The 144,179-nt window shown below is 31.9% G+C and overlaps 10 protein-coding genes across 20 annotated transcripts; 7 read left to right on the top strand and 3 right to left on the bottom strand.

The window, feature by feature from the left end:
- The first annotated feature begins 5 nt into the window (after positions 1-5).
- LOC123689095 (arylsulfatase B-like) lies at positions 6-8,787 on the top strand. The gene is made up of 8 exons (XM_022264201.2): positions 6-122; positions 963-1,050; positions 2,944-3,103; positions 3,543-3,769; positions 3,964-4,072; positions 4,437-4,589; positions 4,791-5,456; positions 7,377-8,787. Exons 1-8 carry the CDS (start codon positions 100-102, stop codon positions 7,700-7,702), a joined length of 1,752 nt encoding a protein of 583 aa, XP_022119893.2. The 5' UTR covers positions 6-99; the 3' UTR covers positions 7,703-8,787.
- A 410-nt stretch (positions 8,788-9,197) lies between these two features.
- Positions 9,198-16,007, top strand: LOC110996500 (arylsulfatase B-like). 2 transcript variants are annotated; one of them, XM_022264207.2, is made up of 7 exons: positions 9,198-10,006; positions 10,784-10,943; positions 11,149-11,375; positions 12,075-12,180; positions 12,816-12,968; positions 13,271-13,834; positions 14,013-16,007. In XM_022264207.2, exons 1-7 carry the CDS (start codon positions 9,899-9,901, stop codon positions 14,228-14,230), a joined length of 1,536 nt encoding a protein of 511 aa, XP_022119899.2. In that variant the 5' UTR covers positions 9,198-9,898; the 3' UTR covers positions 14,231-16,007. The 2 variants fall into 2 exon arrangements, with proteins under 2 accessions (XP_022119899.2, XP_022119898.2); XM_022264206.2 differs by having other exon boundaries at positions 9,201-10,006; positions 13,271-13,930.
- Positions 15,909-23,010, top strand: LOC123689760 (arylsulfatase B-like). Its single transcript, XM_045631206.1, has 8 exons — positions 15,909-16,012; positions 17,087-17,177; positions 17,884-18,043; positions 18,318-18,544; positions 19,246-19,354; positions 20,353-20,505; positions 20,701-21,366; positions 21,972-23,010. The coding sequence occupies exons 1-8, from the start codon at positions 15,990-15,992 to the stop codon at positions 22,295-22,297; spliced, it is 1,755 nt and encodes a 584-aa protein (XP_045487162.1). The 5' UTR covers positions 15,909-15,989; the 3' UTR covers positions 22,298-23,010.
- A 1,354-nt stretch (positions 23,011-24,364) lies between these two features.
- LOC110996498 (arylsulfatase I-like) lies at positions 24,365-32,148 on the top strand. Of its 3 annotated transcripts, none has more exons than XM_022264202.2 (8): positions 24,365-24,402; positions 25,382-25,469; positions 28,008-28,167; positions 28,619-28,845; positions 29,114-29,222; positions 29,981-30,133; positions 30,330-30,995; positions 31,550-32,148. In XM_022264202.2, exons 1-8 carry the CDS (start codon positions 24,380-24,382, stop codon positions 31,780-31,782), a joined length of 1,659 nt encoding a protein of 552 aa, XP_022119894.2. In that variant the 5' UTR covers positions 24,365-24,379; the 3' UTR covers positions 31,783-32,148. The 3 variants fall into 3 exon arrangements, with proteins under 3 accessions (XP_022119894.2, XP_045487172.1, XP_022119897.2); XM_045631216.1 differs by having other exon boundaries at positions 31,086-31,571; XM_022264205.2 differs by lacking the exons at positions 24,365-24,402; positions 25,382-25,469 and adding an exon at positions 26,031-26,048.
- A 449-nt stretch (positions 32,149-32,597) lies between these two features.
- Positions 32,598-34,027, top strand: LOC123689764. The gene is made up of 2 exons (XM_045631226.1): positions 32,598-33,445; positions 33,609-34,027. Exons 1-2 carry the CDS (start codon positions 33,133-33,135, stop codon positions 33,644-33,646), a joined length of 351 nt encoding a protein of 116 aa, XP_045487182.1. The 5' UTR covers positions 32,598-33,132; the 3' UTR covers positions 33,647-34,027.
- A 1,159-nt stretch (positions 34,028-35,186) lies between these two features.
- On the bottom strand, positions 35,187-36,995 carry LOC110996486 (putative odorant receptor 92a). The gene is made up of 5 exons (XM_022264163.2): positions 36,226-36,995; positions 36,007-36,106; positions 35,843-35,947; positions 35,318-35,473; positions 35,187-35,249 (listed from the first exon to the last, which is right to left on the bottom strand). Exons 1-5 carry the CDS (start codon positions 36,993-36,995, stop codon positions 35,196-35,198), a joined length of 1,185 nt encoding a protein of 394 aa, XP_022119855.2. The 3' UTR covers positions 35,187-35,195.
- A 3,924-nt stretch (positions 36,996-40,919) lies between these two features.
- On the top strand, positions 40,920-42,913 carry LOC110996519. Its single transcript, XM_022264241.2, has 5 exons — positions 40,920-41,698; positions 41,768-41,867; positions 41,933-42,037; positions 42,136-42,291; positions 42,854-42,913. Exons 1-5 carry the CDS (start codon positions 40,920-40,922, stop codon positions 42,905-42,907), a joined length of 1,194 nt encoding a protein of 397 aa, XP_022119933.2. The 3' UTR covers positions 42,908-42,913.
- Positions 42,914-58,632: 15,719 nt separating this feature from the next.
- LOC110996503 (fasciclin-1) lies at positions 58,633-110,117 on the top strand. Of its 8 annotated transcripts, XM_022264212.2 has the most exons (17): positions 58,633-58,841; positions 89,614-89,752; positions 90,322-90,500; positions 93,971-94,110; positions 96,170-96,266; positions 97,125-97,302; positions 100,780-100,940; positions 101,600-101,608; positions 101,752-101,787; positions 102,939-102,944; positions 103,232-103,389; positions 104,375-104,465; positions 104,594-104,605; positions 105,186-105,406; positions 106,105-106,267; positions 107,693-107,840; positions 108,275-110,117. In XM_022264212.2, the coding sequence occupies exons 1-17, from the start codon at positions 58,734-58,736 to the stop codon at positions 108,472-108,474; spliced, it is 2,046 nt and encodes a 681-aa protein (XP_022119904.2). In that variant the 5' UTR covers positions 58,633-58,733; the 3' UTR covers positions 108,475-110,117. The 8 variants fall into 8 exon arrangements, with proteins under 8 accessions (XP_022119904.2, XP_022119905.2, XP_045489930.1 ...); XM_022264213.2 differs by lacking the exon at positions 101,600-101,608; XM_045633974.1 differs by lacking the exon at positions 101,752-101,787.
- A 16,369-nt stretch (positions 110,118-126,486) lies between these two features.
- LOC110996491 (aquaporin AQPAe.a-like) lies at positions 126,487-127,717 on the bottom strand. The gene has a single exon (XM_022264171.2). The coding sequence runs from the start codon at positions 127,494-127,496 to the stop codon at positions 126,729-126,731; it is 768 nt and encodes a 255-aa protein (XP_022119863.2). The 5' UTR covers positions 127,497-127,717; the 3' UTR covers positions 126,487-126,728.
- Positions 127,718-130,481: 2,764 nt separating this feature from the next.
- LOC123690339 lies at positions 130,482-131,231 on the bottom strand. The gene has a single exon (XM_045633676.1). It carries the CDS (start codon positions 131,097-131,099, stop codon positions 130,515-130,517), a length of 585 nt encoding a protein of 194 aa, XP_045489632.1. The 5' UTR covers positions 131,100-131,231; the 3' UTR covers positions 130,482-130,514.
- Between the last annotated feature and the right edge of the window lie 12,948 nt (positions 131,232-144,179).

Here is a 144,179-nt window from a genome sequence, read left to right as displayed (position 1 = left end):
TTTTGTATCCGTTCGGCTGCCGAGCAAGTCGGTCTTGAAATTATCGGTAAAATAAATTGGGTTTTTTGTAATTATGTGCCATTCTTAGATTAATTAAATATGTCTATTGAAACATCATTTTGGTAAGTTTTCTTGTTAAAATGTTAATAAATTATAAAATAACAGTTAATTTACTATGATTTATATCTTAAATTTGTAGCTAAAGTAAATTATTTATTTACTTAAGAAAGTGATGAAGTCTTACATTTGTTTTTTATTGTTTAATTATATATATATATTATATTTATAAATTTATATTTATATTTATTACTCTCATCATTATCACTTATTTGTATTTATATATTATTTATATATATAAATACAAATAAGTGTAGGTATGCCTTAAAATAATTCGTTGGGTATAAGAGTATCCTATCTAGTCACAACTAATTAACAGGATTTAATGGTATTCAATCACGAAACAGAGAAACAATGGGTTGCAATTTTGTCATGTAAATTACCACCGAATCGTGGTTAAGGTTATAAAACCTGTTTTAAAAAAAAAAAAAAAAAAAAAAAAAAAAAAAAAAAAAATATGATATAAAAAAAAAAAATACCAACGTACCAAGTATTCTGTTGGTCTAAATATTTTGTTCTTGTAAACTTCTGTCTTAAGTTTTGAGTCTTTATGTATCAAAACATACAGTTTGATTTATCTACTTAATTAATATGTTAAATACACTAATTTGCTTTCAATTCGAGTAGGTAAAAAGTAAATTAAACTTAAAAACTTAAAAGTAAATTAAAATTAACTTAAGACATAGTCAAAACTGTTTTTTATTTAAACGGATAAAGATTACGTACATATGCCGTCGTCTTTAAATTAATTATTGCTAAACAAATAATAGTATAGGAAATGTAAATAACGTTCATACGTCTGACAATATTAGGGTTATTTTTTATTAAATAATGTGAGTTTGCAGGCAATGGTGGCTGATTTTGGGGATTATATCGGTTTCGGCGAACGATGTTAGCCCACCACATATACTATTTATAATAGCTGATGATATGGTATGTAACATGGAAATTTATTTTCTTATTAAACTCTTCTATCGTAGCTAAATATAGCTAAATATTAATAAAATAAAATACGGAAGACTGACTCTCATTGGTGTCAATAATAATATTAATACAACAAACATAGATATGTCTTAGCCTCTGCAATTTTTTGTTCTAAAGTATTGTAGTACTAATTTTGCACATAGATGGAAATTGTTGAGATTTGGACGCGGGAAGTCATAGTCGATTCTTAAGCATAAATTATTAGTATTCGTAATAATAATATCGTAAAGATAAATTATTAGGCAATCATTTCAAATAATAGAATGTAAACGATTTTAATAATTTTAAGCCAATTATTTAGAATATTTTATCAAGCTAATAATACCTTTTATTTTTTTAATAATATTATAAATTATATGATATTATGTATTATTAATTCACATAATACACATCACACATACTTAAGACATAAAAAACCGTGTTTGTTTAAAAAAATAAAAATAAAATTTTCACTATTTCACATTAGAGAAATGTAAATCACAGATTATAACGTTGTAATACAAATCTCGCGTACAATAATATCAAAAGTTTCACAGTCACCCAATGTCCGTTCTCTTGAAATTTAGGTCACAGTTTTCTATGGTAACTTGAAATTGAATTAGTATAATGTACGACTCTAAAGTTAAATTACCACTACTATCTATTCCTAGTAGCGAATCAATAATGATGGAAAATAAAGCACAATAGCGTTTTACTTATGGCGAAGTATTTTACTAAATAAATCTGAAAGTCAATTAAAAAGTAAAAAAAAATGGTAACTGAATTTAAAAGAAAAGCAATTTTTTTATATGCGTATAAGTATTCCGCAAGAAAATTAACCGTCTATGATAAAATTGAATATTGATTATAAAATGCGAGTCTTGCAAATATGACTATTGGTGCATTTAGCGAAACAAATTAGTTTCTTAGATTAGATCTAAACTTGAAAGTAAAGATATCAAAGTATATTGTGCTTTATGATGGATTCTCTATTACCTCGAAATTTGTTTGTGACATAAGATCGGATGTTGAGAAAATAAATTTTCAACTGATTTTTTTCTTAAAATTAAACTTTGTTGTAATAAAGTTTCGTAATCTGGGGTATTGAGCAGTCATGTTTACACCTGTTTTATTGATATTTTTAAAATATGCTAACAGTTACTGGAGAAATTAAAGTTTCATCGGGAATGGAATCCAGTCCAAAACCAAAAAACAAAAAACCAAAATCAATGCACTCGCGGTATTCGTTTTACGCCATATAATAGGGCAATACTAAATAATATTTTATATAACAATTGAGAACAAATAGAAAATGACAATTGTGAACTTATTACCTTTGAGAAATTAAAAAAAATACTAAGGTTATACATATTCATAAACTTTATACATATGAAGGTAATATGTCTAGTATGCAAACGCTCTTGCAAAGGGTGTTCAGACAGCTTTAGTAAAGCTTAGACTAAACTAAACCACGTATTTTTATGTAATTTTACTAGATTATTGTGTTATTTAGCATAAAGTAATTATAGTTAGCTAGATAATTACATAACATGTTAAAAGTATTTGGAATATTTTAAACGTACATTGACTACTAATAATACATTGATAGTTGGTCTTAGACATATGTAATACACACAACATAACTTACAAAACTCGTGTCAAACATAAAGGAAAATAAACTTTTCATCCATACTTAAAATTATAATTTAGTATTGAATGTTTGTGAGGACACATTTAAGTAAATTTTAAATTAAGATGGGTTTTGTTTCAGGACTAAAACATTTATACACATTTACTATCTACACTTGCAAACGTACTTTTATTAACATTATATCCGTGTAGCCACTAATTCTTCTATTTAAGGGCCACAATGATGTTTCATATCACGGCTCGGACCAAATCTCCACACCCAACCTTGACGCTCTCGCCACTCGTGGTGTAATTTTAAAACAGTACTACAGCGAAGCAATATGTACACCTGCTAGGGCTGCGCTACTCACAGGAAAATACCCCATGAGAACTGGTATGTTACATATTAATCATAATAAGTCCCTAAAAACCTCACTAGCATATACGGCAGGTGTAGGTCTGTTTCAATATCTGGACGAAATCTATGTTTGCCTAATCTAACCTATATTTTTAGACCAGGGGGCAATCGGGCCATCAAGTGTTTTGTGTATACCATCGCTCATGAACACTTACACTACCAAAAGGCTCGCGTGCTTTAGCGTTATGCACTATTTTCTCAAATTCAGGTACTTCCCACGGTCATGTAATTCAAATTGGTAGAAAGTCTGTAAATATTAAACAAAACAATAATCTACGTCACAATATTCCTAGGATGTTAAAACACACAACTACTTTTAAACAATTTCTACTTATCCTTTGTACCAGCTTAATGTTAAATAGTTTATGTTTATCAACAACGTAGCAGAAAATTATTTTGAAAGCGTATGTTTCAGGAATGCAGGGTTTTCCTTTGTACAACTCAGAAGATCGAGGTATTCCATTGACTGAGAAGCTGTTGCCGGCTTATTTGAAGGATATAGGTTATGATACGCATTTGGTTGGGAAATGGCATCTTGGAATGGCAAGCAAACAATTTTTGCCACAGTATCGAGGTTATGACAGTCATTATGGAATGCGCGGAGGATTCGTCGATTATTTGTCATACCATAAAGTGGAAGAGGTGACTAGTCAATATGTTTTATACCTAAAATCTATTAAAAATAATTTCACAGCGTTTATGTTTTATCCCTATGTAAACATACGTATCGAAAGTATTTATGGCCAATTATTATTTAGTTAATACATTTTAGTATATTGGTAAAGTATGTTATATCCCTATGTTTTCTAAAGGTTGCAAATATCTTATAATTTCAGTTGCCTGACGGTACACTTATGTTTGGTTTGGATTTGTTTGACAACGATATACCTCAAATCACTGAAGAGCGATATGTTGTGGACGCTCTAACAGACAGAGCTATTGAGAGTAAGTAAACAACTTAATAAATCACTAAAATACAATTTTTTTCATTTGTTATCACCTTTGAAAATAAATGAATAGCGTAGATTTATATTGTAAAAAATATAGCAATTAGAAAAGTGTGTAATAAAAACATACCTAATTATTAAATTTGCAATGCAAAATGTGTAAAATTAAAATCGTAAATTAAAACGTGAAGAAATAACATTTATAATAAAGTCAATATTATTAATGATATTGTTAATAATGATAGTATCAGTATTACCTAGGTTAAAAATTTTTTTGTTCTCCTTGAAACACTTCGGTACCTGTGTTAATTTTACTTCAGTATTAAATATGACAGGTAAACATAACTTATATTCTATTTTAGTTATATTTGGTCATAATTCGTCCACACCACTCTTTCTTCATTATACTTCGTGTGCGCCACACGCGGGTAATGCTGGCGGAGCGCTGCAACCACCGCTATACAAAAAACTTGGCAGCAGACACATTGCTAACTCAAATAGACGACTTTACGCAGGTAAGGCCTATTATACGTTTATCAGATTGTAACCGGGGAAATAATTATTCAAATCTTTCGTCTTATAAGACGAAAAACTATATATGTAATTATTGTTTACATAAATATACTATTGTAGTATTAGTATACCTAGTATAATCAAGTATGAGAACTTCATCCAATTATTATAATCTGATTCTATATAATTATATAAAATTTCAGAGGTTGTGCGACATCTTGACTACAGTGTGGGACGACTCGTCCGGGCGTTGGCTGATAAAGGCATTCTTCAAAATACGCTTATCGTATTCGTGTCTGATAATGGTGCTCCCACTACGGGAATGTACAGGAATTGGGGAGTCAATCTGCCCTTTAGGGGCCGGAAAAGCTCTCCCTGGGAGGGAGGGGTAAGAGTTCCAGCATTCATTTGGCACGCGGGCTTGAAACCAAACGTTTGGGATGGTCTTATGCATGTTTCTGACTGGATGCCAACATTACTCGCAGCTGCTGGCAGAATGTTTGATGAAAAAATTGACGGAATCAACCAATGGCCTTCAATATTACAAGGACAACAATCTCCAAGAAAAGAAGTATTGGTTGCTGTTGAAGATAGAGATAATGGATACGCTGCTTTACGCATGGGTGATTACAAACTATTAATTGGCAATTTCACTGGACTTGGGAGCGCTTACTATGGAGCTGAATTTTTGGCAAATAAAGAAACGCCGCCAGATTTTTACGAATCATTGGCGTCGTCTGAAGTTGCTAAGGCCTTTTCAACTTTGGGAATTACTTACGATTATGGGGACGTTATCGCTACGAGGAAAGCGGCGGTGGTGAAGCAAATAGATACAGTCAAAGATCAAGTACCTTGCATCCCAACAGCAAGTAAGTACCCGTACAACCTTGGATTCACATTATTAATATTTTATTTTTTATTTACATTACTATTAAGGAATTACGATTTTTCTTAATACGCAGACCTGTAACCCTCCACTGTGCCAGGCCGTATAGTCCGAGATCCCACTGCAGGATTGGTGCGTTCATCGGTTGTTGTTTAAAACCAAATTTTTATGCTTATTTATAATTAGGAGAATATATATTTACTAGGTTGCCTATAAAAATTTGGCCGCCAATATTTTTAATTAAATTATTTTGAATTGATTTTTGGTAAAAGATTACGTTCATTTTATTTTTAAATAAAATAACGTCTACATCACGGTAATTAATATGAAGATTCTAAAAAATCTCGGTTGCCGTTGCGCACATGGCCGCACCTCTTTGCAGCCAAGTGTAAACAGGTATGATTTCGATATATTTATACGTTTATAACGGATATCTATTAATTATATGTCAAATTGAAGTTAATTTTTTTCTATTAATTTTCATATAAGGGTGCCTAATTATATCTGGCCGCAAATAAGGGTTGCTGGCGGTTAAAGATGATAAATATTTGAGGTAGAGTGAAAGAGAGTTAGCGCGTAACGTCATTTGTCAGACAAGGACAGCGGTTGCCGACTGTGCGACGCTTTTAAGCCATGGCGCATGCGTCGAATGTTAGTGTTCTCAACTGAACAGATGCGGCATTTTTATTCTAACAGAAAATCCACGCTGTTTTGAAGTTCGTAATAAACAACGTTTTATATTTACATTGTTGTTTTATTTGTGCATCTAAAAATTATTATATTAATTAACGTAAAATAAAATTGATAAAGAAGAAGTCGTATTTTTTGTGTAACGAAAAAAGCAATGTACTCGACTTTAATTCCAAAAGTGCACGCTAATGTTATTGTTTCGTCGTAAAAAAAATATAAATATTATGACCATTTATTTACAATTGACTCTACTAATGATTTTGGATGCGCAATGGATTAAAAGCGTCGCACAGTCGGCAACCGCTGTCCTTGTCTGACAAACGCGTTACGCGCTAACTCTCTTTCACTCTACCTCAAATATTTATCATCTTTAACCGCCAGCAACCCTTATTTGCGGCCAGATATAATTAGGCACCCTTATATGAAAATTAATAGAAAAAAATTAACTTCAATTTGACATATAATTAATAGATATCCGTTATAAACGTATAAATATATCGAAATCATACCTGTTTACACTTGGCTGCAAAGAGGTGCGGCCATGTGCGCAACGGCAACCGTGATTTTTTAGAATCTTCATATTAAATACCGTGATGTAGACGTTATTTTATTTAAAAATAAAATGAACGTAATCTTTTACCAAAAATCAATTCAAAATAATTTAATTAAAAATATTGGCGGCCAAATTTTGATAGGCAACCTAGTAAATATATATTCTCCTAATTATAAATAAACATAAAAATTTGGTTTTAAACAAAAACTCGATGAACGCACCAATCCTGCAGTGGGATCTCGGACCAGTATGAGCATGTTTCTGGTATTTTTCACCAAATATTTGACTTACTAAAACACGGACGCGGTTTTTTAAACAAATACAATGAAGCAGATTAATGGATATAATATATTTCATTTCAAAAAATAAAACTTCCGACTGCCGATACAAATGTATCCCATTTTGTGTAACATTTTATTAGGTTAAGTTACAATAACAATTAATTACGTATTTCACACAAGAGATAATATATTTTTCAAAGGCCGGCTACTCACTTACGGTAATGTGAGTGCCCATTAATTAATTAACATCAGGCGAGCCTCGAGCCCTATGTTCTTATAAATTACTTTTTTCTACTTTATTTTTATATAATGTACCTATGTCATTTTGTATCGATAAATCTATAATAGATTAATAATATTAATATTTATATCATTATAGTACGCGGTTGCCTCTACAACCTTAAGAAGGATCCAGCAGAAAGTCACGACTTATGGCTTCGAGGGCAGAAAATAGTTTCCATGATGACTATGCGCCTGCGTTCTCTCTGGTCTCAAATAGTAAAACGAGGACCAACCGAATTAAATATAGACGCAGATCCAGCTGGTCATAACTATGTTTGGTTGACGTGGCAAAACAATGTCACCCAAGAGAGCCCTCTCAACGAGAGAGAATTTTATAAGGATGCAACGCTGGTCACCGTCGGCTGTGAATGTGCGAATAGCTGGCAAAATTTATTGTGTATCATAAGGAGTGTGCTTCAATAGTTGTGTCGAAATTTGAAAGATTACCTACGGTACAATCACGAAAATAGTGGTCTTAATAATTGTTATTTTTATATCAACTAGTCATCATCAGTAGCATGTATTTTTTGTGGTATCTAAAATCAATAGCACGAAACAAAGTAATTTTAAAAATGATGCAATGAATGTGATCGTATTTTAAAAATTACGTTCGGGCTTTTTAGACTAGTTTGTTGATGTGTAAAGTGATTACAAACAATAAAATAGATTATCATGTATTTATTTAATACAAATACTATACAAGCTATTAAAGTACCAAAATGTACTTACAACGACAAATCTAACAACATCTAAAAATAACGTAAGTTAAAATAAAGTTTTTGAAGTTAACTGTGTCGTATTTTATCGGATGATCAAAAGTTTTATCTTGATACTTGACACGAACTCAAATATATGTTTTATAGGACAATATAGAAACAAGAAAAATGTTTTACGTAAGCGAGGCAAAATTTCAAAAATGATAGAAAATTAGTGATTGAGACCGCATCTCTTAATTGTTAGGTCGCTTTGGGTTCGAATTCCTGTTGTGCACTTTGGTGCTATGTGACCAATATGTACGAATGAATAACTGAACATCGAAAGGAAACCAGTCCATATCTTAGAACATAAAATCAGCCATAAATATCAAGCAAAAAACCTGCTTTAGGTTAGAGTAGATACTTAAGAAAGTGTTAATAAAGTAGATGCGTTAGATTAATGATGTTAATAGCATTTAAGTTCCACACCATTGTTGATTTAATTTAGATTTTTTCTTTCTGATGAAATCTGCTAGTAGTTGCATATAGATATTATTCGTAATTAACAAGAAACATAAATGATAACTTATTGCGTATAAATCATATTAAGTACTTTTTCTAGGCGATAAGTAAAATGGGACAATTGCCAAAGTGCATCCACAAAATGTTAACGAGCTGTGTTTTACATAGCCATTATGAATTCCTGTAAAATTCTTATATTATACGCTTATATAGCTTTCTAATAAACTTATTTTGATACTTGTAACATAGACAATGTTATATCAATTAATTGTTTTAAGTCACGAAGGAATTAATTTTCATAACATTATAAATTTTGCTACCACTTTGTGTGTTTCATTTAAACATAAAATATTTATTATTATTCATAAAAGTATTTAGTGGGATAAACATTTATAGAAAACAGTTATATTCTCTACTGAAACTTTACACATTATAAATATTATTGTTTATCCATTAATCAAACGAATTATTTATACATGGATTAAAACATAGTGCGTCACGACTGAGCCCTGAAAACAGGCGCCCCTTTATGAACTGACTTCTTTACGCATCTTCCAACCTAGTTCTTCGCGTCCATTGCGTCCATATTATCGTGTATATTACAAAGTTGGTTATCGTAATATGTTACACGTATGGGAAAACTGGTTTTTATATAAAGTAAGTAAGTCAATGACGAATTTGATAATAATTGAAGTAATTGGGCTAAACACAAATAATTTAATTTCAAACAATGTGTCTGTCAGTCTTACAATTAAGCCAATTTAGAGTTTCGTTGTTTAGACTACATATAAACGCTTTCTACTACTATTTAGATGGAGTAATTATGGCACTAACAAATAAAAACGTTTAATAGTTATTGCAAAAGTATATATGTGAAAATGCACCTTATATACAAACAGTTGTATACAAGGTGAAATTGCCCAGGTCCGCTGTAGCATCCTAATATTTAACTAAGAGCCTGAAGTCTATTTAAGTATATATAGTCCTAGAATTTCTTAGTGTGGAATATCAATAGTTAGCCGGGCACGGTTAAGTGTAATCTTTAGTTTTTTTTTGTTGTAGCAAAGTTTAATTCATGCAGAAATATATATAGTTTTGGTTTTTATGTTTTTCGGCTATTTTATCTGAAGTTTTACACACATTAAAATGTTTATAACCAACATTGTCTACAGTACGAGTGAAAATTTGAAAGGTCATAGGTCAAGGGAGCTATAGTGAAATGGAGGATACAATTTATTTGTCTTGTGACCCGCTAATACTTGTGTCATATCATTGCATAATTCTCTCGAAGAAGTTGTTGTCGCTTCAGTTTGTTTACTATCAATAAGATCGACAGTCGTATTGTTTGTATGTCTCTATTGTAATATTTGTATGCTACTTTGTTTAAATATTTTACGTAAAAATGTTTTTTTTAAGTATTAAAATATTCTTATTATTATCATCTTTCTTTATTGTGAGTGACGGGAAATTTAGCCGGCCAAATATAGTTCTAATTGTTGCTGATGACTTGGTAAGTTATTAATTTTATATGGATTATTTATTCAAATTGAAATAATTATATATAAATATATTTAAAACAGTATTATAGATCAATAATTTATCATTTTTTAATATCCCTTTACCATAATGAACCTATTGTAAATTGAAACAGCCAAAATAGTTTCATATAAAGCTACCAAATTTTCAAAGTACCAAGTGTCGAGAAAGTTTTTATTACATAAACAAACTTATCCGCGTTTGTACTAAATAATTTGATTTGCTTATGAACGCGTATGGACTTCCATAAACCAAATAGAGAATGGCTAACACATTTCTGCATCTGTCCTTGATAATTTTATGGAGTAAGTCGATTTCACTTTATTCTTCTTTCGTCAATGTCGTGGATATTAGGTCTAAGGCATGCGCGATGTTTTTTCGAAATCTTATACATATTATGTTATTTGGAAATAAACATTCAGAACCCGATATTCTCATATGAAACCTTGTTTTAGATTTCGTAATTTGATTTGCAAAATCGTTTCTTTATAAGTAATTACCTTTAGGCCAAACACTTAGTTTTGGGTAAAAAAAAGAAAAGCTGTTAAATTTTGTATTTTGAAAATACAAATGAGCAACGATAATGTTAAGTAAAAACTTTGTTACGAGAGGGCGTTAGCTACCGAGTGATGAATTTGAAAACTTTATATTAATAAAAATACATATTTGGTGTATTCTGAAGAATCTATTAAAGACTTACATGAATTATTTTTATTTTTTTACGAAAACTAACGGCATTTTTATGTGATAGGGTTGGGATGATGTCAGTTTTCATGGGTCAAACCAATCTTTAACTCCTAATATTGACATGATGGCACTCACGGGTGTAGCTTTGGAACGCTACTACAGCCACTGTGTATGCACACCGTCGCGAACAGCCATGCTTACTGGAAAATATGCTCACGTTGTAGGTAGGTGTAAAATAAGTAATTCTACCCTCTGATGTTTTTCTTATTTGCTTTTATTTACCTATCAAAAGTTAATTCTAAAAGTATTAAAAGGTATTAAATAATTTGGAATAGTGCGATAATCTGAAGTTTCGTTTATGTTTCTCACGCGAATGTACAATTATAAACAGGCGAATCATCAGCTACAATCAGCATTATCATATTTCAGGAATGCAAGGCTATCCCTTGACAAATGGAGAAGACAGAGGACTACCGCTGATGCATAAAATATTACCACAGTATTTCAAAGATTTAGGTTATGTCACACGACTGGTTGGGAAATGGCATCTTGGACATTCAAAGAAGAAATATTTACCAACATATCGCGGATTTGACAGCCATTTTGGTCATAGAGGCGGTTTTATCGATTACTATGAATATATATTGCAGGAGACTGTAAGTTATTAATTGGTCTCATACAAAAAGCATCTATTTCAGTGATTAGTAAAGCGTGTTATTTTGATTCACACGATAATTGACTCATAACGTGATTGCGTGACCATATATATATATAGCTAAAGACAATTTTCAGTTGAATGAACCGGTTTATCGAATACCGATGGTTGTTTATAAAAAATATATGAAAAGTGACATAGACGAATTAAAACATAAAAAGTGTGCTTTGCTTATATTTGTAAAAGCCGAACTGCGGTAAACCTACTACTTTTTGTATTTTTTCCAAACATTAAAAAAATTAAGAATATGTACTTAATAGTGAAGTATGTAATTGTTTTTGGAGTTCGTACGGTTGAGAAGGCACTAAGGCTTACATTGTTGAAGTATGTTTTGTCACGACTTATTTTTCTTGTCACGCAAAGAAAAAGGAGAGAACTCGAGAGTAAAATGTAATATTTATTTTGTACGATTATGAGAGGTAAAAAAACGCCACCCAAAGACGCATTATTAATGACATATTTTTAGCCATATTTTCTATCATAGACGCCTTCGATAAATTTTTCACCAGAATTCGTGCTTTCAATAAACTAAACCTTATGAACTAAGAAACGGTAGTTTGTAAATGTTTCCTTACGTGCCTTATTTTGGATGAATTATTAAGCCTCGAAAGTGGAAAATATATATTATTAATATTTGTAGTGGACTATAGGAGAAGTAGCTGGCTTTGATTTATATAGAGATATGACCCCAGCATGGAACGCCAAAGGTTACGTCACTGACCTTTACAATGCGGAAGCCAAGTCAAGTGAGTGTGGAATTATCGTTAGGTTTTGGTTCAAAGGTTCTAATAGATTGATATCCTAAATCATACTGTAAATTATTTGCACACTTATAATTTACTTCTGTAGATAAGACTTATAATGTTAATAAAGTTTATAAATGATTTTTTTTAAAGAAAACACTTTTTTACCGGTTTGAAGTCAATACAACTCAATACAATCAATCCACGATGAGAAATGGGGAAACCGTGAGCAATTTCTGCAGAAACCCTTCTTCTTTTAATTGTTGCCAACTCCTGGGAAATAAATACAGATAATACAACTTTTTCTACTAAATATAAGTTTACAATAATACATAGCTTTAATCCGGAAAAAAGAGTTTTCTTTAAATGTGTAAAAGCTATAATAATAAAAGACAATGTATTTCAATGTATTTTGATACAGCTTGTCCTTTAATGTTAACTGACGATGAGACTAACAGAAAAATACTGTTATATAAATAGTAGTTCAATAGTTTCTTCAGTTTAGTTAGGTCTGATTTATTATATAACATCGACGCGATTCTCTGTTTGAATTAAGGAAAATGGCTTTAGGAGTAGAAGAATAGGCAGAGAGACTCGGTTGCATATGTACAAGATACATTACTTTTTTCTGTTCACAGTAATAAGCAATCACGATAAAGACAAGCCGCTATTTCTAATGGTAGCACACAACGCGCCCCACTCCGCTAACTTGGGAGCGCAGTTACAGGCTCCGCCGGAGACCGTGCGAGACATGCGATTTCTTGCCTCTCCACAAAGGAGGATATATGCCGGTACTAAATAATAGGATCATTATAACTACATCTTAATTAAAAATAATATATACGTATTGAACCTTTGTGCTTATCCCTGAGCAGCGTCATTGTATTTGATTAAATTAGGATGGCAGACTAGAAATGCTGTAAGTTATCGATAAATATTCAAAACACTCATATTCAACACATTATTTGGCCGTATTAAGTTTAGAATACAATAATAGCATAAAAACAGAAGAATTAATATGACTTTTCACTGAAAATAATAAGATAATTATTAACAATTTAAATAATTTAGACATTTTTTTTCCTTCTTACAGGCATGGTCAAGAAATTAGACGACAGTGTCGGCGATATAGTTAAGGCACTGCATACAAAAGGAATTTTAGATAACACGATAATCGTATTCATATCAGACAATGGTGGTGCAACAACAGGTGCTTCAGTCAATTATGCATCAAATTACCCACTAAGAGGTATTAAGTTCACTCCATTTGAAGGAGGTGTTAGAGTTAATGGATTAATATGGAGCAAGAACTTGACTAAAACTAATCATATATGGAAAGGATATATGCACGTATCCGACTGGATGCCTACATTATTAAAAGCAGCTGGTGCAACTCCACCAGCGGATATTGATGGCATTGATCTATGGGATAGTATCACCTCTAATAAGTCTTCCAAACGCAATGTCATATTCGAAATCGATGACTACACTGGATTCGCTTCTATCATTGAGGACGAGTTTAAATTAGTTACAGGAACAATTGTGACTGAATATTGTAATCACCAAGGAAGAGAACTTAGAGGACTCACTTGTGATCCTCCCACATATAAAAAAGCTCTTACCGAGAGTGCTATATATTCCGTCATAACTGAAATGGGTATTCCTTTTAAATTAAATAATACAAACTTAAGGGAGTATATGAAAATAGAGTGTCCAGTGAATGATAAAAGTGAAATTTGTTATCCGGATAAAGGTAGGCCATTTTATCTCTAACATTTTGTTGAAGACAAAGGAATTTGCAAAATAGCACATTAATGAAAATATTGCTTTTTCAGATAAACAGTGTCTGTTTAACATAGTGCAGGATCCTTGTGAAACACAGGATTTATCAAGCACTTATCCCGATGTTGCTGATAGATTGTACTCCCGTTTGCAAGACGAGATGAAGAGGATAATTCCGAGGAAAGTGCCGCTCGTCAGAGACTTGAGAGCTGCGCCGAGTTTACATAATTACACATGGACGATATGGGCTGACGAGATCGCAACTGAGTAAAGATTAGTTAGACTGTGGTACATTTTAATGAGAGTATGCTGTAAATTATTACTTATTTGTATTCTTATTGGAAAATTTATTATATTTAGTAGGAAGATTTTTTAGAAATCAATAGCTACATTGTAAATAGTGAGAATTCACCGAAGAGGACCATTCTTAGTTGAATATCATTTATTGAGATGACGTGGGTCTGCAAAACGTAATGGCAATTAATTATAAACTAACTGTCAACCATCTTTCATTTAGCGTTTATTTTAAACTTAACAACAAAATATCTATATTTTTCATAGGTACAATAGTTACAAAGATTTGCACTGATTCGTATTAATGAAACTCGTAATATAAATCAGTGCAGATCTGTTGCTTAAAGAGTAATCTTATAACATAATCAAAATGATGTCAAGGTTTTATAAGTTTCGATAGTTTATATTATTTTAAGATTTCTTAACTTTACTATGTTTAAACATAAACATCTTCAAATCTGAAACTGATAAAAATACTTGTTTTGTTTATTCACCACATTATTGTACCAGTGTAAAAGATCCGGGGTATAACTGTTTATTTATTGTACACATATTAACTATACTATATAATCGAGTCATAAACATATATCCCCATGCAACGTTCATTATTGTAAATGTTATAAGTGTGGCGAGTCACCTGAAAATAAAGTTTATTTACTTACAAAAAGGTACTCAAACGATTTACATGAAGGATCTTTTATCTTTGCAAATGTGTCAAGACAAATAGGGTAAAATATTGTTCGGATAATGAGCGAGATTGTTGTCCTGGTCAATATGAATAATCTCGTGTTTCTGCTTATTATGTTTGTATTGTATATGCTCCCAGTTGAATATATTGCCAGCGAAGGTCGTATTTTCGTCATAGTTGAATTCAATATAAATTTGTTGTGTAATAAAGGTGACACTTCAGATATTGGCAATTTTTAACTTTAAGTCTTCTACCAAATTTGTACAAACTATCCGCAATATGTGTAGAAAAAAGAATAGCTATATTTATAGAAAGCACCAACCTGTAGAACAAGTTGGATTTCGAGCAGGATAGTCAACGACTGAACATATTATACAAACGGTAGATTTAATCGTAGAAAAGCATCAAGAGTTTTACCAGCCCCTATATCTAGCATTCATTGATTTATTAGCATTTGACTGCATCTCACATGAAAGTATTTGGCAGGCGCTTTCATATCGAGGCATACCAGCTATATACATAAATATTATAAGAAGAGTACCAGTTAAGTAAAACTAGACAGACTTGGACCAAAATTTTGTATAAGAAGAGAAGTAAAACCTCTAAAACCTTTAAAATTTCTAGTTTTATGTTCTGAGTTTGCTTTAAAGTAACAATTGAGCAATGAAGAAAATATTTTATGCTGTATCTGTATATACGCATATAGTATTAGAAAGTTTTATAATTTCTTCGGAATCAATAAAAGCATTATGAAATCTAAAAAAAATATGTATGTAATTTTTGTTATCTAAATTTCAGAAATTGATCAGTAATGACTAAAAGATATATCGTTAGTTATAAGTAAACTATCGCGAAATTATTAAAGAATTTTTCACTTTTATAGAGAGACAACAATAGCGCATATATTTTAATTATTTTGCAATTGTATAGAATATTCGCAGTTTTCCATACTTTTATACTCGTTCAGCTGCCGAGCAAGACGGTCTTAAAATTATCGGCGAAATAAATTGGGTTTTTATAATTATATGCATTCTTAGATTAATTAAATATGTATATTCAAACATCATTTTGGTGAGTTTCTTTTCTGTTTTAACGTTAATAAATTATAAAATAACAGGTCATTTAAAATTATTAATATCTATAAAGGTTAGCTAAGTAAATTATTAGTTTCACTTAAGAAAGTAATATTCCATTTGTAAAATATGAATTATTAGTTTAAATAGTGTGTCGATTTCATTAAATAAAAAAAATATTTAATCAGAATTTGCCTTAAGATAATTCCTTGGTAAGTGTAACGTAATCTAGTCATAAATAATTAACAGGATTTAATGGTATTCAATCTTCAATCATGAAACAGAGAAACAATGGGTTGCAATTTCGTCATGCAAATGACCACCGAATCGTGGTTAAGGTTATAAAACCTGTTAAAATAATTGAAGAAATTAGTAATCCTAGAATTGTTATTACTAGTTTATTGGCTGCTTCTTTGTTAACTCGGTGTTCGTAAGTATAGATTAACGTTCGAAGTATTCTGTCAGTCTAAGGGCCTGTTTCACAATGTATGCATAAAGTATCAAATAGCTATGCAATACATAAATTATTCGAAAGATAAAAGTTCCGAATAAGATACTTCGCATTGCATGACGAATAGCGCTATCTGACATTCGTGAAACGCAAAAATACTGTTTATCCTACCAATAAGTAATAAATAGCTTATTTGGAACTTATCCGGATATTCTGAAACAGGCCCTAAATAAATTTAAATCATGCTTCTTTAGTTCTTGTAAACAGTTATAATTATATAAAAACCATACAGTTTCAATTATCTACTTGATTAATATGTTAAATTCACTAATTTGAATTCAATGCGACATTCGAGTAGGTAATAAGTAAAATTAAACTAATGTATATGTATGTTATTAAAAGATAAAACTCTCAGTTTCTTATAGTCTTTAAAATGAAAATAATGTGATCATATAAAATTCTTTTTTTATTTACACCGATAATGTTTATGTAGATATGTCGTCGTCTTCTTATTAATTGTTACTAAACAAATAGGTAACAATAGGTAAAGAAAACAGCATAGGAAATAAATAATGTTTATAAATATTTGGATTATTTTTATGAAATAATGTGAGTTTGCAGGCAATGGTGGCTAATTTTCTGTCTGATTTTATCGGTGTCAGCGAAAGATGTTAGTCCACCACATATACTTTTTATAATGGCTGATGATATGGTAAGTAACATAGGATTTATTTTCTTATAAAATTTTGTATCGTAACAAAATATTGCGGTTAGGAAAATATGGGAGGCTGATTATCATTTTGGTTGTCAATAATTTTAATATCAGATCAGATCAGCCTCCTGGCCTCTGCGATTTTTTAATCTAAAACGTGTTCCTTAACCGAACGAGCAATTTTTTGCATTATATGTGTAATAGTTACAGTTAGCTATAAAAATGTATCAAGAATGTAGGTTCAAACGTGACTGCTCCATACCCTAGATTAAAGGACTTTATTTTTTTGGACTTTTTTCCTATAATATAACTTCTGTTGATAATTAGATGTATGTAAATGATTAATTTTTTTTTATAATAATGTGCTACCTCAAGGATATTAAAAATAAACATTCATTAAAAATTACTTTCAAATATTTTGGGTAAAATATGCTACATTACATACAAAAGAATTTTTGAAATTTGTCTTGTAGGTAGTTTATTTGTTACAAACATACAATAAAACAAACTTTTCATCAAATTAATACTAAAGTATAAAATCGAATGTTTGTGAAGATACAATTAAGTAAATTTCGAAATAAAATATATTTTGTTTCAGGACTGAATGACGTGTTCATTTTATACACATTTATTGTTTATCATTGCAAACCTACTACAGTTAACATTATATCATGTACATGCCTTTTACTTCTTCTTCTTATTTTAGGGCCACAATGACGTTTCATATCACGGCTCGGACCAAATCTCCACACCCAACCTTGACGCGCTCGCCACTCGTGGTGTAATTTTAAAACAGTACTACAGCGAAGCAATATGTACACCTGCTAGGGCTGCGCTACTCACAGGAAAATACCCTATGAGAACTGGTATGTTACGCATAAAGTACATAAAAACGTCACCTGCGTAAGTGTTTACCACCACCCATGGGCACACACTAACAAAAGTCTCGCATGTACGTTGCCAGTTTAAAGTATTTTTCCAAATGTACCTGAATTTAGGCACAGATTAAAATAAAACACAGCAATAATCTATTAAAACATAGAACTACCTTTAAATAATTTGTATCTGCTTAATGTTAAATATGTAGTTCATGTTTATCAACAATGTAGCAGAAAATTATTTTGAAAGCGTTTGTTTCAGGAATGCAGGGTTTTCCTTTGTACAACTCAGAAGATCGAGGTATTCCATTGACTGAGAAGCTGTTGCCGGCTTATTTGAAGGATATAGGTTATGATACGCATTTGGTTGGGAAATGGCATCTTGGAATGGCAAGCAAACAATTTTTGCCACAGTATCGAGGTTATGACAGTCATTATGGAATCCGCGGAGGATTCGTCGATTATTTGTCATACCATAAAGTGGAAGAGGTGACTAGTCAATATGTTTTATAACTTTAAAATCTATCTAAAATAATTTTATACACTTAGCAACCGTTTATGTTTTGACCCTATGTGAATATACATATCGAAAGTATTTATGACCAATTATTATTTACTTAGTACAATGTAGTAAATATATTAGTAAATTAGTTACATAAATAACAAAAAATATATATCTATACTATAATAATATTATAAAGAAGAAAGGTTTGATTTTTTGTTTGTTTGTATGAATTGAATAGGCTCCGAAACTACTTGGCAGATTTGAAAAATTCTTTCACTGTTGGAAAGCTACATCATTCCTGAGTGACATAGGCTATATTTCATTTTCAAAAAAAATAGGCATCCCTACTAAAATTACGATAACATTAACATTTGTTTATTATTTGATACAATTCTAACAGATGGCGCTGAGTTAAAGGTAGTTTAGTTTAGGTCCGTGTCGTGGTACCAACGTTTCACATAAGTTCTCCTACGGTTTCCCTTGATTAATTTACTACTATGTAATATAACAAAAACCTTAGCCACAGAAACGCTTGGCCGAGTCTGCTAGTATTATATAAACTATCTTATGGCCAAATTTACTATACCTAGTCTAGCCATCATAAGTTCTGTTAGAGCTGGCTGGCTGGCCGGCTAATTTGTAACAGAATTTATGGCGTTTTAAAGCAAATATCGTATAATTTCAGTTGCCTGACGGTACACTTATGTTTGGTTTGGATTTCTTTGACAACGATATACCTCAAATCACTGAAGAGCGATATATTGTGGACGCTCTAACAGACAGAAGTATTGAAAGTAAGTAAACAAGCTAATAAATGACTAAAATACGATAACGAATTTGTTAACAGCTTAGCAAATAAATTAATAGCATAGATTTGTATTGTAAAATATATAACAATTAAAAAATAAAATTCTGCGTACATAATTGTTATATACACAGCCGCTCCATGGAGGTCGTAGTTTTGTGGGCTGTTGCCCCCACCTTTCTTCAGAAAGATGTATGGTTTCAACCATACACCTGACTCGTCAATATGTTCTTCTTGTAGTTGCGGTACAAAAAAATTAGGAATTATATACGCATGCCGCTCGCTCGTCACTGTAACCGTTGCAATTCGGTCATTCTCGAAGAAAAATGATGATTGCCCGATGATCTTCTTCGCCGATATTGCACACTATTAAGTAAATTTGGGGATGTGTTCGGCTTTTTGATGTTTTTGTTTTGGATTGCTTGATGATAAGTAACGGCAGTTTTGACGATTGACGTAAAGATTAGGCGGATTAGGATTAGGATCTCGAAAGTGAGACTCATCACTAAAATAATCATTGTCCATCCCATTTTCCTCTGAAAAATCTCTATCAGCGTTTGTGGGTAAAATTTTCGTAGTGTATGTGTATTCTTGTGGTTTTGTAGATAATATGGATATTATCAGGATGTAATCTTAAGTCTAAGGCCAAAATTCGTTGAAGACTTGAACTTCTACCCACGACTTAATTGACTGAATGCTAGGGTATTCACTTCGTTGGATTTCAAGAAGTGATTACAAAACATGCGTTGTGCTTTACTCAACGAAAACTCATTACACAAGTACGCCTCTACTGTGTACGGTGCTCGCGAGACAGCGATTAACGCTACCTCTACCCACACGCTAGCCCCGCAGGTTACCAAGAAATTTGTGTGTTTAAAATTCGCATTTATCTGTGATATTTATATTGATAGTTATACCACGCCGCTGCGCCCGCTTAAGAAACTCTACAATTATGGTACTTTTAATTTTATTAATATTCTATTTTAGTTATATTTGGCCATAATTCATCCAAACCACTCTTTCTTCACTACACTACGTGTGCGCCACACGCGGGTAATGCTGGCGAGGCATTGCAACCACCTTTATACAAAAATCTTGGCAGCAGACACGTTGCTCACCCAGATAGACGACTTTATGCAGGTAATGTGTTTATCAGTTTATAATTGTGGAAATAAATTCAACTCAGTCCAATAATTTTGGAGCCTGTTCAGTGGAAACAAACGATCAATTCTTTCGCCTTTATAATATTAGGGTAGGTAATTATGTTTTTGCATAAATCAAGTATAAGGTACTTCATTAAATGATAACAGTCTGATTCTATATACGACATTTCAGAGGTTGTGCGACATCTTGACTATAGTGTGGGACGACTCGTCCGGGCGTTGGCTGATAAAGGCATTCTTCAAAATACGCTTATCATATTCGTGTCTGATAATGGTGCTCCCACTACAGGAATGTTTAGTAATTGGGGAGTAAATTTGCCATTTAGAGGCCGAAAACAAACTCCATGGGAGGGAGGGGTAAGAGTTCCAGCATTCATTTGGCACTCGGGCTTGAAACCAAACGTTTGGGATGGTCTTATGCATATTTCTGATTGGATGCCAACATTACTCGCAGCTGCCGGCAGAAAGATTGATGAGAAAATTGACGGAATCAACCAATGGCCTTCAATATTAAAAGGACAACAATCTCCAAGAAAAGAAGTATTGGTTGCTGTCGAAGATAGAGATAATGGATACGCAGCTTTACGCATGGGTGATTACAAACTATTAATTGGCAATTTCACTGGACTTGGGAGCGCTTACTATGGAGCTGAATTCTTGGCAAATAAAGAAACGCCGCCAGATTTTTACGAATCATTGGCGTCGTCTGAAGTTGCTCAGGTGTTTTCTACTTTAGGAATTACTTACGATTATGGGGACGTTATCGCTACGAGGAAAGCGGCGGTGGTGAAGCAAATTGATACGGTCAAAGATCAAGTACCTTGCATCCCAACAGCAAGTAAGTACCCGTACAACCTTGGATTCACATAATTCACATTTTATTTTTTACTAATTTAATTTATTACTATTAAGGAATTACGATTTTTCTTAATACGCAGTCCTGTAATCCTCCACTGTGCCAGGCCATATGAACATGTTTCTGATATTTTTCACCAAATATTTGACTTACTAAAACACGAACGCAATTCATATTTGATTTTTAATACAATAAAGCAAATAAATGGACAAAATATATTTCATTACAAAATATAAAAAGTTCGACTGCATTTGTATCAATACATTACATTTATACACAATACATTACATTTTGTATAACAATACATTATTAACAATTAATTATTACGTATTTGACATAAAAGAGAATATAGTTTTCAAAGGCCGGTAACGTTTACGTGAGTGCTTACTTACGGTATGTGAGTGTTTATGAATTAATTAACATCTGGTGAGCCTCCAGCCTATTTGTCTCCAGTAACATAAAAGGAAATGACAGCTATTCTTATAAATTACTTTTTCTACTTTATTATTTTTATATAATGTGCCTATGTTTTTTTGTTTCGATAAATCTATAATAGATAATTAATATTTATATTTATATAATTATAGTTCGCGGTTGCCTCTACAACGTTAAAAAGGATCCAGCAGAAAGTCACGACTTATGGCTTCGAGGGCAGAAAATAGTTTCCATGATGACTATGCGCCTGCGTTCTCTCTGGTCTCAAATAGTAAAACGAGGACCAACCGAATTTAATATAGACGCAGATCCAGCTAGTCATAATTATGTTTGGTTAACGTGGCTCAACAATGTCACCCAAGGGAATCCTCTCAACGTGAAACACTTTTATAAGGATGCAACAATATTCAACGTCGGCTGTGAATGTGCGAATAGCTGGCAAAATTTCTTGTGTATGATAGGGAGTGTGCTTCAATAGTTGTATCAAATAGTGTTCTGAATAATTGTTATTTTTGTATCAACTAGTCATCATCAGTGAAGCAGGCATTTGTATGATTGTATTATTTAAAATCTATAGCACTAATCAAAGTAATTAAAAAAATATGCCTTAAATGTGAACGTTTGTTGATGTGTGAATTGACTACAAACTGTAAAATAAAATGTTTTGTATTTATTTTATACAAATCCTAAACAAGCCATTTAAATACCATAATGCCCTAACGAAGACAAATCTAACAATATTTAAAAATAACGTAAATTAAAATAAAGTGTTTGAAGTAAACTGTGTCGTATCTTATCGGATGATCAAAATTTTTATCTTGATACTTGACACGAACTCAAATGTAACAAATACATGTATTAAGAGGACAAAATAGAAACAAGAAAAATGTTTCACGTAGTCCAGACAATTTTTTTTATGTTACCTGCTTAAATAAAACTATTTTCAAAAAGCCTTATTGAAAGAGGTATAGCTTCTAAGCGATTATTATAATAACAGCTCAGAGGTTGATCGTGCGACTCTGTTAATGTTGTTAGTGTTGAATTGTTATGTCGGTTGGGGTTTGAATCCCTTCAAAGATCCTTTGATTACCTTCAAAGTACGCATGAATAACTGACTAAAAATCATAAGGAAACCAGCTCTAATCTAAGAACATAAAATCAGCCATAAATATCAAGCAAGGAACCTACTTTAGGTAAGAGTAGATACTTAAGAAAGTGTTAATAAAGTAGTGTAATTAGTAGATTAATAGTCTTTATAGTATTTAAGTTCTACACTTCTGTAGATTTCATTTTTTTCCTTCAGATGAAATCAGCTAGTAGTTACAGATACTCGTAGATATAAGATATTATTCGTAATAAGAAATATAAATGATAACTTATTGCGTGTAAATCATATTAAGTACTTTTTCCAGGTGATAAGTAAACGGTTGATTTGATAATACATTTACTTTTGACATTCATTTGACAATACAAGGATAATATTTTTTTTTGGTTTTAGTTTTGTTGGTTGTCTATTCCAGTTCTATAATTTGTGTAATATTAAAATGTCCCGTGTTTTTATTATATCGGTGATTTAAAGTTTTGGGCATGGATTTAAGAAAGATAATTCAGCGAAAAATTAGTGTAAAATTGTGTTGGTATTTTATTAGCTAGTTTTAGCTAGCCTGAGCCCTATGGTAGAAAAGTTTATATGTATATTAAATTTGAGTTAACTCTTTTGGTGTCTATAATCAGTTTTGAAGGTGTGCAATCTCTATTTAATTTGTTACTAGCCAATTTATGCCTTTATCGTATTTCCAAAGTCCGTAGCAGCCGTAGTTGTCTCTAGTGAAAAGTGACTTAGTAAGGACAAAAATCATGATCCAGCGACCTTGTCGTATTTGTACGAAATTAAAAGCCATACGAGAGTAAAGAGATGTTTAGTGAATTTGACATCTGAAGAAATCGCAATAGCTAAAAGCTGCTGTAGGACTGGCATCAGTTGTCTGAACCCGAATCATTTGTTTTTTCGCCGGATATAAATCATTATAGCGGTTTAGTGAACCCTTAATTAAGGAGGTATTATATCCTGATATTTGTATACGTATTAAGCATGAATAACACAAATATATCATTTCGTTATATGTTCTGAGCTTGCTTTAAAGTAATAAATGTGTTAAAAAATTCTTCTATTAGGATGTGTTTCGAATTTCTTCGAAATCAATAAAAAGATTGTTATTTGATATATTATATAAGCAAAAGCATTAAAATAATATTTGAATAATATTTTAGGATGTACTTTGTGTTATCTAAATTTCAGAATTGATCCGTATAAATTTAATGTTAGTTATACGATAACTATCGCCAACTTATTAAACAATTTATCATTTTTACAGAGATACTAATACCATTAGCGTATATTATTCTAATCATTTTTCAATTGTAAAACCTTTGCAGTTTTCCTTACGTTTGTATTCGTTCAGCTGCCGAGCAAGGCGGTTTTTAAATAAACGGCAAAAAATTGGGTTTTTTTGTAATTATGTGCCCTTCTTAGAATAAAGAAATATTCTTAGAATAGAATATGTCTATTCAAACATCATTTTGGTAAGTTTTCTTGATTTAATGTTGAAAAATAACAGGTCATTTAGAATTATTAATATCGAATATGTTAGCTTAAGTTATTTTTTTTTTCAATTAAGAAAGTATAACTTATTAATAAAGTATACTATTTACTAGTGAATTATAAACTAATAATTCACTAGTAAATAGTATACTTTTAGTGTCAATTTAATTTTAAAAAAAATGAATAAATCATAATATGCCTTAAGATAATTCGTTGGTAAGTGTAACCGAACATAGTCATGACTAATTAACAGGATTAATGGTATTCAAACAGAGAAACAATGGGTTGGATATAAGACCAGTTAAATTAATTGCAGAAATTAGTAGTCCTAGAAATTATATTACTAGTTTATTGCTTGTTTCTTTTTTAGCTCGGTGTTCGTAAGTAAAGACCAACGTTCGAAGTAAATTTAAATCATACTTCCTTAGTTCTTGTAAACTTTTATAATTATATGAAAAACCATTCAGTCTCAATTATCTACTTAATTAAAATGTTAAATACGCAAATTTGTATTCAATACGAAATTCGAGTAGATAATAAGTAAATTAAAATGATGTATATGTATGTAAAGATAAAACTCTCGCTCTCTTATAGTCTTTAAAAAGATAATAATGTGATCATGTAAAAACTTTTTTTATTTACCGATAAAGATTACGTAGACATGTTGTAGTCTTAATTCAGTGAGGGCCAGCGGTGAATCCCAAAAAAAAAACAATAAATTATATTTAACTTATTTAAATTATTACATTGCGACAATCATCGATATTGTACTTAATACTATTTGAAGTTTATCCGGGTTTATGATAGGTGTCCGATCAAATCTGCTGGTTTAAGTTGTCCATCTGCTTTTATTACGGTGTTCTGTCAGAGGGGTACCAGTATTAGTAATGCGGGGCAAAGAGAGTGCAATGGATATGTATTATGGATAGGTTATTTTTATTAAATAGTGTGAACTTGCAGGCAATGGTGGCTAATTTTCGGGATTATATCGGTGTCAGCCAAAGATGTTAGTCCACCACATATCGTTTTTATAATGGCTGATGATATGGTAAGTAACATGGGATTTATTTTCATATGAAAATATATCGTAATGAAATATTGCGATTGGGAAAATACGGAAGGCTGATAATCATGTTGGTTTTCAATAATATTAATACAACAAACCTGCCTTGGCCTAAGATCAGCCTGCTGGCTTCTGCGATTTTTGGATCTAAAACGTGTTCCTTGTTCCTTAACCGAATGAACTAATTTTTATTGTGCACATAGTTGAGATTTGAACGTATTCAGAGTTCAGACGATTCTTAAACATTCGTTATCGTAAATATAAAAATAAATATTTTAATGGTGTGACAAATCCCACTACTTCTACTGAATATCCATCTATAATCTGGCAATGGTATTTGATATAATTTCGTGTGTTGTGTTACAATAAATATAAGCCCTTTATAGCTTAATCGTTTACAACATTTTATCAAGATTAAAGTTTAATAATATCACGATATGATATAATTAATCCACGATTGTCATTAGTTTGCATATTAAAACCGCTTTTGTTTAAGTAATTTTTTTCCAAGAGCGCATCGTGCTTAGTCTTCTGACAATGAGTAGATGAGTTGTAGGATGATTTGTGAGTGGAGATATTCCTCATTAGGAATATGTACCATAATAATATTAGCTCAGGCAATGCTGAGGGTCCTTCGTCTTTTGAGATGGTATACATTCTCCATTAGGATGATTTGAACAGCTAAGTGCTTAGGATGATTTTCCATTTGTATAACTAGTATGAATATATAAGGAGTCTGTTGTCGGTGGACAATTTCGAGTTTCTACCCAGTAACCATTACAGTCTTAATGTTGATCTCACGCCGTTTTGTTTCGATGTGTTTTTGCCATGTCAATCTACGGTCCAAGTGCAGTCATTCGGTTATGAAGTGTGTCACTCTAAGGCAGTTCCTTTCCTCCTAGATATGCATGTCTTTCTTCGCAGTGTGAATGTCACTTGTACTAATTTGCTAGTGTTCACCCTATTTATCCACTTATCGAACCAGTTGCTTATTTAATTTAGGCTTTGGTGCAGCTTTGACGTGGCTTCTGCGGATTTTTTACTCGAAGCTAGGATTGCCGTATCGTCTGCATAGGTTGCAATATTTACTCCAGGGATACGCAGTAGATCTGAGGTAAATATGGTGTACTACACTGGGCCAAGTACAGAGCCTTGAGGTACCCCTGCAAGTATATCATGAAAACCGAATGTACAATCCATCTCTTTCTCTTGAAATATTCTATCGGTGATATAAGACTCCAGGATTCCATAGAAAGTATGAGGCAGAAGTGTGGGTGTATGTCCCTTTGTGCTATACCCGCTTGTTGAACGTCCAGAAAAATTGAGGAGCACTACTCCTTTAGCTCAAAGCTGTTGGTTGTGAATTTACATACCCTGTGGGTCTTAACTTGGTGATCTCAAGGCTTGTTGTACATATTTCTTACTTTGACTACTAGCATTCACTGTCACGGGAGCTTGGTTGGTGTCTTCGGTAGCCAATTCCACAGAATCCAGCCCGAGTAATGGAAGGCGCCGGGGGCTAGCCAAATCGCAAGAAAAATTAGATATACATTCACAATACATTTCTATTATTAAAATAGATGGGAGTAAAACAAATCTGCTTTCCCAATGCACAATTGCTACAATCTTCGGGGGTGCTAAGTTTCCCTTATCCTGTGTTTGCCAGGTCAGGTTATTTAACCGCCACCTGTTGCTCGTTTTTCACCATCCAGCGGACACGTGTAGGGTGGACCTAAGAAAAGGTGGTAAAATCTACGGACGTGAGCATCATCGTCCCCCGTCATCGTTTGTTTAAGATTATTTTTTACGATACAGAGTAGATTATAAAGTTGCAATACAAATCTCGCTTACAATTATATCAAAAGTTTCACAGTCGCCTAATATCCGTTCTCTTGAAATGTAGGCCACAGTTATCTATGGTAAATTGTAATTGAATAAGTAGAACGTACAGCAAAATAGACGATTATGTAAAACCTGTTTTGACGGAGATAAAATTTTGTACAGGTAATCAGTAAAATTGTCTTAAAACACAGTAGATATAGTGATAGTTAATCGTAAATGTTGATTGTATATGTTTATGTATACCTAGTAATGAAACAATAAGGATGAAAATGATAGCATAATAGCGTACCTACTTGCGAAGTTTTTTTGGAAAAATATGCTAAATATACCAGAACGTCAATTATTAAATGACAAAAAAATGTATACATCACAATTGATATTTAAAAAAGCAACACAAAATGTTATATATGCACATAAATATTCCGCAAGTAAAATAACCGTTTTGATAAAACTAAAAAATTATTACAAAATGCGAGTTTTGCAGATACGGAGCATTTAGCGAAACCAATTAGTTTCAGATCTAGACGATCAAATGTGTATCAAAGTGTCGAGAAATTAAATAAAAATTAAACTATGTTTCAATAAAGTCAGTAACTGAGTAGTCTGGGGATGGAGCAGTCATGTTTGAACATGCTTTATATCCTACATGTACATGCCTTTCACTACTTCTTGTTATTTTAGGGCCACAATGATGTTTCATATCACGGCTCGGACCAAATCTCCACACCAAACCTTGACGCGCTCGCCACTCGTGGTGTAATTTTAAAACAGTACTACAGCGAAGCAATATGTACACCTGCTAGGGCTGCGCTACTCACAGGAAAATACTCCATGAGAACTGGTATGTTAGATATTATTCATGTAAATTCAAGTCCATAAAAACGTCACTAGTATATACGGCACCACGATTGTTTAGATCTGTTTCAATGTCGAAGACGACATCTATGTTTGTCTTAGCTGACTTTTATTACAGTACAGGGGGCAAACGGGCAGGAGGCTCATCTGATGTTAAGTGTTTACCAACACCCATAGATACAGTAACAAAAGGCTCGCACGTGCGTTGCCAGCTTTAATTTATTTTCCCTAATTTACCTGAATTTAGGCAAAGATCAATCGGTTTCACCGCTGTGCAAGGGAATATTTAATTCAAGTAATGAATTTGTTATATAAAACACGGCAATAATCAATTAAAACATACAACTACCTCTAAATAATTTGTATCTGCTTAACGTTAAATAGTTCACCTTCATCAACAATGTAGCAGAAAATAATTTTAAAGGTGTATGTTTTAGGCATGCAGGGTGCTCCTATGTACAACTCAGAAAATCGAGGTATTCCACTGACTGAGAAGCTGTTGCCGGCTTATTTGAAGGATATAGGTTATGATACGCATTTGGTTGGAAAATGGCATGTTGGAATGGCGAGCAAACAATTTTTGCCACAGTATCGAGGTTATGACAGTCATTATGGAATGCGCGGAGGATTCATCGATTATTTGTCATACCAAAGTGTGGAGAAGGTAACTAGTCTCAAACTTTGAATATCTATCTTAAATAATTTCACAGTGTTTAACAACCGTTTGTGTTATAACCCTATGTGAATATACGTATCGAAAGTATTTATGGCCAACTTTCGATACTAATTAGTACAATCTAATATATTATTATTATTAGTAAAGTATGTATTGCCACATTTACTATACCTAGTCTAGCCAACAAATTAGCCGGCCAGCCGGCCGTAACAGAACTTATGGCGTTTTTATAGCAAATATTATCTTATAATTTCAGTGGCCTGACGGTACACTTATGTTTGGTTTGGATTTGTTTGACAACGATATACCTCAAATCACTGAAGAGCGATATGTTGTGGACGCTCTAACAGACAGAAGTATTGAAAGTAAGTAAAAAAGTTAATAAATTACTAAAATTTAATAACAAACTTGTTAACAGCTTTGAAAATAAATTAATAGCATACATTTGTATTGGAAAATATATAAAAATTATAAAAACGGCTGCGTACATAATTGTTATATACACAGCCGCCATCCATGGAGGTCGTAGTCGTGTGGGCTGTGGCCCCATCTTTCTTCAGAAAGATGTATGGTTTCAGCCATGCACCTGACTTGTCAATATCTTTGACGATTGATGTACCCTTCGAGGTGAAAGTGGTACTCATCACAAAAATAATCATTCTCCATCCCATTTTCCTCTGATTGATGAAATTAATCTCTCAGCGTCTTTACCCAAAGATGTTTCGATGGGTTTAGTCTTCTGGTTTGATTTTTTTGACTATGTGGATATAATCTTATATCTAATAAGGATGTAATCTTAAGTCTAAGGCCAAAATTCGTTGAAGAATGCTTGGGTATTCACTTAAGCTTTGGATTTCAAATTGAATACAAAACTTACGTTGTGCTTTACTCAACGAAAACTCATTACACAAGTACGCCTCTACTGTGTACGGTGCTCGCGAGACAGCGATTAACGCTACCTCTACCCACACGCTAGCTCCACAGGTTACCAAGAAATTTGTGTGTTTAAAATTCGCATTTATCTGTGATATTTATATTGATAGTTATACCACGCCGCTGCGCCCGCTTAAGAAACTCTACAATTATGGTAGGTATTTTAAATTTTATTTATATTCTATTTTAGTTATATTCGGCCATAATTCGTCCAAACCACTCTTTCTTCACTACACTACGTGTGCGCCACACGCGGGTAATGCTGGCGGAGCATTGCAACCACCTTTATACAAAAATCTTGGCAGCAGACACGTTGCTCACCCAGATAGACGACTTTATGCAGGTAATGTGTTTATCAGTTTCTAATCGTGGGAATAAATTCAAATAAATCCATTACATTTTGAAGCCTGTTCTGTGTAACAATCAAATCTTTCGCCTTTCTTCGATAATATTAGTGTAGATAATTATGTTTTTGCATAAATCAAGTATGTGGTACTTAATTAAATGATAACATTCTCATTCTATATACGACATTTCAGAGGTTGTGCGACATCTTGACTACAGCGTCGGACGACTTGTCCAGGCGTTGGCTGATAAAGGCATGCTTCATAATACGTTTATAGTTTTCGTATCTGATAATGGTGCTCCCACTACAGGATTGTTTGGTAATTGGGGAGTCAATTTGCCTTTTAGAGGCCAGAAACAAACTCCATGGGAGGGAGGCGTAAGAGTTCCAGCATTCATTTGGCACGCGGGCTTGAAACCAAACGTTTGGGATGGTCTTATGCATATTTCTGATTGGATGCCAACATTAGTCGCAGCTGCTGGCAGAAAGATTAATGAAAAAATTGACGGAATAAACCAATGGCCTTCAATATTAAAAGGACAACAATCTCCAAGAAAAGAAGTATTGGTTGCTGTCGAAGAAAGAGATAATGGATACGCTGCTTTACGCATGGGTGATTACAAACTATTAATTGGCAATTTCACTGGACTTGGGAGCGCTTACTATGGAGCTGAATTCTTGGAAAATAAAGAAACGCCGCCAGATTTTTACGAATCATTGGCGTCGTCTGAAGTTGCTAAGGCCTTTTCAACTTTGGGAATTACTTACGATTATGGGGACGTTATTGCGACGAGGATAGCGACGGTGGTGAAGCAAATAGACACGGTTATAGATCAAGTACCTTGTATACCAACAGCAAGTAAGTAATTACATAATTACATTACATAATTAGTATTTTATTTTTTATATACAGTACTATTAAGGAATTATGATTTTTCTTAATTCGCAGTCCTATAATCCTCCACTGCGCCAGGCCATAGGCATGTTCCTGGTATTTTTCTGGAAAAGTCAAGACTTCAATTCATAGTACCTACTTTAATACAACAAAGCAGAAGAATGGATATAATATATTTTAATACAAAAAATTAAACTGCCGCCTGCATTTGTATCCCATTGTGTCCAACAATTCATTAATAACAATTAATTACGTATTTGATATAAAAGAGAATATACTTTTCAAAGGCCGGTAACGCTTACGTGAGTGCTTATTACTTACGCTATGTGAGTGTTTATGAATTAATTAACATCTGGTGAGCCTCCAGCCTATTTGTCTCCAGTAACATAAAAGAAAATGACACCTGTTCTTATAAATTACTTTTTTCTACTTAATTATTTTTATAAAATGTACCTATGTTTTTTTTGTATCGATAAATCTATAATAGATAAATAATATTTATATTTATATAATTATAGTTCGCGGTTGCCTCTACAACGTTAAAAAGGATCCAGCAGAAAGTCACGACTTATGGCTTCGAGGGCAGGAAATCGTTTCCATGATGACTATGCGCCTGCGTTCTCTCTGGTCTGAAATAGTAAAACGAGGACCAACCGAATTAAATATAGAGGCACATCCAACTGGTCATAACTATATTTGGTTGACGTGGCTCAACAATGTCACCCAAGAGAGCCCTCTCAACGAGAAATAATTTTATATGGATGCAACGCTGGTCAACGTCACCTGTGAAACTGAGAATAGCGGGCGAAATTTCTGGAGGAGTGTGCTTTAATACTTGTATCGAAATTTGGAATAACCTACGATCCTACAATCACGAAAATAGTGGTCTTAATAATTTTTATTTTTATAGTAACTAAAATCGATAGCACTTATCAAAGTACTTTAAAAAATAATGCCTTGTAAATGTAAATTTAAATGTAATGGTGCTCCCACATTGCGGTTAGAAAATGTTTAGTAACGTTAGCAAACATTTAATCACAAATTTTTTCATGTTAGAAAATGTTTAGTAACAAGTTAACAAATTTAATCAAAACAAATTATAATAGAAAATAAAATATGTGTTACCTTTTATTTGTAAACCTTTTATAAAGGTGATGGCGGGGTATGCGGTGAGTCATACTGCGATCCAGTACCAGATTTAAATGTTATAAAATGTTACTAAACATTGGTAAATCTTATTAGTGTAGGAGCACTTATAACATGTAACAGTTCCTAACAAAATGTAACAATTGACAACATTTTTTAGTAAATGATTTTATGTTAGAAAATGTTTAAAAATATTTTTTAAATGGCAATGTGGAATTGTGGAGCACCATAAATGTGAACTTAATTTTAAAATTACGTTCCGGCCTGTTAGGCGAATTTGTTGATGTGTAAAGTGACTACAAACTGTAAAATAAAATATCATATATTTTTTCATACAAATCCTAAACAAGCCATTAAAATACCATAATACACTAACAAAGACAAATCTAACAACATTTAAAAAGAACGTAAATTAAAATAAAGCTAATTGTGTCGTATTTTACCGGATGATCAAAATCTTTATCTTGACACTTGACACGAACTCAAATGTAACAAATACATGTATAAATAGGACAAAATAGAAACAAGAAAAACGCTTTACGTGGGCGAGACACAATTTTTTATGTTAGCTGCTAAAATAAAATAAATTTAAATAGGCTTTTTCAAGGAGGTATACCTGTTAAGTGATTATTATAATGGCTCAGGGGTTAAGCGTGGGACTCTTAAATTGTTTGGTCGGTTCGGGTTCGAATCCGTGTTTTGCACCAAAATGTTATGTGACCCACCTTCTAAGATTCACCTTTATTTTATTTCTTCATAAAAGAGAAATAAACATAAAAAGACAAATCATTTAATTTCAAACAATGTGTCTGTCACTCTTAAATTTAAACCAATTTAGAAAATTGGAAAGGTATCAAGTTCACTCCATGTTAAAGAGGTGTTAGAGTTAATTTAGTATTAGGCATTAATATGGAGCAAGAACTTGACTAAAACTAATCATATATGGAAAGGATATATGCACGTATCCGACTGGATGCCTACATTATTAAAAGCAGCTGGTGCAACTCCACCAGAGGATATTGATGGCATTGATCTATGGGAAAGTATCACCTCTAATAAGTCTTCCAAACGCAATGTCATATTCGAAATCGATGACTACACCGGATCCGCTGCTATCATTGAGGACGAGTTTAAATTAGTTTTAGGAACAATTGTGACTGAATATTGTAATCACAAAGGAAGAGAACTCAAAGGACTCACTTGTGATCCTCCCACATATAAAAAAGCTCTTACCGAGAGTGCTATATATTCCGTCATAACTGAAATGGGTATGCCTTTTAAATTAAATGATACAAACTCATGATTATACAATAAATACTCGAATAGAGTATCCTGTGAATGATAATAGCTTAGCATTTTATCTCTAACACTGTTGATGAAAATAAAGCAATTTGCAAAATAGCACATTAATGAAAAAGATTGTTATTTCAGATAAACGGTTCCTGTTTAACATAGTGCAGGTTCCTTGAGAAACACAGGATTTATCAAGTACTTATCCCGATGTTGCTGATAGATTGTACTCCCGTTTACAAGACGAGATTAAAAGGACTATTCCGAGGAAAGTGCCGCTCGTCAGAGACTTGAGAGCTGCGCCGAGTTTACATAATTACACATGGACGATATAGGCTGACGAGATTGCAACTGAGTAAAGATTAGTTATCAGCACAGAGAGTTGTTTAGTAACGCTGTGGTATAATTTAATGACAGCATGCTGTAAATTATTACTTATTTGTTTTATGTACATAGCAAATCTTTAATTTAACAGTTAATATTAAGACAAAAGAATATTTTATATAAATTAAAAACTATTATATGTATTGTAAATAGTAAGAATTAAACGAAGAGGATCATTATTATTATATTACGATTCATTATATATATATATATATATATATATATATATATATATATATATATATATATATATTCAACAAAGATAGAAGATGTTTAGATGGCGAAGGTCTGCAATACGTAATGACAATTAAATTTACACTTTTGAACCATTTTCATTTAGCATTTATTTTTAACTTAATAACTAAACAAAATATATATCTACTAGCGGATCCGACAGACGTTGTCCTGTCTACACGTCTTTAATTTCAAAATTTCAATTTTTAATAAGCCATTTTGATGAAAATTATTATTCAAATGTTATGACAATATCTAACGATCCAGCTCATGGTCACACACGATATAACACAATGATAACAAAACTTTTTTTAAATTTCGGGACAGACTAAAATTAAAATTCGAATATTATTTAAAATTTGACACTGCGATGGTAGCGCCATCTGTCGGATCCAATGTAAAACATTCCAAAATCAACAACAACTAATAAATTGAAAATTAATTAAAAAAACATTGTCCAGCGGACAAAATTCAATCTAAACCATTCCCAGATCCCCTTGAACACACACAAAAAATTTCGTCTAAATCGGTCCAGTCGTTTAGGAGGAGTTCAGTCACATACACACGCACTCAAGAAATATATATATTAAGATAATATTTTCATAGGTACTATAGTTATAAAGATTTGCACTGATTCATATTAGTGAAACTCGTAATATAAATCATTCAACTCGTAATTCAATCAATCAGATCTGTTGCTTAAAGAGTAATGTTATAACAAATTCAAAATGATGTCAAGGTTTTATAATAGCTGATAGTTTGCTTTCTTTTAAGATTTCTTAACTGTACTCTATTTAAAAATCTGAAACTGATAAAAATACTTGTTTTTTTTATTGACCACATTATTGTACCAGGCGTGTTTTTCGTCTTCAATTTCTGAACAATACACACTTTGTCCAAAATGAATCTTCCCGGAAACGCTCTCGAAACATTTTAAAGCAACTTTTTATTATTTATGTCCGTGTCAATATTTAAAATACAAGTTGTATATTTTTGTATAAAAAAGTACAGTTGAATAACGTGTTATGTTTTATAAAAGATCCTAAGTGAAACTATTTATTTATTTTATACATATCAACTACACTATATAATCGAGTCATAAAAATATCATTATCCCCATGCAGCGTTCATCAAATTGTAAATGGTATAAGAATGACGAGTCATCTGAAAATAAAGTTTCTTTCTAACAAAAATAGGTACTCAACTATTTACATGAAGGATCTTTCTCTTACCTTTGCAAATGTGTCAAGACAAATGGGGTAAAATATTGTACGGATAACGAGCGGCATTGTAGTCCTGGTCAACATGAATAATATCATTTTTCTGCTTTTTATGTTTGCATTATGCTCCCAGCCGCTGGAATATATTGCCTCCCGCATTTTTCCACTCTGTAACAAATAATTCATAACCATGATGTGCTTAGATTTAGGAGATCTCAGATTACGAGCATATGTCACGGTTGATTTTAATTTATCCCAAAGACGATACGAAAGCCTACAAACAACTAAGTACTAATAAAAAATAACAAACAAACGTATGAAACGTTGTGGTTCGAAACCAATGGATGTAGTTTAATATTTCTTAGTCATTGTTTATTTTTTATTACGAATTTATGTAAAATTAAACAATATTTTTCCTTTTTTTGATAAATTAATGTTAAGTTGAAATTTAAGAACAATGAATTTTTACGTAGTATCTATATTTCTTTGAATTTTCTTCACATGAATATTGTTACTGATAAAGTAAATACATCTCACCTTCTCCATGAGCATATCGCTGTAGTAGCACGGAATATAAAAATGTAGAATAGCCCCAACAAAGAAGAAAACGAACTCCAAATTGAATTCACGATTTTTCAGAGACTAAAAAATGGATTTGTTAGTATACATTTCTTTTAAAGAGAACCTTAAATCTTACTTACCTGAATGATTTGAAAAAAAGCAAATGGTATTAAAAAGGTTGTTGTTTTTAAGTTGTATTCATATTGTACGGTGAATATATTTTGAACGGTTTCCAAAAAACTGAAAAAAGGTCTATATTTAGCAATAAAAATAAATTACTTATTAATTAAAATGTGTCAAAAATCAGTTTTCAAAAAATATTTATCGTTCCGTCGTGTTGACTGAAATTATGTACATACCTATATATCGACTGCAGCTTTATATTTATGATTCTCAAATTGTCTTTTATATCCGCCTCATTTTGGGAGAACAACCGCGTAATTCGTTGGCTTAGCAGTTGCAGCTGGCCACACATGTGCAACATAAATATAGGAACAAGGGGATCAAATGCTACGTACATGGTCCCAGCGAAACAATCAAACGGAAAGATTAAAAGAAAAAGCAAAATGTAAATCTTTGGTTCATACTTATGAGCATTAATAACATCTGGGTAATGCATATCAAATATAGGGACTAGTTTAAATTCTTCCTTGTAAGTATAATATGCCATTAGAACTATAGCCTTAATAGGAAACATCATGCTAGCGCCCGCAGCAATAACTATCCAGATTTTGCAAATGTCCTTCCCCTTTTGAGCGTAGTCCAAAATGATAGTTTTATCGTTAATGTTAAATTGCTTCGCTTCCTCATAATCGTTCTGTACGATTTTAATTAAATTTACAAGAGATTCTCGGTGATGTGTTAGTATAAAAAACTTGATTATCACTGAAGTCGATACAATTACAATGATCCCGTTCTTGACCACTTCGCCATACTCTTCGTCCGGAAAGTCGTAAAAAATCATAGAGTAAAGAAGGAAAAACAAGGTAACAATGCTGACGAAATACGAAACAAAAACTTGGATTTTACACAATATACTACGTTTTCCATACGGCCAGGATCTATTGAATCTCATTGCCATTGTTGTGATTTTAAATTGTTTATAGAAAATTAAATTTAAGTCGCTCATTTTGACCGGAATGGCGATTATAAATCGTATGAAAGGCATTTTATATGGATCTTAATGCGCCTGAGAATTCATGAATGTCTTTGACATGACAATCAAAATATAACACTGTATTTTATCATAAGAATAGCTTATGATAAAATACAGTGTAATATTTTGATTTATGAATGTAAAGTGTTTTTCATAATTAAACTTACAATGAAATATTCATTCTTTACTCGAAGTTTGCAACTGGATAAGTATGTAATGATAAAGATATCAAATGGGGATTCTAATGTACTTTGATCACGTAGAAATATTAAATCTGAATATAGACTGAAATACAAGAATGTGTAACTGAAACTCTGAAATGCACTCATAACACAATTTTATGCAAACCTTTACATAAGAATACTATAATATATATATAAGAATAATGTTTTTTTTAAATATAAATTGTACGAACATTATGTAGAAAGCTTTAGTAACCGTAATACGTGGTTAGCGAACAATTCCATAAAGGGTACACATCAACACTGCTGGTTCTGACACCTGACATCTGACAGGTGTCAGCTACTCGGTAAGCGAAATTACAGCGTAATCGAATTTCTTCCACTCACCAATCAGCAATCAATTATCACTACATAATATAGCACTTTAGACCGTCGATTGATTGTTTATTACAGATGTTATATTTAAAATTAAATACACGTGCTCCTTTGCTTAAAACGGTACGTGCTTACAGCACATGAAAGTTCTGGGTTTGATACAAAAAAAATACGTGATATAGGTTAATCTACTTCGGCATTATTATAAAACATCTACCATACTTACCACGTTTGTAACGCTGTATTACGAGGTTACGTCTATGTAAAGCAATCGTGAACATCGTAAGACGCTTCTTTGCATTAAGGGGCCTTTTTCTCATTCTGATAAACTATCAAGATAAAAACTCACAAATCATATTAAAGCCGCCGAATTGGATTTCTAATCTTCAGATGCCTTACTACGTATCTTGCCGTGACTGAGTTTGAGGTGCAGTTTGGTGAGGTTTCAAAACATGATACAGCGGATGCTTATAAAAACTCAGCGAACTCTTAAATGTCTTATAAGATTCTCAATAAACTGTTTTAAATACTTACCATGTTACACGGAAAAATCGTTATTTAGTTATCACAACCTAGTGTGGAGACTAGCGATAGATATATGAATTTTGTTACAACCAATTTTAAATAAAGTTTTAATTATTATTATTTTATTATTACGAACTTTTATATTCAAAGATACAGAGGCACCAGAGACAAGTTATACAAGGAATTATTATTTTTTTGCCAACAACCTGTTTATAACGAATTTTGAACTGTCAAGAAAAAGTATAAATATCTTTAACGAAATCTTTATACAGATAAATAAATTTAAAAAATGTTATGAAATTAAGACTTATCCCTGTTTTATGCTGTATCAATAAGCAACTTCTGTAATTTGCCCAAAGTAAATTACAGTCAATTACGACCCTGAAAGAACGTAAGTCTTAAACGAGTAGCAGTATATTAATATTCAGAGTTTCATTCATTTTTATAAATGCATATAACTGTGTACATTGTTAAATGAATCTACTGGAGATTTACTAATTCCTCCTTAAAACTTAAGCTTGCGAATGCTGAATTACTTCTTCCTTTAATTTAAATCTCTGAAAAAATAATACTTTACAGCAAATTATATTTTTCACATAATATACCAGTCGCTTAGCATTATTTTAATTTCTGTACATGTTTTAAAACCAATCCCTAAACTTCTTTAAATAATTCAGCAACAAATCAGTATCTTTCTTTTCATATCCTTATTACTGTTAATCATCTCTATCGATTATAAATATTGGCGCAATGTAATCACTAGCATTGCCTTATAGCCTTGCTCCTACTGCATTGGGAAGCTGCTATAGTCCCCGCTGCTGCACCAATGAAATAACTATGAGGTTCGTTTTCTATATGCGTCCCGAAAACGTGCTAAGTGCTAACATGTCTCATATCCCAGCCTAAAAGCCTGGATATTAATTGTGTCATACACGACACGGCTAAAATTATGTTATGTGTGTTACTAAGGCAAGCTGCTAGAGAGGATCAATGGATTAAATTGCTTAGGGTAGAAATTAAATACTCCAATAATGACTTGATTCACTATAATTCACTTACTGACTTTACATAGACTGTATAACTTCAAAATTATACCAAGGAATTCCTTGGTCGGAAAAATCGAAAATCAAAAGGCCGACTCTAACTGTTGGCCTTAAGGGCCTTTATAGGTCAACTCGGGCTGTTTTGGAGAGCGCATCTCGGCCTCACATAATGTGTCACAACTTCTTTTATCCTTACTCCCTACTCCAACTTGACCACTTCGAGAGATGTTCGAGTCCATCCGTAACAATTCGAAAACAACCGAACGATTCAAAGGAGCACATATTGCACATACGCACTTGAAGCAAGATTCTTAAGAATATGTTTTAAAAAGATGTATAAATAAATATTAAAAGCTGCTCGTCATTATTGTTAAAGATTCAAGTTGGAATGGCTTGAAAACGTAAAATGTGTTCCTTATTACCTCTTTGTAACGAATTTTAGACCAACCTAACCTCAACATTTATTTGTTCCCTTGCGATTTGTTATATTTTGGTTGCAATGTCGTAATGCAATGTAAGGTAGAGGTGACTCGATTATAAAAAAATCGTGAGACTCTACTTAATATTCTAAGGCAAGGTTCAAGTGGAAAGGACTCGCAAATAATTAAGTTTTATTTAGTCCTTTTGAATTTACAAGTAGCTATTAAGAAAATTAAACGTTTCGTGCCGTTTAAGTCTACTTCAGGGTAATTTCACAAGCTTGCAACTTAATATATAATTTTTAGGGTTAAATATGAAAATTTCCTAAGCCGTAGGACATGCCGAGTGATAAAATTTCCAAAGATGTATACTCTAAGGAATGCGATTCCATTTTTTAAATAAAATCTAGTATGTGTTATTTCATACCCACGAATTTATGCATTAGGCATAACAGCATACTTTTGGTATGATTGGTAGATTTTTTTTTATTTTTATGTTACGAGTAGGAATAATTAAAAATAAAATTTAAACAAATTTAAAAAGTTTAGCCCCCATGGCAGTGTTCCTTTAACGCTGTCATTTCTACGCTGCTTATTCGGTGAGCGGGGGAAACACCAGCTCTGGGATCACTGGTATTTTCTACCAGGCGCCAACTTAAATATTTAATTAGCTTATTCTTCATTACTCAAGATGTTATATGGAACATGGTATAGTTAATGGTTGCAGCTCCTTACAAATGTTGTTTAAAAGAAAAACTTGGCGATTCAAAAGAGTGGCGGAGAGTTTATTGCCAGTTCTTCTCTTCCGTTCTACGCCCTTGATTTGAGAGACTGGCAGTACATGTAAAACTAGAAGCATTTATTATGTTACCTATATGAATAAATGATTTTTGATTTGATTTGATTTGCACTTGACACTTGCGTTCTACTCCAAAGGGAAGAAAATCGAAGTTGGAGGAAAGACTCTGATATTTGAGTAGTTTAATATTTTCCCCTGCTCTGCGGCCGTCCCAGCTTTTGTTTGTCCAAAGGAGGTGATACGGGGCTAACGTGTGTAATAATTATCATATAATTAATTTTATAGGATAAATAATATGTTTTTTATGTAACAAACGTTTAGGCGGCTCCCTGATGGTAAGATACCGCCCATGAAAACTCACATTGGCTCGCAAGTGCGTTGCGGACTTATAAGATTTGGTACGCTGATTTATATTTAATATATATGTACGAAACCATTGTAAACTAATTAGTATTTTTTATCATTAAAAAATAACTGATATATTTTCATAATTTGCAGAACACAATAGAACTATTTAAATATTTACGCGCAGAAAATTGTAATTTTACTTCAACATGAATACTCGTGAAGAGTTACGCTTCGAGAAAATATTTAAAACCATGCTAAAAGCACTGTGGTTAAACAAATCTCATCCGAATATACCACGAGACATGAAATGGTTTTTTCATTTTTTTATTACGTATGGAACATTCGCGCTTGGTATGAGTTTCGCTGCTTATAGTACATTTTTTCACGATATGAAGGATAGAAACATTAGTCAGGCCTGTTATCACGGAGTTTTAATTGTTATTTTTACTGTCGTCTCCTTATATCAATTTGTCATGGGGTGGCATCGATTTCGCTTTCAAGATTTAATAAGTCAAATTAAAGAAGACTACGATCAGGCCAAACAATGTGCTATTGAAGACTACAATGTAGTATTAGCTTATGCTAAAAGGGGTAAAATGATTCTGAACATTTGGATTGCTTTGCTGATCTTTTGTGTTACTATACATCAGTTAAGCGCGATTTTGCCAATGGTTCACATTGCAATAACGACGGGAAAGTTTCAATGTGTTCATCTGTATAATTTAACCTATCCTGGAGATTTGGAGCATTGGAAACATAAAACATCGGTGTGTTTAACACTGTTTTCACTATTTACTTATGTATATATATATGCAGTTATAATGTATATAGCTGTTGCGGCGTTCGGACCAATTTTAATGTTGCACGGATGTGGTCAACTCGAGCTAGTGAGACGAAGAATTGCGAATACATATTCTAAACGAAACAAGGGTTTTGAGGTGAAAAATCTCAAATTGGCTGCTAAACATCTCTTCGTGACATATAAGTAAAATATGTCTGACCTTATTTAAGATATATATATATCAACTTGTTATTAATTTATCATTTTTTTTAGTTTTTTGAAAAAAACAAATGAGAGCTTGCAAATGTTTCACGAAATCATTTTTAAGGCTGTGATCGTTATTTTGCCGTTTCTCTTTTATCAACTTAAGGAGGTGAGTCATATTATTTTTCATTATATACATAAAATTGGAGTAATATTGGTAATATTGGGTTTTAGGGTAATACAAATCGGGAAATGAACATTGAAATGATAGGATTCGTATTAGGAGCCGCATTATTATGCGGCCTTCCTTGTTACTTCGGCGATCTGCTTTTGGAAAAGGTAATTTTTTGTATTAAAAATATTCCCCATAGACATGAGGCAGTTAAAATAAAAAAGTAACTTTTCGAGAGTAGGTAAATAGCTTTATTTCATTTCAGACCAATGATATAAAAATGGCTCTATATTCATGTGGTTGGGAGCATCACATAGAGAAAGAACCACGAACATTAATCTTATTACTCATGATCCGCGTAAGCCGGCCAGTTGGCCTTAGCACTTTGTTTCTCGATATCTGCCTTGAACAATTGACTGACGTAGGTTTTAAATCAACACAATTTTTTTAAGTTCTTATTTTTTTTATAGAACAGGGGGCAAACGGGCAGGCGGCTCATCTGATGTTAAGCGATACTGCCGCCCATGGACACTCACAATGCCAGAGGGCTCGCGAATGTGTTGCCTTTTAAGAATTGGTACGCTCTTTTCTTGAAGGACCATAAAAAAGGAAGATCATATTTACATGCATTGCCAAATTAAGAGCAGTTAGTCTTTTCAGTTTGAAAAGGCTTCTTTGGTTAAATAAAACAATATATGTGGTGGGAACTACAGAGGAATTTAATAGAAGAAAGTTCTACATAAGAAAACTTAATTAGATCATTATGCACTGTTGCTGTAAAGATAATATCTTTAAGATATTCAATTAAGACTAACAGAGTTCACGAGATGTATTGTAAATTATGTGTTATGATAGGATTTAGCTTATTTTTTATGTTCTATGTGATTATTGTGAATTTGCTGTATTAGTAAAAAAATTAAATAATCGAAACTATAAATAGTAACATGACATAACTCGTATGAACTGTGATGGTTTTTTTTCAGATTATTCGACAAGCTTATGCTCTATTTAATCTTTTTATTGCTGTCTTGGACTAGACCCGTTTTGATAACATGCACTTAACAAATAACAAACATATATAAGGAGGTATATATATATTTGGGACAAAAACGTTACCAACATGTAATATTAAAAGTATTAGTATTTTGTAGGAAATCTGTTTTTATGAGAATTAACAAAATCATTTAATTATGTCCGGCATCGGATCATCAGGCAAAGATTTATTACATATATTGTAATTTTATTTGCTTTAAATTTTTTAATAATCATGAAATGTACTTGCATTGTTACCTTGCACTTACCATATTTATTTTGTATAAATATAAATCTACTAAGAATAATGACGATTATTACACATATCTATTTGTGTAAGACGTATAAATAAAGTAAGTATGTTTAACAAATTTTGATTTTTCATTGTTTGTTTAAAATAAGACGCCGCGCCCAGCACTTTGCAATCTTGTATAGCTGACTCACCGACATAACATTAGGCGTAAACGGCTTGACCTATTTGACTGGTTCGGTCTTATAATATATTACGTGAATATAGGGTTCATCAACTTCGTAAAACAGCCGCACTAATTTAGTTCACTATTGCAAAGACAGTGGACTACTAGACTATCACAGCTCAAGCATATATAACATTAATTCATTATAAATTGTGTGATTGTTTCGAACCAAGTTTGTAGGGAGATAGTTGTTAATCTTATCATAATATATTATAACTTCATTATATTTTTGTGACTTCTACTCATAAAACTGAATTCTATCACTTCTAATGTGCAAAGTATCATGCCATGACATTCCTTACCAATTGACCCAGACAGACAATCAGATGAGCTCAGTCTTTAAATTTTTTATAATTCTTCATTTTGTTTTTTTTTCTGCTTCGTAATTGGCTACTTATAAATTAATTGAGACTGTACTCGACTTTTTCTTTAGATTTAACTTAATTTGAGTATTTTCGTTAATCATCTATGCACTTCTTGTACTTTACCCTCTTTTTGTTATTTTTCTATATTCGGGTTACCTGGAAGAAACGGCTTGTTAATGATAAGGCTTCAAAGAATATGTTACATACATATAGGTACATAAGTATGTAACCTGCTTTTTTATATATATGTTTTTGTATAAGATAACGAAGTGTACATAGAAAAATAAATATAATAATCAGTAGTAGTGATCTAGTGAAAATGTACGTAAATATCAAGTGCTAAAGAGTGTCTGCAAAATAGAACACAAGAACAGAGTGTCTTCTTCCCTTTAATAGAGACTGTAAGTAGTGTTATTGGACACTTACTTATATAATAATCCTTTTTAGTAAATTAGGTTAGACTTAAATTACTTATTAGTCTTAAGTTAGACTAGATCGTAATGTTCCATGATGTCTTAGTGAAGACACATGTATATAGAAAAAATAATAATAATAATAATCAGTACAAAAAGCAAGGGACACGTGGGTCGCCTACCGTTAGATCACAAAAACAATTTTAGAAGCTGATATTGGAAATACAGGACTTATAGACGATAAATATTATAGATGTAAAAAATTGTAAGATTAATTTTATTTATAGCCATATATTAAACAGATTAAAAAGCCATTACTCCGACCGGGAGTTAATGTTTAATTAAAAGTCCAATCTGTTGTAATAATTAACATCTGATGCTCAACACTTATCGAAAGCAACTGGCAACTACCACAATTAAAACGACAATTGGGAGGCATATTTTTTTATGTATGTTTAATAATTATACGTTTTTAGCAAAAAACCTGGGGTGGGCGCATATTTTTCGGTTTGTTCGCTTTAGTGTAGTCTTTGGGACTTGGGTTTCAAGTACAATATAAATTTAAGATGGCGTTTGGTACCAGAGACTCCAAAGCTTGCGCTTTCCTTCCTCAAAGAATAAATATCGAAATACAGCAAGGAATTGCTGCCACAGAGACCAAACTTTTTAAATTTGTTTTAATTTTCTTCATTTTATTTTTTAATTATTTATATTATTACTAAGTTGGTTAAGAAAATTGTAAATACTATATACATATTCAGTGTATTTAAGTGAAATACACTGAAATGCATGCCATAGGTAAAAAAAATACGGCATTTGATAGAAATTATTCATCGATGACCTTAGGATAAGAACTAAGTTATTAATATTGTCATTTTGATTCTCTATATTCAATTAACTTATTTACTTATTACGATTCCTTCAACTCTCACAACACGTTTATATTCTTTAAATGGTGGTTACAGCTGTGCCTAACAATAAATATAAAGATTACCAGGCGCATGAATAACGCAGCAGCTAGTGTGGCGGACATACTTCAGTTTCAATTTTACTAAAATATATTAAATATACCAAATAAAAATTATAAATAAGTAGTAAGTACGTGGTAAGAAGTACCTTAGGTGTATACTCGACTATCATCTATTATGTACTTCTGTTCCATTGTATGAAAGAAAAGGTCGCATTCGCATACACCGACACGTAATTCAAGGATTCCTGAAAACACTCTGGACCGACGATGTCATTCTGCGAATGTTTACCCTGCAAACAAAGCGGTCAAGTTGTTACTGCTTTTAGACTAAGACAGAAAGAAAGTAAAGATATAAAAGAAGTAGATACTTGTAGCTTTACTTTCTTATCGTAAAATTGCTGCTAAACAATTTATAAAGAGAGAGAGAGTGTGTATTTATAATAAAATAATATTTTCCTTATAACACAGTCGCGAGCCCTCTGGCATCGAGAGTGTCAATGGGCGTGTGTGTCCATCACTTAACATCAGGTGAGCCTCCTGCCCGTTTGCCCCCTATTAAAAAATACTTCCTATAAAGCCGAACCAATAATTAGTAAGTAATAAATTATGTAGCGTCTACATATGGGAGTCCTATTTAAACCAGATCCTGCTTATTATATTAGACAATGCATTTTTTATCACACATCCTAAAAGATATAATTTAAAAACAAGTTTCCTCTAAAACACTTGCAGTGAATGGCATGGCATTTTAATTTGTAACAGTACGTAACAGGCAGTTGTATCCCGTAAACTACAATTTTGGGGTTTGATTGTCTTTGACTAAATTCCAACGTTGCCTATGCCCTTAGCCTTGATTTAGTAGCGCTTGATGGGCTTTTATCACGAACAGATATCTAAGGAATTCTTAATTCCTTAGTATGTAACTTAAGTAGTGATATTAACGTATTTGCTAAAATATAAATTAACGGGTAACATAAACAAAATTACAGTAAAGTCAGTGAGTGCCCTTTTTTGTACTTGGAATATTTTATTGTAATCATAATATAGCATCAAAAATAATATCAAAATATAACGAGTTCAAGTACACAAGAAGACTAATTAGAAATTTCAGTTGGCGCCTGGTAGATAGTACCTACCGGTGACTTCAGAGCACTACACTGCCATAGGGACCAAACTTTTTAATTTTTTTTTAATTTTATTTTTATTATTACTATGTTGGTAGTAATTGTAAGTAACGTATACTACTAAACAATATTAAGAAATGATCATGAAACAGATACAGAAGACAGCCCAAACCTAAAAGATTGTGTCACCACAATTTTTTTAATACTGTATATTTGATTGTTATGATTAAAAATAAAAAAATAGATTAATAAATCCCTAGAGTATTTAGTATCTCTATAACGATGAAGCATTCGATGGTTTCTAGGCCATGGTGTTATTACAATTTCATGTAACTATAATATATTTCTGCAACATAATATGAATCTGCTTTTACTATATCTGGCTGTTCCGCGCGTTAATTTCAGACTTGTGCACATTTGGGCATAACGCTTAAATATTTAGTTGCAGAGTTTAAAACTATGATTTCGCCGTTGAAATTAAATTATGTTATGTATTTAAGGGCCTGTTTCACAATGTCCGGATAAGTTCCAAATAAGCTATTTGTTACTTATTGGTATGATAAATAGTATTTTTGCGTTTCACGACTGTCAGATAGCGCTATACGTCATGAAATTCGAAGTATCTTATTTGGAACTTTTATCTTTCGAATAATTTATGTGTTGCATAGCTATTTGGCACTTTATCCATACATTGTGAAACAGGCCCTAAATGTAATTACTTGTGAAGAAATACGTATGAAGGATGGATGTTATCACTTAACATCAGGTGAGCCTCCTGCCCGTTTGCCTGTTCTATATAAAAAAAAAATTTTATGTTTTTAAAAGCAACGTTGAAAACGAATTCATTAATTCCGAAGCTGAAATTTGCAGTTTATTAACTTAATCCTTTTGAACACGCTTTAAAAAAAAATATTAAACATAATTTGATGAAAAGCAACTGGTGGCCTTATCGCTTTGGTGCGATTTCTTCCAGGCAACCACTGTGAGTAAAGGAAAAAAAAACATGGATAAAATTACATTAGGTAGGCAAGAAGTGCAAAAATACATATTACAAATACAATAAGAAGGAAAAAACATACTTAACAGAAACAAAAAAAAACTAAACTGATATAGTTTGTTATAACTTTATTAACCTTTATAGATAGACGAATGTCGTGTACTTCTTAGAAAGTTTCAAGTAAAACAATTCCGTAATTTAACAAAATATATTTTCCGTTTTTGCGATACATATTTATAATTAGTTTTCATTTCCTATTATAAGTAGGTAGCGTGATGCAAACGTGAAAGTATTTCTCGATAAATAGACTATTAAGATAGTCAGACATCATACATCACACTAATTTATAATACTAGCGTACATTAGCTACTAATAGCTAATTTACTGAATCGTCATCTATTATTACTCATGGTGTATTAAACAATGTTAGAAACGAAACGGTAATAATTATAACTCACATAGTATTTGCAATATTTAGAATACACGTTTTACTGCAAGTGATAAATGAAGTGGTACCAATTGGAGGGTTTAATGTTTCTTTGAAAGTTGGTGAACTAATTAAAAAGTTCAAGCTCTTGTTGCTGGCGCACAGCTTCAGCGCAAATTAGTTTCAGTTTTCATAATTGAAACATTTGCGTACTGTTTTTCTAAATATGTGTACATTACACACAGCTGTGAGAGGTTTTAATTAATTGCTGCGTATTCTTCGGTTTCTCCTTTGACTTTTGATGGGACATGTTAAGCTTTTTTGACAGTCCATAAAAAGATCTACAGCAATTCTTTAAACGAATATATATAATTTTAGTATTTATTATATTAGTCGTAAAAATAACTGGCATTTTATGGGTCCAAAACCAGCCATGGGTGTCGTCTACAATACGTGGATCTTCCCACCAATATGCGCAAAGCTTTTTTAGAATTCGTATTTATAATTCACCCTTTTTAAAAACTATTTCGTAACGATTCCGGTTGCTCAATAAATTTTTCAAATGTGTCTAAAGATTTATAAGCCATGTGACTTTTTGTATAAATGTTTAGAGACAAACTTATAATATTTAAAATGTTTTTGATTATTATAAGTTCAGGAATTAATAAACCATACCATTACAAATACTTTGGAACATTTAATTGTCAACCGTTTATTTTTTCAGTATTTGTTGACATTAAACAATACCTATCAAATTTTTCACTCTAGATATCGTGTTTCAGTGTAAATGTGTTTAGAATTGTTAAAAATATTCAGTTAGCATCTGTGACTCGGCATGTTGAATTTAAATTCTGGTTCACGGTATGCGCCACACTGTAAAAAATAAAAAAAATGTTTGATAAATGTACCTACATAAATTTCAAAACTTCAAGTGGAAATATATATATCTCCGGTATTTTAGTAAATAATTGGTGTCGATCACCCATTCGTTGCAGATATGCCTGTTTAAAACAATTATACAAATCAAACCAGTAGGTAATTCCTGAGATTCGCGTGCTCAACGCATCCTGAGTGCGTTCAATGAAGCACAGATACTCTGAGAGTATGTTATAATTTAAAGTAAAATATAAAATAATAGAAAACTATTAATAACACTTGGATTATTAGAGAGGGCCGTTGAGTTAAAGTTAACATGCATTCAATCACGATTTAAGTTAGCGCCTGGTAGATAGTACTGCCACAGGAACTAAACTTTTTAAATTCGTTTTATTAAGAATAGGAAGGAAGAGTTTTTGGGTAATTGTGTTCTAGATTACACTTCATATACAATTAGGTTTACCAGAACTATGTTGTGTGAATATGCAAGTTATGAATGCTTTCATTTGAATTTTCAAAAGGTACGTCAAATGCAGATTGAGCGCTAACCACTGTTGAATAACAAATGATTAGGCATTCTGTTTCCATGTAAAATTAAACGAAATAAACGTGTGAATTTGAATTTGTTCTGTATGAATTAATTCGTAAAATTTGTTTCACAAACGATTTTACGTTTAATTACCAATTGTGAATAAGCCTTTATGAGATTTTTTATTGTGTAATAAAAGTATGTATGTTCTTCGAAGGCCCTTAAACCCTTAAATTTGATGAGCAGTGTTGGCTGTCAGGCTAGGCAAGGGTCTCGCAACCCCTGAGGTCGTACGGTCGAATCACGGCAGTGCATGCATTGGACTAGTATGTGAAAAGTAAATACTAATTTAAGGGATTGGGACTGCAGACCCAAAAATCGAATAAGAACAAAAATATAAGTTTAGAAGTTTTTTTAGTTTTATCTTTTACAATATTCACCGCGGACATTTCTAAAGTGCAATATGGGCTGATGATAAAAATTATATTAAACTGTGTTAGTAATAGATATTGCGGATAATTGAGATTTCTGATAATTTTGCTATCTAAATATATAAAAATGAATCTCTATTTCCTTTGATCACGGAATCACGCGTGAACGCCTGGACCAATTTTGCTAATTATTTGTTGTTGTGTTTGTTATTGTCATGAGAAGATTCTTATGATGATGTTAAGTAATACTGACGTTAAGATTTTTTTTGTTTTCTAGCGCTTTTACAATTTATACTTATTTGAAGGATTTTACAGAAAATATAGTCAAAGAGGATGTAAGAAAAATGAATATCGTTAAAAAAATGCTTCGATTAGAGTTACTTTATTGTCAAAAACATAGAAAAATAATTGTTTGTGGCATTAATATTGAAAATCCATGTTTTTCACATTGTATGCCAGTTGTATGTCGCCTGTTCCCGTGTCGAAAACTCACAAAACTATTTATTTAGAAAAACAAACAAAGAATGTTATATATTATAAAGCTTTAGAATAATAAATACATTGTTTCTGGAATATTTTTTTGATAAATTATACCAATTTTAAATCAATATTCAGAGTTAACATGTCATCGTCTGAAGGGCACGCTTGTCTATAATAATTTAGTTACAATTAACACTCCAAATATTACGAGTTTTTTTTTATATCTCGGACGGGAAGAAGTTAAGTGGTCGACCATTTGTTGCTTTATTACTAACATAACTAAAACGCATAAAAATCGTAACGTTTATGTTCCTGCAAACTAATTGCGCGGTATTCTCTCAAGCTGCAAAAACCAGATGCTCTTCATTTCTTATGCAAATTGTTTTTATAGTAAAAACTTTTTGTTTTCAATTTCCCTCTTCTGTAACCGTACGCTCGCTTTACAGAAATTCTTCATAACAAAACGCAACCACTTTTAGATACGGTCTTTGATATAAATAAACTTTAATAGTATTTTGCTAACAAAAGCCATTCTTAAGGAAAATTTAAATATGCATTTTTCCGTGTCTTATTCTATATTGTGTTCAAAACGGCTTCGGTCCGAACAAACAATGTTTTTAAACACAAATAAAAGTACAGTAGTAACAATTATTAGTTTAATTTGTGTAGTGATTGTATTTTAAACAAATGAAGTACTTATTTTTATTTCTGTCATGCACTCTCACGCGCTAGTAACAGGTATTCTTACATGCCACTATGTCTAATATATAAATATTTTGCATGGTATAAATAAACCCGGATTAGTGGATATTTAAGTACTAATAGTAAATATAGATGAGCCAAAACTAACCATATCTAAGTTGACAAACGTTCATTAAGTAGAGGTCTATGAGTCCGGAAAGGTTACAAATTTAATTCGTTTGTATAATAACGCCTCATAGATTAACATATATTAACTCTAATTAGACACCAAAGATTTAATTAACCTGTTTCCCAATTCCTGCACGCGAGAGATAACAGACCTCATTAATTAATAATTAAAATTTGTATTATTAACTTTGTAAGGGTTGTTGTATCTTTATTTTATTTATTAATCATGTTAAGCTTTTTACATTTTTTGTTTTTGTATTTGTTATATTAATTTTTTTAGCCCTTACTATTCTCAAACTCCAAGCGTTTTTATTATCCTTGTTGCCCATTTATCCCGTTTGATACACTTTCTCATGACTAATGTTATTACTAATAATATATAAATGGTACCGCAGTACTTGCGCAAATTCGGCAAGCATCCTCCATTAACAGTGTCTTGGGGGGAACCGGGGGTCGCTGTGTAGCTGAAGCACTGAGACGCGCCGGCTCGTGATACAATTAATTCTGTAAAACATTAATTTAATGTAATTTTTTTTTTCTGAAATGGATTACTTAGTTGAAGATAAAATATATCGTGTCGTGTATGTATCAAAAGCTTTTCGTAAAAAAATATTTCGTCTTAAATGAATTCAAAGTGTCAAAATTTGGCTGTTTAGAATTTTTTTTCTATCAAGCCAAGTTATTTAAATCGTGTAACGATCTTGCAAAATGAATACATAAACTACAATCCAGTACCAAACTTCTATTCCAGGCTTATAGGCATCTTACAGGTTGCAGAAAATAAATACTTCATTTATGGGCCTAAGTATACCCTGCTATAACATAATTCTTAGTGAAATATTAGAACTGCCTTTAAATAGATTCCAAACACTTTAAAAAACATTGTGTGTTTAAAAGATGCGTCAACTCAAGCCCAATTGTACAATCTGAGATACTTGCGACAGTATTATTTCTAATATGTAAAGTTTCTTATAAAGCTTCAATATTTTTGTGTTTAATATGGCTTGACGTGACGTAACCGATCAAAAAGGCGAAATAATGTATCCCATGAAGCAGAGATGAATTTGTCGCCTCGACGCTCGTCCTTTGATCACAATGTGCGCTAAAAAGGAAAATTTGTGGATTTTTCGGTAACAATATATATAAAGTATCTAAAACTATGCTCGTTTGTTTTGGTAATATAAGTTATCTTTATGCACATTTATTATAAGGAATATTAAAACGTACTGTATATACTAGACATTTTAACATTACGAAAATTATAATTTCAAAAAATTGCATTTAATCAAATTACTTGAAATTAAAACTCGCAACAGTATTGTACATCAAACTACATATATTATCTAACAGATACGTTCTCTATTAAAGATTAATCAACTACAAAACAACTACTTACAGTGTCTAAGCAATTATTAAATACGTATTTAGCGCCCAATTGGATCTATGATGAAAAAAATTAAATCTGTACTAATTTAATTGCGAAGTCTTAATGATATTGGATTTGATTTATATACTGTGTGAAAAACTGTTTAACAAGAGTAGATTTAGGTTACACTAGATAAAAACCTGATGCAAAAAAGCAAATGAATTTTAAAGTGCGCAGTTTTAATATTAATATAACATTTTTCTTGAATATAAAAATCTTTGATGTTCATGCGAAATGGGTGATGAAGGTAATTAATATGTGTTGGGTCATTCAGTAATTATTCTAGTAGACTTTTAAATGCATATTTATTATACGGAGGAAAGTTATTTATTGCTTGTTTCTGTGATTGATTACGCTTAGTAAGTATTATTAAATTGTAACGATTCTTATCTTACTGTGTAGCTCAGCTAGACATGATACTAAGTGCGTTCATTGCAAGGCACTAGGTTTGATTTTCGGGAGTACAACTAAAACAAAAAAAGTATACAAAAAGTATTTCTGTCCTATGCATACAGAATTACCTATTGCTCTTTAATTTCGCGAGTCAAACACAATGTACTATGTATGTAATTAATGTTTGCACGGTATAAAGAATATTAAAATATGTAATTCCGTACAAAACATTCTAGTTTTTGTATTTGTAATAAAACGAATACATCTTGTAAAAAATATCTCGTATTCTATTGGTGTGCCCACTTACTCTATTCGGAGTTAGTATTGCCTTCATAAATCTTTTGAGCCGTAGATCCGCCTAATCTAACGCTTCAGCTGAACGAAATATATACGACCTTTTAAAAGCTTGTCGTATTTTTACAAAGACCTCAGATTTGCTAAAAGAAATCTCAAGGGATAACAAAAAATAAAGATTATGTACTCACTGAGACTTAACTACCAACACGCGATAATACGAGGGATGTACTCTGTGGTTATCAATTTGACGTGTCATTTTTGTTTTTGTCTCTCTCATATCTCAATACATTGCTTAAGCATAACTTCGCCGTCCGAGGATCAATTTGGGATCAAATGATCTAGGTGTCAAATGCAAAGGCAATATTTCTCAGGATATGAAGGATATGATATTAACTGAAATGTCCTGATTAGGCGCTAATAAGTGGTTTACTTTCATACTGTTATCAAAGATGGATGTTTTTTTTCTCAGTGCTTCAAACCACCACTTGTATCAACTCCACCGATCCCATTGAAGTAAATTTCTAGATAATCATGTAAATAATAGAGGATTTAGGTATAATAAAAATTAAACTTTTGCATTTTATACATTTTTTCTTGTTATTCTACGTATATATCCTAGCAACCTTCAGTACCTGGTTGGAATTCTTTCATGGGTAACGGTTTTCTTTAGCTTTTTCTGACTAACTTTGTCCAAAGTTCCTGTATTTCTCCATTATTTGTTGCAGTTCATCCAGTAGAATATTGTACATGTGAGATTCCGTTTAAGATTTTATTAATTGTCAACGGATATATGATAGATAAGTAATAAAAAAAAACTAACGCTATTTTACTGTTAGACTTCGTTAACGAATTAAGTGGAGAAATAATATAGTATGCCTAAAATTGTTTTACTTGAATAATTTCATATTATTGGCGTTTATTTATTTTGTTATATAATTATACCACATACAAAAGATTAATTAATTGTCCCACTTTACCAAACATTGTCGAACTTGGACAAGAATTTATTAACTACTTAAGAATTTACTTAATTACTGATTCCAAGCTAAAATTTGGTACGATTGTTTAAATCACAACATTTCACGCAAGAAACAAATTTGTATAACATGACGTAAATGATGTATATAATGTGTACTTGACCCCATCCTCAATTATTTCTAGTTGAAAAAATAAGTTAAAAGAACGATTCCAAAAATTACAATAACAATAATAATGATCTGTCATCTGTCTTTCACAGATTATAATTACTTAAAGTAAACAAGAACAAAAGAAGTTTTGAGTATTATTTACTAAGAAAATAGGTTTTAACGTCCAAGGCCTAGATGGCGCTATCTACGAGTGTCCGACTGTCAAGCAGCCGCACAAGATTGCCCCACGTGGCTTATAATACCCCGGTCAACGGTGATAACTCACTCATTGCGCCAAGTCACATATCTTTCACTTTTTCTATCTTTACCTATTTTTAAAACATATATTTTAAATTGTACTTAAGCACTTAAGTGTAATTAAGTTACGCATTGAGACAAAGCCGCCTCAGCTCGTTATACTATTTTACTTATTATACTAAGCTGTTATTCAGATCACGCATTATCCAATTATTATTTCAGTCTCGATCACAATTAAAAACTTCTCGCGAGGCTGTTAATTGGGTGCGCGTGATGACAGAGACATCATCTAATGAAAATGTAAAGCCGAAACTTGGCAAGTGAACTGTTGCTTATTTAGGTTAACACGACACCGGGTAATGCATAATAAAGTTGTTAGCCGAGGCTGTTGGGCTGGCGTACGGCCAAAATGCGTACCGATAACGCTTGAACGATAAACTTTTAAGAAAAATAAATGCGCATCTTCAACTTTGAACGTCGTCTATCGATTCGTAATATTTGTTGCTGAAGTCATTTTATAAAGAGAACTTGCTTAGTTGAATGAACAGCAGACTCTAGTTAATTTTGTTGTTATATTAGACAAATAATTTCTGTGTATAATCTCTTATTAACAGAATATTTGTATTAATACAGTGACCCTGTATTTTATTAATGCGACTGTTGTGTATGTCAAATCTACTCCTTTATTCATCAACGGTTGTTGTTCATAATGTATAACATAATGGACTTGAATATATGGATTAGTGGGTTTTAATTTATTGTTATACCTATATTACAGATTAACATTTCTCAATTTGGATAACTTCTTGCAAGGTAAAAAATTCAACTCTGATAGGGCAGTCAAACCGCCTCCAAATTCTATTGATACCTACAAGATGGCAAAATTGCAAAGATACTTCGATAAATTAAATGTACTATATTTAATATACTTTTTGTTCTTCCCATACAAAACGGAAATTTCGTATTTAAGGACCTAAAATTATTTATCCCGACAGCCGCCGTAGTCAGTGACGAATTAAAACGAGGATATGAACTTCTCTTACTCAAACTAATTTTGCTCTTGCTAGCTCGGCTTTACTTAGACACTTTGAAATGTCACTAATGCTCGATCCCAGAAATTAATCCACAATCGATTTCTCGTATTGTTTTCAATCTGACATCAGACCGTGACAGTCGACCTATCTGCATCCCACTAATCAAACCCTACGAAGACAATCCATTTTTGGCGACGGATAGAATTCAATCTCTTTGTCGTTCCATTTTACCGAGTTTACACTCACATTTGATAATTACTATAAAAAAAATTAAGTACATAAAACCATACAAATAATATTAAAATATACATGTTGCTATTTGATATGTTGTTTAAAGCAACTGGAAACTGGTGTAAGTTAAAATCTTAAGATAGGATATTGGCACAGTTGAACTGTCATTTTCATAGAAAGGTTTATGAACATACACCGATCCGACCTACCATGGATAACTTGTATCGACAGATGGCCATTACTATCCGTCGATTGGTTATTGGCTCATTTATCAATATTTGGATTAACATGTCAATCTCAGATGGTCAAAAATGATTACTGGGTTTGAGCGTAAATCCAGCCAATTTTACAAAGGCTTCAGTTATACACGCACACACACCCATTATCTAGACATATTCCCTCTGTTTAGTCTGTAAACCTTTTAATTGCCGGTTTGATTTAAAATAATGTTGTATGTAGTAAGGTAAGGGTAAGGCTGTAATGTAATAACAAAAAAAAATACATTCCAAAGGGGTAAACGTAATAACAGTAATATAAGCTCGTATTGCTTATATTATTGTTGCGGGCTTGTTAATTTTATCTCTTAAATATATCAAGAAAACTTAAATAATAAAAAAAGGAAATGTATATAAAAATGTTTTAGAAATTGTCCTTTATAGCCTTTAACATGTGATAGATAAAATGGCGTCACATGATATTTTTTAAGAAATCTTATTTAATATTCTATTAAAATTATAAACATAAATATGTGGAAAACAAAACAATGTTAACAAAATGAATCCTTACCAAACTATTAGCTGATGTTTAAATATAATATTTCCTGTCGTGTCGTCATCGTCAAATGATGGATGGCAATCCTAAATTGAAATTACAACTGATAAACACCCGTATTTTCTAATTTAAATTCGTTACAAGCTTACAAGTGGTTAACTCCTACAGAAAATATACAACAAATTATCTTAACGTTTTTTTTTGTTTGTTGACGTAATGACGGACGATAGTAATTTTAACTGTGATATAATTTTGATGTAAATACTGTGGAAGTATTTTCGAAGGCACTCTCGGAGTAACCTTAAAGTTTAAATCGTGATCGTACAAACAAAGCATATTACATAGAGGTATTAACTATTAGCGGACTTTTGTACTTTAAAAGGCTTGGCTGTTTCTTCTGGTACGACTAATTCTATTCCTCCATCCGTTCATAAATAATGGTAACTTTCCTCAACGTCTGCAAATATGTTAAAAAATCAACTTCAATTATATACTTCAGAGACATTCCGGTACAGATTCTGGACAGACAGTCTGGTAAACATTAAATACATTAACATTACGTACATAGAGAGAACAGTACTCCAAGTGGGGTCGTACCCCACTTGGAGTACTGTTCTGTACTGTACTGTTCTCACCTATGGGAGAGGGCTCCCCAGTACAAGCTCCTTCCACTTGACCGTACCAATCCCTCTCCGAGCAGCCTGATCATTTGGCGTTGCGTAGAGATAAATGTCACTCTGTATTTTTTACCACATTTAGCATGGAGAGCGTTCAGAGGAGTTGTTCGAATTAATACCTGCAGCTGAGTTTCATCATCAGACGTCGAGTTAGAATACCGAAATCCAGCTGTATTTCCTTGACGTCCGCCGTTCCAGAACTGAGCGTTTTTAACACAGCTTTTACCAAGCACCGCCGCTATGGCAACCAGCTGCCCACTGAAGTATTTTCGAACAAATTCGACTCGGGTCCTTCCAGAAAAGAGCGTAACACTTCTTAAAAATGAGTGTCCATGGCGGCATCACTTAACATCAGATGAGCCTTATTTTTTTGCCCCCTGTTCTATAAAAAAAATAATTGCATAAAATAATGCCCGCCTGTGAATCAATAAGCCACTCTGGAATTAAATCCAAGCGCCACTCCATTTGCTTGTTTGTAGAGTCCACTAAATCTCGTGTACAAACTTGAAATGCAATAATCACACAATACAAGGGTGTAAACTAAAGTGCTTAAGGGAAGATTATAGATAAGGAACAATGGGCCATAGGTATGCTTGTCACGTCCCCTATTCCTCGTTCGAGCAGGTAAAAACTAATCCAGAGAGCCTTTTGAAATCTTGCGGTAAGCGAAGCAAAATTTTTAAAAGATCCATATATGAAGACCATTTTTTTTTGTATATATGCAGTTCCTTAGCATTAAAAATGTGTATATTTTTTTTGTAACGCCTTTTTATTCAGTTACCTTTAAATTTTAATAATAACATAGTTATTTATTTTAGTCGATAACCAACTTAATTTTATTAAACAACAAGATTTGTTTAAAGAATTCAATTCACACCAATATCACAATTAAAAGTAAACACATATTATAAAAAATCGTTAATTAAATATTAAAGAATCCATTATCTTAATTACGTAAGTGTTAGTAAATTAATTATTTTGAATTAATTGTAAACGTATCGAATGTACAGGTACTTTGAAATTTGAATACTGATATTCGTTAATATTTTTTTATATGTATAAATTATTCTCAAAGGATTTTTTAAAATAATTATTTCTTTTTGAAAAAATGCTATGCGGGTAATAAGTAAAATCTAATCAAAATTTAAATTCAAACAAAGAATACTTAACAAAGATTGTAACTTTGAATTTGCATGTTGCATAATTGGTTAAAATAGATATTTTAAATATTCTATACAACATGGTTTTTTGGTATAAATATAAATTAACTCTTGAACTTTTATCATTATTTCGCAGTACTAGTAATATTGTAATAAGAAATGACATACTTGCTTACTTTACTTTGCACTGAAATTCTACTCTGATGTCCTAAAACCAATAAGCTTCGAAGTAAATTTTTGCATTACTATACGACAAAACCGTTAGTGACTAAGCCTTAAGTCGTTACTTTTTGAATAGACCATGGTCACGCCGACCAGTGTGACCACATTGTGCGTGAGCGGGAAGGAGGTATGTGCGTCAACGCGTTACCGCCTGCCTTCGCAGTTGGCGGCATCCATCCGGCATTTATTCTCGCGTGCCCCATAGCAGCGCGCGTCCTCACTTTGTAGATGAATTCCGCGTGTGTTTAGTGAAACTGTGTATTAGGATGCTTTAAAAATGGGTGGACGAAATGTGCTAATATTTGTGATGTTAATAGGCACCGTCATAGCCGATAGGAAGCCGACGATTGCAGAAAAACTTAAGGAAGATGCAGACCTCTCACAGGTATTTTAAATACTAAAGTTTCTCGCAACTTTCAATTTAAGCGAAACATTTGTCTGCAGTAAGTTTTGAGTTCATTAAACTTAAAGAGCTTTTTAAGTTCTTTTGAGTTTTTAATGTGCATCAACTTTTATATGAATATTTTGCTTTGGGGTTGCGTATGAATCTTTTACTCGGATTAATGACCCTAGCGCTAAAACAATCAGACTTAAAAGTCTCACTGTTTGCCTTTGATTCTCCTAAGCAACGTATCTTCACTAATGGTATTAAAATACTTAGTTAAGTCGTAGATGCAGAAATTTTGCGTATTGACGTCCTCTAGGGAGTCGTCCTCTAGATGTCCAAAGGGATAAAAATATTAATATGGTACTATTTTATAACAGCTGGATTCACTACATTTCAGACGTCTGCGGTAACAGTAATTTAATTTAACCTATGCAATGAAAAATCCTTGGTTCGTGATAGTATTCAATGTAATCCTCTGCAGTGTATTTGCGCTAAAAAGCTGCCCTTGCGGCTCTAATGAGATTAAGTTAATTCTTATCTTGTTAGGAGATTGTCATGCGCGGACAGTGGACGGTTATAGTGACTCACCTATGGTATGCTAATAGGAGCATTCCTGCGCGATTTCTTTGTCCTTTTATACGCTGGTTCAATTAATTGCATTTAGATATATTCAGGCGCCGATAGGCGTTAAAATGCCAAACTTATTATTAAATTATTCTTATCAGCGGCATATAATACACAAAACCGTTGTAACTTTTAATAATCTGTGGCATTCCCATAAAACGGCGTTGTGTATTATATAAGGTCTCAACATTAAATATGTGACAATATAAAATTATTTACGGGAAAAATGGTTGCCTCTAGGAATTTCCTATTTTTGGCAAAAATATTAACAAAGTAAAGAAAGCAAAGGCTGTCCAACCCTTTTTCAGTTGGGTCAAGACGAGCCGTTCCCAATATGCGGGAGTCGGGACATCATGTGGAACATCTATCTTAATTTAAAACCCTTGTCTAACGTAAAACTATACTGAATATTGATGTGAGTTTTAGAATATTTATGTAATTTAGATTTCACGTAAAAATGCCTGCCTCAGTTTACTTCGAAAATGGAGGATCGAAATCTTTTTCATGTATGTTTCTCTATTACTCGTGTGTAATAGTGCCATTCTTGTATAAATCTTATAGTTTCAAGGTTGGATATCATTAGGAACATACATCAGACTTGGGTAATGAAAGTCAGGAGAAAACTTGGGATCTTCTCTACATATCGGGCTATAATTATAGTAATCTGTGCATTTGCTTTATAATCCTATTAAACATGAATATTTTATTATTTTTGGTCTTTGTCTCTATGTACACATTTACCTTCAAAGCCTTTTTCTAAAAAATAAATAAAAATCTTTAAAAAATGTCGTATACAAAAATAATTGATAGTATTATGTATTAATTATTGACTATTATATTTTTTTATATTAGATTTGTTTATATGTAGTCGAAAAGTCGTATTCAACGGATTAAACTCACTCAACTCACGCTCAGATATCTGCAGTTTTTGTTTGTCACCCGTGCAGTCACGAAAAAACTGCATATAATATAGCAAATGTTTTTTTATACATACTAACTTTATCGATTTGTTCTACTTTAAACATTTTTCGCTCCTACGGTACTGGTAAGTGCTGTACAAATTCCATACTACTTACTAAGAATAAGATTCAATTTGTTAAATAACATACTTATAATTATGAAAATTAGACAACAATAGTAGTGAAGTGAATTCAAGAAGAGAAGCGCTCGGAGCAATCACAAATTTCTAGACGTAGTCACTGCATAAGAAAACTTATGGGATTCTAAACTTTGTACAAAGGAAACTTCAAATAGAATGTGTCCAAGTTTGCAAACAGTTGTATGTCTATTAAATATTATCATTTGTATGATAATTTCTAAAGTGCTCTGTGTGCTAGTAGATCTCTTTATTGCTAATGCCACGACCGTCTATTAGTAATACTGTATTACTATTATTTTGCGTTTAAATTAACTTAACGTTTTAATGAACAGTAGACGAGAGTTATGTTTGATGATCATTAAGTCTAATGTAGATCTATTCATTTTAAAGGTAACACTACAATCAAACGGTTAGCTGATATCAGAAAACATTTGTATGTACGACAGAAGACTACTTTTACACTTAAGAAAAGCCGTGTTCCGGGCCCAATCTTCACGATTGAGAATCTTGTACCTAAGCGATAGGTTACCACTTGAATAAACAGTACATATATAATAAAATAATTATCAGTACAACAATACCTTGTTTATTACACAAATATAAACTACAAGGAATCAATAGAGTTTGATTAGAACGGAATTAAAATCAATAATGGGCTTTAATTTGGGCAATAATGACTATTTGTTATAATATATATTTGTTTATTGTATCTTATATATTAGCTGTGCTCTGCGGTGTTATTCCGTCGAAGTAGATTTGAGTCTTCCTTAATAAACAGACTACCCTAAACAAAAAGTATTTTTTAAGTATTTTTGTCTGCAAGAAGAAAGAGAACCGGCGTGGCGGTTATGCAAACTGAACTAGGCAGTTAATTTTATTTGTATTTTCTACGCGTCATTTCTTTCACAAAAAAAACATATTTTAATTAAGCAGCGTTACCTTAAAAAAGCTGTTGGAGTAGAGGCTTTAGCTTGCAACTGTCAACCGAATATACCTAGTGTGTGCAACAATAAACATTAACTAAAGAGGCATTTCAACATTTGCTCATACGGTAAATGAAAACATCGTGAGCATCGGCATGCCTTAGACACAAAAAGTGGATGATTTATGTCAGACACATACCTACTAGAAATAAAACAAAAGTATAACGAAACAGATACAGAACTCTGAGACAAAGACTTTAAATAGGTGTGTGGTGATTTTTCTTTTTAATATGTCAAACTATTAAGATTATAACTGTGTTGTCAACATAACGGTAGGAAGAAGGTGATTTATTAAGCGACCTCAAATGCACAGACTATATAGATTATTATAGTTTGTTATAAATATTTGGTTTATTAGCCTATGAATTCTAGGTTTAAACCTGCAATTTGAGACGAAATCATTATATCGCACTACTTATATGCTAAGTTCCCGTTAATTGAGCTGTCTCAAACGGTTGCATCCGCTTATCTTACGGATCTTGTCGCCAAGTGGGATAAAGGGCCAGATCTTATATAGGGTTTTGTACTTTAGTTAAAATTGTAATAAGGTTTGTTTTATTACAAGACGGTAACGGTAGGATAATATATTATGTCCTTTTTTATTATTACGTATAAAAGAGAGAGAGAGAGATCGATTGGCTTCAGATTTCTGCATTCTTTACTGGCATTTAGGTGAACACATTTTCTTCCTCGCGATGTTTTTGTTCCAGTGTACGAGGAAGTATGAATTGTTACAAAACCAAAAAATCTGTTAGTGTTCGGACGACCTGAATGTACGAGAATTGTGAGTTCATGGGTAAAGTCTGTTTTTAATGTACAGGAGTCATATGTATTTTCAAGTCTCGGTTCTAATACATACACTGCTTGCTTACTTAATGGCCTAAAACTGAATGAATTCGTTTTATTCATCAACGCTTCTCAAGTTACCGCTTCCTCAAAACTAATTATTATGGACAACGACTCCTCTATCAATAACGGACGCTTTAATAAAGCATCCTGATTTTACGATTAATTAGTACCATATAAAAATCAACTTTCAATTACAGTATACCGCCGTTGAAATGATACAGTTTAATTTGTGTATCATCAATTTAAAAATAACGGTGAAAAATGTCTAATGAAAATTGTTTTGCGAATTCGCTTTGGTATTCGTAATTAAATTGTAATCCACCGTGGCGTATTGTGCTAAAATTCTCAAAATTTTAATAACCCAAACGGGGGAAACCACAGACACCGAGAAACTCAAGGCAGTGAAGTAAACGAAGTTTCAATTGTCAGATATCTTTGTACGCAATTCTCTTTAGTTTTTTATCGGTAGTTAAAATTTGGGATTTAATATATATTGATACGTGGACTCAGTTTACGCACTTAGACCCTCATTAGGTCCGTTGTGCGTAAAGTTCTGGCTAAGTTCCAGAAGCACAGAAGCACTTCGCAGGCTTCACAGAGCGACCTCACTGTTCGGAGCATTTCTGCACGTTGTTTAGGCAGTCTCGATTTCCAGGACTACGTGGCCGACTGATTCGTCTGCGCTGAAACACCCAAATGGGGCTGTCTGTCGGGCGTAGGGCAAGAAGATTTTTCTTAAGGAGACAATGGCCCATAATTGTCTCTATCATTGTTTTGAGATTACTTCTGTTTAAGTTTAGAAGTTGCTTTGTCATTTGCGGGTAAACTGCTGGCAAAACCATTTTGGATTTCGCGACCATCGTTGATGTTAGAGTTCTACAGATCTTTGGCGATTTCAGGTTCGAACCTGCGAGAAGGGCATAGAAGAAGTGGAAAAAGCAGCCATTCCGAGGAGATCAGGAGATTTTTTAATAATTTGACTAATACTTGAATGATTATTAAATTGTGAGGAAACTTGATGTCTCTTGCTTCCACGGTAAATCATTCGACAGATACAGAAATTTTATTCAACAATTATTATAAAACAGAAAACTATAACAATTATCTTAAACGGAAACTACATAGAGATAAACGTAACAGAAAAAAATCTCTTGCAAACACTTCCAGGAAAAAATATTGAGTAACGAAATGACGCCTGCTGAATCTGTTAACACCGACGCCATGCTAATTAAGTAATTCTGGGAGGTGTAAAAAATATCCTGTCTTCCTGGCTTCCTGTAAATAACAATTGGTGTGGAATTTAATATAGGCATCTAGATGCGGGCTCACCATCTCAGCCTATTTATTATTCCAATCATGAATCATCGTTTGACACTGTCGTAAATCGACGTCTTTTAACATTTAAAAACTAATAAACTTAAACGGCAACTAAGTGATACCAAGAAGAATCATTTGTTATTTTCAAAGGTTTGTCAGCTAGGGACAGTTTTCTGTTAACTGGTATTATTTGTTGCGACGATAAACTGAAATGGCATATGCATAACTGTAGATTTATATCAGAATTTTGTATACATATATATATAAAAAAATAGATCACTGATTTCAACAACTATTTTAAAATATTTTACTTTAATATGCAAATCAGTCAAAAAGCAGTTTTTTTTCTTTTCTTACTAATACTTATTTTGATATAATATGAAGATTCTTCTGTATTATTACTAATACAGAAGAATCTTCATTCTTACAAATTAATCTTGCAATCAATTATCCTTCACTGATTCATTATTTATTAAGTACATACTTATTCGTGAAAGTCATTATATTTATTTAAAACATATCCTGCATGCAGCATAATTTACTAGAGTTCTTAGGGTTCAGGGTAATAAAGATAAAACACTAATTTTGAAAATTACACTGAAATCTTTGAACGTGAATTTCAAAAGATTCCATTTCAGATATTGTAAGCAAAGTTCCCTGAAACAAAGCACCGTTTCAATGTTTATCATGAAATTGTACACAGCTTCATCAAAGCGTATTTTTGTTGCAATAAGAATTCCTCATATAAATTTGTTAGTTTATACGCTTTGTACTTTGAAACAATAAGTTATTGTACATATTGTACAAATGTATAGTTATGTAGCTATAAAACCTTGTTATAATATGATAAATATTGCTTAATAAAACCTAGTTTTTGTTCCCTACCGTGATCGTAACGTACGGGTACCTCTTTGTTTTATTTATATAATAACAGCAGTGTAATCTCCCTTTTAAACTTCAAAATACACTAATTTTAAGTGGTTTCAATGAAAATATTTGCATAATAAAATCCATATTGCTCTTAGACTAGCGATAGTACAAGTTTATAACACATCAGGAATTTACGAATCGCGTTGAAATATATGAGAGATGAGTCAGGAAAAATAGGTGTACGCTGAAATCGTGACATGTTTTGTATATTGATGTATTGAAGCGTGTATCGTGAACGTGACAAAACGCGTACATTCTATTGTCTTTGGTAGCAACAGAGGGCTTATCGCGTTACCTACATTCGCTTTATATGGCTGCTACACGTTAAACCCCCGCAAAGTGTCCACCTAATCATTTTCTACCCGCAATGACCGGATAATTATATTTAATGACCTAACCCTTTGTTTTGCGGTGAACGCTTCATTGGATAAACAGATGCGTTCAATAAAATATATCACTAAACAACGTGCAAAAATCCTCGAAGCTGTGAGGTCGTAAAACCTGCGACGTGCCCAGGAGACTGCTGTACTTCTGGAAGGAGCTGGGCTGGCATAGTTAGCCAAGACTTGACGTACAATGGACAGAGTACGAGTTAAAGTGCGGAAACTGAGTATACCAACCATACCCTACCATAAAATACATCATACATACACTAAACAATTTTGTCACTCACATTGAGTGTGTATTTAATAATATATTCTTTTTTTTTTTAATTTTATAATTGTATTTAATATTTATTGAGAATAAGCATTAAAACCAGCTTCTGTTTACGTAATACGATGTAATAGTCACATAGATGTAATGTGAATAATAAAAGCTAATATTACTTTGTTTTTTTTTTCTCTCATAAACGCTGTCTGTCTATGGCTATGGGCGCTATTTTACGGAAGATAAGTTTCATAAACCATGTCTAGTTCCATTGTTTATTTAGCACAAAAACTAAGCTCTCTACTCAATCATATACGGTAGCGATACGAGAGCTCTTTGTAAATTTTAAAAGCAAATACGACCCCGGAACATTAAAGCTGTCATCGTATCTAATTTATCGCTGGTTCTCTTCCCCTATGAAAGTAGATGAGCCGTGATCTTTATGAGTCTTCACTAATAAGGCTGAATTGATTTTATTGAATATCAAATTCCTACGAATTGAATCAACTCCAGCGTAAAGTCAATATGTAATTCATAATGGTTTATATGATATCATTCATACAATATTACTTTTTTCCACGAATTTCGATATTTCACTCAATATTATACTCGGAAATGTGATTATTAATTCCTTTGATGTACTTGTATTCCTGATATATCCATAAAGGAATAAAACTGTACCATACGTTTCAGTAGATTCAAACGTACTGTAAAATGTACAGTACATCACAAATAAGGTTTGATGAGATCTGGTACTTACATAATATGTAAAGTAGCGAAACTCGCCGCAGGCTTCCCGGCTCCTTTTCCATTCAACGATGTAAATAGCTTGGCCGATTAGAGAATTTGCAATTTAAATGAATTGCTTGCAACTGCCTTTATGCTCTTTACGTTTATTTAGTCGTTCATTTGATGAATAACTCTATGTTATTGCTTTTATCGCGGCTGCTTAGTAAGCTCTATTGATATTTATCGGAATTTCCAGGAAAAGTTATTCTACAGTTTACTTATTAGATGTTATTATTTGTTATTTTATATATTTACTAGCTGTCCCAAAATACTTAGATATTCTTAATGTGATTTTACTTAGCCTACCATTTATGTACCTTTATACCTGGAACATTTTGCTATGCTACCCCGCAGAGTGTTCCATTTTCCGGAATAAAACGTTTTTAGATTTTTCTGTGAATTTTTCTATATATAAATCAGGACTTCAATAAATTCTAAATTAACAAATAAATAAATAATTAAATAGGGGTTAATAATAATTACTCAATTCATTTAATGTTACAATTTGTGTTTTATTAACACGAGTAATTTATTGAAACAAAATATTCATAGATTAATAACGAAATTCTTGCTTTATGTTTGTTTAATATATGGAAATACATATAATACAAATGTATTTTACGTGTTCGTAGTTGTGTACACATATAAATAAATTAATTTCGTATTTTTATATAAGATCAATGTTACCATTATTTAGTAGGTCATAACTAGCAAGATTTGGTAAAATTGAATTACCTGAAAACACACCAAATTTTTGAGAACTGACCTTAAAGGTTGTATTAAAAAACTGAAGTCATATTGTAATAAATATCATACACATTATAAATAATAATTTATGTTTCTATAATAACTGTGGTTAATATGTCATTGACACCTGATTCAGCCTCGATATCAAGTAGGTGAACAATATCACATTTTATGAAAACTAACCTCTTTGAAGCGTTTACAAGGCAATTTATCTCAGTGACTTTTGATTTAAGAAGATTAGTAAAGATATCTCTTTGGAATGTATACTGACACTAACAATGCCTCACGCCTCACGAGGCCTTTAACGGGACCTTTAAGTATGCTACTGCATAATACAGTGGCCCTACAGCCTTTTAGGACTGGCCTTCAGATTTCTGTTCCTTTACGTGATCAATTTTTTTTCTAAAAGACAAGTATTAAGTATCTGTACTATACACACGCAATTTTCCTTCGCCGTACGAGCGACAGTGAAATTTTTATAATATATAACAGTGTTCACTGTCATTATTTAGGTTTAACTAAATTATTTGAAATACCTAAATCGCTCCACAGATGAAAGAAAAAATACGTAAACGCCTTTATTTTTGGATGTTGGCAGCAGACAGAAGACATTTAATTTAAGTGTATCACATTAATGTTCTTTGGGAGTTAGAAACTTTGTCCATTACACCCTGATACATATTAAAGCATACCGGTGAGGTCACGATCAAAATTAATGAGCTTCCAAGTGAATAAACTCACTTTTAGCAAGATACTATGTTTACAGAATCACGATATACTTTAGATACATTACTTTTTGTCTGCATCGATAACTTTTCATAACTCCGTAGTCCGTATCTCTTTTGTTCATATATTATATTTTTTCAGATTTTTTAATCGAAAACTAAGAATGTATATACAAAGAAAATATTCTAATAATGTAGAGTATGACATTATTTAAATACTTGTCATGAGTCTTAAGTGGGTGGCAGGGAAAGCATGGAGAGGTATAGATACCAACACGTAGTAATCCATCGACGCTGGCGCAACCCCCTTGGGACAAAAAATAGGTTTACCGTTTTATGCACACTACACTTCAAAATTCATGTGTGTCAAGTTAATGCTAAATATTTTAAAATAACGTAGCATGTTAGACCCATTTCACTTAACTTTCTCGCTAATGTCATTATAATGACAGTTCCGTGTAAAGTCAAAGTTTTGGTCATATATCGGCATTTTTGTAACACGTCAACAATGTACAATATTTTGTAAAGTGGAATAGGCAAACTTTGTTCGTTTGATGTAACATTCATTGGAATTGCTTTTGCAACATTGTTGAGCGTTAGTTTAACTTTTATGAAGCAATTTTAGTTCGGCCTAGGTATTCGAGCCCTTTCACTGTAATTTAGGTGTCACACAGTATTAGTGTTAAATAACTTTTCAATTCACTTTTTATTGCGGTGTTAAAAATTGTTTCTCAGATACGAACCCTAGCGTAAATTAAAATACAATTATGCCATTATATAAGCTTGAATTTAGGTGATTCTTAATATTTTGAATTACCATACCATTACTGAAGATAGTTAAAATATAAATGACAAAGAATGGTTGCTAGTGTGTAGCTGAACCTGGTGGCTTCACTCAAAGGCTTTCAGGTGACGTTACGGAATATTAAACCATAATCAGAATGCTTTTAACCTATTACGATATACAATACGTTAAGAAAATCGAATGAATTATAATTAAAATTTTAATTGAATTATAATTGAAACTATATTTCTAGTTTTATACTCAAAGTAAGACTGCTCTCAAATTTTTCAGAAGCTCAATATAGCTTTTGTTTTCAGGAAATATTCTATTCTTTTGTAAAAGACTTCCATTGAGTTAAATTTTGTTGCAATTTCCTCAACACCACATAAAGCAAATAAGAATAAAATTAAATGTCACAGTTTATTAAAAAATATTTAAATGATTAAAATATATGTCGACCCAGTCAAACCAGTAATAGTGACAACAACAAAATAACAAAACGTTTAATACTTTATAAATGCTCGCAATAGCTTTAAATTTTAATATATGTACATACATATACGACCTATTTGGTGAGCGTATGGCGGTAGTATACTCTGATTTGAGGGTATACTTGCAGGGTATTAGAGGTTAGCATCTACTGTGTTTTATGTTATTTTTAATGAATATTGTATACTTATATATTTTAGTCTATTTTTAGTATGAGTTTGGCCATGTATGGTCTGTAAGTGAATAAATAAATAAATAAATATAAAGTGCTTATATGTTCTATAAAACATATAATGTGTTACCATCATATTCATGAAAGCTAATACGACCTCAACTTTTACCAGTTTTTATACAATAATAAATTTATGAAGCTAATAACGTCTACTATTTTTATAAAAATATATCTTGTCTGTAGACACATGTAACATCAGTCCTATTGAAAATCGTCCCTTAATGTTGTGTCGTAAATCATAAAGCTTTCGGTATTAACTTTCGGTGAACCATGATTTGGTGCCATTATATAAAGTACAAACATTGTTACGATAATTGAACAAAAAATAAGCAGGGAAGCGTAATGCAACCTACTTCGCTCGAGTTATTTGTCATAGTAAAACGTTTCGCCCTACAGCGGACTTATTTTTTGTTCGCGACGTAAATATAACGCATGTTTAGCAACTAGCGATTGTATGACGACCCCTGATATATAACAATAGCTCTCCTTTGTTATGCGGGTATTATCAATATTTTGGGACGAAATCAATTCAAGAATGATTTTGTAGGAGCTTAAGACTAAAATACACGTGGTTTACTAAGTTAACACTTTATAGTTTATTATGTAATTAGCGATGTATTTAATCGTATATTATATAGTATTGGTGCATGTGGGAGTCTTATTAAGACTTCTTTAGACTTACAAATCAGGTTAGCAGTAAATATATGTATGATATAACTCCATGTATTTTGTTGGAATTGATTATTGAATATTATCTACGCTACCAAGCTAAGATTCGTAAGTAATCGTTCCAAGTAAATTCGAAAAAAAAGTCTTTGTTTAAAATGTATCGAAAACTAATTGTTATATCGTGATGAACACATACAAAATTGCTTCAATGTTTTTAGATATGGGTATTCACACATTTCCGGACACATCTAAGGTTTATATTATTTAAATTTATATTATTTATATTGTTTCAATGTAAATAATATACATATTTAAATTACTTTTTATTAAACAAAATAAAATACAGTCCCACCTAATAAAGTGCCGAGTACTATATTTAAAAAGATTACTAAAGAAAAAGATAAAGCAAAAGTCCCGTAGTAAAAACAGACTTTGATGGATTTTTAGATGCATGGAGGTCCATACTGCAGTAGCAGTGAACAACTATTCTGAGTCCACGCTGTGTATTTTTTATCGTGTAAACTGCGTATTATTTTTGTTATCTACGAATGATTCATAACGCACTTAAATTAGGGGATGCTATACAAAGTTTGGACAAGGACAATGCGAATGCACTGTTTTATAAAAAGTGGATAAATTGACGGAAGCCTGCTAAGGGCGTGTTCCGGTTTCGAAGCAGCCCGACTATGGCTTCCGCTTAGTGGTTACCTATGGAGACACTTGCTGTTTTTAAACCCCTCGCTATGCTTTATTGTTTCAAGTAAATGTATTGTTTATTATAGAAATTATTCTTGTTGTTTACTCATTGTAGATGTATATATATGGCACCAGAGTGTCGCAATCACATGTACGACAAATACAAATTCAATTTTATTTATTAATGTGATATGACAGTGTCAAATATAATTATTATTAATGTTATATATCATATATTATTATAATACTTGTGTATAACAGCTATATAAAACCTACGTCGCTCAATTTAGGGATCCCTGGCGAAAGAATAACTGTTTCGGGTTGGAACAGAAGACATACATCCCTATTTCTTGAAAAATAACAATAAAAACAAATACAGAAAGAAATAAGCCCAAACCCCATTTTTTTCAAACCTTCTTTATTAGTGGAGCATAGCGGATGGAATGGAAAGGCGATAATAGGTATTTTTTACTTGGGGAAATGCCTTGCGTATACCCTTCCGCGACGGGCCTGCTTGATACGGAAGGGTTATGTGGGACTCTACTCTACACTAAAACCCCAAGGCGCCACCAACAATCGCCTTATGCGGTATGCGGTAACAGCAGAGCCTTAGCTTCCCGTCATGCGGATAAAAGATATTTACCGCAACCCATGGATGAGCATCATTGGATGACCATGTTAGATAAGTTTGCCCTTTTATTTGGAGGTCTTTTGGAGGAGGAAAGGTTTACTCCAATTCATCACACCACCACTTTACGTTATATTAAATGAATTAGGTTCACAAAACGTAATTATATAATCATGATTTTTCTTCTCTATAATATATGATATATAGTCAGATCTCTTTCATAATTTTAACTACTAATTAAAAATAACATGTACTATAGCCGTCTAGCAAATTGTTAGTTTTCGCCTGAAATAAAGATAAAAGCAACCTTTTCGTTTGATAGAGTCGGTTATTGAAAACCGCAGTTGTACTTGAAAGCCGAAGGAATTGGATTGAATTGTGTCGCGGTAATAATGAGGTTCAGAATGTTTCTATAGCATTTGTTGTAACTGTGGAAAATACACAAGATTGGTACAAATTGTGAAGTTCAAATTCTATAATAATATATAAAATGTTTTAACTTATTCTTTTGCATTATTTTAATGCAATACATCAGAACAATACTGAACAAAAATTTAGCACTTAAACTATACAGTAAAAGGAAACCCAATATATACTAGTGTATACTATGGTTCTTCATCTGCATCAGATAGATGATCTTTTTCAACATATAATTATTATATTTGAAATGGAAATTTACCTATCCCCATAACAGTGAAGGAAACCTAAGTAGGTAAGGGTGAGGTACTTAATCAACTACGAATACCTTCAATTCGGCCGCATTGCAGTGTCTTCGAGGTCACTTTAATTTTCAAAGCTAGACTTCCCATGATAATTAAATCCTCCAGAAACTCCCGTACTCGCTGAAGATTGACCAAGCGCAGACGCTTGAAGATGGGGAGAGAGAAGGAAAAAGTGCAGCACTACTAAAACACACGCCCTTTAGAGATGAAGCTCTTAGCTACTGAAGAAGGCAGAAAGCTTTTGTTATGCGTTAAATACTTAGAAAGCGAAAGATACATTAGCGCATAACCTAGTTATTTGATAAAAAGCTACAGAAGAATGTGAGGAATACAGGAGTTTCTTTGTTTAAATGGTTCATATTAAATGCAACCGTGCGCGTCTGATTGATATCGTATCAAAGGCCTGTCTTTAACAGCTTGGCGCATGGTGGTCTGACATACCACGCTGTATTAATATTAAATAATCGTTATTATTCAGAGAACATTTGTGTGCAAAAAATAAAACTATGTCTGGAAATAGAACAATTATTTACGTATGAATCATATCAAATCGATTAATAAGTAGCTTAAATTTACTGTGCGAGCAGTGTTCGCCTAGTGGCTTCAGCGTGCGACTGTCATACCTGAGGTCGTAGGTTCGATCCCCGGCTGTGCACCAATGGACTTTCTTTCTATGTGCGCATTTAACATTTGTTCGAACGGTGAAGGAAAACATCGTGAGGAAATCGAAATGTCTTAGACCCAAAAAGTCAAAGACGTGTGTCAGGCACTGGAGGCTGATCACTTACTTGCCTATTAGATTTTAAAATGATCATGAACAGAACAATTCGTTAGGTAGATTAATTTAGTGTTAAGTGCGCACGAGAGATTAGCAGCTAGTTTTATTCTTATTCTATTCATTTCTCCCAAAAAGGAGGATCTTAAGGTTCTATATGGCCGGAAAAAAACACATTGACAGAGACAGTAAGGTACTCTGGAATCAAAATACATAAACTTAAGTATATGTTTATAAGACGAAAATGTATCTAAAATTATGATTATATTAGTACAAGGATCCGAAACCGCTACGGAACATTATGCTCAGTCACGCTAGTCAATATATTTTCATTTTAACCTTATACTGTTCAGATTTTAGATAACAGATTTAATAAAATCCTTTATGCGATACAGATAGATCTTATATCAGCAACATGTACCTTTGATAAATAAACAATATAATTTTTTTCGCTATTTTCGATTGTGCTGTGATTTCGAAAGACATATATCTAATTATCTAGATACCTTAAAATGAACAGGCGTTTGATGCTTTTCTACTCAGACTTTATTATCTGTGTAACAGAACGCTGTTACTGTATTATTAATATGTTATATATGTAAATACTCTTTATAATATTGGTATGTAATTTAATAATATCAAAAAAAACATTCCCTACGATTTTGCCAGTTTGCCCCTTAGCAAATTCGATTTGTTCCCTAAAACAATCGAATAAAATGATATATTGCCAATTTGTGGAACAATAAAGTTCGTCCCCAACGCTTCTGTATTCATTGTACCTACAAAGGGCATATCGGCGTTGAAAGTCTGCCGACTTATGTTTCATTCATCGCGGAAGCGCAGATCTAGCGAACAATAGCCAGGGACGATTGCTCGTGCAAAATTAATCAGGAGGTACCATATCCATGTTGCAGTTGATTTACGTTCGGGGAATTAGCCAGCGTTATACACTAACTAATCCATAGGTTATTACGTTTAATTAGGGATTTTAGCTTATTTACGATGATAAATTTAAATAGATATTTAAATATTTTCGTTTTCAATAAGACGTAATAGTAATGTGATATAAGATTTTCATCCAACTTCTGTAGGTTGTATAAATACGATAACGCTATTTTTTTTAAATTGGATATTATTAAGATTTGACGTGGTTTTGTTTTGCCGCAGCAAAGTCGGAATAGGCCAACATAGAATTGCCCATGGGTAAAATATTATTTTTATAGATATTGATACGTTCTCTAACTACAACACATAATAATTAACTCACTGTAAATGTAATACTGTATGACATTTTTTGGTTCTATTAACAAAAGTTTACACAGCGCACGCTTACCTGTTTATAATATTAGTATAGATGCTCAAGGCGGCTCGTGTATAGAGCACCTCAATGTCATGAATTCCATTGATCATCCGTACCCTACTTTTACTACCTATAATACTTTATATTGTATTGACTACAAGAACACTATAACACTATGGAAAATAGATCGTTGATCAGTCTAGATGTAGATGACTTATACTTATAAGACTTAATCATGAAATGATTGTCAAAATGTTATGACATTTCAAAATAACATGTGAAATAGTGACCAAAAATAAGACTTGGCTTAAAGGTCTTGTTATTGGCCCAGGCCATAAAATTATTTAAAAAAAATATGACATTTCAAAGATATTCTGAATTCAAATTTGTTTCAACTGTAAGTACTAAAGGTTTGACAAGTGACAACTACGTGTATAAAACAAATTATCGTTTTTCCAAGCATTCAGATGTACATAACCATTGTGTAAGATGAAAACTATGTGTGATGAGTACGGCTTCCTATTGTGCCTCAACGTATGTGTAATAACTGTTTTTGTATGTCATCGCGGAAACCGTAACAAAAGTACGGAAATATTTTTTATTGTAAATTTCACGTTACATTACTAGACATATTTCCTCAATCAATGTTTTAGAGATATGTATATTATATTGTATATTGGGTTCTGGTTATACATATTTCGGCTTTCAAGCCATGATCACCACGTTGTTTTCTTAAAATTATTAAATTCAGCGACTAGAATGACCTTATTACTAAGGTTAGCTTTTTTTTATTTATTCACTTACAGGCCCATACATATATATTATTCACTTACAACTCATACAAAAAATCAACTAAAATATATAGTAAATATAAAATATCAATTATAAAGTAACTTAAAACGCAGTAGATGCTATCCTCTAATACCTTCCAAGTATACCCTCAAATCAGAGTATACTGCCCCGTTTTACTTCTTATTAATTATTACTATAATTAATCACTATACTAGAGTAAGTGAAGTAAGAACAACCAAAGTAAGATATGAATGAATTATGAATTATTTCATGTATTTAGTAAGTCGTGTGTGACCGGTGAAATATTATACTTACCTAGTGATGTTTTTATGAAAATATTGTAAATTAATACATCAATAACTATCGCTTTTATAAATATATTTTCAAATGGTTGAACTTTTTAAAAGTGTGAACTGAATTGAGATATTTTTTTCTTAAATTTGACAACTTTGTGTTATGTCACAAAAGAAAGACTGTTAAAATGACACCATTTCTGTTTATCTGTTATATTGTTTAAGACCATTAAGGTTTGTTTGTAATTGTAGGTACTTTATTGCTTTATGCTAACTCAAAAATATATTTAAACAAAAGTTGAATGTAAGATATATATGTTTAAGTAATTAATAAATATAAAATCAATAAATAAACAATATTGTATATTTTTTTGTTTGTGATGTGTGTTTTTGATTTATTAACGATTGTTCAATGTTTTTTAAACATGGACGGCATGAAAAAATATTTAAACAAGTTTTGGTGTAAGCAAGGCTTTAGATATGTATAAAACTCTATTGTTAAATGGATAAATTTAAGTCTTACAACATTTTCCTATGATATTATTCTATGTATAACCCAAAACTTTGTTTCATAAACTTAATTTTACTAAGTTAATAAGGTTAGGCAAATTCAACGAACATGAATGAAATTCATTAAAATTTCAAATTCACTTAATAAATGCTGGATAAATGAATTTGAGTAATTATTGTAATGTAAAACACTGATCAGTGTATTAACTTTTTGAATACTTATTTGCATTTCTAATTTTAATTGATAATGATTTTTAGATTGTTTTAGCTCTATTGATCTGTTTCTTTTTATTATATCAGAAATACAATAATACCGCAAAAGGCGAATAAATAGTTTAGTAAAAATAAATATTTTCCCATTATATAAACTGATATATGTTAGTCGACTTTACTTAGGTCTTTTATGTATGTATATATAAGAAGTAACAGGTGTTTTAATTTAGCAAAATCTAGACATAGTTTTTTTTATTTGCTTTATTGAAAAGAGTTTATTACCATAGACATAACCCACCCTGCTTTACCGAGATTGGGGACATACGTGTTTGACGTACGAGGCATACTTAACGAAAATCGCGTGGGTAGTATTACGGATAGTATTTTTATAAATTGTACGTACAAGGATATGTGCCTGTGTGCAGTCTTTTGATTTCAATGAAACAAAGCTTCTTCTGACGACAAAGTGAATCGTGTAATTTAATTATGTCTATGGTCCTAGAAAAAGATAATCGTAGATGCGTAATTCATGTCATAATGTCACAAGGGTTTTAAGAGATAATAAAGTGCCCTTTGAAATAAGCGTTATGAATAAAGCTATGACAAGTACCTGCCCTTTAATAAAACCTTTGAAGTCCTACGCGTGGCTCCTGAGCTCCGTAAAACGAATTACGGACGCAGATAAAAACAATATTACTTAAGTTAAATTAACCGTTATACTTCATATGAGGTTTGAATAAATAAGGAATGTTGTTATAGGAAATAAATGTATTATCCATTATTTGTGTATTTTTAGTACATCTTTAAATTTTATTAATCACGCTTCATAGTTTTACAGTTAATATCAATTATTCAAAGATACAATAGTTGGTTACTTATTTAATAATTAATTATTAAAAAAATTAAATTAATTATTAAATATTAATGAATAATAATATGAATATTTTTTATTAAAAGATTGTTATTTCTTAGTTACAAACGCTGAGTAAAATAAATAAAAAATACCAAAAACTAAAATTCAAAACAAAATATCGAACCGAACTGGTTTTTCCCTTTTAATAAAAGGAGTTTTTCTCCTTTAATCTGTGTTATCCGAGTTCGTAGACCCCATGTAAACAGTCTGAATATTTGGCGACAGGATGGCTCTCTCAGTCGCGACATCCTGGCGCCGTCACTCTTGGAAATACGAAACTGCGGAAGTAAGTCGAAAAATTAAGCTATGACATTGATCGTGAAACTTTTGATGGACGGGTGTAAAGTTATCCATTAAAAGAAGATCCACTGCTGAGGTACTTTCATACCTTATTTTATTTTTAAAATGTGAGTCAAGTTTACTCGTGTGAAGCAAATTCAAGACAGTTCTGACAGCAGAACTTAGGAAATATTGTTATTATAATTAAGATGCTATATTTGAGCGGAATATATAGATTTACATATAAAATGTTTATAGTATTACTGGTTAATGAATTGCTACTGAGTACAACTTACATTAATAACATGTCAGACAACTGTAAGAGGGGAGATGTAACCATGACCTGATAGGAAGTTCATATTAGCTGCTCTTGAACTAATTTCTTTTTTATTAATACATATTGAAAACAAAACAAGATCTCGTAAATAATTATGCATATTCTCATATAAACAAACTATACCTAACTAATTCGATAATTATCTTCTGGGTAGGTTTTAGTAAAACTAACATTAAAGAACAAATAAATAAAAGGAAAAAATACTGACGTTATTATGTATAAAATAAAAACGATTTATTAACAAAACGCGAAAAGCTCCAGTATGTCTATTCCAGTATATTTATTTTATATATACATTAAGACGGGCACATATTTCATATGTTTGATGTCCAGTCCATCCTTTCCATAATAGAAAATTGCTATGAATGTATTGTAACTTTTTATCGTGTATATATATTTTAAACTAGTATCTATATATAGATATATATATTATTTTAATGAAATTTGTTATCTTACTTTACGACTTTTTGAAACCTATCTATACTAAAACAAGACGATTTTTCAAGAAGATAAATTTAACGGACGAACGAAAACGTTTCCTACGAAAGCCGATGACTTGCGTTAGTGATATATGACAGCTTAGATAAAAATTGGATAGCTTTATAATGCATAAAAAAATAAGCGATGATATCGCTTATTATTTTGTAGCCAGGGTTTACCGATGCCCGTGCGAAGCCGGGGCTGGTCGCTAGTTCCATAACAAAATACGAAAAATATTAATATAAGCTAGAAATACACATTTCGATTTTATAAAAATCTCATACAGTATACGATTCTATATAATATCGCCAAGGCCTTTATCGTATCAAATATTATTTTATTATTCAACCTTCATGTAACTGAAAGCTAACATTATGTTGTGTTGAATTACTTCACATCTTTGGTATGTTATTTCGTGCCAGGCCGCGCGCGTATAATTTCATCAAAATTATATGTAAAGCTTTCTGTTAGTCCTAACACAAATATGGATCTGTTTTCGCTGAATTTTGTAACATTCTTTCATTTTTAACGGAATTGTTCGAACGCCTATTTAAATAGGCCAATTGGTACTTAATCATTTATTCTGAATAATCTTTTTAATAGCTAAGTGCATTGGCTCAGCATTTTAAATAGTAGCTTATAATATATACTAAATCTATTTTATGACAGTTAGTTAAAAGTACCTATTTATACAATGATTCAAAAACTAAAAACCTTAGAATTATAATATAATAATAATATATAATATAATATTTATAAAAATATTACCGATGTAGCTGGGACGTTTTTCCCGAGGCGTAACACGCTATTTGTGAAACAGTGTATTGGAAGTAAAGAAGTGTATGATATGTAAAAAAAGTAGTTTGGAAAAATTTGTGAGATAGAAAAAGTCGACAGGACGCGACTGCAGGGGAGTAGAGTAAATATATAAAAAAATGTATTATATATTACCATTTATATACATATATTACATGTTGCCTGTATATACCCAAAATAATAATAAATAGTATCAATATTTGTCGTGCCAGACTAGGTATGCTATATCTGCTTAAATAATGTGCTTCGATAGCTACTTCGATTCTACTCATCTATCTCGCTTCATTACATCGTAAATAAAATTTTATAGTGAGAGACGAAACTTTAGATAAAGACTTCAATTATGAAATCCTTATGAATAAGGATTTATTCTTTCTAGGTTATGGATCTCATCTGAACCCAATATTGTTCAACGCCTTGATTAAGTATATTTATCAGATTAAGTATATCTGTAGAGTATTCAGTGCGTACTCACTCAGCGATGCATCGGTTCGTAATCTATCTGTTTGAACTGTTAATTAAGCTTCTCTGGTATCGCATACTAAGTCTAACAATATTATTGTGTATTGAACTGAACACATCGTATGAATATACTTAGAATCATGATAATAATGCCTGAATGTTATTGTTGAAGTAATTAATATTCCTTTTATAATTTTTAAATGCACACATTTTCCATAGTTAACAAACGACAACCGCTGGAGTCTATTGATTCCTTAGTTCAATTCGTATATATTATATTAAATAGGGTTTTTTCACGCATATATATTTTTATAGAACAGGAGGTGAATGGATGAGTTAGAGTTAGATGATGTTAAGTGCACTTAAACCTACGCACTGACTCGCAACCAAAGTTAAATTATTTCGGGAATACTTTACTAGGCAGCTTGTTATGGTGGTGCGCGGCACCGATCGACCGATCACCGAAAAGATCGACCGTTAAAATAGAAGTTTCTATCTGTCGCAATGTTGTAGTCCTATTATCTGTATCATAATATCTAAGCTTAGCGTTATTCCGATATAAGCCATTTCAGTCTATCTTATTTTCTATAGTTCTTTGTGAATATTTATGGCTATATATAAAAAAATATATGATAAAAATATTCTTACTAACGATAAAGTAACAATACTCACGAACACCATATTTTAATACATTAATAAGATTATCTTCGAGATTATACAGTGTTTGCCAGTCTTTGTGCAAACGTCAGCTTGTATCAAAGTTAATCCATGAGGGGTGAATATGTATTCTTAACTTGGATTAGCATTGAAAACTAGTTTTACTCGAAATCTGATAGTAAACACAAAAGTCGGGACATAATGTCTTTCTTAGGGCAATTTCAAGGGTCAGAAATTCAAAAGATGAAAAAAGATAATTCAATAAAATAAAGAAAATAGAGAAATAAATATAATTTTATTCGATTGTTTGTGATACACACACAACAAAAAGGTTTACTATGTTCAAGAACTTATACTTATATATAACTTATAGATTTTACGCAACATAAACTGAGTTTCATCCGTATCTAGGATTATTCCATTGTAATAGACCTCAGCAACTTCTTTTTTAATCAGGGGGCAAACCTAACACCACTATATGGAACCAGCTGCCCACTGAAATATTTCCAAATAAATTCAACTTAGGGCCCTTCAAGAAAAGAGTTTACCAATTCTTAAAAACCTGGCAACGCATTTGCGATCCCTTTGACATTGAGAATGTGCCTCCTGCCCGTTTGCCCCATTTTCTATAAAAAAATCTGTTATTAAGTGAAACCACCGCTTTAATTCCGTGTCAATTACAGACAATCATTAACAGAAGCATATATGCATATATGAGGACGCGATGTATGTTAAGGGTATGAATATTATACTTTTGACAATTGATGCTCTCTTTGATTAAGTACGCAAATGAAATCGCAACGCAATAAAAATAAAAATTGGTGTTGTTTATCTGTGGCGGTGTAAGGTCAATGGAATAAATAAAAGTCATTTTCCAGACAACGACCACGGTGGGAATAATTAGTGATTTCCGAGGTTTTGTGCTTTAAAAATATGGGCTCTCATTGTCTAGATGGCTCAGATGGATTTAAACTATAAAGTCGTATATATTGTTTGTTTAGGTATATTTACTTCTTTTTGTTTTGCTTGACACTTGATACTTGATTATCAATGATCGAACTACAATCATTGATAATCAAATTACTTTATTTAACACCTTTTACACCTCTTACTTACAATCATTCGGGGATTGTTAATAAAAAAAATTTTATTCCTGCTACTAGTTTAGTAGCCACAGTTACTAGTTATAATATTTCCTATACTGCATAGTAAATATTAAAACTAGTAACTGTGGTTCAAACTTACTTGCACGCTTAACCATGTTATCATCTAAATGCTACATCAACTTACTTTTGTGTGGGGTAGTAGCAATCTTGTTGAGTTTAATCCTGCAAAGACTCCTTTTGTCGTGTCTCCTTAATTTGAAGCTCTCCTTCGTACGTCACACAGCCTCAGCATGCTTGGGGTTGGCATTTTGAAAGATGTCCAATTCCGCAGTCACCTGGAAGAAAAAGCCAAACTCATTTGCTAAAATAAAAGCAAATAACAATACTAGTTAACGATATTGTAATTTAAAATATTTATCATAAGTTTAACCAAATGGCAACGTTCAGACGGTAATTGTATCTACCCGCAAACTGAAAAAGTCTCCCCGTGATTATTTTACTGAAGAATCCACATAAAACGCATTTATATAATACAGACAGATGATCTTTGATCTTAGTACCAAGTCAGGTTTAATTTCACCTTGATGTGCTTTGAAAGAATTCCGACCGCGTTACTAGGAATTTTAAAATGAATTTGTTTCTAAAGAATATCTTTGAAAGGCGAAAAGTAATTTGCTTTGGCACTTTTGAGTCGTGATAAGGTTATTAAATGTATTAAAAACATAATAAATAATTAGTTTTAGTAGTACGCTAATGATATCTTGGTATATATACTTAAACAAGTATATACACCAATTTACTTATGAAGATTTTCGAATTCGATTTCGATTAGAAGTACCATGTCTCACTATGTTTACCGTTCACCTTCGAACGCATGACTTTTATATATTATTATAACTTAAAGGAATTCTGGGTGAGAATAAAAGGATTAAGGATATTCATGGAGAACAATACAAATAAAAATTACAGACGTACATTGTTTACTGCTGACGTTTGTACAGAAAAATACTTGACAATAAATAACGTTTAGACGTGTCCCATCCATGGTGAAACAGAAGCCAATTTACTGGCGGACATTGAACGTGATCCACAAAATTATTTAATGTGGGTATATGTATTGTAGATGCCACGGCGAACGTTTTTTTATTCTTACATTACATTAATAATGTAAATAAAGATAAAATAAACTACATATATTAATTTATACAATACATATATATTATATAATATGAGACATAAAGTGAGTATCTATCTACATTTAGAATATATGACGCCTATAGAAAAAAATAGTGCAAGTACCCACGATCATAGTGAATAAACACAGTAGAACACTAAGACTGACAATGTTATTTGCAATAGTAGTAGCTATGTACTGTAAAAAATGAAGTCGTAATTTGATTTATCACCTTTTTTATTGTTGAGTATTCCTATGAAGACAATCTTTATTTTGTGGGCTAAACATTTTATGAATTCTATTAAAAACTTGAACAAGTGGACCTAGTCGATAGTTTTTTTTATTAAATTTACCGCCGAATTTTTCATCGTTTTTGTAAATAATATAAAATATGTTAATTTTTATACAGGTGAGCCTCATAAATATTTCATCCGGCCTTTCGTTACTTAAAGCTAATCATGTTGATGGACGCCGTGATTTTAGGCTGAGTTTATGCTAATTACTCATTTAAAATCAAATAGCCTCCTCCGGGAATAATAACGTGGCATCTTTTCAGTATTAAATATGTATTTTATAAACAGCTATAAATTAAGAAAATCTATAACTGAAATATGTTCGATGCAGGTTAATCTTTTTTCCATTGATTAATTATGGCGCAGCGTCTTTTTACAAGCATGCCATCTAGGTTTATTAAATTGAATTCAGTATAAATTCATCGTGTAGAAACCCCACGAACTGTTTTGTTTGTCCTGACTATTAGAAACTGAGGCAGGTAACACTTATACTAAAGTACTAATCTGTCCCTTTTCATCACAGCGTAAACACAAATCGAAAGAATTTAATTAAAAGAATGCATTCTGATTACTTTTAAATAAGGAGGATAGTTACAAATGAACGAAAATGTATTTCGTAAAACAAGCGGTCATAAAATATTATTCACGTATAAACTTGAATCAAATAAATGTTAAATAACTTAATCAAAAGTTTGGGTTTTAAAGTTGACATATTCTGCAGCGATGAATTAATTTAAACTTATAGGCGGTCATAAAGAGTTTTGGGAAACACATTGCGTGAATTACTATTAAAACTGATGTGCATTAAAGGAAAGTATTAAAAACTATTCTCAGTTTGCTTTGACGGATTTTTCTTTCATTAACTTTTGGAGCTGTGTCAGACTTTAGATTAAGGTCCATGCAGGTCTGCGTTTGTTACCGGTTTACAAATAGATTTTCATAAACATTGCTTCTACGATGAAGGAAAACATGCCGAGGAAATTCTTCTTAAACCGAATATTAGCTTTCAGTAGCCTAACACAGTCATGGATTTTAATTAACTATTAAGAAAACATATAAATGAAATGGACGCAATAATTTGGCTGCGCTGTTTTATTTCGGTGTTCACTTTCTTATACTGTATTTAGGTTTATATACTTAAAGTAACAAAAAAGCTACATACGTAAATATATAGTATTGTACTATATTTATTTCACAGACACCCAGCTAAGGTTTTTAATAATACTGAATTTATCACCCGCTGAGTCTAAATCAGATTAACACTTCGCCTTTGAAAACGATTTGTGAAAGCATTGTTATCAAGATTAGGGTATTACAATACAATTTTAACGTTTGAATACAAAACTGTCAACAAAAGCGAATTGAAAAGTACAACATAGGGGTGCGAACTGATTTTATCGCTACTGTATTGGGGTAGTTGCAGTTAGTTGACCGCCGTATATAAACTTAATTTTTGACACATATGGCGAAGTAAACGTTACCCTAATGTTATACGCACATGTAATAGAAAAGTCTGCCTCGCATAATAATTATATATTCACATACCTTCATCTGACTTCGCTCGATTGTTGAATGAGAGTTGAAGATTTATTACGTGTCATCTTGTATTTCTTTATTATTTTTGTTGACAGTTGACTCAAATTATAGAAATTTGAAAGTCAAGATAAATTTGAAATAACCAAGACGTCAAATTCATAGGAAGTTTTTTAAGTCTATCATAATCCAAAGAATAAATATAGGCAAGCCCGTTCTTAAAATTATTGCATGTTGCCGAGCTAGATACTATTCCTTCAACTTTAAATTACTGATACGTAGTATAACTTAACTTAAACATATCTTTTCGCTAACAAGCGATTTCATCCAGGCAACCCTGTTGAGGAGAAAAAATTAAATACCTACAATGGGTAGGACGTCAAGATATGCATAAATGTTATACCATATGAATAATTTAACAAAAATCAAGTTACTAAAATTAAAAAAATCTTACTAATCTTATCTTTAGAAATATAAACATATTTGAGTATTTGTTGACGTAACAATATTCTCCATTGTCCCGTACAATGAACAATTTTATTTAGATTACGCAACATCGATACTAAAAAGTGCTTGGTTCTTTACTGATAAAATAGAGCGCCAAGATTGGGAAAACAAGTCGACTCGATTGACGCATCTGCAATTTGCATTTGATTATCACTTCCTCCGAAATGTCGCGTCTAATCTTTCACATTAGATAAATTAGACAAGGCAGAGGTAGAAGACAAAGACGACGAGAAACTCACCCAATGGAACAAATATGGTATGATTGGTGAATAATTTATTTATTAATTTGCATTAACAATTGTAACTTTATACGTTTTACTTTAACTCTGCATATAACGGGCCTTACGGGCTCACCTAATGTTAAATGATAACACCGCAAAAGACATAGCTTTTAAGAATTGGTACGCTAAGTAAAGAAAAGTTCTCTAAAGTCCCTCAGTGAAATTGGTTCGGAAATACTTCAGTGAGAAGCTGGTTTCATATAGTGGTGATGCGCGGCAGATAATGCCGCTCAGTTGTGGAACATCTTTCCAGAAGCTTTTACATTACATATTTAAATTTATATAAATAGTTTATATAAATTTAAATAATAAAATATTATAGTTAAGTTCACGAACACCTACAAATGAGAACTATCAAAGAGGAAATCCGGAGACTGGCAGCTAAATACAAAGAGCGGTGAAGCTGTCATCCGAACGAACTTGCTCACCAACTCACCATTAAACAGTATATGAGTCGACTGAAACGTCACCATATTCTAGAGCTAGAAGACCGGCAGTAGTTCTAGCCAGAAGTAGATGCTTCCAATGGGAAGTTACTCCACATGACTAATCTGAATGAAACTTTTATTGAATAATCTGAATGCCTGATACGAGGAATACCTCTAGAGCTAGCTTTCTATTGAGCATGCAACAAACGCTTGTAAAAAGTTAGATATGGACCGAAATCAAAGCATTCGCAAAGTATTTTCATCTATACATCTCCGTGTGGGCGGTATATTGTATCCGAAAACCGATTACAAATGTTGTAAAGAAATTCAATGCGTACTACCTAGAGAAGTTTGCATCTATTGCGGTGCCTTATTAGAAGCTAACCATTGTTCATTACAAGCGAGGACAACTCTGCGGTTACCATCGGCGGCCACAGGTAGCAAAGCCTCGTGTTTTCTAATTAGAAGGCTCTCTGTTTGTGCCTTACGGCTTTGCGAACAAAGCTATCGTAATATGAGTAACTCATGAACAAAGAATTATATTGTATTTTCCTGATTGTACGTGATAAAAATTATAGAAAAGTTTTTATGAAATATAACAACTCTTGTTTGCACTTTATATTAAATAACAGTTTTACTACGCATTGCAAAAGCGCAAGAACTTCGATAAAATATTTTCTGTATGTATTTAATTTGTTCGTGTATCCAACCAATTTTATTTTTTGCTTAGTCCTATGAGATGGTCTAACGTGATTGTTTGAAAACAATTATGTATACTATTTACTTGGTAACGCATGGTAATATATTATAATATCAATCATTTCTATAGACATAATAACCCTATATTATTTAGGAATCTTAAATATTTCTACTACTGATAGATTCGTAATCATTACTAGCGTCCCATGTTTCATGGCCATTAAAAGTTCCGATAATCTCAATAAAAAAAATCAATGGACAAAAGTTTCTAGTTAAGTTAATAACTGATTGTTCTAAGCCAATCTGTCTAGTCAAACGAGTTCGGCGCCATGCCGTCGCCGTACAAACCAGCTTCCCTTGTTTCTACAGCGTTCTATTTTCGTTGCCAAAATCTGGATTTATAGAGGTCATGCTCCCCTGGTATTATTGAGTTTACGACTATCATTTGGGGTACGTTTTTAGGTCAATAAAAGACATTATTTGACCGCCGAAAGTTGGTTTTGGCCAAATTTTATACTTGTACACCGATGTTAAACTTAATAGAGATAAAAATATAAGCTTATCCCGACTGAAGTATTTCCGAACCAATTCGACTTAGGGCCCTTCAAGAAAAGAGCGTACCAATTATTAAAAGGCCGGCAAAGCACTCGCGAGCCCTCTGGCATTGAGCGTGTCCATGGGCGGCGGTATCACTTAACATCGCCCTTGATTTGAGAACTGGCAGTAAATGTAATATAATACATAATGTTACTTAAATATATAATTTGATTTGATTTGATAAATATGCATGCATATGTAGCCGGGATTCGACATTACAATCTCAGGGATACGAATCGTACGCTTAAGCCACTTTATAAACCTTTGCCTATCAAGTCTAGTTAGTTCCAACAATAAATTATTGATATACCAAGCCAAGTTCAGTTGTATTAAGATTTCCAAATAAAACAGACCATTATATTCACATTATTGTTTAACAGAATTCGTTTCTGATTATTTGAATATGTGGAGTAAGAATATTTTAGTAGCCATTATTCTTAAGAACTAAAATAAAGAAACAACTCAAATATGACTCCAATAATATAAATATCTATTGCCTATGCTATTTAATTTAATATATGACAGCTATTTATTCTACTACTTTAGTTTCATGTGTCATGAATATTTTTAGAAATAAACTTATTTTCAGTGTATTTGTTTGTTATTATATATAATTTATGTTAGCTGTAGGATTACGAAATAAAGTTAAATATTACCCCAAGGCAACTTTCGTTTGTAAAATTTGATTTCAATAATAGAGACAAAACATAACAAGTGAAATAATGTAAAATCCACATCACATACACATGTCTCAAAATATAAAATTAGCCCACTATTTAGTCGGTCGTATCGCAGTAATAATAAATGAGTCTTAAATTTATTTCAGCACATTATTTCCCTCTATATTATCCCCGAAACGTTAGCCGGAATGAGGATCCACGGCGCGGTCTTCGGCGTCCATAACACAGGTCTACAACAAAAATGCTGTCTGGATATTTTCAACTGATTTCTATGTATTAAGGTGTTCTGAAAACTAAAAAAATACTCAAAAAATTCCAGAACGTAAGGTTTTTTTACAATCACACAATTCTATTACAAAAAAGGGAGTTTTGGGCTAACTTGTAGTCATAATCTATGGGTATAATTTTTAAATGTTTTCTGGACGTAACTATCATTAATTTCTAAATAACGAACACCTGTTTGAGCTACATTAACAAATATAAACATATTGTAACCTGAACGTGCGCGCTCCGACAGTGTCGAGTATGGCGCGGTACAATTACGTGTTAAATCGTCATTGTTTTATAGATCTTAGATCAATATAGTGCAATGTTGTCAAAGCGGAAGTGTGTGAATTCGTCTGATAGTTTCTGTTACATTTGTGGCGAATATATGATATTAAAGCAAATGGTGAATATTACGGACTTTGTAAAAAAAGTATACTTTGCGTATTTTGACTTAAAACTTGGAGATCAGGATAAAGCTTGGGCACCTCATAAAGTCTGCAAACGATGTGTTGAAGACCTTCGAAATTAAAAAAGAAAAAAGCTTTCCGATATGCGATTCCTATGGTATGGGCCGAGCAAAAGAACCATAGTGATGATTGTTACTTTTGTTCGTAATGTGAAAGGGTATAATTCAAAATGGAAGCAGTCAATTTTCTACCCCAATCTGCAATCAGCTACTCGTCCCATTCCTCATGGGACCGAAATACCAGTTCCCAAGGTCCCTGCTACCTTGGAAGAGATTCCAAGTTCTGACGAAGATGGTGCTGTACCTAAGCCCGATGACCAATCAAGTTTTGAATTTGAAGATGACAACAGTCCGAAATTGTTTTCCCAGGGCGAGCTAAATGATTTGATAAGAGACTTGAATCTTCCTAAAAACGCTGCTGAGTTGCTTGGATCAAGGCTTAAAAGCAGGAATTTACTTTTTAGGCAATTACAAAGACCCAATCTACAAACAAATCGTCAAAAGAATGTTAAAAGCATTTCAAGCCTTAGGTTGCTTAAGGAGTTTAAAAGTACATTTTCTTCATTCCCACCTCGACTACTTTCCAGAAAATTTAGGAGACGTGAGTGAAGAGCAAGGCGAACGATTTCACCAAGATATTAAGGAGATGGAAAAAAGATACCAGGGAAAATGGAGCGTCTCAATGATGGCAGACTACTGTTGGACGCTTCAAAGAGACCTTCCAGATGCTTCCCACAAGCGAAAATGTACCAAAAGGAGTCTCACTGGGAACAAAAATGTATTTAGTGCTTATTAATTAATGTATTTTAAATAAAAAATAGTTTTGTTACGCAATTATAAATTAATTTTTTAATTTTTTAGGTTTTATTTTACGATAATAACTTGTTTAACATAGAACCTGAATTGTCAGAAAACGTGACGTTCTAGGACAAAATGAAAGTTATTTTCGAATTCAGCATAGCCAAAAACGTAAGAATTCCACATAAAAACCAAAACAGCTCTTATTTTTTTTTTTTTGCAGACTTGTGTAATTAATGAGGTTTTTAATAGACAGGCTACGATTAATTTTAAAGTCTATGCTAGGAAAGTTATACTTACAATCAATAGAACTTATCACCCGCGTTACATGAGTAGCTGTTAAGACAACTAATCTAAGTCACACTTTAAAATCGATTTTGGTTTAGTTTTTTGTAATTGTTTCTTTTTTGTAATGTTTGTTTTGTTTAAAAATTGTTTCGATTGATTTTTGTATGTGCTCTAAATAAATGTCATGTTTGCCTCTAATTGCTCATCACATTTAAAATTGTATTTTGTGTTTGTTTTTACCAATGTATCAGTGTGCCGAGCGTTGGCAAACTTTATCAATAATAAAAAAAAAAAAAAGCAAACAACATAATTATTTTTTGCTTTTTTGGTTAATCACAGAACTTTTTGTCTACTAATAGAAATTTTAAAATATTTAGAGCACTTTTTTTGTAATATAATTTTTTGCGCAATCTGTGTACTTACAAAATAGCATATAGGGTGGGTCACAGGCCTTTCAATGACTAAGTGGTGAATCATATGTGTTTATTATAAGCCATTGAAAGTTTATAATACAATTTTACACCTGCGGCTTAGTAACTATAGAAATATAAATCTCCTGATATAATTGTTGAAGAAGTACAAAAATATTGATTAAGTTACTTACCGTATTTCTAAAATCAGTGAAACGTTTTATTTGTAATATTGTAATATGTTTATGTTCACGTTTATGATTATTTATTACAAATTTACGTATTAATAAATAATGACACAAATATTCATACGACTAAATTCCAACTAAATACATACTTAATTTACTTATTTAAACAATTGATGTACGGAATTAAATTTCTAAGTGAATTGCGCGTTATACACCCATAAATGTATGTGGTAGTAAAAGGTTAGTTATACTTGTATATATGTTTACAACGCCTAATACTAAAACGTCTTTTCCAGTTCCTGGCGTTATTAGAGAGCAATGTGGTTGCAAACACAAGCCTGCAGTATCGTCAAATGACGTTATTTGCGCCTACTAACGCCGCATTCCAGAAATACAACCGAGAAATGGATGACTTTCTAGTCCTATATCATATATGTAAGTACATTTTAATGCTATTGTCCATGTCTGGTATACGTTTGGTGGAAGTAATAACGCCTTTAATATCGTAGAATTTAGATCAAATAGTGGTATAATGTTTTATCCTTATTGCTCTTGAGTACCACTGTTTGTACGTGAACGGGACAAAACATATTTAAGTAATAAAGAAAGTAATTCATTACACTACATTTATGAAGAGTTTATAATAATTTTTTATGAAAGATTGTTAAAAAATTTGTGTTCTGTATTTGAAATCATTTCTTCAATCCCGAAGAATACATATGAATAGAAAAATGAACGATAAAATAGTAGCTTTATTTGAACCAAACCTTTCGGAATCTGCATAATTAATTCATTCAGCGAGAGAATAAAATATGTGATTGCGTTCGACTGTAGCAAAAAACGTAAACTGCCTATATTAATTCTATTCTGCGACAAAATGTTCTCTTTTAATATATTTTTAAATTAAGAAGATGATTAAACAATAAAATGACTACCTCTCTATAAAGAATTGAGCTTATCTGCAGTTTTTATCAAGTTAAATGCAAAATTTAATATTTTCCCAGCAAATCTAGCCACAACCCTGTCAAATTTGGACTACTCAATATCGTCGGAACTCGACGGCAATCCTCCCTTGTGGGTAACGAGACGACGGGACCGACTCCATGATGACATTTACGTCAATAACGCTAAAGTAGACGTGTCGAGATCGTATCAAGCCACCAATAGAAACGGCAAGAGACAGGTAATATACATGTCATATTTGGTTTTATTCTTTTCACGTCAATCAGTGACGTAAAAATAGTTGTAATTGAAATTTTTTTTGGAATATTATTTAAAATAAGTTGCAATAAAACTGAAATACCTAACCACTTCAAAACTGTTTTGTTATTGGAACTGTCTCGTTAGGCTAAAGATTTTTTTCATATCGTTACAAAGTTTAATTTAAGACAGTTAATGTAACTTTTAAAAGTAAACGCAAGAAACTGAATTTGCTTCTAAGATTTAATTGCGATAATAGTAAAAAAAGTAAGATAACTTTTATTTGAACTTTAATTTTTTCATATTGTGAGATGATTTTGCGTCAATAACAAAAATATATGAAAATTGTAAATTTGTAACAATTTATTTCAATATTTACTGCTTTATTAACTTTAAATTTGTGACCCGGTGTATTCATACTTTAACTTATGACTTCGGTAATCTTTCAAGACAAATTGACAATCAAATTATGGATTCAAAATAAGAGAGAGATCGTATAAAAAGTTTTACATTATATTTTTCTTTAGTACTTTGAACCAATTTATTATCTCTGAAATACCTAAATTATCACAGCAACATTAAGGCTAAAAATTTAAACTACGAATGAGATTTAATATTCTGTATTATAAAGTAATAACATCATATGATAAAGTTATTCAGGTCAGGTGAATTGTTTTATACAGAGAACTATTTGCCCTCTTGCTAAATAAATATTCTGCAAACACAGTTTAGTAAGTTAATCCGACTCTCGTAGGATCAACCTAGAATACAGGTATTGTGGATTAAGATAGTTTTATTGCATACTGCCACTGCACAGATTTAAAAGCGTTTTTTCTAAAAAATTTAAACGTTTATTCATTTATTCTAAAATCAAATTGATTTAACAGCTAATTAGTCTAGTCAACAAGTTGAAAAACGTGAAAAATAGAGATAAAGGTCCTAAAAATATGAGCGATGGGTCATTCGATTCGGAATCACCTCTAGAAAAATGTTTTTTGAAGGATTTCATTGCAATTGTTATTAACAAAATAAGATGAATTTTTTTTCACATTTTTGAACTTGTTGACGAGACTAAATGAGCGCCCGACAACTTAACTTTTGGCCATATTTGTCTAAAATTTCTGAGAAGTCTCTCTTATATCGGTAGCTCATGTCTGAGCCTCAGGTCAGCAAGTAGCATGTAGTGGTCGATCTGTAACAGTATCCAGCACCTATTGTAGTCTAGAGTTTTGAGTCTTTCTAGTTTATAAACGGCTGTGCGATTGTTAGTTTGTTAAGAGTAATAATATTGTATTGTGCAAGCGCATTTTGTAGAAATAAACGAAACATTGAAACAGGTCGCAGACTATTTATCTAGTTCTAGTAAGGAATTAGGTTTATCACAATATTTTAATATTTACGAAGAAAAAGCTACAAAACCCAATTAGCTATTTCAATTTCATAGAAAAATAATATTCAGGTTTTTCAATCGTAGGTTTTCAATTTTAATTTTATACATTCAAGTAGGGTGTATAAATCAAGCCAATGCACTATTTATAGGGAATATCGCGCGTTGTTAAATGGAGATATATCATTCAGACGATTTTAATCATTATAAATAGTCCAGTTAACGTTAATTTTTAAAGCATGTATTATATAGTACTATTATATAACAACGTTTGTGATACAATTGCGGTTGTAGAAAATATTATTTTGATTTAGTTTGTCTTTGTCTTTTTCATCTTGATAACACATTTTGCGTAAAGTTATAAAACTCCCAACTTAAATCTAAACTTACAAACAATATAGAAATTTATAGCATCTTACTTTGTTTTATTAATAAATTGGGCTGGAGACTCACCGAATTTTAAGTGATACCGCATCACTCACAGTGAAAGAAGGCTCGCAAGTGCGTTGCCGGCCTTTCAATAATTGGTACGCTCATTTCTTAAACTTCTCCCTAAGTCGAATTGTCTAGTCTAACTCAGCTTCAGGTATAAAAACCAAAAAGTCCTCTGAACATTCTCCATGGTAAATGCGATAGAAGATACAGAGAGACTCCACATCAAGGCGCACGGAAAGTGACTGGTCATTGACGATTCGAATCGCTTTTAGTTGAATACGGTCACGCGAAGGAGCTAGTACTGGGGAGCTCCCACCGGGAGGTGAGAACGAAGAAGAAGAAGAAGAAGAGACCCGGAGTTCAGTACCGTCTCGTCTTGCTGAGAACAATAAATCAGACAAAAGGAAATGCACACAGTTAATTTTTGGAAAAGTATGCTGCCGATTATTTTCATATTGATTGCTTTGGTGTATGTTATTTGAGCGCAAGGCTCAAGACACATTGTTATCACTGACGTAACACTGTTATCTACCATACTTGAAAAACGCCAATATAAAAGCATCTGCAGAGAACGAATAAACGAAAGCCATGGATAGAGAAATCTGGAAAAAGATGGAAGAAGCCTACCCGTTTAATAAAACAAATTTAATGTGTATACTGCAAAACAAACATTGGAAACCACTCTGTTCTCTTAAAATTACAGATAAATAGAACAAAGAATTTTAACTCAATCAAAGCGAGACTCAAACATCTAATTAGGTGCTTGTTCGTACCGAGATAACGAATAAAGTTATTTAATTACATTTCTAGAGGCACAAATTGTTGCTTTGTACCTTTGATTTTGATTTGCACACGGGCTCATTACGCTTAATATGCACCGCACGTACCTCTATAAACTTTCAACTAGCAATTTTCCAACTCTGACATACTTTGCAACTAATAAAATCTTATTAGTCGTGCCATTAAACTTTTATTTTGAACATACTAATATTAGCAAATGCATTTATAATATGTCTTTGTCATAAAGTAATATAAAGTGAGTTTGGAGTACAAATATACAGTTCCAGGAAGTAATTTCAGACTTCAGTCGATTCTATTGTTTCCCTCCGAGCCTACTGTGACTACTACCTTACCTTTGTTTTGGACCACAGAGCATCTTCTGGCCTCAGTGGCTCCAGAAGTTATTTGTATCCTTAGCGGCCGGAATAACTTTGTTTGCGCGTACGACATCGCAGTGATTTATAAGCGCACATTGTTAGTGTCGCAATAACGTTTAAAACAAAAAAGACTTGTTCGTGATATGATAAGCGAAATGTAAATAAATAGCTTAATAATGGTAAAGTAAACTCAAACTCAAAAATATCTTTATTCATATAGGTAAACATGTACAATATTAAAAATTATAAAATTAATCGTTAATTTCCATTTACAACCAGTTCGCAAGTCAAGAGCGTAGAGCGGGTAAGAAGAACTGGCAAGAAATATATGTATCGCCGCATAAAAAGTAATCTGTGATACATTACTTGTTATAGAATTTCGGTCTTATCATTTAAACCTTCACATATCACATTGAACAAATGTAGCTACAGATACCGAAATTAATATAAATAGCTTAATATTATGTTTTTTAGGTTCTTCATGTCATTGATCAAGTACTGCGACCGCTTTTACCGCATGGACCCAGCTCTATTGGTTCACCTGTTTACAATCCTAATGCATACCAGTTCCTGGAACACTCAGATGTCTTTGATATAAGTCAACATCGTCTAAGGTAAACATTGCAATCATTTTTAATGGTATATGATATGTAGGTTATAAATCATATTTTATATAAATTAATTGACAGATGTTAACAATGTAACGGGGATATATAATAATAATACCTCTTTAGTAACAAAAATACCTCTTTTTCATAAAATAATAAAGAGAATATTAAACATTCACAAAACATTTTACTTAGTACAAAATCTTAAGTACAAATTCTTAATTAATCTTAGTACAAAAGAATTAAAATAATAATTTCATTAAAAATAGCACGGCTTATGACGGGATATAGAGAAACTATATTTAAATTGAAAGTATTCTTTATTATTTGACATTAGTTCAAGGCAACAGAAGAATCATTTTATTCTAATGAACGCAAGTCGAACAAGTATTCTATAGTTCATGTATTTTTATAATTAATTAGTACTTAAATGGTATATGTATGAATATGAATTCGAACCTAAAGAATTCGATATGCAGACAAAAAGCATTCTATTATTAACATAACTCTATGAAACTTTACAATAATTAACTACATCGCAAACTTCATATTTACTTGAGCGTGGGTTAACGTACCAACTTTTCACTTCTATGATTAGATTTAGACTGCAGTCGAGCAAGTTAGAAGTTTATTTGCCGCGTTCGGATTTGTGAAATGAACATGAATGTATCATTGTAGTGTATATTATCAGAACGTCCTAACTTCATTAAATCTATTTTTCGATTAAAATAAAAACGGATGTACTTAACAGTCATGACTAAATAAACAAGGGTTTGACCAGACTACGTCACGTTAGTTTTACGCATTTGAAAATTCAACAGAAAACGCTCGACCCATAGAAGCGATTCATACTGAAGTGTTTAGTGTGTAATACACGTATAGGGTAGGTACAAAATCTGCATTTTACAATCATTTCATTTTTCAACTTGATGTTTCTGGTGAGAATATGTATTCTTTGCGTATGATGTCATACGAGTAAATAACTTAATTGGTTTTAATTATATTTTGACATGTGTGATTGTGCGGTTCTTTGTTAAATATTTATAATTAACAAAGTCGAGTTTGATTTAATTGGTTGATATCATCTCTAGTCTTAATCAGGGAGAAGACCATCAATTTGGCTTACCTTCGTATCGTCTCTTTAAATACGTCTTTATATTCATAGAATCGAGTAGGCCGGCAAAAATGTCAAGAACCCATTGCCCAGGCTACCAAACAATGGAATTAGCAACGAAAGAGGTTGTTTTACAGGAATATTATTCATCAATCTGTACGCGGCACAACGCGTAAAAGCATTAGCATAATTACACGCTCTTGTATATTTCAATTACTCGAAAACTTCACAATAAACCAATTTAAAATTTCCAACTGAATAATATTTTACGCGGAATAATAAATAAGTAAATCAAGCATCGCTTTCCGTGTAAAATTAAGTTTGGCATCTTTCAGTGAATTAACGGTTATTATTTTTACTTCCACTTTAATACGGCTATTAATACTTTGGGAATCGAGGTTATTAATATCTAATTTGGGAAATATTAAAGAGCTATGGTCCGATTAGGGAGATTAAGCAGGCTCGCTTTTGTTAAGCCAACGCCGATGGAAACAATAATGTAAATCTGTTTTTCAATACTTTTAATTTAAGACAAAATTATATAATATTTGTGTTATAGATTCTTAATATGTTTATTTCCTTCCTAATTGTTCTGTACCTTATATACTGTTATTAAACTATTGTGATCTACAATACCGCTAACTTCCACCGTCTTCTAAAGTATTCCTAATTTTGGAATGTTTAGCCCAATGAGGTTACATACCACATTGACGGATTATACATATAATCGATATTAGGCAGGTTTTCTCGCGATGCTTTCCTTCCCCGTAAGAGCAGTGCTCATTCAGGTGGATTCAAACGCACGACTGCTGAGTTGATAATCAAACTCTTTTCAATGCTCTTTACATGTGCCATAATATAAATGTATCCAAACTCTATTCTATTTCAAAAACAGGGTATGAACAAAAGCGTATTAATGAATATTTATGTTAAATTGTTCATTTAACCTAGGTCGTTCCGGCAAAAAGTTAATCAACTGCAAAAGAAAGACGTTTTCAACGCCGACGGACGACACACTTTCTTTATCCCCGTAGATGAAGGATTTAAGGTAATATTTTAGCATTTTAAACTAGATTGTGAAAACTTGTGAAACTCGTAGAATATTTTTTGTTTAAGAAGAAAGGGGAAATCTATGCTTATGTTATTATCGTATGATTCTTATATTTCATACTCCGTCATTGCTAGATGGTTATCCAGAATAATTCCCTTTAATATACCAGTCTTATCAACAATCCAAGGAAGACCCCCGAGGGAGATCCCGGAGCATATTCCATCAAAATAAAGATGGAAACTATCGTAAAATATTCCCTGAAATGTACTTACACATTTTGATTTATATATAGTTTGCTTTGATAAAGTATTTATTACACACGTAAAATGATAATACAACTGTTATTTAGCTACAAGTTATTTTAGTACTACATGAAAAACTTTGTTGTTTAGACTCTAAGAAGATGTTTACAATTCCCTTTAATCAAAGCTTTCCTAAGGAAGAGAATGACACAAGGTATATTCTTAATCAAACATTGCATACATTGGCAATGTATAGTGATAAATCTTGTGTCATAGATACCAATATGTAAATTAAAATGTTTTTATCACAAAGGATAGATATTATTACCTACCTGCTTTCTTACAAAGACAAATATTGCATCAATGGTATTGCATTAACACGCATGCATATAATAAGTTCATAGCTATTCTTTTTTTATTTATTTTAATTTGTATAGAGTAGCGAGTCAACCCCAACACAAGTGTCTCTTGACTACTTACGGGGGGTTGTCTCATACTCATTTATTTAATGTAAAAAATTGAGAAACAATAAAAAAAATTAATTTAATTTAATCAAAATATACAAGGAATTAATCAAATATTTCCGTCTTATAACTTACTTTTTGTTTCAAAGCCTACCACTCGTTCGGACCTAATAGACGCGAAAGTGGTCGACGGTCACGTGATACCGCAGCAAGTACTATTCACACATGCGACCCCAGATAGCAAGGATTTCGAAAGCATGGCGTTTAGCGACAATGTCAAGGTCATCATATCCTTCAGCACTGCGATGAATGGAAAAGAGGAATTGAGTAAGTATTTTTCATACTTTTAAGAGAGTCTTACGGTATAGCCTTAATTGTGCGACTCATCCCCGAACTAAACACGGTTCCGACCACGGTTTTGCAACAATGTTTTATTATATTTGATGCGGTATAGGAAAGCACAATAAGAACACCGACTTGACTTAGACCAAAAAAATTGTCGGCGTGTGTCCGACGCGGCTGAAGAAAAAGAAAACGATCACAGGAAATCCGAGAACAAGAGAGGGACATTGAAGCGCCACTGGTTAATTCTAATAACCAAATCAAATCAAAATACGTTTTTCAATTTTTTTAAGTAAACTAATAACTTCTTTATGTGGAAAAGAACAATTTATATATATTAGAACAATGAACTTAAAACTAGTATATAATATAAAAACTAAAATACATATATTATTAGAAGGAGTCCCTTTAGGCAAGGTTCCGAAGATACTGGCAGCGTTCCCCCTTTGAATAGCTCCTTCAGCCAGCTCTTCGGTCTTCTGTGATCTCGACTAACCTTTTTGCTATTTCCCTAAAAAGCCTTATAGCGCTAAGTCCCCACGGACCATGGGTCTCGACACCGAATGGGACAAAATTATATTAGACCCCTGTATTTAACCAATAAAATAAATAATTTAGTAGCTTTATTCAATTTCGATGCCTCTTAGTCCATGTTTAAAAATGTCAAAAACAAAATTCGTGAAAGAGCAATACTACCAGGAGGCCATGTTCTGAGAAGAACGGGCAAGGAACTCTGCAAATTATATATTTTTACATTAAAAGGAAAATATGATAAACCAAAACGTCATCAAAGTTACCCAAGTAGGAAAATCTGTTCTGTGATCATCCACATTTACCATTGCACACATATTAGTAGACGCGACTTTATAACTTTGACCGCTTGCCATATAGCCCCGAAACAGTTCCTTGGACTAGGCCAATAATACAAAAAAAAAGAAAAGCATGAGTCAACCAGACATTGACAGTAGAACCTGTTTACAGGCATGAGGCAAGAATCAGCCATCGCTTCGCTCAAGTTTATTTTAGGGAACGTAACGATCCAACTCTCAATAATTTTAAATAGAGTAAAAATAAGTGGGGGATTCGAAATCAATTTTTTTTTTCGTCAAACAGACGTATTAAAATGCGTAAAACGGACGTATTGTAGTAGAAATCTTTAATTGGTAGAAAACAGAAAACAAAGAATTTCGCTGGCGGATCTATTTTTTATAATATGTAATAGGTATTCGAATCAGTTGTTAAACAAAACAAAATTATACCTATATAATGTTAAAAAGTTTTAATATACGGACAATTAAACCAACCAAACAAATAATTCAAAAAATACATACACCAAAGTTACTGTTTTATTGCAAGCATTATGTTACTGTAAATTTCTTTGAAACTAAGGGGCGAAGAAACGCCCCTATTTAAACATTAATAACCCAAGGCCAGTTTCGTAATACAAAGAACTTAGTGTTTACGGTGGCGCTGTAAAGTTCTTAAGTTAAGGACTCATTAGCTAATGAACAATAAATTTGTTTGTAATTAGAAGTTACTTTTAAATGTTATTATGAATGAGCTAAATGAACACCTCGTTCTTAAGATAAATTATAAACATATTTAAGATAAATAATCTGCATTGCTAACTTACAATATTAAATTTTGGGTATTATTGTAGTTATTTTATAACAAACAATAATGAAAACAATATTATGTAACTTAGAACCTTTATATTCAAGTTGTATTCGAATGTAAAAAATACATAACCGTCTCTGACACCTAATTTGTATGTAAATACAAATATAAGCACGCACGAGAGTGCTTACATTGTAAGCACTTCACGCCATATCATAATGCTTTAGAAATGTACTGTATTTTGCTAATAATATTTAGAATATAGCTTATACAGGCTAATGTTATACATAACATTTTATCTATGGGTAAAATGTCTGTACTTTACTTTGATAATATGTATTATAATTATACGATTATTTGATAATATTCCTTGCCTTAATTTTTTAACCAAAGTGGCGTAACTCGTAGAATAAAAAACCTAAATTTAAACTTCTATCTTATACACATTACTATTTTTTATTACATTAACAACGCCCCGCTATTTCGCCCGCCTTACCTCGGTCGTAGCATGTATACAGCTTTCCTCAATAAATTGACTGTTCTGATATTTTGAAAAAACTATGAATTTTATTTTCATGGAAATTTACACATATCCCAACATTATTTACGTAGGACCGACGTACGAGCGAAAGCACACTTGGAGAGTAAAAAAATTCCGAGTTATTTCAGTTGTTGTAATTTTCATCGCGCGCGGAAATGCAAAGCTAAGGATTTGAATAAATAATATCACTCGAGAAGAAAAAATAACGCTTTGGATTTTAAAATTTAAATGTGAAATATATGTTTGAAGTAATTTTTCTGTGGGAAATGAGAACTGTAGATGATTAGATCTTCGCTGCTTGTGAATGTGATATTATCGCATATTAGTACTTAGTTTTGGCTTTTTTTATGTTGCGTACAGTGTAATATGTTTTTCTAACAGAATTTAAAAAAGGCAAGGAGAAATGTTATGTATATTTTAAATACTAAAGCATCTTGTTTAATTTACATAATCATACTTACACACAGATACTTGAGGCCGACAAAATCTCAAACATTATTACTATATTCTTCTCTCACTCTCTATCAAAACATTAATATATATATATTTAATAATGTTTTGATAGAAAACGTTAAATATTACATATTCTTCTCAAAATATAATAATGTTTTGAGAAGAATATTTAATATATATATATATATTATATCATTATATTTTACGTTCAGAAATCTGTTTTTTTGTAAAATTATTTATACATATTAACGACATACTTAATAAGGTTGGAAAAACACTCTATTAATTATAAATTATTTATTACAAAAAGAAATAGAGGCTGAATAAAGCCAATAATAAACCTTGATTATTATCTAGAACAAGATACGTTTCGCATCTGATTGAATTCAGTGACAGGGACAGAAGCACTTTGTATGGTTTTCTATTCGACGAAACCGATAAATGAAATTCATTTAGCTATTTTTCAAAGCTTTCAAGTGATATTTGACAGGCCATCGCCAGGTTGACCGTGAAACTTTGATAGAAGCAGAAATATGATTGATTATAATATTAATTAAATTTCATTTACGATTTATATTGGTATTTATTCGTAACACCAGTGTTATTAAATTAATCATAATAATGTTGGCTATGAAAATGATTTCACTTGACATTAGGTATGGCTTTAATCTGATCTTAAGTAATGTAGGTTGGCTAACAATTTAAATACTTTAAAAACTGAATTTAACGTTTGTTTTCGAACATCGACTCTTTACAATTCCATTTTGTGTCTAAATTATATATATATATATATATGCAATCATTATTTTGGATGGTATATACATCGATTTAATTCGAATAAATTTTTACAGCTTACGTAAAGTCAAACACAGTAGCAGGAGATACGAAGCACACCCGTGGTGTCGTTTTAGCTGAGATTGTCAGAGCTAACATCCCCGTGAAGAATGGAGTCGTACACCTCATACAGAGGCCACTTATGGTCGTTGACACTACTGTAGTTGATTTCTTAAAGGTGAGTTTATTTTACTAGTAACCGCTTAACGTGTATTGATTATATGGATGTAGTACCGATCTTTTCTGAGTCTGTTTTATCGATTCATCTGTGTTTTCTGACCCGTAAAAATTAATGTTTTATGGTCATTCGAACCCAGCGCTTATACTACGCTAGCCGAGTGTGAGGCTATATTGGGCATAAAAATATGAAACACGCTGTTTATAAGATACTCGTGTACTCGTTCAGAAATTTTCCCTTCAAAGAAGTAGCACAAACATCTGTCTCAATATAATTTCGGTTTTCTCAAATTTATTATGAATACGCGTGGCATAGACTGTTTTTTAGCATATGTTGTAAGGTTAATATTTTTTTGTAACATCTAAGTATGCATCTAGAAGTTAAAAATATTAAACAATACATTAACTTCGAATACATTAGATAGGTAATATGATATTCATAAAGCGTTATATTGTAGCAGTCAATGTCTATATTTAGTTCAAAGTCCAACTCAATGGTTTCTATTAGCGCTCTGTAAAGTTTTTCGTTAAATTTTCAAGATCTTATTACTTTGTTCTTTATTCAATTCTTGTTTTAAAACGATCGGTCTTCAGCACGTAATTGAATAACAAAGTTTTTGAATCTTTCGTTACCTTTTGGCTCCATTATTCGGGAACCAGGCTATGAAGGTAAAATAAAATATTTTTATTCTCCCTTGTCATGCTCTATTTTATATTTACAGCACGTACCAATTATGTAATTTATATTTTATTCGTAAGAACCATCAGTCCTTTATTATAAAATTCTGCATTTGAAAAGTTAAACTTTTTAGTCTGCATGTGATTCTGAGGAACAAAACGAAACACTGGTAAGCGGTAACTGCTAAAACCCAGTAGTTATCTTGCAACCCGTGAATTATTAAACAATTAAATCCTTAGTATCTAAGTATTTATTATAATAAAAAAAGCAATGACGGTCATGTTAACACTGTTATCTTTTACTTTTATAATGGCATAAGGTAAGGCTTGTTATTCCTATTAATTATTTAATAAGGCACTTACGAATGTCCCATACATAAGATGTTACATCGGTATATAAGAAATCCTCTTCACTGCATCCTGCAATTGTCAGGCACACTCATATTATGTAATCACTCATAGAATGCGCCCGACTCGTCGTCATTCATCAAAACGGTGCAAACGTGACATGTTTGCTTGAACTGTGGGGCGCGCCTCGAAAGCCTTCGGGGCATAACTGATTCCTTTTTTAAACATGCAAACTCCACGTTTTCCATTTATATTCTAGAAAGTTCGTTTCGTGATTGTCACATCACTATAGATAGCTAACTAAAACATTTAAACGCATTAACACAATATCACAGTGTTAATTTACATTGTTGTCCTTAGGGAGGAATACAAATTGTAACAGTATTAAAATATGAATTCCTCTCATAGCATTAATTACCATAATGCTGTAAGCCTATAATGCCAGATTGTCATGTCATAAAATCTCGACCGGCGTTTTAAATTCACTTGTTCGACTCGCTAGACAGACGTGAGACTGATAAATCCTGATAGAGCACGCCCTTGCTTTAAAGGTAGGGTTGCCATCCTTTTAGAGTAAGCTCTCGAATAGAACCCGCCTCGATAGTGCTCGGACTCAACGAGGTTTAAGTGCTTTCCGAGCATTTAAATGCACGCGCGAAAATAAATTCATGTCGGGATTTCCTTTTTTCTTCGTTTTTCAGAACTAGGTTTTAATTTCGCGTGAATTTCAATTTCACATATGAAATGGGTATATTTACTCAGCAATCCAATATAGTTTGAATCGTTCTTAAATACGATTTATGGCAGCCCTATTGAAGTGCTAGGAAGTGATATATATATGCTACCCTCGGAGTATGTATAGGCTAATACACGCGTTTTACCATTCTCATATAGTAACTTTGTATGTGTATTATATGAATTTCATATTATGTTTGTGCAAACTCTTGGATCCTGCATGAATTACCAACTTTAGGGCATTGTGAGTATATTTTGCATGACTTTGCAGTAGCTTTTAACTTTTTGGAGAATTATAAAACACTGCAGATTAGAGGTTAACTGATACTTCTATTTGAAGCAGACATGTAACTTTAATTTATTAGTATAACATAGTTTGCTGAACCCTTTAAGAAAAATATAACTATATTTTTCTAATCGCAAGAAGCGAGTCTAAAGCTCATTGATACATTTCGTTGTATTTTATCATAGATGTAACTATTTAAACACATATGTGTCCACTGTTATTTTTACTATCTTTTTTATACTCAGGAAAAGGAAGATGGTCCGTTGTGTAAATTCTACGAAGTAATAATGGATTTGGGCGAAAAGAATCAGTTCCTTAACGAACTCAACCTGGCAAAAGATATAACTCTGTTCGCTCCCTCCAACGATGCTTGGAATGAAAACAGTGTTCAGAATATACTCAGGTAACACAAACATTTGTTTACACGCCTTTACTTACCTTTCTTGAATTACTTTAAATTTTCCGGCACTTGAAAATATAACGTATATTCAGTAATTGATTTCGAGAAACAAAAGGTAAGTACTCTAATAACAGCTATTAATAACTATTGGTTATCTAAGTAGTGATAGCCACACTTTCTGCTTTTGGTAGGACAAATAAAATACGTTTTTTTACAACCCTAACTTAAATCGTGAAATATGAATGTAATACCAACATTAAAAATACATTTCCATACCAATTTAATTTAGACGGTTAACATTGCCGTTGTACTGTGTAAACTTTCTTAAAGCAATCGGAAAGAAAAAAACTTTCAGTCTTGCAATCATCGTTACGCTAAAATTGGAAAAGATTTTAAACTCGAAAAAGATTTTAAGTGATAAATTCTTTATTTTCACGAGGATTCACCAACTTAAACAAAAGATTATCGATTATTTTTTAGCCTTGACTTATTTCCGCATAGAAAGATTGTTTTTCATTTATTTTATCTCTTACATGTTTATGTTTCGAACATAAATATCGCATTTGAATACGTGATTATATAAAATCTCAACGCAACCATTAAAGTGAAAAGGTGGGGCCCGGAAGAAAGTATTAAGCAAGTAGCATCATCGTTTAATTATAGGGCGAATATTTTTGCGCTTGTTTGAGACATTTCCAAATTTCCTATTCTATTAACTTAAATTGCATTAAATCTATAAACACACAAATAAGTAATTTGACAAGTTAAGGATTGATAGGAAAGGTTATTTTAATTATTATTAAACAATTAGTGGTTTAAGTGTCAGTATTTATATGACTACAATTGTTTTTATTATTTAGGTATAGAACTTTTCGACGTTTCAAAAATCTAATATTGTATGTGTTAAAATTTTAGTTCCTTCAATATCGAAATAACTGATTTAATGAAGAGTACTAGAATTATTTAATAACAATTTCTATATCATTAGGGACCATCAAAAGCTGCGAGATATTTTGAGTCTACATTTGGTACGAGAGAGATTGCCGCTCGACGTTATTATACAGAATAACATGAATCAGGTCAGTGAATTTAATCTAATTATATTTTAAACATCATTAACGTGGACACGCATATACAAATTGCAAACATTCAATTTGTGTATTCGGTTTATAATATAATATTTTCGAATTATTGCTGCTCGGAACAGCTTCCAGAAAATGTATGTTAAAACTAAGCAGATACTGTGTTTAAGGCTTGTATGATCATCCCTGTGCCAAATACCAAATAATTTAATACATTTTAACCACTGGCTAGATATTACATAAACCTTATTACTATAAGGAAACGCATAGTCAACACAGTCGTTTACAGATTCTGATTGTAATTTAAACAGTTGAATATCTAGCGTTTGGTTCGACGATTTCGAATAGCTGGCCTAAAGACCCGACGAATATATATTTTGAGCATGTCAACGTTGTTAATTTAGACGTATTGTCTGTGCATGCTCCATGTTTCCTTGCATATTGACTTGGGCTCTACGTCGTAGCTCGTAGCCCGTAGCCGGTCGGCTGTAGCATGAAATTTGTAGCTATTCGATGTGAAATTCCTAACATGAAGTTACTAAAGCGGAAAATAACAGTGAACTGAACAAAAGTTATTATATTTTATCTTTTAACTTTAATGTTTAATCTTTAATGGATTAACATTTTTATTTTATTATAAAATAATAATAATAAGAAAAAATTAAATGACTAATTTAGTTTATATATAATTTAAGTAGCAAAATGTTATTTTTATAGATATATCAAGCCCCGACAGCTTTTCCAAGAAAGTACCTATACTTTAACGTATTGAACGCTGGGAACAATCAGACCTTGACTGTAGAGGGTGGTGGTGTGAATGCTACGGTGACGCAACCGAATATCGCAGCCACCAATGGCTTCGTACATATCATAGACCGCGTGCTGGGCGTCCCATATACTACGGTGTTTGAGAAAATGAAGACTGACCCTATGCTAAAGTAAGTAATTATAAATCGATTACTATTACTACACAGTTTTATACTGATCATGTTAACTGCAAGATCATTAAAACCAAATTTACAGAAAGTTTTTGAAGAGTTAAAAGATAGGCTACATTAAATGTAATATTTAATTTAGTTTGCCTTCTTTCTGTGTTTTCAACAGTTCACGGGATATTTTTAATGTTTATTAAAAATATAGTGGCAATATTTTTATTTACGTAAACCTTAGTGATTTAATGAAGAATGTCCTTTGTTTTACAAGCAAACAACAGAAATGAGAATACAAACGAAAATAGAACTATTAACGTATTTCCTTAATTACAGTCTTTTTATTTTATTTATTCTCTCAGGCTTTTTGACAACCTTATAATATTTATTTGATAGTACAGCTATGATAATGAATACCTTTCACAGAACCTTTAAGCAAACCGTCCTTGGGTAAGTTTGTCAAGTTGTAATTTACTGCACAGCGTACTGTTTGATTTCTATTCCGTGTTCGGTGATATTTGAAATGTTCCAGATTGATTCCATTGTTATACTTACAATATCTACTGAATCGTGTTACTATTCAAACTAGTGTATGGTGAAAACTTCATACAATTCCATTTTAGAACTCACATTGTATTATTTTGAATAACAATGACTATTTGTTCCATTTCCAAATTATTTAATTGATTATATATAAAACCTTTTAGTGTAACCTACAAGCTCGGCAAACGACAGATGTTCAACCACCAACTAAATGACCTGGAGCATCGCTACACATACTTCGTACCACGGGACCACGCATGGCTCAAATTCCAAATAAAACATCCCTCAGCATACAACGCCTTATTCAAAGAAGATTTCGGGTACTATGTAAGTATGAGTACATCTTCTATTTTCCTATTTGCAAGTCAACAGTAATGTAGTAAAGATAAAAATAACAGCAGTTATCTGGGATTTCCTGAGCAAGAAATTAAATTACATTTAGATTAATTGTAATAGGAATACTATAAGTTTGTAGCTTGTCTGTAGAGACTTAAGTTTTAATAGCAAGAACAGAAACTTTAAAATTATTTGAAAAAAGCAGTGTCTACATGATAATCTTATGCGTAATAAATGTATGTTAGTTATTAAAATCGACTTAGAGTATAAAATACCCAGGCTTATAAACCACAATTATGGATTAATTTTAGTGCTTAAATACTCTTTATTTTGAAAAACAAAATTATATGCTTTCAATTGGTACAGATAGTCTCCATAGTAATACACTTAAAATAATAGTACTTTAATGAAATATTGTGTATAAAGCAATTTTCTGCTTCATGCAACAAAATCTTGCATATTTTCTTGATCAGAAATAATTAGCTTTTAAAATATTAACATTATTACTTGGATTCGTTGCTCTCTTTGTTAAATCTCTCTCCGAATTTTAAAATTCGGTTTTATTTTAAAAGTATTTACGTAAAAGCTCTTAGCAATTTGTCAAACAATAATGTGACGCTGCGAAAATGCTACGCGTGAGTAAAATGTACAACATGGTCTGCATTTTATGTCTGCTTTGTGCAATGTAAGCTTTGTTTTAAAACATTCATAATTCACTTTTTTATTTTTATATGTCGAATATATTAATAATTTGAAAGATACTGCGTTAACCTGTGATAACGGTTATGGCTAAAACTCAGACAGCAGTTGTTTTCCTTGGTTTGAATGTGCGAAATACAAATATATATTTAAGCCATCATAAAATGAGGAATACTTTGATAAGATAATTTATGAGTAACATCGACTACTTAGTGAAACGTGCGATCATTTTTTATTTGGATCACAAAGATAGGACAGACACGAACATATATGTACGTATGATGAATGATATACAAATATTAAGATAGTTCCTTCCCTATGACTAAATTAATTAATAAAAAAATAAGGTACTTCTAGGAATAAAATGATGTTTTTCATTACTTTTAGTATAGATTTATAATTTACATCAGCCGCATTGTTGCAACTTTGCATCAACTTTTAATTCTAAACCGCAAGGTTCTGTAAAGTGAATTTATTTTTTGGTCGCTTTTCATGCATTTTAAAATATGTAGAACCCGGATTATCTTAATATCTAAATTATATTATACGGAATAAATTATACAACAGCAACTTTATATTATATTTAGCGGCAGATGACACATGTTGCGGTATTTTTCCTTCTCGATTAATTATCTCTAAATAATTTTTTGGAATTCTATTTCTAAATTGAAAATACATTCACTCGTTTACTAATATGTGTATATATTTTTTATGTAGACCAAACAGATATTGGAGCGACATCTTATTCGTGCGGGTCGGGCTTACACTATTTCGGACCTCAAAGTACTAGCAAATGAAACACATCCTTTTGTGCTGCCTACAGCGCGGGACCCACTCAGACTAAGAGTCAAGGAGTCGGACAAAAGTAAGTAGCTTTCATATTTTTAGACAATACTAGGATTTTTTACTAACTCCATTTTACTTTTATTCCAAAACTTAAAAAAATCTATCCTCTATAGACGCTGTAATGACGTTTTTCATGGCTTTCGTTTTAGTTCGTTCGTAGTTTAAAGAGAAATATTAGATTGCCATATTGTTTAAATCTTTCAGTATTATTTATTGTAATGAACCAAATACAAAATTTTCGCCTACAAATCTTGGCTTATAGCGTCCTAGAAAAAGATCATGAATTAAAAATAAATCAAAGATTTATAACTAATACTTTAGGCAATACTTGATGACAATATAATTCTCGTATAAGAAAACTTAATCTTGATCATTTTATAAGAAATGATCAAGATTTTATACGCATACTAGTTTTATTTAATTAACTTGATTGAAATGAAATAATTGGAACAGATTACTACGTGGAATGGAACGGACATTGGATACACGTATTCCGCCCGGACGTGGAGTGCACTAATGGCATCATACACGTTCTCGATGAGCCCTTCGTTCTTGAAAGTGATATAAGGGCTACAGGCGACGCACGCGCATTGACACACAGCCTCGCAGTTCTACTGATGTCCTTCCTTTTCGTTAGAGTCATTGAAGAGTAAATTTAAATTTAATACAGCTCTGTGGTTTTAGGTTTTTTGTTATTGTAATCTGTGGATATATACTTGTTTGACACGTGGCGTTTAATCCAAGAAATTATGTATTTCATAATACTTGTAAACTGATACTTTTAACGCTCTCTTAATCCTAGGAAAATTTGAAACGATTGTAATGTTAAGGGTATATGTACATTTTTGAGAAACTTATTTAACACTAGAACGTAGGTTAAAATAACTCGGTAATGAACTGTATAGCGAATTTATCAATTATTGTGGGTGTATTCGTAATACAGCATTTGATATTAATCCTATTATGATGAATCTCGTCTACATGTCTAGAAGGTAAGCATTTTATAGTTAAATATTCCGAATTTGGCAAGTATTTCTATAAACACACTGCCAGATTTTAAATGATTGTTAAAAACTCTATACTAAATAAAGGAAAAGCTTATACATTGTTCGAAATGGTTTCATATATTGGTATTTTCTGTTAGTTTGCGAACTCTAATGAGGTCGTAGTTAATATTATACCCAATTCAAGTTTAGGTAAAGTTTTCGTCCTAAGTGCTTGTTAGGCTACAACTACAAGTCACCATGCCCATACTTTCAGTGAAGGGGCCACAAAAGCAATTTTGGGTTGGACGTAGGTCGGGAAATGTCAAGTCATGACATTCCCTAGTTTCACCTTACTGTTAAACATATTTAGGCTATGATTTAGGTTATAGAAGGACCCACAGAGTATCATAACTAGAGAGCTCTGAGCTGCGTTTAATTATTGCTTTCTTCTTTTTCCTGGATTCTGAACTATAGTCGCATTCAATTATTAGGTAAATATTTTTTTGTATTCATACATTATACATAATAGTTTCCAGGTCCTCAGATTCTAGAAAAAAAGAATTTCTATCAAATAAAACTGTTTTTAATAAAAATTCTCTAATATAACTTGTTCGTATTGCGTGCCTTGTAAAGAATTATTTATGAAATTATATTTCTAAATCAATTATTTATTTAGGTTTATTTCTCATATAGATTTAATCATATTAGACATTCCATATTATCTTCAATTATATTCTAAATTTAGTTACCATAGAAAGGGAAATTAATATTTAGATAAAATATATGTATTATATTTATATGTTGGTAATCGTTTTGAATAAATATTTGTACCGTCAATACCCTTTTCGGTAATTCATTTCTAAATGTAAATATATGAGTGTGCTTAAAATAATTTACGGTGCATCGATTGTCTTAATACCTACATAAGTGTACATAATTTTTGTAAGTTATTATAGTTTAAAGTAATATAATATCCACCGTTTATAGTATTGTCACCTCATCATTCATAAGCTTTTTATCAGCAGATCAATTAGGTAAATTGTTTGAATTGTGTAAAATAAATTCTATGTAATAAAATACCAAAGCTAATGGAAGCTTGCAATAATCGTTGAAAATGTGAATTAGATTTTTAAGAATAATGGCTTCAACCTACGTTTATGTGTCTAATAAGATTGTATGACAATATAATTTAACCAAATGTTTAAACCAAATATTTGGAATTGGAATCAAATTGTAATTACAAGTTGTGTAATCTCAGTATTGTAAGAGTTGACGAGTAAAACGTGTTTATTGAATAAAGAATTTATCAATGAAAATGTTTAATGATTCCTCTACGGATCCACCATGTTTCCATGGAATTCGCCCTCTGGATCAGGCTAAAAGTTTAAGCCGTTAGCTTAAGTTTAACCTCTCTGGAGGAGACAGAGATCGCTCTTGGCTACAGGCCTACAGGACTCCTTAGATCATTGACATACGTCTTGACTACACATAAAGTTTAACATAGAATGGGTAATGGTAACGGAAATCGTTACCTTAAATATATAATTCTACAGGGCGTAGAATTATATATATTTAACAGAAATATAGTACATAAACATATTAGTTTTATAATATACAATCTGTTATTTAAATAAATCCTATATGTGTATAAATATATACAGGTAAGAGAATTTATACAGGTCAACTTGGGGAGAACTATAGTAATCGCTAATTTTCTTGTAGTAAACAGTTTTTATTACCTTGAAATTTTTACTAGAAATTATGTCTGTTAGCTGAAAATAAAAATACAATTTTAGATACAAGCAATCTGTCGTTTCATAACTGAATCCTGAATTTCCAGTTTTTCACATAGCTTTGTAAATAACTACACGGAGATAGACGCTTTAATTCGAATGTACCATCAGGTTGTATATATGAGTTTGACAACGAACATTTTTTATCAAAAGCCACTCACGCTGTACGCCTTTGAAATATAAATCTGAAGGGTGTATCATCACCCTGTGTTGATTCGTAAAACAGTGTTGTTTCTGTGCATTCCTCGCACTTGTTATACGAGACGTATTCAATGCAGACTTGTCGGATTTCGCTTTATAATTTTGGCTTTACAATATTTATCCATAGGAAGGTGTATGTAAAACATCAATATTATTTAGTATATATTTTATTCAATTATCTCAACTATTCAACAATACAACTTGATTTAAATAATGTCATCGTTCAATCTTTGAGTGATATGAATAGTCTTACTAAGTTCATATATTTTATTAGGATAAGACAGTTTATTTTAATTAAACATATTTACAACATAATAGAAAAATATTCACATTTTACTACTATTATACCTTTTTTGATCCCCTTTTGTGTGCTGACGTGTCGAGTGAATAAGAGAATATGGGTACTTGGCAGTCTGGCGTGAACAAATACAAGCTGTGATAACGAGCCTTCGGAGTCTCATGAGAATTTGAAAGCTGGCATTGTTTCCGAGTTTTGAGACCATTTTGTTGGCGGTAAAAGTGTTTAGATGACCTTTAAGTTGAAATTTGAACTTAAACTTTGAACCTTGTTAGTGTAAGGCAAAACAACTGTATTTATATAATTTTTGTTTCGAGAACAATTATTTGTGAGTTTCAACTTAGCTTATCTGGAAAACAAGAATTAAAGGAATCCGTTTCCCTGATCCTGGAAAAGACTCAACGACAACAAATAGACTAACAAAAGGCACCAAAATCTTTCTAGACCAACCGTAGCTAACATATACGTATATCTATTGCAAACACAGCTGCTTTATCGTAATTATTGCAAGAGGTCAAAATAATTTGGTTTACATGTACAAACAACATGCCACAAAATATTCCGAACAAATGATCAAAGGAAATTCAATAAACGTAAGGGGGTGGAGGTTGTAAATAGAATTGTTTGCAAATTTAGTTTACTAAGGAAAGCTGCATCCCGGATGTGCACGCCGCAACATCCGGTACCGCCAATATATCTATCAAATCTCACCATCATGACACCGGCTTGAGACGATTGCATTTCAAATATATTTTGTAGGCAAACGTAAAATGTATTCAAATAACCGTTTCAGACAGAATACAAGTTAATGACAGTAATATATACTATCTGACCCGGCGAACTTCGTTCCGCCTAACAGTCTAATAATATTGTGTTAACTAAGTATATATATATCTATCTTTATAAAAAAAAATACGTTTATTGTGGAATATAAGATCTTCTTAGTATCACTCATTCCACGTCATTAAATTCGAACCTGTTGGCATCCCTACTCATCGGCAAAGAAGACAGAGGGTGTTGGCCGAGAGAAAAAGCCGGCGTAAAAAACTTTCGGTAGTCTTTAAAAAAAAGCATATGTTCTTTCTTATCAGGTGCTCCAATTCCCTCGTGGAAATTTAATTAATAAATATTAAAAAATTCCATTGTAAGTCGTCATTGGACTGATTATTTATTGAATACAAAGCCGTCCAAATAACACAAAGTATCAATATCATATAGAAATTAATCTGCGATTAAAATAGATATTACCAATCTGCGATTAACAAAAATTGATACTACATTTATGTTATTGTGAAATAAATAATCTTTTAAGCCATCCGATTGTTATCGTGGTTTCGTTGTCTATATTCCCTTATTGGTCTTGCTTTTTTTATTACTACCACTACTACTAATACCAAAAGTAATAGAAAAACAAAATCATACACTACTATACTACATCATATAACTAGATAACTACTAGGCACCCGATTGTATTCTATAGCTTTCCTGACAATACCCGTCGCTTTACCAACATATTAACAATAATTATGAAAAAAAAATCAACAAAACTTTAAAACTTATGGTAGAGTAACTTAACAATAAAGTAGACAATTTTTTTAATAATACAAAATAACTTTTAATAAATCTATGAAATCAAAGTGTGCCACATATTTTGCACACATCTGCGTCTATTGATCTTAGAATAGCAGTCCTCCTATGACAGTATGTTTTAAAATATTTATTAGTTCAGTTTTGAGTATTCTATACATTATTGTTTAAATATATTACGAATGGGGTTAGGATATTTTGCACACTATATGTAACGTAATGTCGTAGGTACCCGTTTAAAAAACATTGTAACTTGTAAGCTGTCATGTTTTTCTTGAATAGAATTCAATAAACGTTACAAAATCATAGCGCATAAATATGAGTTCATAAGAGTGCTATCTACACTTTTGGCACGTTTTTCTGCTCTGTAAACGTTTTCACTCAGTTACATCGAAGAAAAATGGTCAGACAACAAGAACCGACCTCGGAAACGAGTTCACTCATATATTTTGCAATCGGCACTGGTATTCCCGTTTAAAAGGGAATAAAATCACTGCAATTTTATTCGTGTTTCTATTTGCTTATGGAAACTATGAATATTTTGATGTTTGTTGTTTTACGGGAATGTACAATATCTACCTATATTCATAAAACAATTTTTTTTAAATATCGATGGAAGAGAGAAGTGCCGTAGGTTATGTGAATGTTCTTGAGAGTTGATTGGGTAGACCATGTCTCATTTACCTTACGAGCCGTATTAACTCAAATTTTCATTACCATCATCTTGAGCGCTGAAAATATACGAACCGCTTCACAAGACATTTTTTTTTGACCAACGAACGGTATCGACTCTTTCCTGTGAGATACGACCTCCAACTGTTTAAAAAACGCATATTCTTCCCTCAAAGGTCGGCAACACACCTACTTAAACGGGTAACATGGGATGCGATGACTGCCAATTTTTTTGTGTCAGGCTCGCTTGGCCCCCTGTAAAAAATAAAGTAAACAAATTTACGAAAGAAAGTAAATAAATAAATGAATTTCAGCTTTATTTGATGTAGCTCTGTGCTGTATAGAAAGAAATTAAAATCAGTAAAAAAATTAAATTAATTCGTTTCTACTTGTAAAATAGAGGAAAATCCAAATATATAAAAAAATCAGTCAATATTAATATAAAAGTATTAATATAAAAATTATTACTCTAATATTAATATTCTAGGTATCGGAAAGTGATGGTATCACTATTTATAAATAAGAGATGAATAAATACAAATAATATACCTACCTTAGCTAATAATTTGGCCAAATCGTATGTATCTTAACTATGTAAAGCATTTTAATCCATTTGCTTTAGAATTCAATCTGCCTCAGATATGCTAAGCCAATGACGTAGCATTAACACATTGCATTGAGCACACGATACTAGAATATTTATTCACGATAGGCAAATACCTAACATAACTATACATTTGCTTATATTTAAAAAAAGGAATGTTTATCTATAGGTTTTTTATTTGTACAGATAAAAATACTAGTCTAGACAGAAGCGACAAACTATTATAAAAATCTGAATAGTAAGCGTTGAACACAGCTGCCATTTGAATCTAGAATTTAGTTTTTGTCGTTACTCTATTTTCTATGTAAGACTTTTATTTGTATATTTTCATAGTTATTTGTAACGAGAGGTTATAAATGTTTGCAAATTTAATTATATTGTTTTCTTTTAAATCAGTTATAGTTTTTATTGCAATGTCTTGTTTCAGAATAATACTTAATATTGTTTTTCTCTATTATTTATAGCAGTGCACTGTGCAGGTGCCTGAATTACCAACAAATATAGCAAATTAATTAGAAGTATTATTATTTGTTTTAAATATTGTAAAATTGTTGGATGATTTGCTTTTTTTTTCAAAAAGAGTACCGAGCTTTTTACGCCGGCTTTTTCTCTCGGCCAACACCCTCTGTCTTCTTTGCCGATGAGTAGGGATGCCAACAGGCTCGAATTTAATAACGGGGAATAAGTGATACCATGATGATCCTATGTTCCAAAATAAACGTATTTCATTTTATTTATTTTAATTAATCATGAATAATTGAAATTAGTCGTTTTAGTTGGTTTGGATTGTAATAAATAGACTATAGTATGGTGAGGGTCTTTCTTAGCTGATGTGGAATCATAAGAAAACCCCGGTAAGCTTGACATAGGTGTATTTATATTTTTTCTTATATTACATATTAACACATCAGGTTTAAAGAAATGTGTTTGATAATGTTAAAATCAGAAAAGTCGTGTATCAACTTCAGGATTAAAAATGCATGCAAGTGGAGAGGGTTATGTAGGCTTCAATCACTGTAAGTTACCTACTAAAACCTGACAATGCCATCTCCAAGGCGAGGCCTTGTCACACTCCGTCCAGGTCATATCTCGTCTCGCGAAACTACTCAATCCTGTAAAACAACCTACACTGATAAAAACATTAAATAAACGATGACATAAGCGTCATTGTTTAACATTTCACAGCAGTGACTTGTTAATGTAATACCTAGATAAATAAATTTTATTAAATTATTAGGTAAAAATTATGTATTAGTAATAATTAGGTAAATAATTATATATGTTATTTATGTAGCTTGAGTACGTAATACTTCATACTTCTATTATTTATATTGCGTTTTAATTATTATTCTTTATTTTTATTATATATTAATTATATTTAACGTTCTGTTATTGTTTCTGTGCACCGTGTAGATACTATAGATTTCAGTCAATATTTATTACAATAATAAAATGTTTGAAACTAGTAGTCGGTAGTCCTCAATGGATTTTCGACAAACACATGTCTATTTGTTTCATTTATAATATTTAAGGCATGGTTTTCTGTGGTTATGAACCTTAAACACTTATTATTTCGCCGGAAATTGCAAGATTGAACCAAGGAGGATAATAATAACATATATTAGTTACATTGATTGGTAAAGGTAACTTTTGGTACATGATGGCAGTAAATGAATAAACGGAAGAATATTTCCATCGGACTTAAATTGTGCGATAATTGCTAGCATCAAAACATTATCACGTCAAGCCAAAATAAGCCCATTAATTTTTTCCAATTTCATATATTATAATATAACATTCTTGTTTTCCATAATGTCTAAAAGGACAACTTAACATATATTAAAGAGTCACTTGGATTTAAAAACGTTTCATATGTTAGTTTTTAGTTAATTCAGCGTCCAGCACACTTATTTTATGTAAGTTAGAAGGTCATATTTTAAAATATTAAAGCCAGAGTTGACACCCAGCTTTAAACAAACAGTTTAATTTAACATCCCTCAAACAATTAAACCTTATTTGGTATTTTTAGCAACATATCTTAACCATATCTTTTTTACTCGATTACTGCGCATTTAAACTAATATTTTATGATGATTGCAAATCACTCGAATGGTTGACATATGTAATAAAATAGACTTATTTCCGAATTAATATAAATATAAATGCTTTACACAAAAAACTACATTACAAAATACTTGTATCTTTTAATTAATATTCGTTTCATTCAAGCATAAATTGGATTAATGTATGTATTACGAAAAATGTACGCGAATATTAACAAAACGGATATTAATGATAAAAGGATTGTTCATTTTCATTTAAAGCTGTTCGCTTTGGTCGCTGCATATATTAATAACGGAATATATAAATAACGATGGAAGGGCCTGTGGTCAAATTATGTACTAGCTAGTTTCACCGCTTTGATTTCCATTTTACACATTAATAATAAAAAATAAAAATACCGCTTTATCATTAATATGAACGACAACAAAATTATTCAACTCTAGTCCAAAATGAAGTCGGCAAGATTCTGGAGACAACGGATGGCCCAATGAATATATGTATACCTAAAGTTAAGGCAAAAGCCCTGAGCTGCGAAAACCACACACACAGACACAATCATATAGCATATACAACATTCGCACCAACATCTTAACGTAATTAACGTTCTTTTTTAGCGCATACCCTTCCGCGGCGCGACTGCTTGGTGCAGAAGGGTTATGTGGTACTCGCCATTGTGCATACCCACTAAAACCCCAAGGTGCCACCAAAAATCGCCTTATGCGGGATGCGGTAACAGCAGAGCCTTATCCGCTTCCCGACATGCGATGCGGCGGTTGCGTCCGCCTCTTCCCGCCCATTGTTGGTTTGTGAGGATGCTTGACACAGCATCTTTCACAGACCGGGCCATACGCATTTACAAGTAACGTAATTAACGTAACGGAACTTATTGTAACTTAAAACTATCATGATGTCATAGTAAATTTTCTTCCGCATCACGAAAAAGTTTTTAGGGGTCTTCAGTTTAGTTAAGGTTATTTTATTATAAAATAACTATTAATTAAAGTATCGCTCTTGGTGTAACGAGAGTAACATTTTATTCACCACATTATTTTATAATACAATTGCAATTTGGCCGTTTCAAATCCCAATACAGCAATATATTATAACAACTTTGTTAACGATTCACCATTTTGCAACAAATTAGCGAATAAAAATGTTATGTATGAAGCTTGATATTGCCGAGCATTAAAAACAATTTTAAAAGCCTGCCTTTATAAATATGCAAATCGCCGGTCGATTTGACGCGTCACGGCGGTAAGCGTAACTACCCGTCAATAAATTAAATTCCTGAAAAATTTACCTGAATTTGGGAAAAAACTGCTCGTGAATTTTTGCTTATAATAATAATTGTTTTCAATTTTAATTTTTAAATCCTTAGGACACTTGAAGTGCAATATTAAAAATTATGGCAGTCACAAACTCGAAAAAAAAATGAAAGAAATAAAAAAAATTACATGCATAACAAAAAGGATATTTAGTTAAAAAGAAAGTGCGTTAGCCTTATACTAACATTCCCTATGTGGTGGGCCTTTTGATATTCTGACATAATAATTCCTACATAACAATTTTTAAAGCCAGGAATATCTATATGATAGGAAATCGCTCATCGTTCAGGATGTAAAAACTGGACTGGCATCTGAACACACCTAACGCAGAGTTGGAGATGCTACTGAGACCAATCATTTTGTTGATTCGTACACATTAATCTCACCCATGCTAAAAATTAAGAGAAGGAATTTGTTCTAAAAAATCTAAATTCAAACTGACACAGGTATTTATAACTTAAAAATGGTTAAAACTTAACGGTTCCAAAATGTTACACATTGTAAAGAATATCTACTTCTATTTTATTCATAAAACAGATTTATTGTACTTTTAAAACGGTCAAGCGGCTGCATGCTTTAATTAGAAATTATTTTGTGCCTGATCCATTTCTAAGTTCGCTATGAAATCGCGGACACCAGTAGCAAACAATAGCCGCCTATTCCGAGCTGAAGAGCCGGCTTTTTCCGAAATTATTACAACATTTTCGAATATCAAACAAATTTGAATAAATATAAAAATGATCACAAAAGTGTAAGAACAAATCGTTTCAAATCAATCCACGCGACAGGCACTTTTTCCTAAACACTGGCAATTCGTCGAACAAAAAGGCAGGGTCGAGATCTTGTTAAGAGTTTTACATTGTTTGTAACTTATACAAAGCGTTTATCGATTTGGGAACAAATTTCTCTTTCTTCGATTCTTGAATTAAAAAGAACTTTACTCCATTATTTAATAATTTTTCTTTGTCAGCTAAGTTGAAATAGGAACTTAATTTTAATTTGATGAACTCACATCGAAGAGTGAGTGATGTCAGTTATTCAGATTAAGTCATTAATATCGAGTGGTTTCAATTGACGTTTCAGGATATTGGTTTTGCATTGACTTAGGGTTCTTCAAGAAATGAGAAAAGAAAAGAGCGTTCCAATTCTAAAAAGGCCGGCAACGCACTCGTGAGCCCTCTGGCATTGAGTGTCCATGAGCGGCGGTATCACCTTAACATCAGATGAGCCTTCTGCCCGGTTGGCCCCTGTTCTATAAAAAAAGAAAATACAGTATGGCCAATATCTAAAGCTCTTGTTCAAAATTAGTGACTTTATGAGAATTTATTAAATAGTAAAAAGTTTACAAACAATAAAAAATACACAATGTAAGCTCGCAAACAATACATAATAATAAAATTCCTTCAGATCAGAAAGATCTGATAGTTTTATAATACTAGGTAAAAGTAAACAGGCGTTATATAGAACCTTACCTTATCAAACATTACAATGAACTCCATTAAAGAAGTCAACTAATCTCCTCCAGTACAAATTTGCTCTACTTCGTACATAATGATGTTATAAGGATCAGGAGTTGCTAGAAGCAATGGAATATTAGAGAGACTCAAGAGACAATTATCAAATACCATTACAGAGTTTATGCAAGCAACGAAACTCTCAACGATAGCTTTCAGCAATTCTGTTCATGTAAATTGTCATAACAGCTGCAGCACACACACCTAATTGAAAATTTGAGTACGTGGGCCGACATTGGTAACTTTGGGTTCTCCCTTTGAACTTTCTTTGTATTATACAATAATATAAACAAATTTCATGATTTTATATTCTTTAAATAGTCGATTTGTTATGGTCGGTAGGTAGATCTTTATATTTCGAATAGTGTCTTCATAAGAAAATTCACACGAAATATATACACTTATACATATATAATTTCTCAATTTACGTCCAAACACTATTGTATGAAATTTTAGGTAAGAGTTTTATAATGACATAAAGCTAATTTAAACTACGTTTTGTTTCATTAAAAATACAATTGCACCCAACACTAGTCCTTTATAGCCCCACAAAATCTACGAATATTTTTTTTAAAATTCAGCTAATGAAATAGCAATAGTTTGTATATAGGTTTGAAATCCATTGAGATAAGTCCGGCTCCATTTAGCGATCGGCCAGCACAGCTCTCGCTTGATACAAGTGCACCGCACCCTAAATGGAAGCTTATCCAGTTGATTCCAAATGCTTGGTATATCGCTCGAATTCAACAGTACTCACTTTGAATTTACTGCTAACGAGTGACTTCTAAATCTTCATACTGAGAAATGAAATTAAAGAGGAATGCGACAATCGTGTAGCAATTAGTCAAAAACTAACTCGATACAAATTTCTTTTTTAAATTATATTTGTATTAAACTTTGTTTCTTTTTAAAATGATATCGGCTATTACTACTGTACAATTATCTATTTTGTTTGCTTAATCCATAAATCTCGAATATATGATAAATATAATATTAAGTGTTTATCACTACATATTATAAAACAAAGTCGCTTTCTCTGTCCCTATGTCCCTTTGTATGCTTAAATCTTTGAAACTACGCAACGGATTTTGATGCGGTTTGTGTAATAGATAGAGTGATTCAAGAGGAAGGCTTATATGTATAATAACATCCATTAAACAGTGGAAAAGTACTGTTAATTTTGAGGTTTCTAATGTGATGTCGTAAATGATAAAAAAAATTCCGCTTACATTGCAAACGCAGGCTGAACCCTACGAGTTTTATCAAAATAATGCACTAAGTATTGTACACATTGAAAAGGTCTACAGAAAAGTCCGTGATGGTATATGTCTATCTCTTATGGATAACCCACATTTTTATATACAACGTTCACAGATTTTCTGTAGTGTATTTAGTATCAGCATTGCACCCGTGCGAAGCCGGGGCGGGTCGCTAGTATTGTATAAATTGTGAATTACTTCTTAGTTGACAAGGCGTAAATTTGTGATCGCAAAACATCACGTGGCCAGAAATAAATAACCGACTCTAAAATGCGCTAAGATTTGACATTATTTGACAGTTCAGTCTACGAACGCAGGGGTAAATATATACCTCTTTTTATTTTTTTTAAATCAGTTTTAGAACGAATTTCAATATGTGTTTGTATTAGTAACAAATTGCTTCAGTGCACATGTCTCGTATTATATTAAGTATTTCATAAATATGTCTAAGTATATTCACATACTAATGGAAAAGTTAAACTTATTCTTTCATACAAGGGAATATCAGAAAGTATAACTTAAGTATTTAAATATTAATTTTCAGAGTAGTAAAAAAAATAAAATTTGAGTTTCGCTGTAATTCCAAAGCGAAATTTAGTAATATAATTTGATACACCTGTTTCAAAGAGTTTTTACTTGTTTTTATACTTTTTTGGCAATGTGATAAAAGTAAAATAAACCACAGTTTCGTCGACATTTTACTTGACTTTTTACGGTTTCGTATTTTAATTTAAGTTCAAAGACTAATTAAAAGTTCTATTCTCGTGCAAGTCACCCTAAATGATGAAATATTATTTCATGTATGAAATTTTGTAATATTGTTTCTAAAGGAGGAGACTTTTAAATATCTGATGCACATATTAAAATTAAATTACCGCTGCTTGGCAGTAGACCTATATAATAATAGATTACATAATGTTTTATTTAATAAAACATGATAAACATTCAATAAAAGAACATTCTATATAAATTCTTTCAAAAGATTTTTCCAACAAGTACCGAGTGTGTAATTATTTATCGAATGTTGCAAATTGCTACCCATTTGCTAACTAAATTAACTATTCCGTTTCTTTCACAAGGACTACGGTTATGTTGCACTCGCAATTTTTCCACGTTTCCATTTTATGAGTCGTGAAATGATTTCCAAACCAAATTCAAATAAAATATTAAACGACACTCTTACTTAGCGGTATTTGTAATTCTAACTTCGTGTTCAGCATTTTTGAATGATTTTATTTTTAAATTTCATTTAAAGAAAGATATATATAAAGCGTTACGTATATGCGATTAAGTTATATAACTGGCGTCCTATTATACCGGTTTAAGTTATAGTTTGTATATAAGGAACCGTTTACCGTTTCTAATTGGTATATAAGGAATATCTTATCTTTAATCTTGTCACAACAAAAAATCTATGTAATTGACGATGATATACCTATATTTGTTTCTAGTTCTATTGGGGAGTTCAAATAGTAGATACTCAATTGAGTGTGTGGAACCAGCTACTATTTCCAAACCAATTCGACTACCAATAGTAAATGGATATATAATTAGTCACTTAACATCAGATGCCTCCTGCCCGTTTGCCTATTCTTTAATAAAATCCATAATTACCATTATTAATCATTAATTGGTAGGTATAGGTAGCAACGAAATACAAATGCTCATTAAAAAGGACACTGACCCAAATATAACTGGCAACGTACAGTTGCTAATGAGGTGAAGAGAGCTGGAACGACTAAGAGTAAAGTAAGACGTGAAGGAGGATGACTGCTATCGTGGGTCATACTACTGTGTCTTACAGTAGTATGACTATTATCTACGCAATGATTATCACGCAAGTTATCTTCAGTAGCGGCATCATAGACGTGTAAAGCGAATTTAAACTTCAAACATGCTTGTGATGGGTATAACAGTGACGAGGGTCAACGTGACTCTGATATCAATCCAATTCCCAAACCCCGTATGTCAGCCATCTATTACATATGGGAAAATGTGATATGTTATTACATAGCATTTGTAAGTATTATGTATAACATATATCCTATATAGAAGTATACTTCCTTTTATTCATTTAAATAAAATGTTGGTGATAATGAAATCAACCTCCATTATTTACAAAAACTAAAAGTCTGTAAAGTCGTCTTTCGTTGTTTTTCGGTCGAATAGTATTTACGCTGTGATAAAAAGAGACATATGAGTACTTAAGTGAAAACGGTGAAGACAGAATGAAGTCTGTTAGTGCAAATGAATATATTAACTCAAAAAGTCAGATGACAATTCAATCCATAGACTCAGGGGTATTAACAGGTATAACAAAAGAAAGTTTACATAATTTAGCTTAAGTTATGTGAAACTGATAGACGACTTCTTAGTGCCTGATATTCAACCTGAAAGAACATGGTTCCAGCAGGTCGGAGCAACATCACGCACGTCCAATACGTTTCTACCAATTCGTGAATTTTTTTTATGCAAATTGATCTCCAGGAGAGGTGACATAGATTGGCCTCCACGCAGTCCTGATTTCAGCCTCAGGATTTTTCAGGATTTTTTCTATGTCTACGCCAATAAACTGACATCTGTGGCACAATTGACAGAAAATAACCATCACGAAATGGCAGCCATCATTAAGTCCACCTGAAGAGTAATAAGTAATTTAATTGTTCGATTACGAGTAATTTCCCAAAATGTGTACTTTAATAACGAATAAACACTATTTTGATACACGACTTACTTTTTTAATCAATCAACTAAATATGAACTTTCCTTTTCTTTTAAAACGTTTTAACAAATAAATAATTAAATAAATAAATAATGTCATTATTTAAAGTAATTAAGTTTGTTTATGGAAGTGCTGGGAACCCTGACACAGGTATATTTTACTTAAAAATAAACTTCCAAATCTTACACTTTGAAAAGAAAATCTACTTTCTCTAAAATAAATAAAGACTTTTTATTATTTTATTATTATTATAAAAAAATGAGTATGTCTTTTTTTAAGAAAAATAAAACATATACTTAAATACTAATGAAAACGGTGAAGACAGAATGAAGTCCCCTAGTACTGTCTATGATGCTATAGAACGGACTTTGGTACAGCTTTCGCTCATATATTCATGTAATTAAACTAAAACAGTATAATGAACTAAAATATATAATTACTACATTAATCAAAATACACGAAATCGACGCGCGCGGTAGCGGAGGCAAATGTATGATATTTATATAACGCTGACAAATTTGGCTGTGTATGTTGTTATGTGTTCATATCATTCTACACTCGTCACTTTAATGGCAGTCGATCGTACTACCATTATTATTGCTAGTAATCAGCAATTGTGCGTAATATTAATTGGAGTCAGTATGTGTAAAGAAATTTTAAAGTGTAAAAAGAGGCTTAAAATTATTTATACATTAAACTTGCATCGCAAAATTAAAACACATTTTTTAACTCTCAACTATTGTCGAGTTCCCGTCGATTAACTATACAATACTACAATAAAGTATTGTGCTGGAAACAAAAACAACGATTTATAAGAAACAATATAAATCTCTTCGCCTTACCCGCCATTACAAAAACCACCCGACAAATAGTTGGGACTTTTCGTTCAATTACCTAAATCGTATTTTATCGACGAGCTCACTCTAACGAATTACCCTTTAAAGTTACCTAATGACGCGAGAATTTGATACAACCTTCGGTTGTTATTGTTAGTATAATAGTTATCAAGCTTTTATTTTACACCTAATAGATAATCTACAAAAATACGAATCGTTGTGATAATTGTTCCCCCTTCTTTTTTTTATAAAAAAGTTAACTATTTAACCTATGTATTAAAATTTACGATTGAGGCGTCCTACATAATTGAATTTAAAACCATACTGCGCAAGGGTATTAAAACATTTATTTATATTAGAAAAGTTCAAATTCCTGTTAATATAATGCCTATAATATTACACAAGATACTTGGAACTCAAAAACTGAATCTATTTTAATAAGACCTGGACTGTCCCCTAGACATAAATTTTTTATTCAAAAAAGAAAAAAACTGTTTTGTAGCCATAATTTTTTTACTATAAGGCAGCAGGTGATCATCCTTCAGTACCTGTTCCTCGAGTTTTTTTCGTTAATCGTAGAATGAGTAACAGAATGAGAACACTACGACGCCAACCTTTTATTTTTTGAAAGGAATCTCGCTGTTGGCCTTAAGGGCCTTTACAGCTCAGCACGGGCTGTTTGGCGAGCTTAGCTCAGCCGAAAAGGGGGGGTTTCCCGCGACTCGCGCAAGGGCGTCTCCTGTGAGACTCGAACCTCGGCTTGGGCCGTCGCGGGGGGCGACGCCAACCACACGACGCCAGCGCTAGCGCCGTCTCTCCGCGCAACCGGGCACGTTGCTCCCCGTCTACGCCCGATGCGCAGTGGAGTATGGCAATGTGACATCGGGTCGTGTACAAACCTTCTTGTGTGCAAGGTCAGACGGTTTCTACCCGGCCGTGCTAAAACCGTCTCGTGGGCATGAGCCCTAAGTGTTGAATAGACAGAAAGTCTATAAGTGCACAGCCGGCGAAACCATGACCTCAGGGACAGGAGTCGCACAAGAGTCATGTTAAAAATTTTGTATGCGAGAAATTTTTATGCACTAAAGTATGAGTAAATAGACCATAATACTCATCCACTTTCAATATTATCATATACAGGTTATGGTGGTATATGGAGTAAATTTGTATGAAAATTTGCCTTAAATTTGGTTAGGTTCTTCTTTATTTCGGCTTAAAATCATTTTCGATCTACTAATTTTTTTCGTTTATTCGATGAAACTGTTGCTAAATTTAAGTGCCAGAACCTAATTTAATTATGTCGGCCTCAACATTAGCTTCGTTAGTTATCAACACGACTTTGTACTTGAAACTTAGAAACAATTTATCTACAACTACACATGTGCTCATTTAAATGGTTTATGTATTCAGTTCCTGTATTTCGGCGGTTCTATTACCAGCGAAATGATAAAATTAAAAAGGCAACGCCCACACTAATATTGGTGTCCATAGTCTGCGATGCCCTCTTTGGGCGTCCTGTAGACTCGTACTACCATTTATATTGCTAGTAATCAGCAATTGTGCGTAATATTAATTGGAGTCAGTATGTGTAAAGAAATTTTGAAGTAAGAAAAGGCTTAAAATTTAAATAGCCATAATGATCGCCGACCTTTGCAAGGAGAAGGCACTATAAGAAGAAGTATTCATAGATAGAATGGTAATGAAGTAAAACTATGAACAATACGGTCTTAAGCATTATTTGACTTGTTAATTTTAGTACCAAATAATTTGTGGTAGAAAATCTAATTATTGTGATTATGCGCACGACATTATCTTGGTCACAGGCAGCAAGTAGAATCAAACCTCCAGACTAACAAACGCCGTCGATTTTACTGGTCGAGTTAGTTTCCTCGAGATGTTTTCCTCCTCCGCATAAACAAGGATTCTTTGCACGCTTGACCTCAACTCCAGTCATATGCCTACTGCCTAGTCTTTAGATGAACAGAAATTGATTAAACATTTTGAAAAATAACAGAAAGACACAGGAATTATACTAATTGTATTAATTAGTACCTAGCATTCCAAATTGTTTAATTATGCCGTTCTTGTATTTATTCTGTGTGTGTTCAATTAACGCTGTATCTTAACAATTTGACATCGACGTGTCAGCCGAAGAGTTGAGAAGAGAGAGAGAGAGATCTATAGTTTTTATGTACAAAGTACATAAATACTATACTGCTAAAGAAATTTTAGGCTAAGCACCAGGCTAGATTGTAAAGTTTGGATAATTATTATTTAGTATATATACTTACGTATGAAATAGAAAATCATGGGAAAGAAGTTGTGTAAAAACTTGAGAAACTGTTTAAATACACGGTGATTGCCCGCATTAATTAAATTGTATTACTGTCAATACTCTAGAAACATTTCGCAATTTGTTATATTTTATTATTAGCAACAATTTACTTTATGACTATGTACACAACATTCTAGAAGAAAAAGATGTTTCTATTTTTTTATATTCATGTCACACATCGTAATTATTTTAATTTTTATACATTCCTCAATTTTTTTTGTCAGTTTTGTGACAGGACAATTTAGGTATGTATAAAAATTAACAATAAAAAAAATATGAAGTATTTTAGCATTTATTGTTATTAGTTTTGATAAACAATAAAAACTATGCTTCTACGTATATTGTTTTAATAACTTTTTTAAACAATTTTATATGTACTTGAAAAGTTGAAAAATTGAACTATATGTCGATGTTTTTTATTTACGTAGGTTATTGTTTGTATAATGAACAACTATTTACTTTAAAAGAAATATCAATTTTAATAGTAGAGATTCCATTTAATTCATGACGAATTCAATAAATATTATATTTATTTTTATAATAATAAGTTAAAATACATTACGTTTATAATAATATGAACATTGTTTTTTTCTATTATATGTATATAATATATATAATAAACAACAATATTCGAATTATATTTTTAAATTAATACAATATTACTTTTCACATAAAGTCTGTCGAATAGTTTATTCGAAGTCTTATTGAGTATTATAAAATATCCTTTTCACGTTTAAACCAAATTAATTTATAAAACACACCAGCGAACGCACCTCCTATGAGTGGACCAACCCAGTACACCCAGTGCGCATTCCAATTGTTGGTCCATAACGAGGGACCTAATGTTCTCGCTGGATTCATACTTGCTCCAGTCAAAGGTCCACCAGCAATCGAAAACGCGGCAATAGTTAAACCAAATTTCAACGAATTTGCCTCATCTTTATCCACATTTACCGGATCCCATACGGCACAGTTAATAAAACCCAAAGCCGATGATAAAATTATCTCAACGATAAGTGCCTGGTACGGTTGCATGTCTACACGGGGCTGAGTGGCACAGATTGCTCCCGGTATTAAATCAAAGGGCGATACTACAACTAATAGCCCGTACCCAACGATCGAACCGAGACATTGAGCAATGACGTATCCGATTCCAAGGCCAATAGACGTTTTACCCCAAATCATTGCTGTTAGGGTAACCGATGGATTCATATGCGCACCAGATATGTGGCCGAAAGCAGAGATATTGAATAGAACTATCAGTCCGAATCCAAGAGACACATAGAGCGGTGGCTGACTTGCTAATCCGTCTAGGGGAATGCATGACATACAGCCAAGGAAAATAAGTAAAAACGTTGATACGAACTCGGCAAGAATTGGCTTCCATTGCACGTTCCACCACTGCACTACTGAGGAATTATTAAGTTTTTCGTTTGTAATATTGCCAATGGCATTGACAACATGCATTCCGTTAGTCATTGTTCGTTAACACTTGTAGTTTTAATAATACGTTTTATCCTTATTTGTAATTAATTATGTACATAGTTGTTTCATGTTTCAATAAACTACACGGCAATTAAGTTACAATATTATGATATTATTTTTCCTTATGCACGCGTCCGCACCTCTTGGCGCGAAACGATAAAATAGACACCGGTATAGCTTTTCAAAGTACTAGAATACAATATATTAATACAGATATAATATCTGTTATCAACACAAACTGCTGGAGGTGTGCATTGTTTGACATAATAACTTATTATCTGTACAGGAAAGTTTGCATTTACATAATTTATATAATGAATAATTATTTAAATTGCAACCAAACATAACAATTACCATTACTCACGCATAACAACGTTATAAAGACTGAAACTTGACTTATAAAGACATAAAATCCTTTTGAGATTCCTACATTATATCTAAGCCTTTTTTTTAATATTTTAAAAATGTATGCAAATTCTTATTTTAGAATTTTTTCAGATAAACTTGACTTTTCTGTTAAATTTTCAACGTGCTTAAATTTTTATATTTTAATAACATCAATAAAATTTATCAAATTTAAATGTAATAAAAATATTAGCTTCGCGATAAAGTTTTAAAATGCTTCTAAGGAATGTAATCATTTATATTTATACACGCACAAAAGTATGAAGACAGACTTAAAAGGATCAAATTTCATTATATAAAATATTATAACTTTCAACATATATATGAGATAAAAAAATGATAAAGATTGATGGCTTTGATAACGTATATTGGCATTTTATTGTCATGCCCATCATCTGCTATCAAGCGATAAGATGACTTTGTTTTTGATAAAAAAAATGGGTATATTTAAGTAGTGCCGTAAATGACTAGAGAATGCTATGTAGTGTGCACCACTGGGGGATTTTAAAATTTCTTGGATATAAAATAAATATAATAAATAAAATAAAATATTTATATTATATATAAATTGTAGTGATGTAAATCATCTGCAAGTATTATCAAATAAAAACCAAACAGATTGTAAAGATATATTTAATTTGTGAAGTGGATGAAAGGTTAATAGGAGTTTAATCAGTACATAATGTTTAGGTGGTGTCTCCGTACATTATGTATGAGAGTAAATATGTACTGCATTTCAAATCTATTTGACTAGTATTCGAAGATATAAAATTCGGATTTGATGGATGAAGATTTCACACTCTCGAGTGACATTAGGTAATGGCCACTATCTCCATTGATAGGAATAGGTTAATATTATTTACCAACGCAAAAATCTTACCGTGCCTTTGAAAACAATAATCATTAGAATCGATCTGACTCACAGATGCTGATCTCTCTATATGATAATATGATAATATTTATTCTGAATCGTTAATACAAATGAAATAAAATAAACGGCATGTCAGTAATTTTTATGAAATGTTTTTAGATTTTAATATGTATTGTATTTAATTAGCTAGATAATTAAGGGAAAACAACGAAACTGTTTCACACTAATTGCATTACAAGCGAAAGGATCGAACAAAACGCATTATCTATAATCGAAGTCAAGAAACTCGGTTTGATTAATAGTGAATGGAGGTTTTGTGCGGTTTCTCATTTATTCTGCTAGTCAATTTCCTGAGAAAAGCTCTTGAATAATGTGTCTTTTTAAATACATAGCTAAGGCAATTCTACTTTTAAAAAACAAACTCCATTTTAGAATCGATGCGGTTAATTCGAATTTCAAATTTTTCGTTGTTCTAAAAATGGGAAAAATATCCAGCTTCGAGATGTAATTCTCTTAGGTATTTATAATATGTACTAGCAGACTCGACCAAGCGTTACTGTGGCTAAGGTTTTTGTTATATTACATAGTAGTAAACTATTCAAGGGAAACGGTAGGAGAACTTATGTGAAAGGTTGATACTTTTAACACAGCGCCATCTGTTAGAATTTTATCAAATAATAAACAAATATTTGCAATAAAATAATATTGCGGATTAAATTGAGATGCAAGCTATCCTATCTTTTCAGTTAGATCAAACTGCACAAGGTGTGCAAATTTGATTGATATCGGTTCGGTAGTTTAGTAGTCCATAGCGGACAAACAACGTGACACGTAATTTATATATATTAAGTTGTTTGGTAAACTTACTTCTTTCCATACTTATTTTTAATAAGCTTGATGAAGCATAAATCAAGTATATAATATTTCTTATTTATGGCACCTAAACCAATAACTCGCGAGTTCTAAGTTAAAATAACTTCCACTAAGTTCTGTTTATCTTGCTTGTGTACTTCAAGTCTACGGAAAAACTTTGAAACCTTGTTAGTGTACAACTAGTAGCAACGTTCAGATGCGAAAAAGTGAACAAGTAGTTTACCTAACGAGGGTACAAATTTAAAATAAATTCTCTCCACGTACGATACGGGCATCCTCAGAACATATTATGCCCAACTTAAAGTCCAAACTATTAAATGAGCCAGGCCTTTGTCTGCCCAAACATTCTGAAATTTTAGCATGTCTTTGAAAAAATCCTTTGAGTTACTCTAATGCTTTGTATGCTTAAAGGGCGATTATAAACTTGAGTTTCTTGACTGAATCTATTTTGTTAATGGTTTTAATATGAAATTTTGTAATTTGCCCATGAATTATCATAAAGGATTTGTAAGGACTGAAATATGACGCTGCCTGTTAAAGATGTTGGAAATGTGAACTGGGAGCTTATGTGGCATACGCCGGTTAAGCCAATAGACTATAGAGCTATATGCTTTTACCCGTACGAAGGATTGTAAATAAAAGCTGGATAGATCAGAGTAAAGTTTTCAGAGTAGGTATGACTCCTACGCGTATTTGCTCTTTGACGTAAACTAAACAGTTAGCTCCTTGATGTTCAGTTATATTAAGATATTGAAAAATGGTAGTAGTTAATATAATACAATATAAAAACCATTAGCTAACAGGATATTAACATTTATTAAAAAATAAAATTCGTACGAAAACGTTTATTTATAAATAAATAATTAACTTACAATTCTAAGCTTACATGCCTTACAGGCTGGATCTAAATCGCATCTACATATTTTAAACGGTAGTGAACCGTCAAAAGATTTATTGTAATCCCACAAGACTGCAACACTGCCTTCAATCGAAGGATCTTCTGTGTCGTTTGTGAACTCCATTACTTCGCAATATACTTTATCCCCAATGAGCACCGCGGGCACAATTTTCTCTTTACCCTTCAAAGTAATTTTGCATTTCCAAGGAGTAAACGCCATATACAGATAAATTTGTGTAATTTTCACAGCTAATATTTCCTTCGCTCCGCTTTTGATAGTGACTGGCTTTGATTCATCAACTCTGGGGCAAAAATCCGGGCCGGACATGAGAGCTGGGACGTCACTCGGATAAATGACATTGTCGTTACCACAAGCTTGCTGGGTGCATCTACTTTTTGTCACACACCAGGTGCAGGATTTCTTTGTGATGCATGTCGCACAAGATAAGTATACCCTGCAGGCGTCTTTGTTGGAATCTAAAATAATATCTCCGGCCAGACATAAACTTGATAAGGAGAAAAATATCACTACAAGGGTATTCGGTACCATTTTTCCGAGAGAATATGTTTTTAAAGAAAATTTAAGATCACTTTTCTTAGCTTTATACGATGCTTTATAACTGAGTTGAGTTGTAACCCATAAGTGGACTAAATATGCACTGAAAGATGTAGAACTAATTTATATTTTATGTGCAATCATTACAGTGTAATGTGGAAATGTAGGAAACTGCCCCGTAACCCCAGATGACCTGACTGTGCGTTTGTATCTGTTTGACCGTAGATAAGGTCATTATATATTTTTGCCAGGAATAGATATGATTAAACAATGCACTTAACTAAATAAACGAGTATTGATTTCTGAATAGGTTAAATTAGGAATTAATAAAATTTGCTACGAATAGCGAAGCGATGCTTGGTAGTAAAACTGTATAAATAAGTTTCAGCTACTCATAAAATACAGAAAATAAAAAAAAACTATTTAATTAGTGTCTAACGCAACTATAAGTTTAAATAAATCACATTCTACATTATCATAATAGCCATTATGTTATTGCCAAGGGCGATTGCATCTTCGCAATATAGCACAACGTCAAGATAATAATGTATATGTAAGATAAATCTATGATATTTATATAGTTAATTATTATGAAATCCATCGTAGAATTTGGGGTAAAGTATTCGAAATTTTTTGAATTGTAGTCTACAAGCCTTCATATAAATTGATTTTAGGAGAAAGAAATAAGCTTTTATTATTTATACATATACCTAACTTATTATCTATATACAGAACTCAAAAGACGTTTAGGCACAATCCCACCCGATATTCAGTGAGATACCGCCACTAATTTTTAAGTTAAATCATAATATTTCTGGAGTAAGTAGTATTTCTAGGCCATAAAAATCTTGTCCTTAACCTCCACTGCCTATATTAAACAGGAAAGTAGGTGATTAGCCTTCTGTGTCTTTGTGTTATAAATGCAATGGTTTCCTTACGATGTTTTCCTTCATCGTATAGGCAATAAAACTGCCATTTGGCCGGATTTTGGGTTGAAAGTTATGCTTCAAAGTATATTTAAAACAAGTTAGTAAGTTTTTATAATGATAGAGATTAGTTTTCAGCAGTGTTAGCCAGGTGGTCTGAGCATCAGAACCTCGTCTCTGAGGTCGTAGGTTCGAGCCCCGGCTGAGCACCAATGGACATTCTTTCTATGTCCACATTTAACATTCGCTCGAACAGTGAAACATCGTAAGGAAACCGGCTCAAAAAGTTGACACAGAAAGCTGATCACCAACTTGTCTATCAGATTGACAAATGATCATGGGCAGGTACATAAATGTGAAGCCCAGCCCTAAAAAGATTTTAGCGCCATTGATTTTTTTAGGAGTTTATTTTGTTGATCGGTCAAAGGATATGAATAGTTTAATTAAGTATCATACTATCTCCTAGTGATATAACTAACTTGGTTAGATTACCAAACGGTTGAAAAGGTTGTGTAATTGACATTATAAACGGTAGCGTGATTTGATAAGAAAAATGAATACTAGATAAAAATAAGTGATGTGATAAAAATTTAATATTTTGTTTCATTGAATAAATCAAATATTTAATGTTTAAAGAACTTTATTTCTCATTACAAAACAGAAATATTTTATTTACATGAGAAACTTAATATTAATATGTATACATATATACGAGCGAGATACACGTCGCCATTAGCCGTAACAATTTTAGTCAGTTATGTTCATTCTAACATGCATCTTTAATGCCTTTTTGAATTTGTCAAACACTCCAATATTGCGAATTTGAGATGGTAATTGATTAAATAATTGCACACCCTCATACCTAATAGATTTCTTCAAATAATTTGTACGCGGCTTCGGCAAGATAAGCAAACTCGCTCGACGAGTATTGCGTGTCGTTGTGTATTTGATTTTTTTAAACGACAAGCAACTATGGATAGAGTATTTAAGGATAGAAATTAAAAGGAAATGAAATATTTGTTGGTTCCTTACAGGAATTACAAAAATTATCCATCCACCTTCCGTCAAGGTCCGTCAATCCATGATTATTCTTCCCGCAAAAAATTAACTGTTTGAATTAATAATTGTAAAAAGTGATAATTATTATCTAAATAAAATATTGGTTTTATAAAAAAATAATACGAGAAATTACAACAGGAATAATAATTAAATAATACATTATTGATATTTTAATGTCCTAAATATTTGATTGAATCTACGTGATAATTATTTCCATAATTTAATTTATAACTGCAATCATGAGGGTTTCTGTTGCTAATAATTATAATTATTGATTCTAATTATCATAATCCATTTAATGAGAATTACAAAGCTTAGTTAATACATTTTTATTGTTACAATGTCGGCCTTGTAGCTTGTGCAGTCGACTCTGAGAACGTGCGTTTAAATCCCAGCTGCATACCGACAGATTTGCTTTCTATATGCGGAATTAATGCTTACTCCTACGGTAAAAATAATAGTCGCCTTACTAGGAAACTGGCATGGGGAAGGACCGATTAACGGCATCTATCAGGCACATATGATGGCACTTTTGTAGACAAAAAAGCGGTCAAAGAAAAAGATGCAATTGTTGTAACTCAACACAAAATTTTGGTATAGTATATTTCTATAGGACACCGTAAGTCTTTTTCAACAGAATTCATTCTTATTTAAAATAGATAATTATTATCAAATACATAATATTTCTGAGTTTTGGACATCATTCCGATACACCCGATAATGTCACCCGTATTTATTTAATTACACTTTGTTGCATTAATAGTAAATATACAATCAGATATTAAAGAGTCAACGGGTAACCAAACAAGCGATATATTCCAGGCAAGTCTAATAAGGAAAAATATGAAAGATATACTAAAAGCGAAGTACCTATAACTTAATTAACAAAATAAAATAAAATGACAAGTAACAAGACTCATTACAAATACAAAACTAAACTCAGAAAAAAATATCTAAGACGACAAAGACGTAGCTAATCATTTGTATCGGAGAGTAATTTCCATCTTCATGGCTAAGACGTAGCTAAACATTTGGGGTCGGAAAGTAATTTATCAAAAAAAACATAAGTTTTGTTTTTAATACTCTGAGAATCATAACTAGGACCTGGTCTAAATGCCTGAACAAGGTTATGCTATTTAGTAAATTATAACTAAAACTTATAGAACTACGACAATTTATAACGTCACAGTTGTGGATTACCCAGTCCTAACCTGAAAAGAAACGGATCACTCCAGCTATCTATGAAAAACAAAAAGGGAGATCGTGATTTGCCGAATTATGCTAAGGAAGAGAATCGAAAACATTTGCTGCACAAAGAAGCATAATCTCGTACGGGATTTTACTGTGGGGTCGGGCTGCTGACATTGAATCCATTTTTATTTTTCAAAAGAAAGCTGTCAGAGCCAGTTATAAACTTTGTTGTTACGAATCTGTTAGACATAATTTCATTACTAGAAATAAAGATGAAGTAGCTGAACCAAAATTCAGATTAGACAAAATTCAAACATCATTTATGGGGTATATTGGGTTAAAAGTTACAATAAAATACCCTGTGACATTAAAACTCCTCAATAAGTGAAAATTTACATTTGTAAACAAGTAACTTACAAATTAGAGGATTATATCAAGATAAGAATGCTGTGAAATATACTGGTCCTGCTTCATAGGATAATCATAGAGCCTTGACAAAATCAATTGGTTGCAGATCTAAATTTACATATTATTTTTTGTTGTATAATACTACAAACACATTATTTAATGTTTATCTCACAAACTGTTTTATTGCTTTTTTATTACTCTTTAATGTATTATATTCTATGGTTTCAATATTTGTAAATATGTGAGGAACATGTATGTATACTAACTACAATAAAGACCTGTATAGTGATATTATTTTAGGAGTAAATTGTCTTCACATATAATTATTTAACTTATGTATACAAATATTCTAAATGTTATTTTAAAAGAAAGAGTAACTGTGGAGTTTCTTGCCCATTCTTCTTCACATGAAACTACCTTTTGGAAGCGGAACTAGAATAATCTTTATTCAAAAGTGCCATTTTAGGTGGTCTAATTGGAATAAATGATTTGATTTGAAGCCCACCAAAAATCCATGCAAGTGAAATGCAAGAAGAAACAATTAGGTAGAAAATATTAAATTGCTGCTTTAAGGTTTCATGTAAATATTGTATTGTTTTTTTTTAAATAAAAATTGTTTGTATTTATGTTAGAATTAAACATTTTATTAATCTAGTCACATGTTTCATTTAAAATTTCTTGTCATAAAGTAGATTAATGCTAACTCATATATGTAATATAAAGCCCTAAAGAATATCCTAGGTCGCTAACTTGTGTATAGATGTAGTTCATTGCAAGTATGTAGGTACATATGAGTTAATATTATAGGCTTTTAAATAGATGATGAATTTAATATTATTTATTAAAATACTTCATTATTTACTACCGCGGTTCTGTAGCTAGTAATGATTCTAATGATGTGCTAAAATTCTAGTTATTTCAACTTTTAACCATACACAGTTTACCTTTTCAAACTGCATTACTGGTAACAGTATTGTAATATTGTATTGTTTTTTTTAATAAATTTTGTTTGTATTTATGTTATAATTAAATATTTTATTAATCTAGTCACATGTTCATATAAATGTCTTGTAATAAAGTAGATTGATGCTAACTCATATAATATGTAATAGAAAGTCCTAAAGAATATCCTAGGTCGCTAACTGTCGTATAGCTGTAGTTCATTGCAAGTATATAGGTACATATGAGTTAATATTATAGGCTTTTAAATACATGATGAATTTTATATTATTTATTAATATACTTCATTACTACCGCGGTTGTGTAGCTAGTAATGATTCTAATGATCTGCTAAATCTCTGCTATGGAAGGTAAAGTGTAGAATTTCCATCGTTTTTCGGCAGATATTCCCTCTTTTATATAAATATATTATGCAATACACAACAATGATAGCCTGTACATTTTTTAAAACCACCCTTAATTGTGACCCTATGCAGGGAAACCTTCTTTTCCACACTCTAAATGCTCTTTCCGCCACATTTTACTTAATTTTGTGCTTTTTCTTATAATAAATGTATTTATCATAGCTTGATTTCTGTGAAAATCAGCTGTTACTTTATGAATAACCAGCGGCCATCTTGTTTAACCCTGCTATACTGAGTAGTTAACTTTTTTGACTAATGGTTAGATATTTGACCATTAGTAACTCTAACCACGGATCAAAAAACGCATTTTGCTGAATTTTAACTATTAGTAACGATATTTAACCAATAGTTGAGTTAACTACGGATCAAAAAACTGGCCCTAAGAACCTACATCCGCCGTTAACTATTTCCTTAGCACAAGCTTGTCGGAAACAATTCTACAAACAAGTAAGAATATACAACACAGCTTTGTATTCTAACATATTAGGAAATATTTATTGTCGTCTATACAAAATTTAACAGCTTATAAAACTGAAATAGAATGTTATTCTTGTCTTTTGCATGCTTAAATGTATTTCGTTCCGTTGTTAAATCAATCTATGATATATGCATATATCTATAAGTACTTATACTATAAACAGGAATGATTTGTATGTAAGTATGTTTGTAACGAATTGGCTCAAAAAAAACCTGTCTGGGACGGGCCGCTAATTCGTAATGTATATTTTACTGTTGTCCAAATACTTTTATGTCTAATTAAACTATAATGAAATAAAGTTTAATAAGAAGTGTCATCCTAGTTATTAATCGTGCGAACCCAAAAGAATTATGTGTTCGTTCGTTAGTACCGTGAGACGTGAGTATTTTGTGAGACAACAAGCATGTCTAGACTGTGTTAGATACAGCGGGCTGATCACTATTATCAATGAAACTCGTCTGGCCCATACTCTATTCGTCCGAGACTCACATATAAAATATCACCTATTCTTAAACAACATAACAATAAAAATGTTTGTACTCGTTTAAGCTTAATAAAACTATGGCAACGAAAACGCTTCCTACGTTTAATACACGCAATAGGAAAGAAATAAAGAGAGCAATCTGCACGATTATAATAGCTATCTTTGCTGTTAATACAGATAGGCTTCGTTCGTGTCGACACCAATACTGACCGGATCGGTACACCGAATACGCTTAACCACAGTAAGCCTGGTAATTATATAAGAGTTCCTAGATAAAAAAAATATACATAAGGATTTTATAACCAGGTGTGTTATTATCATCTCGACGTCCGCCGTTAAACAACTAAGCGTTTTTCAAGGTAGTTTTTGCCGCGCACCACAACTTTGTGGAACCAGCTGCCCACTGAAATACTCCAGAACCAATTCGACTGAGGGTCCTTTAAGAAAACAGCGTAACAATTCTTAATCATCCGGCAACGCACTCGCGAGCCCTCTGGCATTGAGAGTGCCCATGGGCAGCGGTATCACGTCAGATGAGCCTCCTGCCCGTTTGCGTCATGTGACAATTTAATCACTTGTTATTTGAATCTTGAGGTACGAGTTTAATTTATAGGGAAGTAGATAATTTTTATGTAAAAATTAATAAAATAATCAGACAGCTAAAGCATGATACTCTTAATCAAATATTATTGTTATACATTGTCACTTATCTATAGTGAAAGGCGAGATCCCGAGGCGAATCCCAGACGGTTGGACCGAGCAAGTTCAATTTCTTAAAGGCCTTAATTACCCAGACATGCCGAAGAGAAAACAATGGAGAATGATATACAAAGCCAACACGACCTTCAGTAATGGAGAACGTGACTTAAAAAAAGTCACGTATCTATGTTTCAGGTAAAGAAAAATTTAGCAAAATCTCTTTAGTAAATAAACCACAAATGTTTTGTTTATCGGCACTTAATTATCTATTAATAAGATCTCTATGACATTATAAATAATAATTGAAAATTAGCTAACGTCATATAAAACGTCCAACGACGCCCCTCGGGACTACGGGTAATAGTTTATAACGAAAGCTAAGCAAATAGCTCACAATCCCACGATAGGGAGAAAACATATTCATGCTGTATAGATTCAAGCAAAATAGATATTTGCTTGTGTAATTATAACATATTTCCTGTATACGTTTGTGTAAATACTTTTAAGCTTTGAGTTCCCGTTGGTATTTTCTCTTTAGCGTTTTATCACAAAACAATGTATGTAATTTTAGAAAACATTTTTACAAGTATTTGCTGCATACGTGTGTAGACTTATTTCTTTGTCTTATGTATGTATGACATGTTTACGTTAAAGTTTTAGTAAAATAGAAGCCAATTTTGAAATGTTAAGAACACCGGCTATTTATCGTAGTCATCGGTAATCAAACGTGTGTATCTGCTCAAATTTTTCTCCTGTAAATGAACCCAGGATCCTCAGTTTTGCGAATTGCGTTTTGCAAATATAGCATAAGATGTCGTTAGATATTTCTTTATAATGGTGAAGATAATCTCATCATCATTACTTAATTGGAAAGTCTTTTCAGTTCAGTTCCAGTAACAGTGAACTGAAATACCCCGTGTACAGTCCAGAATCGAATTAGAAACGTTAAGTCAGACACCGGCCAGCGTCGATTACACATTCCGTAACAAATTTCTACTCTCCTTTTCTTTTTTTTCTGCTTTTTACCAAAGAGGTTTAAATATAGGTAATTTATTTGTTTATGGTCATAGAGAGGACATATATATATTTTAAAAGAATAGAGAGATTGTAAAAATATGATGTATGCACAAAGTATAAAAAAACATATTTTCTTAACTTAAACAATAAAATGATGTTGATATTTCTAAAAAATAGTTTGTTGTAAAAGAACGTTCTACGTTCTTAAGAAATAGAGATAGTACCGAACATTTCCAGTCAAAGCTTTGTTCAAAGCAATTATTGCGACTTTCTCGGAGATCTCATTTTGACTTGAGTAATCAGACTTATCTTGAGATTTACTCGTCCGACTTGTGTTTAAGATTCTTATGACTTTATGTAACTCGCCTTGAAAGGAATTTGTGCGCTTATTTATTAATACAAGACAAAGTTGATACGAGATAAAGACACGCTACTTTTAATTAAGGAATTGCGTTGCATCAATGTCAGATATAAACAAATTATATTACGCAGAGGAGGGCATTTACTTTATATCAGCTTCTTCGAAAAATAGAAGAGATTGTTTGCGAAGATAATCGCTAATAAGAAAACAATTTCTGGCCAAGGCATGCAATCATAAATATGAATATGTAGTTGTATAGTTTACAGATAAATCGATCAACAAAGAAGTCAAGCCTCAATTTGTTATATGTTGTAATTATAAAAATAAGTACCAAAGTAAAAGTATATTGATATGTTCACGTGACACAAAATTATTTCAACCATAATAAATGAAATGCATTGATAACCTTTCATTGTCAACTAATAAAATTCTGTTTTTTTTTTTCCTTTTTTTTACATTAAAAATGTTTAGAATGTTTACCTTCTTGTTATAAAAAAAATCGTGTGTGTCAGCTCCAACGCACAACTGGAGTTTACTCCTTAAGTACGATTGTCTAAACATACGCAAAAAGAGTTTATCCAACTGATAATAAGATTAATACCATATGAAAGGGTAAATTAACAAATTAATGAAAATAATATACATATATAAATATATATTTCTTCATTTTATATACATTTATTATAACTAATCGGCCAAATATTTTACATTAAACTTTTCACAATAGTCAATTTCAGATGTGCACAAATATTTCATTAGGAATGTAGATAAATTATGTAATTATTATTATCTGACAATTATCATTTATTTTTTAAAATAATCCAACCAAATTAGAAAGTTGCGGTGCGCACCAAAAAAGTAACGAGGTCATTCATCAGTAGATTTTATCTGTCATACTTTTCTCATACCAGGCGCCTAATATATGAAAATCGATTCTTAAGGAGTAAACTCCAAAAAGAACTACAATTTCTGAAGATTTGTAATTAACCCACAATGTTATAGATCTATTTCTGTATTGAGTTGTGAATCTTCTGAATAAATAAATATTACTGTATACTAAAGTTTGTTTACGAGTTTACTTTATTTGTTAGTTTTCGTTTTTACGCTACAATGTAAGTTACACATTGTTTAACGTTGTATTCTAAAGCGTATTAAAAGTTTAAACGAATATTTGCAGCATTTTAACTTTTCATTCATTACAGCTCACACAGTGTTTGCTTTGAAATGCCTTTGCTAATTAACATTGCAAGTAAATTAACTAAACCTCATGTATATATTGAAAATCAAGGATGAAAAAAGAATGTATAATAAAATGAAAAAAAAAAAACTTTTTAGAAACGCATATTTTTCGCTATACACTGTCATCTCTAAGCAACGTTACTATTTCCAAGACTCCCATGTGCCAAATAAATAGTGTTAATGTTGTTGTTATACATAAATGTAACTTTGGGGCAAATTCATTCAGTTGTATAAAAACCAGTAAACTAGTAGTATTTAAAATCCAGTAGCATCATAAAAATAAACTTTTCATCCTATATATTATGCAGGAGCGCATTAGCGAACACAAAAACCTTTATAATACAAACTCAGGTGTTCTGTAATATACTAAAACACCTTAAAAATGTTACAAAATTTCGCTTTGTATAGTGTTTATTCAGGTCCGCTGGCTGAACTTTTATAACAGCTTTGTCTAATTATTCCGTGTGTTTACTAAACTTTAATTATTCAAAAAAGAGGATTAACAGCGCCCATGTGGGCTGAATTTTTTATATAAAAACTCTTTCAAGCACCGAGCACGACGGTATTTCGTGTATTGTAAAATCTTACACATTTATTCATTTATACCCGTATGCGCGTTAGTACTACAACGATATGGTTTACAAATCCTACATATATGTGATACGATTTATGGTGAAGTAAAGTTATGAACTTTCAATCGTGCGAGGTCTATGGATCGACTGGGATTTTTTTTTAAAGTTTTGGACCATAAACGATATGACACCTAGTTAAATTAAAATTGGTTAAAAAAATATACGACAGGTAGGTAGGTAGGTATTTCATAAGCTCTTAACAATTTCACAGTAATATATTTCAAATACAAGTAATTCGGGTCTGCATAACGTAAGAGGGTATACAATTGTCGATATTTCATTTAAGAAACTCATATCCCAAATGGCGTAAAGATGCTAAAATTATCTTTACATATAATATGAAATAGTAGAATCAACTTTTTAAATAAAGAATTCCAGTTAAATAGATCGGATTTAACAGAGCGAAAAGCGTTCATGTCTCACCCTCGCGTCGAATTTTTCCAAGTACATACTTCTATCCTGGAGATGACACTCCAATGGGTTTATGATAAAGAACAAAGGGAGTTAAATGTATGCGAAAGGATATATTTTTAGGGTAAACAAGGGTTTTGTATACATTCCCATAACGTCAGTTCGATTCTTAGTGAAACAGTAGTAATTACTTTAAAGCTCATTCTAAATTAAAGTGATTAGTGAAAAACATTTACGCCCCATGCCGCATGACTGTACATGAATTTCCTTTCAGAATATACTAATCCCTTTGTCTTAACTTATATTATATTGAGAATGTTGTATGTTTATTTCCGAAAATTTTAAATAATAAATTTACAGCGTCACGAGCTAAAACACCTTATTTATTTATAAACGCACGAACCCAACAATTAATGCACAATCTTAGATTGAAAACAATCTGAGATCAGACCGTGACAGTCGATCTGCATTCCAATGATAGACCCCTACGAAGACAATGTATTTTTGGCAATGGATTGAATGCAAACTGTTCGATTTTTACACTCATATTTGATAATCAATATAAATCAAATAAAGTAAATAAAACCGCACAAATAACGCGTTTGACATCAGATTAGAAACACAGGTATTATTAATATCTAAGGAGTTTTATTGCTGCTTTAGTAATATTATACAGGCAGTGATTCAGTAACCTTTAACACGAGTAAAATATTACACCTTTTCTTACGATTGATTTTGTTCCACTTTTCTCAGCACCTTCAACTCAAGTCTGACGATAACGCGATTTCAAAAGCCAATAAAACCACGTCGACTTTGAAAGGTATTAAAACACGATTGCAGGAAATACTGAAGCCTGATTTCTTGTATCGGAAACACGTTAGAGGAATTACGGAGTATGAATTTTTAAAATCAACCCGCAAGTACTCTTAACACATTTTTAAGCTAAAATTTCACATATTATATGAAAATTATGAATAAGGGATATCATAATCAATTGTCTAATTACATTTATACTGCTCTAACTGTGAATCGTTATTTATAAAATGCGAAAACTCACAGTAATTTGTTTATTCAGTAGTGAACTTTTAAAAAATACGGAAATGCGTAGTCCCTCGTACGTGATAGATAAATTATATTGAAAAAGCTACAGTAGCGACACAGATAAATGATAGCATGACAGTTACTTGCCGTGCTGAACTTGTGTGTATGTACGAAGTATAGAAACTCAGTATCTTTTTTCTGCACAAAATTATAAAAATATTTACACCTTTTATATACCTTTAATAAAAACCTGATAGACTACCGTTTTAGGTCCTGTTTGTTTCATATTAATCCGGCAACGGATTTGGCTTTAGAAAAGAATCATAATTAATAACTGAGTGAGCTACATTGTTTTCAATTCTGGGACGTTTTCTACATTTAACACAAATGTTTTACTTTAAGATACGATATTTATCCGATGTCCGGATATTTCACTTATCCATGAATGTAGATCTTTCAAGTCTTATAAGTTTACAAAACTTGGTATCGTTTCTCCAAGATTCTTAAATATTTGAATCCAATCTAGGCGAACAATTTTTACTAAGGTTCGTGTCAATACAATTTCACTTTGTAGTGAAACAAGTCTTTTTAATGTTCATTTGCTAAAGAAGTTAAGCATAATATTAGCTATAATAAACTGTAATTTTAATAACCAATGCGACGTTAGCTAGAAAGATGTCTAGTAAGCTTCGTTTTGTGGATTCTAAACTAAGTTTGGGGCTGGTGACGAAATACGTACAATATAATCTGTAATTTTTAATAATAATAATCAGTGGCGCTACAACATCTTTTAGGTCCTGGCCTCAGATTTCTGAATCTGTTAGATGATCATTTTTAAATCTAATAGGCAAGAAGGTGATCAGCCTCCAGTACCTGACACAGGTTTCCTCACGATGTTTTCCACCGTTCGAGCAAATGTTAAATGAGCACATAGAAATAAAGTCCATTGGTGCACAGCCGGGGTTCGAACCTACGACCTCAGGTATGATAGTCGCACGCTGAAGCCACTAGGCCAACACTGCTCAATTGCTGTAATTTTTAACTGACTTCAAAAAAGCGGCTTGGCATGATGATCCATCGACTCGTCCTTATTTCACGTGTATAATTCTCACGTTTTTATGTTTGTTCTTCATTTTTTTAAACTAAAAGTCAGAGATTTTCATCATAATCGAATTAGCAGTTCTTAAGGTATGGTAGAAATCCGTACGTTTATAGAAACTCAGTATCTTTTTTCTGCACAAAATTATAAAAATATTTACACCTTTTATATACCTTTAATAAAAACCTGATAGACTACCGTTTTAGGTCCTGTTTGTTTCATATTAATCCGGCAACGGATTTGGCTTTAGAAAAGAATCATAATTAATAACTGAGTGAGCTACATTGTTTTCAATTCTGGGACGTTTTCTACATTTAACACGTAAAGGTACGTTGGTGTATAAATGTCGACAAACTCAAACTAAACAATATCTTTATTCATATATGTAAACATGTACACTTATGAACGTTCAATGAAATTTATTATTTATTATTTACTCCAAACTCTGTCACTTTTCATTTATTTTTTAACTTATAAGACGAGAGTTATAGTTACGAGATGTTGAATACATCACGTAACTATAACTGATTGTTCTGTTCGAATAACTTTGCAACAAAGAAAAGCTTACGGGCCCAAGATTTAGTAGCTCCTTTCATCAAGTATCAACACAGTGAGCTCGCAACCTACTTTGTAATTGTGGCCCAACTTGTTAGCAAGCTTTACAT

The sequence above is a fragment of the Pieris rapae genome, chromosome 2, assembly GCF_905147795.1.
Source record: "Pieris rapae chromosome 2, ilPieRapa1.1, whole genome shotgun sequence".
Lineage (NCBI taxonomy): Eukaryota > Metazoa > Arthropoda > Insecta > Lepidoptera > Pieridae > Pieris > Pieris rapae.
This window is presented reverse-complemented; position numbering and strand designations above follow the sequence as displayed.

Excerpts from the sequence above, each read along its gene's own strand:
- LOC123689095 (XM_022264201.2), top strand. The coding sequence starts at position 100 with ATGTCTATTGAAACATCATTTTG. Across the intron at positions 1,051-2,943 it reads TTATAATAGCTGATGATATG|GGCCACAATGATGTTTCATA; the intron begins GTATGTAACATG and ends CTTCTATTTAAG. Across the intron at positions 5,457-7,376 it reads ACCTTGCATCCCAACAGCAA|TACGCGGTTGCCTCTACAAC; the intron begins GTAAGTACCCGT and ends ATATCATTATAG.
- LOC110996500 (XM_022264206.2), top strand. The coding sequence starts at position 9,899 with ATGTTTTTTTTAAGTATTAAAATATTCTTATTATTATCATCTTTCTTT. Across the intron at positions 11,376-12,074 it reads AATATATATTGCAGGAGACT|TGGACTATAGGAGAAGTAGC; the intron begins GTAAGTTATTAA and ends TAATATTTGTAG. Across the intron at positions 13,931-14,012 it reads AATTTGTTATCCGGATAAAG|ATAAACAGTGTCTGTTTAAC; the intron begins GTAGGCCATTTT and ends TTGCTTTTTCAG.
- LOC123689760 (XM_045631206.1), top strand. The coding sequence starts at position 15,990 with ATGTATATTCAAACATCATTTTG. Across the intron at positions 18,044-18,317 it reads AAAATACCCTATGAGAACTG|GAATGCAGGGTTTTCCTTTG; the intron begins GTATGTTACGCA and ends CGTTTGTTTCAG. Across the intron at positions 18,545-19,245 it reads CATACCATAAAGTGGAAGAG|TTGCCTGACGGTACACTTAT; the intron begins GTGACTAGTCAA and ends GTATAATTTCAG.
- LOC110996498 (XM_022264202.2), top strand. The coding sequence starts at position 24,380 with ATGTCTATTCAAACATCATTTTG. Across the intron at positions 25,470-28,007 it reads TTATAATGGCTGATGATATG|GGCCACAATGATGTTTCATA; the intron begins GTAAGTAACATG and ends TTGTTATTTTAG. Across the intron at positions 28,168-28,618 it reads AAAATACTCCATGAGAACTG|GCATGCAGGGTGCTCCTATG; the intron begins GTATGTTAGATA and ends TGTATGTTTTAG.
- LOC123689764 (XM_045631226.1), top strand. The coding sequence starts at position 33,133 with ATGCACGTATCCGACTGGATGCCTACATTATTAAAAGCAGCTGGTGCA. Across the intron at positions 33,446-33,608 it reads TTCCGTCATAACTGAAATGG|ATAAACGGTTCCTGTTTAAC; the intron begins GTATGCCTTTTA and ends TTGTTATTTCAG.
- LOC110996486 (XM_022264163.2), bottom strand. The coding sequence starts at position 36,995 with ATGAGCGACTTAAATTTAATTTTCTATAAACAATTTAAAATCACAACA. Across the intron at positions 35,948-36,006 it reads CTTTTTTTCAAATCATTCAG|TCTCTGAAAAATCGTGAATT; the intron begins GTAAGTAAGATT and ends TCCATTTTTTAG. Across the intron at positions 35,474-35,842 it reads GCGATATGCTCATGGAGAAG|AGTGGAAAAATGCGGGAGGC; the intron begins GTGAGATGTATT and ends TATTTGTTACAG.
- LOC110996519 (XM_022264241.2), top strand. The coding sequence starts at position 40,920 with ATGAATACTCGTGAAGAGTTACGCTTCGAGAAAATATTTAAAACCATG. Across the intron at positions 41,699-41,767 it reads CATCTCTTCGTGACATATAA|TTTTTTGAAAAAAACAAATG; the intron begins GTAAAATATGTC and ends CATTTTTTTTAG. Across the intron at positions 42,292-42,853 it reads GCCTTGAACAATTGACTGAC|ATTATTCGACAAGCTTATGC; the intron begins GTAGGTTTTAAA and ends GTTTTTTTTCAG.
- LOC110996503 (XM_022264212.2), top strand. The coding sequence starts at position 58,734 with ATGGGTGGACGAAATGTGCTAATATTTGTGATGTTAATAGGCACCGTC. Across the intron at positions 94,111-96,169 it reads ATAAGTCAACATCGTCTAAG|GTCGTTCCGGCAAAAAGTTA; the intron begins GTAAACATTGCA and ends CATTTAACCTAG. Across the intron at positions 96,267-97,124 it reads CCGTAGATGAAGGATTTAAG|CCTACCACTCGTTCGGACCT; the intron begins GTAATATTTTAG and ends TTTGTTTCAAAG.
- LOC110996491 (XM_022264171.2), bottom strand. The coding sequence starts at position 127,496 with ATGACTAACGGAATGCATGTTGTCAATGCCATTGGCAATATTACAAAC.
- LOC123690339 (XM_045633676.1), bottom strand. The coding sequence starts at position 131,099 with ATGGTACCGAATACCCTTGTAGTGATATTTTTCTCCTTATCAAGTTTA.